Source organism: Salarias fasciatus, chromosome 9, assembly GCF_902148845.1.
Source record: "Salarias fasciatus chromosome 9, fSalaFa1.1, whole genome shotgun sequence".
Lineage (NCBI taxonomy): Eukaryota > Metazoa > Chordata > Actinopteri > Blenniiformes > Blenniidae > Salarias > Salarias fasciatus.
In genome coordinates, this window is record NC_043753.1 from 10084322 (window position 1) to 10193228 (window position 108907).

The 108907-nt window shown below is 44.9% G+C and overlaps 8 protein-coding genes across 9 annotated transcripts; 4 read left to right on the forward strand and 4 right to left on the reverse strand.

The window, feature by feature from the left end:
- Window positions 1-36936: 36936 nt before the first annotated feature.
- Window positions 36937-40359, reverse strand: buc (bucky ball). The gene is made up of 7 exons (XM_030100059.1): window positions 40353-40359; window positions 40128-40283; window positions 38052-39527; window positions 37866-37964; window positions 37629-37697; window positions 37283-37346; window positions 36937-37200 (listed from the first exon to the last, which is right to left on the reverse strand). The coding sequence occupies exons 1-6, from the start codon at window positions 40357-40359 to the stop codon at window positions 37324-37326; spliced, it is 1830 nt and encodes a 609-aa protein (XP_029955919.1). The 3' UTR covers window positions 36937-37200; window positions 37283-37323.
- Window positions 40360-41065: 706 nt separating this feature from the next.
- On the forward strand, window positions 41066-50357 carry kbtbd2 (kelch repeat and BTB (POZ) domain containing 2). Its single transcript, XM_030099796.1, has 4 exons — window positions 41066-41218; window positions 43592-44163; window positions 48417-48582; window positions 48704-50357. Exons 2-4 carry the CDS (start codon window positions 43991-43993, stop codon window positions 50264-50266), a joined length of 1902 nt encoding a protein of 633 aa, XP_029955656.1. The 5' UTR covers window positions 41066-41218; window positions 43592-43990; the 3' UTR covers window positions 50267-50357.
- A 4517-nt stretch (window positions 50358-54874) lies between these two features.
- Window positions 54875-67738, reverse strand: avl9 (AVL9 homolog (S. cerevisiase)). The gene is made up of 16 exons (XM_030099889.1): window positions 67436-67738; window positions 64487-64607; window positions 62786-62871; window positions 61094-61165; window positions 60817-60906; window positions 60671-60737; window positions 60476-60516; window positions 60359-60397; window positions 60198-60267; window positions 59638-60098; window positions 59378-59512; window positions 59083-59302; window positions 57897-58014; window positions 57659-57712; window positions 55243-55331; window positions 54875-55168 (listed from the first exon to the last, which is right to left on the reverse strand). Exons 1-16 carry the CDS (start codon window positions 67517-67519, stop codon window positions 55041-55043), a joined length of 1875 nt encoding a protein of 624 aa, XP_029955749.1. The 5' UTR covers window positions 67520-67738; the 3' UTR covers window positions 54875-55040.
- A 726-nt stretch (window positions 67739-68464) lies between these two features.
- Window positions 68465-69905, forward strand: lsm5 (LSM5 homolog, U6 small nuclear RNA and mRNA degradation associated). Its single transcript, XM_030099627.1, has 5 exons — window positions 68465-68542; window positions 69281-69376; window positions 69449-69476; window positions 69549-69621; window positions 69700-69905. Exons 1-5 carry the CDS (start codon window positions 68497-68499, stop codon window positions 69730-69732), a joined length of 276 nt encoding a protein of 91 aa, XP_029955487.1. The 5' UTR covers window positions 68465-68496; the 3' UTR covers window positions 69733-69905.
- On the reverse strand, window positions 69900-72803 carry psme2 (proteasome activator subunit 2). Its single transcript, XM_030099626.1, has 11 exons — window positions 72617-72803; window positions 72341-72373; window positions 71903-71965; window positions 71718-71804; window positions 71573-71624; window positions 71396-71493; window positions 71182-71250; window positions 70980-71047; window positions 70774-70828; window positions 70254-70340; window positions 69900-70152 (listed from the first exon to the last, which is right to left on the reverse strand). The coding sequence occupies exons 1-11, from the start codon at window positions 72662-72664 to the stop codon at window positions 70072-70074; spliced, it is 741 nt and encodes a 246-aa protein (XP_029955486.1). The 5' UTR covers window positions 72665-72803; the 3' UTR covers window positions 69900-70071.
- Window positions 72804-73316: 513 nt separating this feature from the next.
- rnf31 (ring finger protein 31) lies at window positions 73317-87169 on the forward strand. Its single transcript, XM_030099591.1, has 24 exons — window positions 73317-73499; window positions 74685-74900; window positions 74990-75136; window positions 75248-75403; window positions 75495-75551; window positions 75727-75841; window positions 76460-76636; window positions 76720-76870; window positions 76960-77111; window positions 78026-78168; window positions 78249-78476; window positions 78697-79035; window positions 80248-80433; window positions 80536-80742; window positions 80822-80995; window positions 81106-81204; window positions 83041-83130; window positions 83208-83322; window positions 83552-83664; window positions 83783-83896; window positions 85272-85320; window positions 85581-85677; window positions 85767-85932; window positions 86370-87169. The coding sequence occupies exons 2-24, from the start codon at window positions 74697-74699 to the stop codon at window positions 86415-86417; spliced, it is 3327 nt and encodes a 1108-aa protein (XP_029955451.1). The 5' UTR covers window positions 73317-73499; window positions 74685-74696; the 3' UTR covers window positions 86418-87169.
- Window positions 87170-87727: 558 nt separating this feature from the next.
- On the forward strand, window positions 87728-96661 carry irf9 (interferon regulatory factor 9). Of its 2 annotated transcripts, XM_030099592.1 has the most exons (10): window positions 87728-87772; window positions 88169-88259; window positions 91021-91143; window positions 92141-92321; window positions 93292-93431; window positions 93591-93666; window positions 93767-93817; window positions 93907-94296; window positions 94389-94504; window positions 94793-96661. In XM_030099592.1, the coding sequence occupies exons 2-10, from the start codon at window positions 88203-88205 to the stop codon at window positions 94949-94951; spliced, it is 1293 nt and encodes a 430-aa protein (XP_029955452.1). In that variant the 5' UTR covers window positions 87728-87772; window positions 88169-88202; the 3' UTR covers window positions 94952-96661. The 2 variants fall into 2 exon arrangements, with proteins under 2 accessions (XP_029955452.1, XP_029955453.1); XM_030099593.1 differs by lacking the exon at window positions 87728-87772 and having other exon boundaries at window positions 88087-88259.
- Window positions 96662-96677: 16 nt separating this feature from the next.
- Window positions 96678-99216, reverse strand: emc9 (ER membrane protein complex subunit 9). Its single transcript, XM_030099594.1, has 6 exons — window positions 99092-99216; window positions 98715-98917; window positions 98314-98390; window positions 97853-97922; window positions 97676-97770; window positions 96678-96905 (listed from the first exon to the last, which is right to left on the reverse strand). Exons 2-6 carry the CDS (start codon window positions 98907-98909, stop codon window positions 96725-96727), a joined length of 618 nt encoding a protein of 205 aa, XP_029955454.1. The 5' UTR covers window positions 98910-98917; window positions 99092-99216; the 3' UTR covers window positions 96678-96724.
- Between the last annotated feature and the right edge of the window lie 9691 nt (window positions 99217-108907).

Here is a 108907-nt window from a genome sequence, read left to right on the forward strand (position 1 = left end):
CGTCCGTGATATAATAGCAGGTTTTTTCTCATTTTGAATAAGGATTGCTTTGCAATAGAAAGGCACAAAGCATTTCTGTAGTGAATTTAAAAGACACTATTTGATAAATTTGAGCAGAACCAACAAGAAGATTTAAGATTTTCCTTTAAAGGAAAATATGAAGATATATGAAAAAATTGACTTTATGGAACAAAATATGAGGCTGTAACCACAGTTGGATCAAATCTGAGCTTGAAAACAGTTTTTCCCCCATGTGTTGATATTTAGTGGGTTATCGAGATATCTTCTACGATATGAATGAAATGTGTCGGCACACTTTTTAGATCCGCTAAAGAACATGTGGCCTCTGGCTGCTCTGATGAGCTCCTCTGCTCCAATCCAACACCAGTCCAGCCCGTCTTTCCATATCCATACAGCATACAGCCATTTCTTGCTGTTCGGCAGATTGTTGACACATCTTCAGCAGGATTTTGTGACGTGTGGCTGTAACGGACATTGTTTTCACCATGATTCGTCCTGTGGGACTCCCTCAGCGTAACTCCAGTTGATCATATCTGTCAATCAGTGTAAACATCTGGAAGGCTCCATTCAGGCCAGACACTTTCAAGCTAGTTTACAATGTATGCTGACACTGCTGTCTTCTGGCACGTGGTTCACAGACACGTCCTTTACTGTTGGTTTGCTCATATGCGCAGTATTGACAGTTCCCTTTTCCTTCAAGAAATTGTTTTATTTTTTTGTTTGTTTTTTTTTTTTTAAGTAATTCTGGCAAATTCTTTAGTCCCCTTTAGCAGCACAGTATTTGGAGGCTTCCTCGAAAATCTTGAATTGTCAGGAGTCGCCTTCACAGACCGGTATAGCTGACTTGACGCAGTTCAGATATTTTTGATTTTATTTCTGTACAATCTGAAATATGTTGTTACCCGCTGTAGGAACGTTACACCCTCTTTTTCATCCGTCTTTCCACAGACACATGAAATGCTTTATTTTCTGTTATCTCCTTGAACCTTGCATGAGGATCAATATTTGTTTGTGCTTCTCAGCGTCGGAGTCCGTTCCATCCCTGTTCCGCTGAAAATGCTTCCAACACAGACACTTGGGCTTCTGCAGCTTCAGTCTCAGTGTCCAAGATTTGCTCCAATTGCTCCATTTTTTTTTTCTTGTTTTTGTTTTTGGCGCAGTGATTCCACTTGTGTCTCCAAATTCATGCCTCTTTTTTTTGTGAACGTGCACGCCCGAGCAGCCCAGCCCAGCAGTGGACCTCCTGTATGCACCACACCTGTCTCAATTAGCGTGGCCTTTAAATAACCAGGTATGTAGGTCACAGCACCACGCAGTGGAAGACTGATTGAAATGGCTCCAGAAAAAAATGAATGAATGAAGCACGGAGATGTAGAAACCGCTGCAAACGAACAAAAAGGCTCCCTGGCAAGTGAAAGAAGAGACCGACTTTGGGTAAAATAAACCTGGAGCAAGTAAATGCACGAGTAATTTCTCTTAAAGGAGGTTGAGAAATCTGAAGAGGATGATTTTGTGAGGAAAAAATGAGGCAATAACCACAGTCTAACTAACTTTAACCTTTGAAAAGGATATTTCTGCCTTCTGTCTGTTGCCATCTCGCTAGTTCTTTTAAAAAGGCAGAAGTATCTGCGATAATAACGACTACGCAGATCAACCTGTTTTTGAATAAAAATGATATTTCAAGAAAATACACCAGAAATCTGGCTATGTTTTTTTAAATGAGGCTAGAAAATCCTTTAAAACTCTGGTTCCGAAGGACGAAATGTGCGGCAGGAGCCGTAATTTGGTCACACTTAAGCTTTAAAAACTGAAATAGGGAAAAAAGTGTCTTCTGTGATATGAACAGACGGTTTTATGCTTTTATGAATGAAAAAAAAAAATACTCAACTGTAGGCCACAACTACAAAAAACAGCTTTAAGAATGTTAAACTTTAATAACACAAACCACTCCGGCAGTCGAATAAAAAGGACAGAAAAGTGGGGTGAGATTTGTTTTCCCCAAAGAAGGTTAGAAAATATAAGAAATGATAATGAGGATTTTGTTCTGGAAGTATTCACGCTGTCTTCTGCCAAAAATTAAAAAAAAGAAAAAAAAAAGCAGCTTGAGAAGCTCTGAAAAACCATCCGATTGAACACTTAAATGTGGGATTAAAAGCAGAGGCGATTAAATCTCGTGAGATATGTTCAGAGGAAGCTCACAGTTCGGGGTTAAATTATTAACAAGGAACCGTGGGGATGCATCTGACACCGAGCTATGTTTACAGTGTGTGTGTGTGCATGTGTGTGTGTGTGTGTGTGTGTGTGTGTGTGTGTGTTTTAGATTAGAAAGCACCTGAGTCGGGGGCCTGAGCCGCGGCCCCTCCGGAGTTTGCTGACAGTATCACTGCAGCGTAAGCAGGCTTTAATATATTTGCTTTAATTATGGAGGATAATGACGGTGGATGTGATGCATCAAGACACTGAAATGGCAACCCGACCCCCCACAGACCCCAGACCCCCCCCCCCCCCCCCCCCCCCCCCCCCCCCCCCCCAGGGCGCATAAATGTCTGACACTGCTCGGGGGCTCCGGGGGGACTTTGGGAAATCTTATACACGACTGAGTTAATGAAAATAGATACAGCTCTGAAATGCTAATGTTGGCTTTTGGTGCCTGAATCAGACTGCAGCTCGTCAGACTTTGGTTCACACACACACACACACACACACACACACACACACACACACACACACACACACACACACACACACATATACGCACCAAGCTAACCTTTCGCTGGCTTCTCGTGACGTTCGTTCATGATTTCATCCACACACTGCCAAAACCTGCCCATTAAATGAATGCTAAAGCCTGAATAAAGCTGAACCATCACACCTTAAGGCCCCGTTTAGACAAACACGTTTTAAACCGAAAACTCAAAACTCTCGTTGTGGCGTTTTGGGTGTCGGTTTTTTTATGACAACGGTGCAAACGCAACGCTTTGAAAACGGCATTTTGCCCCAAATTTAGAGGAAATACAACTTTTTTAAAATACTGCTGCTGCACATGGGCACTACGGCTGTGGTTAATAGTTTTCAGGCTAAACTGTAAAAGTTTGAGCATTTTTTGACGCTCTTCATGAAGCAAGGAAAAATTTGAATTTGTTTTTTTTTTACTATACAGTTCACATCTCAGTTATTTAGCTTTTGATTTCTTTTTAGTTTTCATTTTCGAGGTGTGGCTCTGCAGCTCTGAGCTTTGCTCTCTGCTGAATGCATCAATCAATGTGATCTATATCATGTAATCTGTAGTTGTGTGAAAGTTAGAATTAAAATTCAAGGATTTTGAGTTCATGATGTCTTTAGTTTGTTTATAAGGCTTTTCTCTTTCCTTCTCTTCAGGTTAATAGGCTTTTTCAAAGGACCGCTGACATGTTTCAACTCGATTTTCCCATCTTCGTCACAAATAGGAGGATCCTGGTGTAAGAGTGTCACCATCGGGTGATATCTCAGAATCCAGTCGAAACATGTAAAACGCATGTGTAAAACCCTACTTGTCTGAAGAAGAAGAAAAGAGAACATGCTACAAGCATAAAGAATTCAACTGAACTCCATCTGAATGACGTGTTGCGGTCTCACATTATATTTTCTGCACTAATTTTTGTGTTTTAATGAATCTTTCTACGTCTCCTTTGACATGCTGCTCATATTTACACAGCCCGTCGTCCTCCCACCCTCAGTCCGTCCGTTAAAAACATCCTGTCCTCAGTCGAATCACAAATTGCTCTCCGGAAACCAACAGATTGCGCTCGCGAGATCAATTGTGCAGAGTGGGGGGAAAAAAAAAAAAAAAAAAAGGAAGGACTCTGTCAGAAAGTGCTCGCTCTGCCCCAATCTCTCCTCCCTTTTGTTTTCTCAAGAATAATATACAAATTGCAGCGAGCGCGCACGGAGAGAAGCACTCGCCTCGCCCGCCCACGTGCCGCCCGGCCGCCGGCAATTAATTAAAGGAGCCGCACGCGCCGGCCGGCCGGCCGGCCTGTCAGGCCTGCCAGTCATCGGCGCGGCCGACAATGATCTGAACATCACACGGTAAATTGGCATTCGCGGGACGTGCTCTTCTCCTCACTGTAGGCTAAATAAACACGCAGCCTCGCCTCGCCCCGATCGATCCGCGGCTCGGCAGCAGCTCGCCGGACACGTCCGGGCCTCCGCAGGTTTGAGATTCCCGCGACCGGAACGCGGACATTAGAAATTCAAATCAGGGAAAGTGTCCAGAAGAATTGAAAACTTGCTCGGAGGGAAGCGTTTGTTAATTAAGCAAATGACCTCGCCGGCAATTTTTGGTTTTGTCAAGCAATTTTCATGCATCGAAGAATAAAGGGCAAACAGGGTAAAATTGACTGTTTCTATGCTGATTTGTTGGGTTTAATTGGTGTAACAGTGGATGCGCGCTGTTTTCCACAGCAAAAATAGATTTTTACTATCAGTGACTCAAGACAATCCAAATATTTTCAACCTTCTACACTGCTTTTTCCAAATCAGGACAGCAGATGACAATGAGTGAATTTGGGTTGCACCCCTGGGAGTGTATTCATGTCCCTAGGAGTATTTCAATTTAATTTGAGGCTCCTGATGGAAAGAAACAGCAAACTCATCCCATCATTTTTCCCGATATGCAGCTGTTGGCTCTACATTTTCGTTGGAGGGTCTCGTCGCACTCAAGCATTGCGAAGTCGTTCACAAGTCATACCACTAGGGGGCGCTGAGCTTCCGAAGGATCGGTCATCACATCGCATCAAACTCATTTAACCGTTTTTACTGAGGGTTGTACTCTCTGACCTCACCTTGACTCGTCAAAACGTGCGTGCTGGGGCGACGCAGAGGTCATCTAACCACTTGAGCTGAATATTTGGACTCAAATGAGGAACAAATCAGATCACATCAAATTATGATCCTTTTTTTTTTTGTTTTTCTTGAAACCGTGTCAATGACAGAAACCGGCGTGCTGGCACGCATCCTGCGACTCGACAGCTGCCTTTCACGGAGACGCAGGAGCGCCCGCATTCCTGGAAAATTAGGTCAGCCGCTGAAGGCTCCGAATGGGACGGCGGCCGGGATGAAAGCCGGCACGCCTTGTGCGGAAATTTTCACCGCTGCTGTCGACTTCTATATCACAAAGCATCCACCACCTGGTACCACTCCAGGCTGAAAAGAGAGTAAATGAGGGAGGATTGAGGGAAGAGGGGGCGGAGAGGGGGGGAGCCTTTTCTTACCTCACACAATCTGAGTGATCGGAGGAGGACGTGTGACTGTTGTGTAATTTGGTTCATAAGCAGCAGCGACACAAACACAAGGCCCCTCCGGCTCTCGGCGAGTAAATAAAGGTGATTCGACTCCTCCTGCTGGGATCAGACTCTTCAAAGAAGGCAACATCCAACAGCAACCCTCCTCCCCGCCCCCTCTCCCCGTATATATAGACCCAGGCTTCACTGCTGCCATGGGAGCTTCTAATTGCCTGTTGTGCTTGCAGCTCGGCAGTCCGGGTGATGCGCAATGACAAGGCGCATCCTGCAGAAGCAAAATAAATAAATAAATAAATCAGAAAGAAAGCAAGAAAGCCACTCTTGAGCTTTACATCTCACACATGATTTCCCTCCCACACATATCTCCCGCCCTCTTGTAAAGTACGTGTCAAGTGGAAAGGCGATGCGTGTCGAGTGGAAAGCGGGCGTTTGTTCACCGCTACGACTGCAAAGAGAGAGCAGAGACTCCGGCAATTTGTCAGGAGCGAGTTCAGAGTTTCTCCCCTCCGTGAGATTGAACGTCTTGGAAATGAAAGACAAAACGGCTGGAGAGAAGCCTTTCATTCGGCGCGCGCAATAATTTCAGCCCGGATGTAATAAAGGCTGGGAAGTGCACATCACGGCTCGCACGTCGCAGCCCGGGAATGAAAAAGAAGACTGATATAGTTTGGGAAATGTGCTTTTGTAGCAGAGAATAAAAGCTGAGGATTTTTTTTTTTTTTTTTTTTTGTTCAGTCAGATGGTCGGAGAGCAGCAGAAATCTCCTCCGCCCCCACACTGTTCACACACTGTTCTGTGTGTGTGTGTGTGTGTGTGTGTGCGTGCATTGGCCATTATCTGCAAGTCTCCTGAAACTTTCTCATCTTGAAGTCTGTTAGAAGAACGGGAAGTTTCTGCCGTTACGGTCCTGCTTTGTGATGGAGGCTGATCTCACAGGACGGCTCGTCGTCGCTCTCGGCTCCGCCAGCTGTTTGAGCTGCTGAGGCTCTCAGCTGCTCCTCAGGCCCGTTTACAAATAATCAATACCTCTGAGTCTGTTTATGGATCGACTCGCATGTTAAAATCTCAAAATTTACATTACTATTTTTAGATGAATGTGTTTTTCTTCCAATTTAGAAGTGATTACACTGCTTGGGTCATTTTTGTCAATATCTCTCTTGAAGATTTTCATATTCATTTCCCATCAGTGCTGTGTTTGGCATTATACTGGTATTGCATTGGTATTCAGCCAAGCTGTGAAGCAAAGCTCTCTGTTTGCCAGTCCGCCTGCATCCCCACCCTCACCAACGGTCATGAACTTTGGGTCGTGACCGAAAGAATGAGATACCGGCGGCTGAAATGAGTTTTCTCCGCAGGGCGGCAGGCCTTTTTGTGATAGAACGAGGAGTTCTGCCTTCTGGGAGAGACTCCAACTCAAACCACGACTCCTCCACGTCGAGAGGAGCCAGCTGAGATGGTTCATTTGATTAGGGTGCCCCCCGGTCGCCTCCCATTAGACGTCTACCAGACGTGTCTGACTGGGAGGAGACCCGAGGTCGGCTCAGATTCTACCTCTGGTTTGGTCTGGATGCGACTTGGGGTCCAGGGTTCCCCCCCCCCAGAAGAGCTGGAAGTTCTGTCGGATTCTGTCAAATGCATAAAGTGACTCTACTTGTTTTTATAAAACACAATAAAATTCAGTCTCTGATATGACAATCCCACATTTCAATGACTAAAATGCAACAGAAGTTGACCATTTTCACCTAAAAACGTTGCCTTGCAGACAGCCTTCGTCGACTCTTTTAAAATTCCGCCTGCTGTCAGCCCGCTGGTATCCGCGCGGTAAATGCATCAGCTGAAATAGCAGACAGCAAACAAGACACTGTTTATTTACCGGGTCGAGCTTTTCAAAGTCGCAGGTGAGGAGCGTGTAATTTCCCGGGCCACTGGCTTCACATTAAAGGGGTCATGACGACCTTTTTTTGTCCGGCGCGCTCGTTATGTTTATTCTCCTGCAAATGATGCAGCGAGGGAATAATCACGGCTGTGGTTGGCAAGAAAACAGTCCAAGTCGATTTGGAAACGTCATTATCTGGGCATACATTGAGAAGTGTGAGTTTTTTTAATAATTGATTGGAGTTTTCAGTTGGCTTCATGGCATTTTTAACCTTTTTACTTTTTCTTTCCTGGTTGGTAATCTTGGTAATTTTGCCCGAGAAGAGGGTGTCAAAATTGGATTTGCAAATGTAAATCAAGACACTTTTTAAAATTGAGTGCAGATCTGGCAAACTGCCGATTGCTGTTATTCTGAAAGCAATCAGTAATATATTTGTGAGCGGCTGTGTCTCCCACCGTCTGGCTTCACTGCAGCTTTCTTGGTCGATCAGTAATCAGATGCAGCCTGAGCGGAGGTGATTTGAGGAGACCCTTAAAAAAAAAAACACAGAACATCAGGGATTGTTGCTCTTCTTGGTTCCAAAAACAGTTTTTCAAGTTATTGCTTGTTTGCTGTTGTTGGCGGCATGAGTCGGACCGAAGCTAAAATCCTGTTTCTGGCCCTGATGTTTTGCTGCCGATAACATGCAACACAATGAGTCCAGCTGAGGCCGACAGCGCGCGGAGAAGGACGGAACGGCCGACTGTAGCCGACTGAACTGAAGCTCATCTGCTGAATTAGTGTAGCTGCTGGAGCTCTTCGCAGTGCCCCCCCCCCCCCCCCCCCCCCCCCCCCCCCCTCCACCTCCACCTCCTGCTCCACTCGGCCCGCAGACTGATGACCCCCTGCAGGCCTGGCGCTGGGTGTTCCGCCACCATGATGAGGGAATTTACATTTTAGCCATTTGGCAGGTGAAAAGAGTGATTTACAGTCCGCGGGACCCGGGGGCAGAGGCCGACCTTGACCGAATCACCGGTTCTCATTATTTTATGACGCGCTCTCGTGTTGTGCTCACCGTTACCGGGGATCGGGACACGACAGGGCCACGGGTTTTTTCCCGTAACATCCGCCACACTTTTTATCTCCGCCATGAGCTAATCAGCCTTGAAGCCGAGCTCACAATGAAAGGAGGCGCCGAGGCCTGACTAATGAACATGCATGTTCGGCTGCGTTGATGTTACTCCCAGGCTCGCGATGGGCTGAGGATAAAGGGCCGAACGAACCACGCTCACCGTTTGTATTCTCTCATTTCACAGTTGGCAAGTGTTTGTGATCGTGAGAAGAGGAAATCTCGCTCATGAAGCGTCCAATCATCCACCCAGAGCAGAACGATATCAACAGAGAAAGACCGCACAAGCAAAGTGTAACAGTTTATCGGGAAAACACAGACTTAGTCATCAAGTTTAAGTTTAGAAGAGATGAGATGTTTCCATTGGGGTCCAAGTGGTGGAACATCCGGTACCTGTTCTCCCATAAACCCATCCTTCGCTGCGGTCAAAGGTAACTAAACTTGACCTCAGCCACAGATTTGCCCCCTGGGGCAGGTGCACCTCAGGAGCAGCAGTTTAAAGTGATTGTTGTTCCAGGGGTGCGAGGGGAGGCGGCGGCGGCGGCGGCAGCCTCAGTAAAGTGATTACTCCCATTCACAAATATCCATCTCGGAGCAGGGACTCTGGGAGAGGAGCGTCACTCAGAGCCTTTTCTACCTGGGAGAAACTCAATCTCACGTCAGAGTGTATCCAATTATACAGCCTCGCCAGCCTCATTCAGACCGGGGTCACCTTAACTCCTATCTCCTCCTCATCGAGCGGAGATTGAAAGGGGGATTTGATTGGATGATAGCAGCTGAGGCGGAAGGTGGCGGCGGGGGGAAATCTGCTACGTTTCCATCAGCGGCAGCTTCTGCCTCTTTCTTTTCTTTTCTTTTCTTTTTTTTTGGGGTGAGGGGGAGAAGAAACGCTTGAGGGGGTGGAGGACAGGAGCAGTGAAGTGATGCCAGCTGGAGTGTGAGAAAAACAAGGGTGGTCAGGTGGTCAGTCGAGAGACGAGTCAGCAGATGTCTTATCTTTCTCTGCTTGTTTGTGAGCAAGACTGGATGAAAGACCAGAAAGGAAAGCAAAGAACTGGAAGGAATTTTTTGCACCTTTATTTGCAATTTGCATCAGAATATCTGTACATCCATCATCTTTCAATCTTCGGCATGCTAAGGTACCCAGAACAGCATGAGGTGTGTGGCTCTCTGACGACAGAAAGCAGTATTTATGGATGGTGGGAAAAGCACAAAGTGCACTATTCCATATGCATTTTAATTAGCCTCATTTTAAAATTCTTAACTATTCATTCTCCTGTTTTAATGGCCTTTTTTCTTTTAAAAGCTCTTTTGTTTCTTGATGTCTTGCTTTGTTTCTATGATTTCAATGTAATGTCATGTGTTTCTTTGTCTTTGTGAAGCACTTTGGATTACCTCGTATATGAATTGCGCTATACAAATAAACTCGCTTTGCCTTGCGGCTCGTTTACGCTCCACATACACAGACGTGTGCTTCAAACAATCCACACATCACTGCCTGTATATGTAAATGTTTTCTGAGCCAAGATCAAAACTAAAACTGCACCAAAGCTGTGTGTTTTCCACCTGATTGCATGGATGCAAATTAAACAAGTGTCCCACCTGTCACACAAAATAGCCTCAGAGGGATCCTGAGCATAACAGTATTCTCACCGATGTAACCAAGAGAGCATGAAGACCATCAAGCAGCAACGAAAAACAAAAAAAACACCTGGCGTTGGACTGTGGAAGGGAAAGTCGAAACCCTCAGACACACCCGGAGAAGCATTCAGAAGCCGGCCCGGTGTATTTCATCGCATTGCAACGAGCATTTTCACCTTCAGTCTACCAGGTGGTGCTGTTCTGCATCAAAATGGTGGAAAAACACAAAAGAACAGAGAAGAAGGTCAAGAATAACGACACTGCAGCTGCCTCCATTTGTGTGGGATGTGTGTTATGTTGTAAAGCGCTTCTGGGGGCTGTTAAACCAGTAGAAAGAAGTGCTACATGAGTGAAACCCATTTCCCATGGATACGACGTACACACAAAGGCTTTCTTCTGTACTGTATATTGATTTTGAACTTCTTTCATTCTCCTGGGAGCTCATGGATGCAGACCAGCGGATCACTACCACCTCTAACTCACAGACCTGAAGCGATGACTGAGACGCTGCCTCTGTCTCAAGATCAGCATCAACACTACCTCCAGCCGACGCCGTCACAGTCATGGTTGACTTCCTTCTTCTTCTCTGAAGAAAACAATTCTATTTCTTCATACGTTTTAATATATGATGTTTAGCCAAATTCTCAAAAGTTTCAATGAAATCATCCACATAGAATTTACTCTATTAATTAGTTGAAAAGCAGGCTATTTATTCAAAAGGTAAGTTTGGAAGAGAAATCCACTTGCTATCCAAATCACCTGGTTTAGAGGGAATTACAGATAACACAAACCTTCCCTGTTTGACCACTTCACTCCAGCTGATTCTCTAATTTTGCCTCCAAGTTGAAGTTGGTGCTGAGGAATATTTTCTCTGATGTGCTTTAAATCCGCAGCCCGGACGGCTCCTTCTTTGTCTTTGAAGCCCGAGTTGAGATGAATTCGGGAGTGTGTTGCGGCGGAGGTCAGATCAAACACACCTCGGCCGTCCCGCGGAGGTGCAAATTAGTTCCGAGTCTGTGAATATGCGGCTTCTCCGCGCATTAAAATAACAGATGAATAAAAGATAGTGCATGAATTATCAATCCGCACGTGTGTGTGCGCGCGCCAGGTTTTCTCAAAGTTTGACGGTTTGGAGGGTGAAAATGAGCCGTCGTGCAAGAACTTAGAGTCATCGAACAAAAAAAACCCTCAAAATATTCCGCGGACACTTGATTAAAGCAAGCAAATACGGGAAACCCAGGTGAGTTCTCCTGCGTGAATTATGCACAAAAAGTTACAAAATGTGTGTTTGGTCAATTATTTCATATCATGCTGACTCGTTCGTTGTTGTTAGAACATGTAAGAGGACTGCGGTCAAACTGAGTGTGTTACACACTCTCCTGAATTACAAGTGATCTTTTACTCACCGATTCAAAGTGAGTAGATGCTAAAACAGCAACATACTTTAATTGTTATCTGACACCAATTGAGAATGTTTCCTCCTCTAATTCAGATCTGGGTGTTGTTTCCTCTCTCTGGGATAAATAAAGCATTCTATTCTATTGTATTTACAGCTGGTTTGGCAAAATCCAAAGGTCATGGATGTACATGTACAAGTAAAGAAATTATGAAGGGAAAAAAATTGCTTAAAGTATAAGAAAATATGATGATAAAACTTACATAAACAGGTTGAATAAACTTGTTACTTTAGGTGAGGATGGCTTTTGGATTCACATTCTGAAGGCAGAAGATCTTCCAGGAAGCCTGATCAGGATCCAACCAGCACAGCGTTGGACTCCAAAAGGGGCCTCGATCGGCGTTGGCGTCTATCAGACTGGCGAGAACACTTATTGGACTCTCTGTATTTTCACAGAGAACCCAGACTTCACGCTGAGCTGTGAAACAACGTGAGAAGGAGAGGAGAATCTGCCTGCAGAGATTCGTGGATGGGTTTAATCTAAAGGGACCGTCTCGTGGTTAGCAAGGATCCACCTCCAGCATCTACCTGGAGATGAATCCTCATGATAGAGACGTGCAAAATCTTCTTTCCAAACTAAAATGAAGGCGTAGATGTGTGAGGGTGACACACTAAGCTTATGTGTTAAACGAAAGCAGGTAAAGATATTATCTTTGAAATTGTAGCAAGATTATTTCTAGAAGCGACCAACCACTATACCTTTATGTGGTGCGACTGTCTAAATTGAAAATACCATGCATGCCTTTTTTATTTATTTCTCCAGGTTTGTCTACATTTATGCAGTCAGAGTAGCCCAGACGAAAACATGAAAGCACTATAAATCACCTTATCTCCAGCAGATGCATCAGCAGTGAAAATAACCAGCCTGACAGCCCCGACAACAAGCTGCCCTCCGCGTCTCAGCCGGGAGGGAAAACTTACCGCCTCAGGCTACATCGGCAGAGCAGAAAGGATCATCCTGGACCCTCTTTAACCCTCTCAGCTGGGTCACAGTCTCTACGAACTGCTGAAATCTGGGAGGCACAACAGAGCTACTCTCCCAAACTCAAACTTCACAGGTTCTTTCCGGCGAACTGATATTAAATTACCAAATAAAAAGGTTAAAAGCTGCAGGAGTGAGCGCAGCAGAGAGTCCCACCCGCTGCCATCAGGCTGCATAACTCTGATATTTAATTAACGTCTTTGGCAAGTTGTTGCACTGAATTAACCCTGAAGATTTTGGGTATTTTAGAAATGCTGACGTTTTAGCCTTTCTGAGGAGTTGTCCATGTTTTAGACAGATAACTTGTACTTGATTGTTTTTGTGATTCGCTGCAGTAACCACAAACTTTTAATGTACTTGCATGTTGCTCCCTGCATGTATGCACGAGCGGTTTCATCATAAAAAACAATCAACATCGCCAACTGGTGGTCCAGCATTCTGAATACATAGTTTCCGGACACTGTTTTTAACATGTTAAACGCAAAATTTTTCTGAAACAATAATGCAAAAACAACAACTTTTCACTTGAAACGTCATGTAAACGGGGTTACATTCCTATTTCTAAGCTTAATTGATGAACCATTATAAGTTTTGTCACCATTAAGAGGAGTTACTTTCTCATAATTAAGGTAATCTTGTGCTAAAGTGCCAAATATGACATGCTGGCTCATAAATATAAGATAATGGGTAATATTCGATGGGGTTCCACGCTGCAGAACCAAAGCAGGACTTTCATCTCACGTAGTAATTATCAGCAGCACAGGCAGCAGTGCTGATTATACCTGTTTCCAGACATGACATGAATATTCAGCAGCGGCAAATCGTCAGTAAATTATCAGCCCACGGATAAAGAGCCACGTTCGGCGGCCTGGCTTTGCTGTAGGAATAATCATCGCCGCCATTAACGTCACAATATTTACTTGTGGGGCACGTCGTCGAGCTGGGCGCCGCGCTCTGAATAGCTGAGCGATGACTCCATTTCCTGGGCCGAGTTCTTGGCGACGCCGCAAGCCTCCTTACCCGGAGGTAATCAGCGTGGCAATTGGCGGGGGCGGTGGGGGAGGGGGGAGGGGGGAGGGGGGGGGGGGGGGGGGGGGGGGCTTTCCAGACCTGTTTTACCCAAACAAACCCAGCGGAGGGTGGTTGGGGGGTGCTGGTGACGAGGTGGATTTCGGGAAGCAGGAGATTGTGGAGCGGGAGCCCCTCGGAGGGCCGCCATGCTCCTCTGCCGGGCCCGAACGGCAGATGTGGCCGTCGGGGGTCGAGGCGGACGGGGATTACTCGAACGGGTTCGCAAACAAAAACAGGCCGCGTGGAGGAATGAGCTAATCCGCGTTATGTAACGGCGGAGGGGAAATAAGGTGGGGCACTGCGGAGGAGAAACACACACAGATCTGTCTACCTGTTAAGCTGCTTCTTTCACAGCCTCCTCTGCAGGATTACTGCATGATTTCAATGTGACACACCAAGATTGGAGCTTGCAGCTTTCCCTGTCCTCGCTCTTTGATCTTGGAACTCTTGTGCTGCACTTTATGAAGTCAAACGGGGGAAAAAAAAAGGTAAAAAATGTTGGAGAAAACACTGCTGTTAACTGATTACATCATGAAAAAATAAGTCACGCAGGTATAGTACAAACACAAGTTTCAATGGGATCTTTGCTTTTCTTATATCTGAAAATCGTTGAAGAGCAGCAGAGCTGCTGTCTCTTCCTGTCCCGTGTTAATTTTTGCAGAAGCAGGTTGCTATTTCACTAAACTCCTGTTTACCAAAGGAAAAATGCCCCAAAGGAACTCAGGTCTCGTTTACGCAACATTTCAAGTGAAAATGCATCAATTTTGCATTTTCATTTCAGAAAGTTTCCTTGTTTGCACGACAACATTTTGAAAATGATCTGAGTTTACACAGACATGGTAGAAACGCTGAAAACGACTGCAGTCGCAGCGTTTCTGTAGAGTTATGTTTTCCACAGAAACAGAGTCGGAGCGTTTTGAAAAATTCCACCAACGGAGCCATTTTTTTGCTTGAGATGAGTTCTTTGAAAACACAGGCTGGTTACTCGAACTTCGGTGAACAGGAGTTTAGTGGAATAGCGACGGTTAAGACGACAGCCTTGGCTAAAGCTGAAGCTAACAGCTCTAGAATGAAAGTTCACTAAATGTCAGTATGTTACTAAACGCTTTCAAACAGCAATGATCATGTAATGAAGTGCTTCTATCAGTAATATGAAAGAGGAAGAACAAAAGGTAAGGTAAAGTCTTTCTCTCTCACACACACACACACACACACAGAAGCATGCAGTTTTCATCCTCTTTGAAGCGAGCTGTCTTTGTGTTTGCACGTCTCCTGCGATAAGCCCCGTTACATCTCCACTACAGATGATGATGAAACCGAAGCGCAGATGGCTCGAGAGCCTCCGCCATGTGGTCTGCTAAAGACAACCCAACAGGAACTCCTCCCTCCCTCCCTCCCTCCCTCCCCGCTCCTGAAAGGCGAACAATGCCTCGGCACTTCCGCATCGGCACACCCGCTCACTCTTCAGCAGCCTAATTAAATGTGCGAAACCCCCGAACCCGTCCAGTGAGTCATCTCACAGATGCCTCTCTCAGCCGATGGTCCTGATGTGAAGCTAAGCTAACCTCGCCGGACTTAATGCTTCTCCTTTTTAAATTAGCTCATCCCTTCAACTGCGATGAATAAAACTCAAAATCCAGGAGAAAAACTTGATCTCCTGCCGGCGTTTCAGGGCCTGCTAACACAAGATATGGAGTTTTCTTCCTCCCCGAGGTGGGCTGGAATAATCCCTCGTGGACGGGAAATATGTGACCCGGCCGCTGATTTCCGGAGACCCCCTGCCGAGCCGCTATCACGGATTAGGCGAGGAGGAGATGGAGCCGATGGGCGGCGGGCGCCGTCCAGGTGTGAAAGTGCACACATTTGCTGTCATGGTTTGCTTCATCTCAAAAATGCATGAAATTTCCCCCTCGGAGACCACGCGGTAACGAGGTCATTAGACCGGTGGACGCGGCGGGAGGCCGTGCACACATTCCCCCGCGGGATGAGATGTGGTTTGAGCCGCTTCTGCACCCAGAGCATCATATATATATATATATATTCATCCTTCCTCACTGGGCGTGAGAATTTGAAGGTCAGCTGTCTGAAACGGGAAGCGGTCAGCCTCAGAATTCAATCTCTGCCCGAGTCCCTCAACGGAGATGTTAACACACACACGGCGCCATACATCGAGCCCGCTGACCGACTCCTCGCCGGAGAGTCGTCCGACTTGTGCCGCCAAGTAAATTAGCGAGAGATCATCGATCCCCCACGGGCTGAGACATCTGAGAGCATTAATTAGACGGAAAAGTGCGAGGAAAAGGCAGGAGGAAGAGGGCGAGACAGCTGGAGAGACAAAAGTGAGTGAAAAATAGCTTCTGCGGAGTGAGATACAGCCGGATGCTGAGAGCCACACACACACACACACACACACACACACACACACACGCGCGCGCGCGCGCACACACAACTGAGGGGATTTACAGCTTCTTAAAAGACGCCCACGGTCAGACTCGGTAAAAGCTCCTGTTGTTGTCCGTCAAGCTGAGCCAGACGGCCTCCGAGCAACAAACATGTCATCGCGGCCCAGAATTACCTCCTCCGTCCAGGTTTCCACCAATCCGACATGCAAAAGGCGGCGCGATGTGGAGATTTAATCATTCGCAGGGTGCCGCTGCTGCGTCTATCCAGCCCAGAACATCAGATTTATGGCGCTTCCTCTTCATGTTTTAGTCAGCGATTCTTCTCGCTGAAGACATAAATGTCAGAATCATAATGCCTTCATTGTTAGTGCATGAAAGAGACATTTTTTACATAGAGACAAAAGAATACCCAAAATATATCTGAAAATACAAGAGCATGAAGATGAATTCTAACTACACTTAATATTCTTAACATGAATAGAAGAAATAAAGAAATTAATAAATGGCACATCCACTAAAGGAAAAAAATTATATATATAATATTTTTGATTGATAAAAGAAAACTTTTATCTAAAAAATGCTATTTTTACATTGGCTCGACAAGATTTCATGTCATGTCTGATCAATGAAAGGAAAATTAATTCAGTTCATAAAAAGTTTGAAATATTCAACTATCTCAAAGGGACACAATGCGGGACAAGTTACCGAGGGAGAACAATGGAGTTCTGTATCTCGTCCTGAAGGACGACAGGCGAAGTGGCAAAAGGAATTCACTGACTGTGGATAAGCTGCATGTTAAACATCCTGCCTGGCAGTCCGATCACATTAAACTCATCCAAATTTTAACCACATCAGTCTCCACATCTCTTCATTTTAAAAACTATCAGTGTATAGTTTAATAAACGTATAGTTTCTAACTTCAAACACAAGTTGAGCAAAGTTCTAGCAAATAAACTCAGCAAGCACACATAAGAGCACATGAAAATAATGAGATATTCTACAACTTTTACTATTCAACAACAGAAACTTTCAGGGAAATGGATTCTTAAGTTAATGACTTAGATCAAAACCATCAGACATATAAGCCCACACACATATATTACTGCGATCAAGTGGCTGTTGAAAGCAGACAAGGATCCATCATGTCCGTCCAGCTCCCGCCTCATGCCACTAATAAACACTGACCCCAAAAATCATCTCCAAGGCGCTCGTGTCCAGACTGGGGACAATAAAGCCATCTATAATTCATAATGATCAGACAGGATCCATCAAAAGCAGGCGCTCCGTCAATAAAGTCCTGACGCTTCTGAAGCTGATCAGCATGTCACTGCGCTGCAAATCAAAAGCAATTGTTGTGTCACTTGATGCAGAAAAGCTATTCAATACAGTTAATTGGGCTTTTCTTTTTGCTGTCCTTCAAAAGTTTGGGCTTGGAGACTCGTTTATCCCGTGGATAGCGGTGCTGTATCATTCTCCCAGGGCTTCAGTTACTACCAACAGGATCACGCCGTAAAGTTTCACCTTACAGAGGAGAAGGATGAACAAACTCACCAGTATTATTTGCAATACTCACTGAACCATTGGCTGCAAATTATGTTTAAATACCAAAATGAAGGGATTCTGCTTCTCAATATCTGAACAAAAAATGAATGCATTTGCTGATAATTTTTTACTCTTTCAACAATAAGTGACTACATTTACACAGAAAGTATTCAACCTTATCATGTGCGTAATATTTATGTTTACTCCATGAACTGGTGATAGATAGATAGATAGATAGATAGATAGATAGATAGATAGATAGATAGACAGACAGACAGACAGACAGACAGACAGACAGACAGACAGACAGACAGATAGATAGATAGATAGATAGATAGATAGATAGATAGATAGATAGATCCAACAATCTTCCCATCACAGCTGAAGGGCTGATGCCATGTGGCGTTATGATGCAGAAAAAATAAAAGATTTTGATATTGCTGAAGATTCAACGTTCCATTTTTGCGGCAGGGTGATCGCAAAGTCAGGAATTAAAAGGAAATGTAGTCAGATGCACTAAAAATGAAGAGTAAAAGTAAATACAAATTCATCGTTTCTCCATGCAAATGTGCCTCCACTCCCATTGTTAATGGTTATTGTTTCCCGATGCATGTGCGTTTGATTTTATCACAAAAACAAACAACTCACTCATCTAGCATGCAAACTATATATTCAGCATTCCTGCCATTTAAACACACAATTTTCAAATTGTTGCCATGAAGACGCGAAACTTTTCAGAAAGAAAAATGCAAAAATGATGTAAATTCCCTTGAAACGTCATGTAAACGGACCCTGGAATGTTTCTACTCAAATGATTAATTAAAATGATCACATCAAAGTGAAAGCTCCAGAGGCTGATCTTTATATAAAACCCCCTGTCTTAGCACTTATAGTCCATCACTGATGTCCAGCTGACCTTCCAAAGTGTGAAAACCTTCAGTAAAAACGTGTTACCTGGTAACTACTGATTCTGCTCTATTGACGTTGGACCGCAGTGTTTTCACAATGGCAGTAGATACAAAGACGAGCGCCCTCAAGGCTCAGAAATGAAGCCAGCTTTTTACACGCAACAGTACTGTAAAGGAAATATACTCTGCGCCACCTTGGGAGCCATTTTGAAAAAGTTGCATTTTAAGCTGTGATTTTACTGGTGAGGCTCCCTCCAAAGGAAACTGAACGAGGGAAGGAAAATAAAAAGAATGGTGGTACCGAGACCTGAAAATCCACGACAGTACAGTGTCTTTGCTCCATTAAACTCTCCCCTCACTCCCTGTGAAAACCTGGCTCCTTCTCGGGGGGCTTCACTCTCGGCTGGTCATTGTGTGAGCCCAGCGAGGCGCCGCTTCCTAAGCACAGGTCCTCCGTCGATCGGAGGACGTTAGAGCATTAAGACGCAGGCTGATCTATGTGGGGTGCAGAAACGCTGAGCTTGCAGGGCGGGCGCCGCCGCCGCCGCCGCCGCCGCCGCCGCCGCCGCCGCCGCCGCCGCCGCCGCCGCCGCCGCCGCCGCCGCTGCCCGGGCCCCGTCACGGGCCTCTTTCCTTCAGCGGCAAACATGTGGCCATGCTGAACTCGGCAGCTTCTGCTTCTCCCCGTGGGCTCGGCCATTACCGAGCACGGCGCCCAGAGGGCCCGCGGCACATTCCTTTTTTCACAGCACACTGACTCCATATCCTCGAGACCCGGCGAGGCCGTTAGCCCCCTCAGAGCTGCCCCCGCCGTCTCTGGCTCCTCGTGTCTGGCCGAGGCTGCTAAGTCGCCGCCGCGTGCATCGTGATGACGCGAATCATCCCAAAAGGGGGAAAAAAAAAACAAATCGCATGAACCCTTGACATTTACATGAGCAGCCGAGCGTCGCCGGGTTTCAATCGTGACCTTCTCAATAAACACTTACTGCGAAAGCCGTCGTCGGATTCTTCATTTCGCTCGGATATCAAACTGTGAAAGACGGTGAGCTCATCCGGAAAATCTCCGCGCTGAAAGAGAGCCGCTTCAAAACGGAATACATCACAACAACACTGGGAAAACCTGGGCACTGAAATAAGAAAAATACCAAGAATACAAAGAGCGTTTAGCTTTTAATCAGCCAAATTATTAGCAACTTCACAACTTCTCAACCTTTTCCCTCACACATTCGAAATGTAATTATCCTGTGACAATAATGACGTGTGATTAATATGTTTGTAGCACAACGGTAGCACATCGTGTGTTATAGAAGAGTCACACATTTTCAATTTGCATGTTAAAATTTGTAGCATTAAAATAAGAATTCATCACTAAATCTAATGATAATGAAAATTAAGAATTTGAGTAAATTAAATGAGTATTTCACGCTCGGCAAGGTGGAGCAGTGGAGCAGTGGTTGGTGCTTTTTGCCTCACAGTGGGACGTGCCAACTTTTGTTAAGAGAGATTGTGGCATAGTGATTATTCTCAAAGAATAACACAAATTTACAATAAATGAAGTCCTAGTCAAATATTAATACTTTTTTGGCAGCAGCGATAACATTCTCTTTGAGTTCTCATTTTATTAAACTTTAAGATTCACACATTAAATTTTTCCAATGTTGATTTTCAATGATTTTCAGTAATACTAAAGAAAATGTGTGTCATTTACAATAGTTAATAGATTTTCAGAGGTTTATTTTTCTAATGCTACTTAAATAGTATTGTAACTTAGAAAATTAATTACAAGATGTTCTGATATTGTCCCAAATATTTTACATTATTGACTGTCTGCACTCACACTCACCACGGTAAAAGGCTACAATGTATGACTAACTGATTTCACTCTTGGTTTATGTTCACTAGCTAATCACATTTCGTCAAAGTTTTCATTTTTCGTACGTGAGCCTGCACACACAACAAGACACAACAGACCAACAGTCACAGCGCAAATCAAGCTGCTTGAAGAACAAATAGAAAAGCTCAAGTCTGGCACAAAAATGAAACTAATGACGTTTGACTGCAGGATTGAAGATTTCGGTACAAACACCTGAGAAAAAGGAAAAAACCGAGCCCTTTTGGTCGAAACGACTTCCGTGTTCCTTTGGCATAACTTTCGCGAGAAGCATAGTTCTTCTGCGTTTAGGAAAACATTGAGGAACTGACTGTTGTGTTACTGGCACCAAGTGGCTGAAAGCTGTAATGTAATGAGAGTCTAAATGGCTGTAATGGAGAGTCTAGTGTTCACATTCAGACCAGGCCTTCCCACGAGCAAGAAGGGTTGATGCTTGAACGTAACAGGTGGAACATGGACGGAGTGTGGCGATACCTGCCACTGGAAAACGAAAAAATTGAGTGACCACACCTGAGCTGAGCCGTCTGAGGCAGCGAAGAGAGGTGGAGGATTAGAGTAGAGTGCGAGAGGACTGGGGAGTGTCGGGAGCGATCTGCTATAGAAGGATCCCGGCTCAGTTAAAGTGACACGGTTTGATGCCAGTGTGGTCTGGTTTGGAGACACTGACAGGAGGCTGTTCTGGAGGTGTCAGAGCTGAGAGCGGGGAGGTTTTCCCTGAGAGCGAGCAGAAAGGACGGGATGAAATATCATGCTGGAGTACTGTAACATGGATGGAAGAGAAAAGTTTAAGAAATCAGCAGAGGAGTTTGGTTGAAAACAATCCACCTAACAGGGAGCTGCTTCAACATAAAGAAGAACAAAGCTTTTCCAAGATTTTGACCTTCAGGTTTGGCAATAGATCATATTTATTTTCTTAAATCATCCTAAGTCAGTGTGATCCGTCTTTAATCATGAGCATTAAACCGTGTGACATTTCAGAAGAATTCAATTCATCTGAGACATGACTCGGAAAGAAGAGACAAGAGTCTAAAAGCAAGTCCTGGAATGTCACCGACTGACAAGATGAAAGAGGTACCAAAGGTCTACCGGAGAAAGTGACAAGATGTTGATTTTCTTGCAAATAAACTGAGGTTTTCAGAAGGGTTTCAGTCTACCTGGAAGACGAGGCCATCGTTCATCGAGGGGATGAGGCTTCTGCTCAGTCTCAATGCCCTGTTGGGTTTTTGTTTGACCTTAGCAAAACAAATCGTATTCTATCAAGGATAAGTCATTTAACTTGCTTCTCAATATAAGTTAGTGTCTGAACAATAAGATCTGTCACTCTATAGGTGCAACCTGCAGAAAAAGGACACAGACTTAAAGAGAAAGTTCTCTCTGTCCGCTCTGCATCAGCAGCAGCTCGTTGAGGATGTGCCAGTCGAGCCGATCGCTCTGAAGTGTCCCTGCGTTTGGTGTCGCAGCTGGATAAACGCCGGTATTCAGCAGCTGAGTCTTGCCATCCGCCGTTTGGATCGGATGCTTGTGTTCTGCTAACGCCGGGCGCCAAATTGCCGTCATTTAAAGCAAATTTGGATGGAGAAACTGGAGATATGACAAATCAAACGAACAGAAAAGCTCCTGGAAACATCGGTAAGTAAACAGAAATTGCTTTGATTGCCTGCTAATTCACACGATTTGCCGGGTGCAGCTGCAGAACATTGAAAAACAAACTGCAGATGGCTGGAAGACGCCTAAAGGAAACCACTCCAAGGATGCTTGTCGACTGACCCAATCACTCGTGCAAGGTGGACGATCTGAAGGCTGAGTTACTAAATCCAAGCATGGACAACTCAGTGGACCATCAGAGGACTGCTCAGTTTGATACCGATTGTTCTGACAAAAAATAAAATGAAAAAAAAAAAAAACTAATTTCACTGACACTGAAAATGCAACTTTTTTAAAACGCTCAAACTTTGTCTCCGTGTAAATGGGGGAAAACACAACTTTTCTGAAACATTGCGACTCTGCAGCATGACAATAGTTTGTCCGCACATACGCGACAGATAGAAAAAAAAACTATTTGAAGTATTTTGTTTTTCCATTTCAAATAGTTTTTGTCATTTTATTTTCCCTTTATTGTCACTTTTTAGACAGAAGACCAGAGACACTCTGTTGAGGTAAAAAGTATTACAAAAACTGTTTTCTCAAACATCATTTTCTGGCTAAAAATCTTCTGAAAAACCCGCATGTGGCCTCGAGTCACAGGTTAATAAAATCTCCCGCTGGTTTTATTAGAATCTGCTGAAGCGACTTCTCGGCACCGACTGCTGCGAGTCCGTTTGGAGTGTGTGCGCGTGCGAGTGTGTGAGAGCAGTAACGCTGAAGGTCGTGATTCTTTTTGCGCGCTCTGGTCTCCATTTCCTCCAGCTGCTGCCAGGAAGCGACGCCGCGCTGCAGCTCGACCTTCACCGTGTCATTGCCTAATAGAGTCTACACACCTGCGTGCAGGAGGCCCCGCTGGAAATATGAATGAAACCCCACACACACACACACACACACACACACACACACACACACACACATCAAGCAACACAGGAGCCACTTGGAAAAAAAAAACTTCACTTTGAGAATAAAGAGTTTTCAGTGAGAAATATTGCAGAAAACTCTCATGGTGAGTGTGTGTGTGTGTGTGTGTGTGTGTGTGTGTGTGTGTGTTCTGACACAAAAACACTAATTTCACGGCTCATTCTCAACATTTTGTGTCAAATTGTACATATTTCAGACTTTTTCTGTCCATTATTTGTGAAGTATTTTGTCTCTTTTGGGTGAAATTTCAAACATTTAACATTTTAAAGTTGTTTTGTGAGATTTTTACACTACTTCCTGCAACATTAGGGGATTTTTTTTTTGTCCTTTTAGTCATTTTCGGTCTTCAAAAGACTTCGATTTCAGACCGTCTCTTTTTGTCTCATTAAAGATATTCATGTAAAAATTAGAGTATTTTCTTCTTTTTACGATGCAATGTGAATAATTTTAGACATGTCATTTTTTTTAATGATTTCATGCCAAATTCTAAGTTGACAAGCGTTTTTGTCACATTTTGCATTGTTTAAAATCAAATAGAGGCAGAAATCTGCAACATGTTAGTCCCATTCTAGCTCGCTGTAGTACTTTTATCTTGTTTCTCAGCTTATTTGAGTCTCTTTGACGTCATGTTTTGTGAAATGTGCCAAATTTTCAAGATTTTACATCACTTTGGAGATTTCGTGTTATGTAGTCGCACTATTTCTTCTACCTCGTTGGCTAATTCATGCAGACTTTAGGCTATTTTCTCTCAATAATTGCGTTAATTTACTGCCGGTGTCATTTCCTGCTGTTGTGTCTTGTTCGGGGTATTCTGTGTCACGGTGACATTTTCTTGCAGCTCTCAGCGTGTGCAGCAGAGGATCTCTGTTGTTGCAGCGTCAGGTGAGCGATGGACTGGGGTGTCAGGAAGTCGGTGTGGTCCGCTGAGTGACTGATGCCGCCCTCCTCCCTCTCGGTCCGGCCCGGCCAGCCGTAGCCGGAGCCCTAATTGGGCGTCTGGATGACAGAAGGGATCCTTCAAAGAAGCATCCATCATGTCCCTCAGGAGCCGCGCGGACCAGACGGCCGCGTCAGGACGCCGGAAAAGCGTCGGCGTTCGGCCGGGGGAGGGAGGACGGGGCCGAGCGGCATGCAAAGACGCCAAACACAACAAACCACAGATGAATGCAATCACACACGATTTAAAGTCAGTCGTGTCTCTCTGTGGTCATTTTTCTTGTGATTTCAGGAATTTTCTGACACTTTGATTTAATTTTGGGTCATTTTGTTTGACAGCTACATTCGATTTATGTCCTCTCTTAAATCTTTCTGGACATTTTCATTACTGTTCGAACACAGGATGTCATTTACCCTCTTAGTTATTTTGTATATTTAAAGGTACATTAGGGACAACTCTAGAATATTTTCATTTTGTCTTAACAATTACACATCATACAAGCAGCCCATTAATTGTCTTTGTGGTCATTTCAGATATTTTGTGAGAATTTAGGTTGTTCTTCTCCCATCTCTGGAACTATTTGAGACATTTATGCGTGTTTGCGTCCATATTGGATCGTATTTTAAAGTCTTTGTGGTCATTTTAAATCAAATTAGAGAGACTTTAAGCTCTTTTTGACGAGAAACAAGTAAACACAGTCATCTGTAGGCATAAAAGGTTTAAACACACACACACAACCTGTCGACACATCCTCAGGATTGAGTGGAGCCTCTGTTTACTCTGGTAATCGTCCGGGTCTTTTTCTTACTTCTCGTTGAAAGGAGCGGAGAGCACTCAAGGAAATTCTCTTCAAAGTAATCTGGAGTCCCGATGCCACTTAGTCATCTCCGAGACGTCGCCTGATGATGAGCGTTCCAAAACACTTGAACCGTGTGACATGCGCCGCTCTGTTCTGCAGAAAAGAAGAGAAAGAGAGAGAGAGGGAGAGAGAGAAACCGCAACTTGACGGCTTGACAGAATCGCTCCCAACAGCTAAGGAGGCAGGATGGATGATCTCAACCTCCCACAGCTTTCACAGGCATCTCCAGCAGCTGCGCGCACACACACACACACACACACACACACACACACACACACACACACACACACACACACACACACACACACACACACACTCTGCTGATATCAACTGAAATACAAAAGAACACTAAAGCAATAATGTGTGCACTTTGAGTACCAGTGCATTAGAAACACTTTCACATAAACTCCGATTCCTCTCTCTGACTGTAATTTGATGCTTTTTGTTCGATTTGAACTCCGACTGCAGGTTTGGTCACTCTTCATTCGTCACTGTGTGATTTTCTGCGCTGCTCCTGTCACACCGACTACAGCCACTAGAGGGCAGCAAGAACAAAGACGTAGATATAAATGAATGAATTTACCCTTCTCCTGGAGGTATTGATCATTTTTCAAGTTTCTGTGATATTGTATTTACAGGAAACAGTTGATGAAGACATCATGTCAGACAAGTTAAAGGTATCAAGACAATGGCGTATTAAAATTCCAGATTTCTTGTCCTGTTAGGTTTCTCACTAAACAAGACATTTCACCCCTGTAGTATAACTTACTTAGTTACTTAGTTCCTCCAACTCCATTCGGAGTATTGGGCAGCTAATCTCCTCCAGCCATCTCTGTCCAAGGCTTTGGTCTTGACTTCCGTCCACTCGATCTGCAGATTGTTCATGTCGCTCTTGAATGTGCTGCGCCAGGTGATGCCTGGTCGTCCCCCTCTTTCACTTGCCGTTGGTTGGGGTCCACGATAAGGCGGTATTGGCGTGTGGAGAGTCGGGCAAACGCAGCATATGCCCAGCCAAACGCAGTCTTCTTTCGGCAACGATCCCACTTAAAGTTCTTAGATCGCCACGTCCAAGTACCGTCTCATTCGTGATGCGATCTCTCCAAGATGTTCTCATTATTTTTCGTAGGCAACGCTGATGGAATACATTTAGTTGGTGTATGATTCTCGCCGTGCTTTTCCATGTTTCACAAGCATAAATGGCCGTTGGCACTACTAGTCACATGTAGAGTTTGATCCTAGTCTGAATGATGTTGCGGTTCCATACTGAGTTTAAGCGTCTGAATACTCCTGCTGCTTTGCCGATCCACACATTGACATCGAAGGATGCGTCACCGTCTTTGTCGATCAGGCTTCCGAGGTACGTAAACTGAGAGACGTCTTCTACCTGCTCACCATTGAGAGTTATGTCCGCATGTGTCTGAGTTGATAAGCTCATTGATTTCGTTTTGCTGTTATTTATGCATAGCCCCACTTTTTGTGCATTTTCGTCCAGAGCGTTAGTCATTTCTTTGAGTGTTGCTGTATTTTCTGCTAGCAAGGCGATGTCGTCAGCAAAAATCAAGGTCACATAGCCGTCGATTTCTCCATTGTAACCCGAAAGTTTCATCTCCCATACTTCTTCTTCCTGCTGTATAAAGATCCAACTATTTACATTTGTCCCGAAGGTTCTAGCAGCTTTTCAAGTCTCCACTTCTGGATTTCCCAGGAAAGTTCGCACCTCGATATGAATTAAGCAAACATAAGAAGTCACTGCTTCTTAAACTGATCTGAAAATCTTTTCTTTCTGACTTTATCTTTGAAAACGAAGTCTATTAACGCAGAAATGCAGAAAACAGTGAAATCGATCCACTTTCCACTCGATCGTCATGTAAACAGGGCTTTCATTTTCTCTGGATGAACTCGAACTGCGGTCGTCCACACTGCCAACAGGAACGACCGCATTAGCATTAGCATACTAAATAAATGTTTATCCCGTTTCCTGTGGTGCATGGATCTATATTTAGTTGCGTGCTCCTCCCTCGGAACTCATCGGGGAACGTTCCTCTTCCAGATCAGAAAGTGTGAAGCGGAGAAACGCCCTCGCTTGAGAGCCTTGCTCTTGTCTTTCTGCCATTTTAAGTGGATGGGTTTTTTTTTTTTTTTTTTTGAAAACATCCACTCGTACCGGCCCCGTAAAGGGAAATCATCACTGCTCCGTGTTTGTATCTGCAGGGACCTCCAAATGTTTTCACTATTGGAAAAAAAAAAAAAAGAGAGAGAGAGAGAAAAGTGCGGCTCTCCTCCGGCTTCATATCTGACATCCTGCCACCGCCGCTTCACGTTGCGCGAAGCCCCGCGGGAGCCAATCACGCCGCAGCCCTTCAACGTCGGCCCGTAGCGCGGGCGTCACGAGGTCTGCCAGATATGAGCTCTGAGACCGTCCGGGCCGCCCCAAACCCGGGAATCTGGGGGGAAATCATGTGTTGCGCTCGGCTGCCGCAACTTTTCGCTCATCCCGTCACCACACGCTGTTAGCTTCAAAGGGCCGCCGCTCCCCCGCCAAACCCCAAATCGCTCACAAAGAGGAGTGCGAGGAATTTCAGAAGCTTCCGCATGTCTCAAACCATTTTTTTTTCTTCTCCTCTCTCTGCTTTGATGATGCCGCGTTGTGTGGGCTCTCCCCGCAGATCCCAGCCACAAAAAGAGATGAAAAGGCAGAGAATGGCGCCGTTTTTCACCTGTTATGAGACCCTGAAATCAACACATGAATGCCTCTTACATAAATTACATTACTCACATTACATGTTTCATTTGGAACAATGATGGGGGAAAAAAAGCCTCTTTTCCACATACCTGTTCCTCCCCGACGTCATTTTCTTTACCATTATGGGTCATTTTACATCATTTTGGGTTTTGTCGCATCTTAAATCAGTCTGTTTGTTCATGTAAAGATGTTGTTGAGAATTCATTGATAGATTTTTGTCACAGTTGAGACTTTTTGCAGCCTTTTGACGTCATCCTGCATCTTCTTGATGTGTTTTTGTGCAATTTTGTTGATAATTTTCCAGTTTCTTGTGGTTGTTTTGATGCCAATTTCTTCACATTGTGACGCCGTGTGCTCATTTTATATGACTTTTTGATTTTTGTAGGATTTATTGATCATTTTTGCCACTGTTTTAATACACTCTAGTTATTTGGTGCATCGTTGGCTGGTATGCGTTTCATTTCACAGCAGCTTTCCCACATAAAAGTCTTCAGGGAAAAAAAAAAAACCAAACAGCGAATTTGTACAGTTCATCCTGATTTTACACCCAGAGAATCACCCACAGTTCCTTAACCGTCTCCATTTTCTCCATTACGGGTCATTTTTCATCATTTGGCATAAATTTCTATGTTCATTTTAATCACAGTTGAAACTTTTTACATCATTTTGTCGAAATTTTGAGTCATCTTACATTGTCTTCTTGGTATTTTATTTGTCACTTGTATTTATTTCTTGTAGTTATATCACTGGACACTGTTCTTTATTTGCTCATCTTATATCTTTTTGTGTTGTTGTATTAAGCAGCACATTTAGGGACTTTTTGTGGAGCTATTTTTTTTAATGAAGGTCTTGCCAATATCAATGGAGTTTGAGCCACTCAACATCTTTGTAATTTGTCATTAATTTCTCTTTGGTTTAATCTTTGTTTTGTTAATTTTGAGCTTGAGTTTGATTTGAACATATCTATGATTTTTCATGTTATTATAGTTGCATGTAATTAAATTTTGTCTGTTCAAATCTCTTTTGTGCTAGTTTGATTGTCCACTTTTCCTTTATTTGCTGTGCTGGTCTTTACAATTCTCTCTATGATCAGTTTGAACAACATAATTACCACTTCTTGCATGTTTTAGTCGTCATTTCTCTTTACGCCAATATCTGTCAAAGTTAGTAATTCTGTTTTGTTTGTTTTTTTAATGACTCCTTTTCTATCATTTTAGGTCTCTCTGTAGTCATTTTGACTGTCATGTTTAATTTTATGCATTTTTTTCAGCTTTTTGTCGTCAGATCTGCTAATTTTCTCTCATAAATTACTCACTTCACATCTCTCTCTGCTTGTTTTGTGACCCGGCTCTCATTGTTGTGTCACTGTGGCGGCTTTGAGTGTCACAGCAGCCATTTATTTACTGACGTTTCCATGTATTTTCAGAGACGTACAGGCAGACGCGCACTCCCCGGTCTGCTGTGAAAGCCTGAACCCACACGGAGACCGTACGCCCCACATCCGAGCGTTCGGTCTCCCCTGCAGCTATGAAAGCCATTACAGCCTCGCATTACATGTTTCATTTAGAACAATGTCACTAAAACTGGCTTCATTACCTGGTTTCACCGGCTGAGTGAACACTGCAGCAGCTCTAACGGTCTGCAACATGCCTCCTTATTTATTCACCACACATGGAGTGTTTTTTTTTTTTTTTTACTCCTTTAGGAGCCAAGTTGTACATTAACAGCTAATAACAGCTTGATAAGAAACACACGCTCTGGCGACGCCCGTTTTTATCTGCTACTTCAGCACAGCCGACACTTATTTGTTCCTCACACACACTTCAGGATTTTTGCTGACACAGTCAGAAGCTGGCATATGTTCATAACAACCTTTAACAAGCTGGCTGCTGTTGCTTCAGCCTCATTTTCCACATTTTTAGTGACTGTCTTTTTCATTTTGTACGATTATTTGTACGAACATTCATTGTTTTATTCGTTTTCACAATTAGACTGACTTTATACATATATATTTCTTTATTTCATCAGACGTTTGTTATAATTCTTGCATTTTTAACAGAAGTTCTGCTCTTTAGTAAGTCAAAAACATCACTATCCATGTTTCTTGTGCTCATATTTTGACTGTTTTGCCCTTATTTTATGTCACGTATTTAAACTCATTTTGATATTTGTTTTATATTTGGAAGGTCTGCCTTTTCATTGTCATTTTGTCACACACATTTGGTTGTTTTATGACTTAATGTTACCTTTTTGTCAATTTATAGTCTTTTTATGTAATTTTCATTTTACATTACTTCATGGTTGTTTTGTGCCCAATTGGTCATTTTTACTTTGTAGTCCATCTGAATTTATTCAATTTTGTTTATTAGTTTAGTTTTTTTGCAACTAATAATACAAATTCAGCTGCTCTGATGATTTGTTTGTCTCCTGGCAGTTACCTCCGAACCTGAAATGTGCTGGGTTTGCCAAACACTTCATTTCTATGCATATTGTGGTTATTTCTACATTTTTAAATGCAGTTCATGTTTTTGCAAGTCCCTTTGGTAACCCTCTGTCTCTTTATGCTAATATTTTGACAATTTAGCCTCTCATCTTTTATAAGTCACATATTTAATCTTAGTTTGGTCATCTCATGCTTGTTCTTTGCTTCACAATAGAAATTTTTACACTGTGTGTAGAGATTCTGTGCATAAGTTTGGTTCATTTCTAACACCAATTTTGTTTCTCCCTTTAGACATTTTATGCAAGTCTGCTTCATTTTTCTCTTTCTGTATTGGAGCTGTAGATCGTTCAGTTGATTTATCTCATAGAGGCCTGTTTTTCAGTTGTCTAAATGTATTTCTTTGATTTTTTTTTTCCAGGGGAAATAATTCAGTGCATCAGTCACATTGAAAAACTGACATGATTAAAATCTTTCTCGAAAAAGAACGGGCAGCGTGGCAATTGGAGAAACAAAGTCAATTATTGTCACATTGAGGATTTCTCTTGTGGCCCACTCTTCATTTCATGGTGATCCTGCTCATTTTGTGCCACATGAGTGTCAGTCATCTCTACAGTGGTTTAGGCCTCGTTTATAGTCACTTTCTTTTACGTCCTGCAACTGCTAAAGCCAAAAGACTGCATCTGTCAGTAAAAATTGTATTTTCCCCATTTTGTTCCTTGTTGGAAACTGGGCGAACACAAGTAACTCAACTTAACTTGATAATAAAACACCAAAATTCACCAAAATTCACTCCAGATCTAAGGCAATGAGACTTCATACCCATCTCAGTTCGTATGCAAGAAAAATTCTCAAAAGAAAACTGTTTAATTGATTTTTTTTTTTTTATTATCTGTAATCACTGATTAGACCTTAAACCAGAGAGACTGTATTCAGAGCAAGTAAACAGTTCCACCTAGTGGAAAGATTTAGGAACTACACCACAAATTCAAGAACTCCAGAATGGACTGAAAAAGTTTGATAAATCTGTGTTTATTCGATTAAAACATCGTGAACAAAGTGATTGCAGCAAATGCAGCCAAATCAAGTGGAATATTTTAAGTGAACATTGTTGTTTTAAGAAAAAAAGTGCTTCCGTTCACTTCTTTGAACTGTGCTCTTGTGTCAATCAGCATCGTGTGTCTTTTGTACGACTTCCTGCAGAGACAAAGACACAAGATTTCAGCTATTTAGAAAACTGTGCACAAGATAATCTTTTAACTCATACTTGAAAAAGCTAAACTCTGATATTTCGGAACTGAAGTGTCAGAAATTGGCTTTTTACAAGTGAAACTGGCTGTGAAAGCAGCTGGAAAAAACTCACACCACAGTATTGTCTCCAATGACATTGTTACATTTATTTTCCATCATTCTGGAGGGTTGTTTTTAGGCTTATAAATGGTTGTTCTTTAGTAGGTCTTTTGTAAATGCTTGCATTTAATTCTGATGGATTTTTGTCACAGTTGCATCCCTCTGAAGCCATTCTGCATCTGATTGTTAGGTTTTCAGTTCAGAAACCGAAAAACAATCCAGATATTGCAGAGATTTGTCACACTGACATAAAATGTCTGATCACAGTCTTCTATAAAAGAATCACATCAAAGTATTTCAGCCATCTGCATTATTTTATGAGAGATTTAAATTACTTTAAGTTGAACTAGTGCAACATCTGAATCAAACCTTGTGATGGTGGTTGTGAACTCCTGTGGATTAAAAGTTGTGATCTTGCGTCGTTCTTCAAGCCGCTAACATCCTCGCTCGACATCACCGCCTTCCACGACCGCTCTGTGTGCAAAGAAAGACAAGTGGAGAAATGACCACAATGACTCCAAAACAATCCATAGTGAATGACTAGAAAAGAACAAACTAAAAAAAAAAAATCAGGCGAGTGGAGTAAGAAGCCACTAAATCATAAAAGAGCATGGAAACCAAACGACCACCATGTCCACAGAGCCCAAAACAGGAAAAATAACGATGAAAAAGTGCCTGAAAAGCAGCAAAACCTTAAAAATGACTCACAAAAGTCACCCTGTGTCTGTGTATTTATATTTAAATGTATATTTTGTCACCCGTTTGCCACCGCTGTTTCACATAAACTTGGTTCCGTCGCTGGTTCTGAAGGGGAGCGGGCACAGTGCAGTTCTCGTCCATCTCTGGGACGGCGGCGCCGTGCGGACAGTGGCACAGTCTCTCCCAGGCAGCGGGCTGATGCGGCGCTTCGCCGTGCAGGCAGTTCTTCTCCCTCAGCTTCTGGCTGACGGGCGCCGGGTGTCCCTCCACGTTCTGTCTGGACAGAAGCGGCCTCTTGAGCTCCGCCGGTCTGCGGGATTCGTTGGCGTCCAGAAACTTCGGACCCGCGCGACGCCTGCTGTTCTCAGAAGACTCTCCCTCGGTGTCGAGGGCGGAGCCTCTCCTCGTCGGCTGCTGCTGCTTGTTGGGGTGAGGCTTACACGTCTGGGAGACTCCGTCGTTCCTCTGCTGGAAGGGAACGGCTTTTCTTTTCAAGCTCTGGCCATCGAGTCCTGCTCCAGCTGAGGCACAGACGCCGTGTTTTTCCACGCACCTGGAACAAAGCTGATCTCTTCTTGAGATATAAGTGTTGCGGATGTTCTCGTTGAAGCTCCTGTTGAGGCAGTACTCTTGGTCAGAGAGGCTCCAGTGGTCTGCTTTACCTTTGGGTTTGTACCGGTCCTTCAGCTTTCGAACGCCGGGCGGGTCTTTGTGCTCCATGTCCAGTTTCCTCCTCCTGGTTGGCACGTCTAAACCCGAGCTGCTCTCGGCTCTGTGCCTCTTCTCGGGAGCCTGAGGCACCCTGCTGAGGAGGTACACGTTATCGAAGTCGGAGAACCAGCTGGTGGAGGGGAGATAGGCGGGGAGCGATTCGAAGGAGGTGTCCTGATGGTCTGATCGGATGCTGGAGTCTCGTCTGTGTTGGTTCCTTTCCACCTTTAAAGGCGAATCGGGTCCAACAGTCTCTGCTGTGCGTCTCTCTTCAGCCACATCTTCAGAAAGACCCATCGAAGGGTACACATCTGTCATCGCCTCATCGCCGACAGTCTCCACGGAGGAGATCTGGTCCTCCTCTTCATCCTCTTCCACAGGAGGGGTGTCCGTAACCTCTTCCGTAACAACATCCTCTCTGAACATCAGCGTCTCAGCTTCAGCTGAGGGAACCAGCGTTTCGTCATGAGAGCCACCGGAAACGTTTTGGATCTGGGATTCAGGAGACTGGATCAAAGTCTCCTCAGTGGACCAAACACTGGACTCCATCTTTCTCAGCTCATCCAGATACTTCGCATCGAATGGCAGGTGGACAACTTTGAGGTTGAAATCATTGGAGGTTAAACCCTGCTCTTTATCACTTGTCGGTGAGACTACCTTATTACTAGTACCTTCTTGAGACTCGTGCCCAAACGACTCCGTCCGGTTCCTCAAATCCTCCAGGGCAGCAGGGATCTTCTCCCCCAGCGTCCCGCCCATCAGGATGTCAGGGCAGACCTGCAGTGCCTGCGTGGCCTGGTCCACGGGGACGCTCGAGACGTCCTCCTGCAGGTCACGCCTCCGGAGGACGGAGCTGCACTCGATCACGCCTTCAGAAAAGCCAGGGGACACTTCCGCAGCCTCTCGAGCGTGCAGCAGATGCAGCCCCACTGGCGTGGCGCAGCACTCGATCCGCACCTCCTCCGTTTGAATCGTGAAGCTGCCGTTTGACGGAGTCGGACTGGTGGAGGGGGCCATCGAGCCCCGGACCTCAGGGGAAGGATCCACCTTCTGCGGGGTAGAAACGGCAGACGGCAGCTCACTGGAGGGAGCGGCACCAGCATGGACTTCAGAGCTACTCGGGCCGCTGGTCCTCTGGGGGACGAGGGGCTCGGTTTGAACCTGTGAGGTGGTCATTTCTCTGGGCTGGGAGTTGTGTTGGTAGCGGAACCTGCGGGAGTGGTAGGCCATGGTCTGGTAATACTGGGGGTTGAGCAAGCGTCGGTAGTCCACCAGGTGCAGGTGGGTATGGGGGACAACGAAGCTGGGCGGCTCCACGTAAGGGTTTGGTTGGTAGTGAGGCATCATTGGCACGCCATAACCTGCAACACAAGATGTTATTAAAAACTGTCAGTTTCTACATCAAACAATGTCAAACTACACTCGTGCGATCAACTGACTTCAGGTAGGGAACTCAAGCAGCGGTGGCTGTGCAGTCACATGATCACCATCAATCAGGACACGTTAGGTCAGATATCTTTATGCTGTTTTTTTTTTTTTTTTTTTTATTACATTTATGTCCAAGAAAGTGACAGTATAGAACAAGGCTGTTAAGAATGACTGATGTTTCAAATTTCAAAAGAATAATTAGTTCAGAAAATAATTTTATCAGTTTTTTTTTTCTTTAATCAATTGCTAAATATTTCAAGCGATGCTATCTGAATTTCAGGTGACCCCACCTGAGCTTGTGACCCCAAGGTTAAAAAACACTGGTGTGGTGTCTTTAGACTTCAGAGCATTGCAAGAGCGTATGGTTCATTTAGGTTCATCAAGGCTTTAGTTTATATATGTCTTCTCTTCAGAGAAGTAGGCTTTTGCAATTAAAAAAAAAAAAAACGTGACCTACCACCACAATCGGATGACATCCCTGATGAAGATGGGATAATTCAATCAAAACATGTCAAAAACCTCTTTGCTCAAAGAGAAGAAACAGAAGAGTTGGGCAGGGTTTTTTTTTTTTTTTTTGGGTCCATTTGTGGCTCGATTACAAACCAAACCATTATAAAATTGATAGTCAATTAAAATTAGTTAAACAACTTACTTTAGTTCTCCTGGCAGAAATCTTCCTGGTTGAAGTGAAGTCAGAGGGACTTTCAGTGTGAAAATTTCTTAAATAGCTATAGGTTGTTTTAGTGGATATTTCAGGGTAGTTTGCACTAGAAGGTATAATTAAAATGTGTTCTTGTTGAGACCGTTCTCATTTTCTCCATTCATTTTTTGGCTTTTCTAAAAGGCTTTTTCAAAACTTTGCACCACAACAGAAATACACGTAGAATTAAAAAAAGTTATTTAGACACTAAGTGAAAAATAAGATTAAAACATGAATTAAATAAAAACAAAAAGATAAAAACTTTTGCGCAACCAAACATAAGCGGAAGTTTCAACAAGAGTGCTGGCAGCAGGAACACACACACACACACACACACACACACACACACACACACACACACACACACACACACACACACACACACACACACACACACACACACTTCAAATAGTGCTTCCTAGATTTGCGTTAATTAATCCAGAGATTTTAATAAACAGAGAAAAAATGAAATAGTATTTAATTAAAATAATTTCCGCATTAACAATATGGAGTTAAAATAAAAGGAGCCTGATTAAAAACGGGAAATTATGCATTTAAATCCAAAACTTACACAATGCGAGCTGCAAGAAAAAAAAATAGGAATCGTGTACCTAACCCGGGGTATCCGAAGTAGGGGTTGAAGGTCATCGGCATGTGCATGTGGAGCGGCCACTGCAGACCCTGCACGGGCACGTAGGCCTGCTGCGGCTGCACGTAGAAGAACGGCTTGCTGTGCTGCTGCGGCTGCTGGGAACCCGACGCTCCCGAAGGCCCCGGGCCCGGCTGCTGGGGCCCCGGAGCCGCATGAGTTCCGGCCTGCAGGTCCGGACCTCGTGGGCCCAGACCGCGAGTTTGCTGTGAAGTACAGGTGGCTGCCTCCATAAATCTGCACACAGAGAGGAAAGTTACTGTTTTCTTTGCGTTTTCTCGACGATAGAAGGGAAAGACGCGCACCTGCACGCCAACAAGAAGCACTCGGAAACCTCGACAGGTTTTTCCGAAGGCTTTAAATTACAGAGGATTGAAACGATGCGCTGATTGGCTGACTCCGTTGTCCAGTCAGATTTCAAAGCCAAACAGGTGTCTGTTTTCAATTAGGACCCGCCCCCCATCAACTCACCTGTTAACCAACGCGTCAATGGTAATACGCCATAACTAGCAATGTTTGTTAAAAAAACAAAAAACAAAAAACAAGTAATATTCCTATCTGTACATGACTTTGCTAAACTAGAATTACCTTTATATTATTTATAGTAATATATTTGATGTTTATTTAGAATGTTTTATGGACCACTTTTTGTGTTGCTTTCTCTTTTGAGTTTTTTTTCCTTCTTGTGTTTAATTTCCAAATATGAGCTAGGAATTAAGAAAGTCAACTTTTTCACTGGGTGAAATTCATCCGACCAATAAACCGGGAACTTGCAGGACATTCATAAGTCACCGAGCAACTTCAAACAAGGTGAAATGCACCCAATTTTAGCGCATTCACATATACCTGGGAAGTACATATACAAGAGAACAAACGTGCCTGCTTTCCAAACTGCCATTGTGACCCCAAGTAAATTTTGGGAAAAATCAATGGACTGGACAAAGTTCAAAAATTAACTTATCAAAACTCAGAAGTGCTTAATTGGACTGATTGAGCAGAATATAATGCAGTCATTCTTGCAAAGCCGCACTGTGGGTCCTGCATGCCCTTGACCTTCAGTCACTTCCCACTGCCCGTGAGAGATGGGTTGAATTTAGAGAACAAATTTCACTGTATGCAACAAAAAGTTTTATTCCCTTAAGAAAACCAATTTTCCCACATCAAATCTAGTGTCTTGTTCAAAAGTTTTTCCCACATAGGCCTATGTGATGAACATCACTTTCCATTTTTAATTTTGCAGAAATCTATCAGAAAGTTTAGAGCTCACTAAAGTCACTGGGACCATTTCCAAGTGAGAAACTTGCTTACAGACGTGTTGGGAACATGTTTAAAAACAATCATGCACACAATGCAAGAAATGCAACATGGCCATATATTAATTTGCCCAAGTGAGGAATAAAGTATATTTCAATTAGTGACTTCAACTGATGAAGCAGCAATTTTGCAGATTCAGTTCCAGAAATGTGAGATTACCGTGTGTGGGGGGGGAATAAACATGTTTGAGTCCAGAGGTGTTTCTGTCAAAATCACAAAAAAAAAACATGAAATCAGGCTGTAAACTATGAGCAAGAACTTACTTCAAATCGTTCAGAATGGAGAGATATACAAGTTATGCCAGAGGAAAACATTTTGGATGCACTTTACTCAAATCAAATAGAAGAAAAGACAGCACAAGCTTAAATAATGACAACATTTTATTGGACTGGCCCCAAGCAGTGGTTCACCATCAGTTGCACAACTTTTCAGCCCATTTTGTTAATTTGTGAAATCCATCAATCCTGATTAGTGCAAAGCTGTGAAACTGCAGAAACCCTTTACCAATAGCTTTTTTTTTTTTTTTTTTTAAATTTTCACCATGAAGAGGCCACGTGCAGTGCTTTTCACCAAGTGCTCCAAATCTCTTCTTCATCTCTGAACATTTACACCATCGTGTGGGGACCTGCAGGAAGAAAATGCATATTCTTTTTAAAAAAAATACAATGTGGGGGTGGGACCAACAAGTGAAAGTAATTTTGACATACAGTTCAACCTGAATTCTTCAAAAATCAGACATGGGAAGCCATTATCTTGGTTCTCTCAAAGAGACTAACAGGAGAAGAAAAAAAAAGATGTTAAATATGTAAGGGGAGCACAGTTGAAACCTCAAAACAAGTGTACTGGCTAATTTCTGTGAGAACTCAAATATCAGTTCTGTAATGAACAAAAAAAATCATGAGCTTGTTATACACAGCTTAAGGTTTAATATGACTCCAGAGATTTTGTTTGATGGAAAACTGCTTCTTTTGTCTTTAATGTTGCAAAAAAAAAAAAAAAAAACACCCAAGTGGAAGTGCAGTGTTTAGTTGAACAAGTGACTGAATCTCAAACCTCTTTCCCAGCGCTCGTCATCGTCTTCATCTCTTGGCCTGTACATCACTTTCCACCGACTGCTCACATCTGCCCACAAGCAAAATCAGTCTAAAAATCACCATTTTTGTGCATGAATTCAGACTACACATAAATATGGCTAAATATGATGAATAACTTTATTTTGGAAGTTAAACCCCTGATCAATCACTGGAAACTGAAAACCAGGAACATTAAACGTTCTAACTTTTCTATCACCTTGTCTCTGCAGAGCGCCGGCTTGTCTCCTGTGAAGGGAGTCGCAGTCGGCCCACCTGCTCTGGTCCGATGTGGTCAGATCCTCTGTGCAGTGTCGGTCTGCAAACGAGTTCACAAATTTGTCTGCATGTTCCTATGAAGCCACCCCACGGACATGAAAATGGCGTGCATCCTCCTGAGACTTACCCTGACACGTCCTGCACTGCAGCTCGGCGCTCTCCTGCTCTGCAGGATCTCCCTCCACCGCCTCCTGCTGCTGCTGCTTGCGGACATCATGCATTCGCTCCTGGCTGGAAGGATCCGGCAGCAGCTCTTTGTACTGCGCTCTTTTATACCAAGGTTTGGTGACATGTCTCGCAGGGACGCTGTGAGGCTTCCTTGTGGCAGTGTGCTTCCTCATGACCGTTCTGGCCGGCTGCTCGCATCCTGTTCCATACCGGCTCTCATCCTCCGAGTCTCCGGGATCATCCCGGTACATCTTGGAGCTGTGGGATTTGACCCGACTCGTCCCTTTCAACAGACGCTTCCCACAGCAGGCACACATGGACCTCTTTGACGCCGGCACCCAGCCTTGTCGTGTCTCTTCCCCTTTCGTGGCCTGGCGAGAGGGTCCATCAGTGGCTTCTGGCTGCCTGCGGCCTGTGTAGACATGCTTGGGGAAGATATCCATATCATCCAGGTCTGTGGAAAACATCTCATCTCTGGAGGACAGCTCGTCGAGAGATGGGCTGAGCACGCTCATCCGCTCGTGGGTGGTCTGCATGGAGAGGTAGTTGTAGTAGTAAGGGCCAGCATTGGGGGGGATGCAGGCAGCTCCGGCAGATCCAGGGGTTAAAATGCTGTCAAGTGGAAGCTTGAGGATCTGGTATCCACAATCTGATTTGACTTCATCGAACGATGCTGCCATAAACTCTGCATTGGAGACTTTGTCATGGCTTTTTGTTTCAGTGGGCGCCGGCTGACTGGAGGTAAGGGAAAGCGACTGCGCCGACCTTCCAGCATCGCATTTGGGAATACTTGGTTTGGTCACAGCAATGTCTGATTGGACATCTGCGACCACTTCCGTGTCCAACTGGATGATGTCTTCTTCAATCGAGCGCTCCAGCTCGGGAATGTCCTCATGGACGGAGGAGCTGTCGAGCGGCGGCTCCTCTTCCAGTCCCGCAGTCCAGCATCTCTCCGGGTTTAAGACCAATGGACTGGATTCGAACGCCGCTGCACTGGCATCTCTGTAGGTCACCACCGGGGTCTCCAAATGGCTTTCGTGAGGCGTTTGAGGCAGGACCCCACTCTGAGCTTCATTCTTCTTCTCTTCTGGAGAAAACATCCCAGAGGACTGGGACGCAACGCCAGAGTCCAGCTCCCGGTCCCGGGCGGCACTCTGCTGTCGCTCTGTGGCTCGGATCTTATCCAGGCACTCGATGAGTTTGGTTATGGCGTCGCTGGGGTCAGTTTGTGCCTCTGAACAGGCCGTTTCTCGACGCCCATGAGGTTGAGGCTGCTGCTGATGATGAGTGCGAGGCGGGTCGCCACACGGAGGGTGGAAGCGAGGCTCGAATATGCGCCTGTAATCCAGGGGGTATAGTGAAGTTTGTGGGAACACGAAGCCGGGATATTGCATGTACTGATAAGGAAACATGCAGGGACGAGCAAGGTTGTAACCTGAAGACAAAAAGAAAATTTTAATGTCAGGTTGTGATTCACATTTTCAGATTCAGACACTGATCCTGGTTTTATGTAGCGTACATTCAAACTGCATGTCACATTCTCACAGATAGAATTCATAAACTGAAATCTAATCTTTTTTTAAACCTCTCCAAGATATCCTGCTCTAAAGCTGACAGGTGGAGGTGAACCAGCTTTTAAACAAATCCTGGTTCAATGTAGTCAACAGGTGGAGAACAAAACTGTCCCACTTCTGCACATTAATTCACTAGTTCCAAAAGAGTTATGGATATTCAACTTTCAGATGAAATTTCAGGATGAGCCTGAACTGAATTTTAACTTTCACAGGTGAACTTCACGTCAACGCTAAAATTTTGAATGCATGTCAAACTGTTCAGTGTTTGGTTTCAGTACTTTGCAAAACTGGAACAATCCAATAAAGACCAAATAGGCGATTGTCTGAGTCATCTGTACTGAAGTGAGTCTGATCAAATTGATTTCTACAAAGTGTACTATAAGAGGGCTCATGGCTCCCTCACATTACTGGGTTGCACGGTTCCAGCGTTGTTTGTGTTAAAACAGGTGGCAAAAGCTCACCTCCGTGTACTCCATAGTGACTGTAGGGGTTGTTGAGCCCCCAGTGCTGGTACAGGTAATATGGCTGAGACGGAGGCTGGACGTAGAAAAACGGTCTGGAGTGAGGATTTCTCTGCGCCCCATTTCCCAACGACTGTGGCGGTTTGTTTCCAGCTTCTACAAACAAAAGTGGTCAATCTCTGCCACATCATGACATCAAACTGAAAACACATTTCCAATATTTACCGTCCATTGTCCCCTGTGTTTCCGCTGAGTCTATTAGAAATGAAATGAAACAAAAGATGAAAAACAACTAAATAAACTCCCCCGAGCTCATGCTCGTTAAAGATGAGCTTCTCATGCCTTTGAAACTTCTGCTGAAAAAAGTAAAGCGTGGACGCCACTCCGCTCATCAGTGAAATGGGAAACAGGTGTGGGCGCTCAAATAATCGGCAGTGCATAAAGACGCACAGGTGGAGAGGTTCACCCTCACTACGCTGACACCGAGAATAAGGTTTGAACTAAAAATTAAGCAATAAAAAGAATATTATATTATTATTAGTGTTCAAAGTCTTTAATATTTGCTTTAAGATAAATGCGATTATAAGAGGAATCTAGTATACTTTCTTTCTAGTAGTTTCAGTTGTAGTAAAAGTAAAAGTTATCGACAGCATTTTGAGAAATGTAATGTCCAGCTTCGAGGGCGGCAAAGGATTTCTTACAGAACTGAAATCATGTCAGCTTCGATATTTTATATACGCGAAAAGCAGAAACAAGTAATGTTGAAAGATTTAGAAAATGCGGAAGACGTAATGAAACGATGGAAACATAAATGATCGTTGAACTATAGTTTCTCCATTTGTCCTGCAGGTATCGCTGTCTCTTCGCTTTGTTGCGCAGGCCGCCCTTGTAGACGCGCATGCGCAGTCCCCTGCCTCGGCCTCTGGTCTTTCGGGCGCTTGTGATGCGCCGAGAGGTTGTTCGATGCTCGGCGTTTCGACTCTTGTCTTCGCCGTCTCTCCTCCGTTACGGGAGTTTACCTCACGCCTTCTGCCGAGGGAAAAACAACAACACTTTGATGGTCCTTCTTGTGGAACTTGTCTGCGGTTACTGTAAGCACTTTGGATTTTTGGCTGTTGAAGTGGTTTACGTGATAAGTGGGGGGTTTAGCTTAGCTTACGTTTATTTAGCTGTGTTAGCGGTTAGCCTAGCTACTAGCAGCATGACCGCATTCCTGTTTAATTGTTCCATTTGCGTCCTCTGTAGTAACCCTATGTCTCAGAAAAAGACAATTCCGTACTATTTGCTTTTTTAAAGATACTGTAGGAAAGTCGCCGCCTTGGTGGCCGACTGCTAACACCCCCGAAGCTGGAGCAAAGCACAGCTAAACTTGCTACTTTACCGCGGGGTAGCAATCAAACACTACGTGCGCTAATGATCGAAGCTAACTGTAATCTAATCAAAGAGGAGCTTAAGCATGGTTGAATCTGTGTTTTAGTCAGGATTCTATGGAGGCCGGTAGAGGGTTAGGCAGTGTGTTGCACAAGGCCGTGAATTACAGAGCACTCAGGGTTTGTTTTGGACGTGCTGGGTAACGGTATAGCGCTAACGGAGGCTAGCCAGCATCAAGCTGGGCTTACCACGATGGTCATGATCTAAACATCAACCTTTACGCATGGTTGACCCACCAGTTACCAGAATGTAAGGATGAGTACGATGTCAGACGCTAACTAGAGATTGTGTTGTTTAGTAACTTTCGTTATCTAATGAACAATGACACGCAAACATCCATCTACTATCATGGGCGGATTATGAGACAGCGGCCCCCTGTGCACAGACATGTGGAAGGGCCCCTAACCTTTCATCAGAATCATTTCATCTTTCATTGTGGTCACTTAGTATGTATCATGCATTTTAAAGCTGTCAAACATTTCAAAACTGCCACACATTCTAACACTCACACATTCTAAAAGCGCCTTCCGAAGGTGTCAGATATTTTCAGCCTTTTCAAACTTTCTAAAATCCTCACACATCCAAACTGTCCACTAAGACTGGGCGATGTGAGGAAAACAAACATATCACAATTATTTTTTTGCATATTAGACCATATGTCAGGATATAAATCAAATCACTGTTTTTGTCCATTTTAGATGTTCCCTGTTACTCTTTAGTGAGATCTTGTAGATATGTGGCCGAGCTTTGGGCTATTCATTTGTGCTTGGGCATCGCAGGGCGGGGTGCAGTCTTGGCTCTCGGGATCATGGAGAGGAGATTGGGGGGCTCGGTTTACTTCTTTCTTTTGATAGCTGTACATTTCTGTATTCCATTCAGTCTGATAGTTTTGTCTAGTGGTGGTTAAACTTTTCAGGCAGTTTTGTCTCTTTGCTGTCCTCCCCCCTGTTCTTTGACTTGTCATTTCACTGTCTATTGCACCATTTGACAGAGGGATGTAATCTTTAGTGGCAGTCTCCTTTTCTAAGATGTCCTGAATCCGAGGTTCACAGCTGTCTCGTTGCATGTTAACAACAGAAGTGTTAAAGTAAACAAAATGACACCAGATCTGAGGTCATGTCGGGTGGTCGTCCCTATCAATATCCAACAGATCTGATCTTGTGTGGCATGGAAGTCCTGGCTAAATGCAGCATTACACAATGTTGAATTTGTTTGATTTTTAACTGATTGTATCACATGACATGATGAGGACATTATTTTATTCAGCTTTTGTAGATTATTTTGAATTGCGTCTTGTACTTTGTTGAAAGAGATTCTTGTATTTCATGGAAATAGTCATGAAGTGATTCTTGGCCGTGTTTTATCTTCAGGAACTGTAACCTTGTCCTTCGTTGATTAAGATGCCTGTAGCAGCAATTTTGAGGAAAGTTGAAAATATCCAGACTTTATGAACCTAGCCTGCAAATGTAAATACAAAACCAAAAGTATATCCTTTTTTACAGTGGAGATGTTTATTGGTAATATTAATTTTATATTCTATGTATTGACTTACATGGAGCCATGAGTTAGTCTTAATACATTTTCCCAGTTGAAACATTGGAAGAACTGGTAACTACTGAGTTCCCGGTTTCAGCGACCATCTCAGTGTTGTAATGTGACTTGATAGCCACTTCCTTTCAGATTCCCATTGCCGACTTTCTATTAAGCAGCCACATATTACATGCCTAACCCAGACTGTTAGCTACAAGAACAGCCCTGTGTTCATCTGTGGGGAAGAAAAGACTTGTTACCATTCACCTGAAAACCAGCGGTTCATCTCTGTGGAGGAACAATCAGTCCTGCTTCTGTTTTCGATAGATGGAACCCCTTTTCCTCTTGGAACTGTTGTGAAGTCCTGTTAAAACTTTCAGCTTTGACAGCTTAAATCATACTGAAGTAAAACAGAATGAACAGATAGCTGGTGTCTGTAATTCCTCCTCTCACTGCTGCTCTTTTTTCGTTTTTTTTTTTTTCTGTTCTCTTGTGTTTTTCAGACAAGCACTGATGTAGCAGTTTTGCGGCAGCTCGTCGCGCCCTCTCTCTCTCGCTCTCTCTCTCTACCTCCGGTCCCTGGTGCCTCACTGCATGACCTCAGACAACAGATAAGAAAGGACTCACCAGAGGGAACCAGCACTGTACCTCACCTCACCCCAGGACTCCTCTACTTTTCAGCAGAAGGAGCGGCAAACATCTGTCCCCGCATCGTCGAGCACCTCCACGCAGGCCGGTGGAGGTGTTGCACACGCCTTCCCGTTCCCAACCCCCCCCCCCCTTCACCCTCCAGTCTTCAGGAGTGCTCCTGTTTTTGTTTTTATTTCTCCTGGTTGGCTTGAGTCCGGTTCTGCCGGCCGTGTGACTTTTCAAAACTGGGGCGCGATTCATGGGATGCAACCATGTCGGATCTCAGTGAGCGCAGGCCGGTCAACACGGACTACGCTGTCTCCCTGCTGGAGCAGCTCAAGTTTTTCTACGAGCAGAAGTTACTGACGGACGTGGTGCTGCTGGTGGAGGACACCGAGTTCCCCTGTCACAAGATGGTCCTGGCTACTTGTAGCTCCTATTTCAGGTGAGTGCACGGAACGGGACGACCCCGGGCCCATTGTGAATCATGTTTTGTGTCTGTGTATTGAGCGAGGAGGTGTAGGGACGCTGTCATTATGCGGGCCGTTTACGGCTGGAAGTGCTTCTCTTCTACGGTTACAATGAATAATACAGCACGTTGTAGAGCAAGTGTTACCTGCTCTTCATGTGGAGGATGACGTGTCCCGCAGGAATCGTCCCTTCCGTCTGATAAAGATGAAGTGTCTCTAACGTGCAGTCCCACAGACCTCTCCCTCCAGGCCCCCGGGGAGGCCACATTTGCGTGCACAACATTGCATAATGAAGTGCGTGCACTGCAGTGGATATGACACCAGCAGCAGCAGCAGCCTCCTCCAGTCTGGGAAGAGTCCATCTGTACATGACAGGAGCTCATGCTGCATCTGAACGCGCCAGCTACCCCCCCGCCCCCCCTTCCCCTCTTCCCCGTCCTCCAGTTACACACACTGATGCATACCAAGAAAGCGTCCCAACAACTCGAAGCCTCCCCCCGTTTCCCACACGCTCGTTATCTGGTGTGAACATGCAAAGCATTTCCCCTTCAGGGTTTAGAGGTGTCGCAGCGCTTCCTCTGAACTGCTCCTCCTTTCCCTGCCGCCTCTCCGTCCACCTCGTGTCTGCGAGGAGGGAGGAAGGGAGAGGGGGTATTGCAGGGGAAAGTCTGGTCACGTAGGTCTTGGTGAGAGATGAAGAGGAAGAAAGAGGGGGAGAGGAGGAGGAGGACAGGGGTGAAGGGGGTTTGCCTGCAGGGTTACATAACACAGGCTGGCAGGTTTCGCCCCTGCTGTGATCAACACACACACCCCAAAATCCCCCCATTCAGGGGGCAGAGCCATTCTGCAGACAAATTACCGTTAAATATTTGTTTGTTGGGGCAAATCAGTTAATTTAGCGACAGAATTGTGAAGAGCAGAAAGACTTCCTTTCAAGATTGAAGATTCTCAGTAATGTAGCCAAAAATGGTTGCAAAAGAAGACCTAAATATTTACATTTTTTTCAGTTTTTTTTTTTTTTTTGTCCAGTGAGGTGCATTTTACCCGCGTTTCCCATCCTATAGTGTAGGGCACCAGAGGTCACAGGGAGCCCGAGGCTTTGCTCTGAGCTTGGGAACAGTACAGTTTGCAGGGAAGAAGTTGACGTTGTAGAAGTTGGACGTCTGTGAAAAGCCGATCCATAAGTTATACTCAATTCACAAAAGTTTAAATCGGATCACACTAAGTCAGATGTCGACAACCTTCATAACAGAAAAAATGTTGGGTTTTTTTTTTTTCACCAAATGAAATGTACTCAGTCATAAAAATAGTTTAACCTTTAAAATGAGGTCAAAACAGCTTCTAAAGTTTCATATGTACAGTAGTTTTGATGTATTTATGTTGTATTTATGAATTTTCAATTACAATTGAGGATGGTAAGCATTTCATTACATTCTCAGCAGTTTTTGTACCTAGTTTTAGCAATTTCATGCTTCACTTTCTTCATTTTTCAGACACTTTGACATTTTAGAATTGAAATACTTTATTAATCCCAGAGGGAAATTTCTTTAAATAATGCACCACACAGAATAAAGTTATTAATTCTAAACTTTAATTTGTACAAGCTTAATGTAACTAATAAGTACAGAAAGGATTAACTGAACCAAAACACAGCAAGGCATTAGTTAACGGCTGGTGTTTTAGTCTTATAACCGCAGGAATGAAGGACAATGTAATCACCCCCCAGAAATTTATTATTTTTAGACATCGCAGTCATTTCAGTATGTTTTAAAGCCTTTTTTATCAAAGAGATAAAAAGATCATTTTGGAAATGACTCTGAAAAATGTTTCTGTAGGTATGATTTGGTGAAAGCTCTGTGAAAACAGACACATGCTACAGACCCCTGGTTTAAATGGTCAAACCTTAGCTCTCTTCTTGGTGGTATATTTATGCTGTGTAAACCTTCTATTAGCTAACTGACTTTACAATTTCCTCACAAACTCTTTGTGGTCTCAGAAGTGAAATAAGATTTAATCTCTGTGTCTCCACCAGCTGAGCACAGGATGTGACAGATGTGTGAATCATAATTCTGTGTATACAATGGCAGGATTCCTGCTGCGGTTTGGACTCTTTCATACATTTTAAAAGCTCCTGGTTGGCAGAAATGCTCTCTGAGGCCTTTACCCCAGGACACAGCATTTATTGTGGATGTTCTGCCTCATTATGCAACTCCTGCTCAAATTGTAAAAATGCCAGTCTTAAAATGAGACCTTCATTTATTCAGTTGTTGCTTTGGTCTGGACTAGAAAAACAACAAGCCACAAGTGTAAACGCACTCGTAACTGTCTTGTTTTACCAGCATAAAGCGTTCAGTTTGCACTCAATTAGGAGTGATTGTTACCCAAGAAAACTTGTTGGGATGGAGACCAGCTGTACTTGTTGCTTTGGGTGAGGCTCAGGTAACGGGTGCGGGAAACTGATGGAATGAGAAATGTCTGCAAAAAAACCTATCCGCTGTTTGGTGGATTTATTAAAGAAGATCCATTTAAATGATGATAAAATTATATAGCATATATCATTGACTTGTTTTGCAAATTATTCAGCAGAAATTACATCTATTAAAGCAATCCTAAAAGTATAGGCAATTAAAAAAAACAAACCTCCACATACTTAAGTTTCTGTAAAACCATCAAAAATTCATTTAAAAGTTTGGGAGTAAAATGAAATAAAACGTGTGGAAAGACTGTCAATCAGGTGAGAAAATACAAGCTTTGCATAAAGTTTTAATTTGTCCTGCAATATTTTGTAAGCTTTTTCCCTCATAATGAAAAATACCACCTATAGAGGCAATATGGTCATAAAGCAGTGGGTTAACTTTAAATTTCTGCCAACTTATGAAGCAAAAATGTTTTCAAATTCACCTTTCAAGCGTGACAGTTGTCTAAAACAAGAACCCTCTCCTCCCATCAACTTACAAAAACATTGTTTTCAACTTCTTTATAATTTGTTCATTTTCCACAAAAACTACTTTTCATTTATTAGCTCCTAAACCTAAAAATACCTCCAAGTGTGAGATTTAACAGTTTTCTTCACTGATGTATATAAATAGCCTAACAGAGGCTATTCACTCACAGATATTTAAAAAATGATATCATGGAAAGCAGTATTTTATTTTTTACTTCAATAAATTATCCAGAAGGTAGTTATTCATGCAGTAATATCAATGGCATTCATAGAAACTTTTCCCTTTATAATCTATAAAACCTATAAAGTTATTTTTCTCAGTACCAATTATAGAACTGTAAAAGCAGTGCCCATATTCAAAATGATGCAGAAAGCTGTAGATTTAAATGATTTCAGTGCTTTCCTGAATCACAAATGCATAAAAAAAAAAAATGAGCACATGTATGGTACGCCTTGAAATGCATTAAGTTATACAATGATTATAATTCGTATGAGGCAGAACTCCCTCCTCTAATCACCTGAGAATTTAATGATATGAGGAAGTTTGGAAATCAACCGGCTGATGTTTGAGCAGTTAAATTGAAGAGTTACCTCGGAAACCATCAGAAAAATCTGTGGCTGCACAGCTTGTGTTAGAAGTTGAGAAATGACTGCATTAAATATCCCATTGAATTCCACATAAGACGCGGTGTCGTATCGCCACACTGAAGTTTGAGAGCTCCCAGTGTGGCCGTAAAATAGCAGGAGCGTGATGGGAAATGGACTCCGGCAGCAGCCAATTACAGGTACCCGGCCTCCGTTTGGTAACGTTGTCTGTTTTTGCGGCCTGTCTGGCTGCTGGCCAGCTGTCATTAGGAGGCTCTGTTTATTTGAAAGAAAAACTTTGGACGGTAAAAACAAAGAACAAGATGGGAGTCAGAACTCGCTGACACTGCTGCAGAGATTTGTACCATCGTGTTGATTTATTTTAGGGAGAAGTGATCAGAGGAGCGGGATGATTTCTATCAAAGGCCGACGAAGAAGCTGTTGGACCTATTGGTATACATTAACTGAGAGGAAAGCTTTTCTTTTTAAAAGAACATTTTAAATGTTAGATTTTAGGGGTCAGTGATGAGACGTTATCGCTTCAAGTCAAGCTAGAACTTACTGTTGGATCTATGAGGGATTTTCCAGTGTGTCCGGACCCTGCTGTTGCCTTTTTAATTGGACCTGAAAACCGAGCAGACGCTCCAGTGAATCACAGCACCGTCTCTGAGAATCGCTCTTTTCCTCCCTGTCCTGCAGAGCGATGTTCATGAGCGGCCTGAGCGAGAGCAAGCAGACCCACGTCCACCTGAGGAACGTGGACCCGGCCACGCTACAGATCATCATCACCTACGCCTACACAGGCAACCTGGCCATCAGCGACAGCACGGTGGAGCCGCTCTACGAGACGGCTTGTTTCCTGCAGGTCAGTCCTGACAGTTCGCGATGTCCTCCTGCTGGAGGAGAATGTTGCAGCCGATCAGGCGCCGTCCCGATGGTGTTTCTCGCTCCGAGTCTGTCTGACGGCGGTCTTCTGTCTCACTCAGGTGGAAGACGTGTTGCTGCAGTGCAGGGACTACCTGGTGAAGAAGATCAATGCGGAGAACTGCGTCCGCATGCTGAGCATCGGCGACCTGTTCAGCTGCAGCGAGCTCAAGCAGAGCGCCAAGCGCATGGTGGAGCACAAGTTCCCCGTGGTGTACCGACAGGAGGCCTTCCTGCAGCTCTCCCACGAGCTGCTCATAGACATCCTGAGCAGCGACAACCTCAACGTGGAGAAGGAGGAGACCGTGCGCGAGGCGGCCATGCTGTGGCTGGAGTACAACATGGAGGCGCGCTCGCAGCACCTGTCCTCCGTGCTCAGCCAGATCCGCATCGACGCGCTGTCCGAGGTGACGCAGCGCGCCTGGTTCCAGGGTCTGCCGCCCAATGACAAGTCTGTGGTGGTGCAGGGCCTCTACAAGTCCATGCCCAAGTTCTTCAAGCCGCGCTTGGGCATGACGAAGGAGGAGATGCTAATCTTCATGGAGGCCTTGTCGGAAACGAACGGCGAATGCTACGTCATGGCCACGTCTGTGCCCACGACGGTGGTATGCTACAGCCCGCAGGCCGAGAAAGTGTACAAGCTCTGCAACCCGCCGGGTGACCTGCAGAAGGTGGGGACTCTGGTTACCCCAGACAACGACGTGTTCATCGCCGGCGGGCAGATCCCGCTCAAAAACTCGATCGCCAACCACAGCAAAAGCAGCAAGTTGCAGGCGGTCTTCCGCTCGGTGGACAGCTTCTTCTGGTTCGACGCTCAGCAGAACGCCTGGGTGCCCAAGACGCCCATGCTGTGCGCCCGAATCAAGCCCTCGCTGGTCTACTGCGAGGGCTACATCTATGCAATCGGAGGAGACAACGTTGGCGGCGAGCTGAACAAGCGCACGGTGGAACGCTACGACTGCGAGAAAGACGAGTGGAGCATGATGAGCCCGCTGCCCTTCGCCTGGAACTGGAGCACCTCGGTGGTGGCGCACGACTGCATCTACGTGATGACGCACGACCTGATGTACTGTTACTTCCCCCGAGCCGACACCTGGGTGGAGATGGCCATGCGCAAGACGAGCCGCTGCTTCGCCTCCGCCGCCGCCTTCGGGGACCTCATCTTCTACATCGGCGGCCTCCACGTGGTCAGCAACTCGGGCATCCGCCTGCCGACCAGCACCATCGACGGCTCCTCCGTCACGGTGGAGATCTACGACGTCAACAAGAACGAGTGGCGCCTGGCCGCCAACATCCCCGCCAAGCGCTACTCGGACCCGTGCGTGCGGGCGGTGGTGCTGCTCAACTCGCTGTGCATCTTCATGCGCGAGACCCACATGAATGAGCGCGCCAAGTACGCCATCTACCAGTACGACGTGGAGCTGGACCGCTGGTACCTGCGGCAGCCCGTGTCGGAGCGCGTGCTCTGGGACCTGGGCAAGGACTTCCGCTGCACGGTGGGCAAGCTGTACCCCTCCTGCCTGGAGGAGTCCCCCTGGAAGCCCCCCACCTACCTCTTCTCCCCCGACGGGGCGGAGGAGTTCGACATGGACGGGGAGCTGGTGATGACGCTCCCCATAGCGTAGCTCCGACGCTCCCCTCCCCCCGCCTCGCCGAGCGAGTCCGAGACCGAGGGATGGACACGAAGGGGGAGTGGGGTGCCTCAGCTTGGGGGCCGGGGGTGGGGGGGTCCTCCAGACTGGTGAACAGATACAAAAACAAGCCCCTCAAATAATATTAGTAATCTGAAGTTCTTCAGTTCTTGGTTCCTTCTGTTTGTTCTTCTGTTAGATATCATTGCGTCTGTCATACTGTTTCTTACAATGTGATAATCTGAACATCAGCTGATTTTGAGATGATGATGATGATGATGCACTCTCGTTAAATGACAATGGCAACTGTACCAAAATCCCCTAGCCCTCCTCTCTTTTTCCCTTCAGGTTGTGGCTTCTCTCTCTCTCTCTTCCCCTCCTCTCCTCCTCCACTTCTTGTCGTTTCTCATTCAAGGAATACTCCACAAAAAAACCTGGGTTGTGTGTAATCCTCATAAATCTGTGGGTTTGAGTCGCCACAGCTCCATTTTTACACTTCTACTCACTTTATCTCCTGAAAGGTAAAAGGTCAAATAAAACTGTAAAGTATATCAGGCGTTCAGGTGAGGTCGTTTGAACACGTTTGGTTAAATAGCTGAAGTTTGCATTTAGGAAGCTGACACCAGAGATTTATTATAAGAGTGGCTTAAAATCTCTGAGGTTCTTACAATTTTCACCTTTTTTTTTTTCTTCACTGTTTTTTGTTTTTTTCCCAGAACATTTCGGTGTTGTTCACAGTTTACATTTGATCCACAAAGGTGTAGTTCTTTATTTCTGATGTTACAATTGTCTGAGGTTTCAATTTTTTGTAATTTTGTTTACTAGTGTTCACAATGAGGAACGATGGCAAGACTCACTACACCATCTAGTGGAGCAAAGTGGTTTTGCCGTTATGCTAAGACGGAGTTTCACAATCAATTTTCAATATCCTGGAATGTTTTCAAATAAAAGTTTTAAGTTAGAAGATTGTGGCTTTTAAAAAGACGATGTTGTTTCAGACTGTTGATCAACAAAATGTCAACTTGAGAGCTTGAAAACTTGTATTATCAGTGCGATGAAGTGGTTTCATATTGTTGGTCAGTAAATTGAAGTCACCCGAGATTGTGCAAATAAAGGGAATCATTTTGCGTTTGAGTCGGCAATAAACGGAGAGCTGAAATCAAAATTTCTCACTTTTGCAATCAAGCTCTGTGTTGGTGACAAATATTGTGAACCTTATTTAGAGATATTTTCAAGATGAGATCGCAATCAAGATCCATAATTTACTCAGCAGCCTGAGTTAATGAGTGACCTATCAGATGTAGGTCGTCTCAGTTGTTGGTTCGATTCCCCATCTGATCCGGTCCATTTGTTTAAGTGTCCTTGGAAGAACAATGAACCTCAGTTACACAAAATTTAATGAAATATTCCAGAAATTATGAGTGTGATGCAAAAATCCATTTAAAGAAATCTGATTTGACTTTGTTGAGAATTTTAGAGTAACTAAGACGTGAAACGAGAACGGTACTGGTGGTGCAGTGGGTTCAATCCCATCTTTCCCTGTTCATTCAGTGTCCCTTGGTGAGACACATGGCTACGTAAACGCTAACTTTTAGGAGTTTATACAATATAAAAACCAGATGATTGATCAGTATTGGAGTGTTGGGAAGCTGAGGTGTTTTTGTGGAGTATTCCTTTCCGGTCGGGATCGTTGGTTTCCTCCAAAGGACCCTGCGGACGCTCTGCGGACCGGGGGAGGGGGGGTCGGAGGAGGTGCTGCGGGTGTGGGAAAGGGGGCAGACTGCAGGTCCGGTCGCCCCCTGCCCCCCCCCCTCCACCCCTCCACCCCGTCGTCCTCCCCTCCCAGTCTGTGAGCACGCAGATCTTCCACACAGCCGTCAGTCTACGCCTCTCTCACACACACACACACACACACACACACCTCGCAGTACACAACTTTCAGGCTCATGTAATTTTTTTTGTTTTGTTTTCATTTCCAAGCTGCTGAAATATATATATGAATATAATAAGATATCTATTTTTCATATGTTAAAAAGACGAGTGTTTTAGTGTGGGGGAGAATAACCAGGTCTATTTTGTATTAGTGTCTTTTTTTTTTTTTTTATTTAATATCAGACATTACTGTAGTGTGATTGTGGCTAGATCTCCATTTTTCCTATCTCACCTTTTCTTTTTCTTTCCGATTGAATATTGAGGATTCTTGCTGCTGATTGGTTGTGAGAGGAGAGGGCGGGCCCGGGGAGGCGGGGGCAGGCGGGGCTGGGGAGGGACAGGGTCTTCCTCCTACCTTTTAAACAAGAAAAAAAAAAAAAAAGAAAACATGAGCACAGGTGCTTCATGACAAACCTTACTAGCATGTTTGGCTGCATCATACTCCTTTGGCACTGTATTTTGAATGAACGTTAATTTATTAAAAAACATACCAAAAACGTTCCTGAAACCGACTCCCTGCTTGGTTTGTTCAGTCTGCCTCTTCATGCTGTTGTCTGGTTAACGAAAAAAATGTAATCTTGACATTGTGAAAAATTGAGGTTTTTATATCAGACATGATTTCTATTTCAAGATCAGTCCATCCGTCTGCCGTTGCTGTCAGGATTACTAGGTGTCTTTCTGTTTGCCTCAGGTTTCCACACACACACACACACACACACACACACTCACGACCCAGAGGTCGCTGGGTTCACAAGTTCAAAAAAGGAAAACACACTTTTTTTAATACAGCAATTTATTTGATATCACTTTTATCTCCAATACATTAAAAGCATTTGTCAGGAAAATAGTCTGTGACTCTGCGTTCACAATACATTCGTATACTTTAAATAGAAAAGGAAAATATCTCGTCAGAGGATTTAAAAAAAAAAGAAGAAACTAACATTTTACTCAATCAGAAACTGGAGGGAGTTTATTAAAACCATGAGAATCAGAAGGAGACGAACAGCTGTAAAAGCTGACTGAGCATGCTCACTGGATTGCGTTATGACGAGTAATCCTCCAAGTTACAGTTACACAAAGCACACACACACACACACACACACACACACACACACACACACACACACACAGTGGTCGTTTCCAGTGTGACAGGTCCTCAGGAGACAACACGACAAATAAATCACCTGCTTTTAAACACCTCTCCAAATATATCAATATATACCTGTATATATGAAGTAGAAAAAGGCCTGGGGAGGCTGCGTGCAGGTTCTCCATTTATTACTGGACACGAAGGTTGAAGGAGGGTTTCTGTAATAACTCTGTGGTTGTTGATATAGTGTTTGAAGCAACTGTAACAGGAGTAAATATCTTTGAAATCAAGTCATAAGTAAAAAAAAAAAAAAAAAAAAACTGCAGATAAATCAATTGATATTTGATATTATCAGGAAATAGCAAAATATTCAGAAGATTTCTTCAAGGTATCGACACTATAAACAATCTTTAAAAGCTAGAAATTAGCATTAGCAAGTCATAGGTATCAAATTTTCTAGTTAGCTACATGTTCTAAAATAGTGCATTTGGATCTTTAAGTCAGCAAACCAAACTAACTTGGCTTTAATTCAAATAGAAAATTCAGAATACAGAAAATGAAAGCCGAATATACATGTACGATGGATTTAGCAGCGGTGAGTAAAGTCTTTATTATGCTTGGGATTAAATTTTGTTGAGCAAACTGTCTCAATTTAAACACAACTTCAGAAAAAAAAAGGATTAATGCAATTTTGACACATTTTGTCCATAGGCCAACCACGCAGTGTAGTAAAACTGTCAGTTCTTTTTAACGAGTTAAGCAGCCGAGGCTAACTTTTGTTTAAAACTAAAGTTAGTCATGTCAGTGTAGCGCTTGCTAACAAAGTTAGCATGCTAATTGTTTCTCCATCTTTAGTGTAATGCCAATAGCAGATTATTACAGTAGTAAAGACATTCATTAATCATTTAATTATGAATAAGCATACCAAAATTAGCATTTGGATGATAATCTTTTATTGTTCATGAGCTCATTAAAAAAAATATTTGCAGTATTTGTGGTAATGCCAGAGTCACTGAAACTTTCATGTGGGATGTTTTCAACAAAAAGTAACTGTACAATTCATTTTATGTCATGTTAACCATTTTTAATCCTGATGTGATTTTTTTTCTAATTTCCCTATTATTTTGTTTAAGATTTATTTGCCAATTTTGACTGGGAGCCTAATAAAGTTACGATTTAAGCTTTTATTGTGAAAACATTCATCAGGCTACAAAACGGAATCATCTGGAAACATTGTACTGCCCTTTAAACAAGGGGAAAATGAGCTTTTAGCATGTTTTGACTTTGATTGGCTGAACTTTTATAGCAACTTTTTAATGGAAATAACAAAAAGTGAAAAATCAACCAATTTGTTCAACTGAATTGTGGGAAATAAATTCAGACTGTTCACATATCAACAACCACAGTGTTACCACAGACGCACTGAACAACTGGAGTCACAGTGACCTTTAAATAGTAACCGTAAAATGTTCATGCTGTTTCTGCCCGACCCTGGGATCCACATAACGCTCACACACTCACACACACACACACACACACACACGCGCGCTCGCTCACACAGCATCTTCATTGTCACAGTGTATTTGGACCGCACAGGGAAAGTACCAGAGGTGCAGAATATCCCATCAGGAGATCAGTTTCATTTTTTTTTTTTCTTTCCCCCTCCTGGCTGGGATTTCCCGTGTGACGCCTGCGGACGCCGCCGCCACCGCCGCCACACCGTCACTGGACGGCCTGCGGACGGAGTCACGGTTTGACCTCGGAGGGCGGCTCCTGGGCCTCGGGCGAGGTGATGGGGGCGGGCTGCGCCAGCGTGGAGAACCAGGAAGACATGGCCGACTTGGCGCTGGTCAAAGCTCCGCCCACTGACTGACCTGAGCGGATAGACACAGACAAGATGAACTCTGTGTGAGTGTGTGTGTGCGTGTGTGTGTGTGTGTGTGCTTACCCACGGCCTTCCCGGTCTGCACCATGCTCCTGCTGGTGGTCATCATGGCGTTCCCGATCTTCTTCCCCCTCTCGCTGTTCTGCACTGAGCTGCAGAAGAAACACAGTGTCAGCATGGGCAGCGGGTCCCCGGTTCGAGTCCCACAAGCTTCGCTCTGAGCACAGCCCAACGCAGGGGGGACAAACTTCCGATCAATCAGAGAGGGTCAATCAGGACTTTCACTATTTCTGCACATCTGATGTTTCATCATCAGCAGTGAGGAACAGTGTGAACGTCACTCACACACACACTCAGAGGGAGTGAAGTACAGAGGGAGTCCTCCGCCTTTTTTTCTTTTATTTATCCTCCCGAGCAGCTCGCTGACAAGCGGGATTCACCGTCTGGCCCAATAACCCCACGGACTCCCTTCAGACCCCCCCCCCCGGACCCCCCACCCCCCTCCTGTCTGTCTCAGGTTGCAGGAAAACATGTTGGTGTTTACTGCTGCAGGAGGGGAGGACGTTTCTGAGGAAAGTCCCGGACGCACAAACAGCAAGTCTAATCACACCAGAGGTTCGATCACAAAGGAAAGACGCGAGGCCGAATTAAGATCATGGTTCTGTGTGTTTTTCCCACCGTTTCTTATCTCATAACTAAAATTAAAGCAGAAATGAGAAATATTTTCTGTGTTTAAAAAGTGAATATTGAAATCAAAGCTGTAAAGCATAGAGGGTTTTCCTTAAACATGCCCTTTTCCCTGAATCCAGAAAATTCTAATGAAGTTATTGGGACATTTTTCAAAAAGAATTTTCTTATTCCCCCCCTGAAAAACTGAATTCAATGCTGAAAAACTCCAGTTTTAAATGACCTGCATCAATCGTATATACATGCATAAAAATATCTATTTATGACAGAAATATCAAAGTTTTTGTTTTTTTCACTTCAGGGTTTGTTTGATTATTTTAAGAGTTATTTCAGTTTATTAAAGAGTTTGATCAGTTCAGCTCAAGTTTTCAAACACAAACTTTAAAAAAAAAAAGGAATGTGTCCGGTCATGTGATTGGACGTCGTGCTGTCACACTAATCTGTGTGTGTGTGTGTGTGTGTGTGTGTGTGTGTGTGTGTGTGTGTGTGTGTTCTTGTATTTCTATCCTTGTTGGGGCCAAACGTCCCCACAAGGATAGCAAAACGTGGAACGACGTGCCTTGTGGGGACCTTTTTCCGGTCCTAAGTAGGAGAAACAGTGTTTTCTTGACCATGTTGTTGTTACTGAAAAAAGTAAAAGTGCAAAAACATTTCTTTAGGGTTAGGCTTTGTTGTGGTGTGGGTTAGGGTTAGGGTAAGGGTCAGGGTTAGGGGCTAGACATGAATGGGAGTCAATGGACGGTCCCCACAAGGATAGAAATACAAGACTGTGTGTGTGTGTGTGTGTGTGTGTGTGTTTGGGGTCCATTGATCTGAGGTGAAACCGTACACTCCAGCTGTGGACGGAGTCGCCTTTCGTCCTCGCTTCCTGGAATGAAACCGGAGCGGCGGCCCGCCGGAGTCTGCGGCTCAGTTTTTCAGAATGAACGGCCGACACGAGACCCACCGCGAACAAGCCCCGGGAACAACCCCCGGCCCACCCGGCGGCCTAAATCTGTCCGCAAACACAACGTGAAGGAGGAACACGCTGCAGCAGGACGGCGATGGAACCGCTGGAGGCTGAGGAGGAGGAAACGCCTGCAGCACTGCCATCCACACACTGAGCCAACCCTCCAACCTCCACCGCTTTACAGCAATCAGGAGGACCACATACTCTTTTTTCAATTAATAATTGACCAACTAGTTCAGATTGTAACATGTCTGAGTAAAAAAAAAACTGAATAAACAGAAATATTGTCATGAAAGTGAAGATATTTTTCTTTAAGAAACTTTGTTTTGCTTTACTCTGTTGTTTGAGAGAGAAAGAAAAACAAATGAGAGAATCAAACAAATAAAAAGGTAAAAGAAAGAAAAAAGGAAAAGAAAAAAACAAATTAACAAAACAGAAAGAGAGGAATAAAAAGAAAATTTAAATGTAAAATGAGAGAAAGAATAAAATGAGAAAGAAACAAAAATGTTTTCAAATCCATTCGAAAGAATGTTTTTTCTCAATTATTTCACGTCATCATTTTGAACTATTAAACACTGTTAGCAGTAGTAGTGATAATAATTTAATCCCTCAACCCTTTCTTTCTTTCTTTTTTTTAAAATAAAAGCTCATGAAGAACTGTTCATCCTTCCTGTTGAAGTGCAGCTGCTGTTCCTCTTTACATCCACCAGGGGGCAGCAGCAGGCTGAGTTTGTAGGGACAAAAACTGTTTTTACTTGATTAAGCCTGTCTGTCTGGAAGTTTCTCAGCAGGAGGAGTCCCGAATGAATGAATGAATGAATGAATGAATGAATGAAGACTCACTGTGAGAGCCGTAGCTTGACGTCAGCGACGCTGTACTGTCCCTGGAACGGATGACTGCAACAGAAAAAAGACGAGCACCGAGTCACATTTCGGTTTATAAACATCCACCCATCCATCTATCTCCTGTGAAGCTGAGAGCTTCAGTGTGTGTGTGTGTGTGTGTGTGTGTGTGTGTGTGTGTGTGTGTGTGTGTGTGTGTGTGTGTGTGTGTGTGTGTGTGTGTGTGTGCAACCCTCACCCTGGGGTGATGGCGGTCATGCCGGGGTGCTTGTTGCTGCACCACACCCGGTAGTTGTGGGTGATCTTCCACGCCGTGATGAAAGGAGCTCCGTAATCTGCCAGCAGCCTCTCGTTGTCTGGAACAGTCAGCGCAGATCGATCAGCTGTTTCAAGCCACATTAATGTGGAAATGATCATGTTCTCTCCTCTCTCTACCATTAAAACCATCCAGCTGGCTTCTGTAATGAACTTTAAATGTGCTGTAGGCAGGATTCCGCATCTCCGCCATCTTGCTTAGGGTTACCTAAGCAAGATGGCGATTTGACCCATCTAAGATGGTGATTTGAAACCCAGCACAGCCAATCCTGTCCTGTTTTCTCTGACATCACGCCCTTACGCAAGTTAAGCCCCTCCCACAAGAACTGACGTACCCCCCTCGACCAATCATGGTTAAAGTCTCATGGGCTCTTCTGATTGGTCAAAGATACCTGGAGCTGTCGAGATTCCTTTTCAGCTCAGAACAGAGACAGATGGAAACGCTGTGCCCTCGCGGTAGTGCAGTTATGCTACACTCCTAAAGGATTATCAATGGATACTCTAACATTTAATCCAAAGAAAATGCAGAAAAATTAGCATTGTCTAGCAAAATCCTGCCTACAGCACCTTTAACTATAAAACACAGGAGTTTTTAAAACGCTGCAGAATAAAAGAATTCTGGAAAGTTGCAGGATGTCTTCAAAAGTTAAAAGAAAAGTTTAGGTACACGGTGATGGGAGGAGATAAACTCAACTCGTCTAGAATAACAAAAGAGGAACTGGGTTCCACTAAAATAATCTAGAACAACAAGGGTGGAACTATGCCAAAATACGATAATGTAACATAAATTAATGTAGCAAAACTGAGGTAAACAGAGAGTGAACCAGGCTCAACTGAGCCGATCTACATTATCATGCTGAACAGTCACAGTTTTGTTGTTGAAACTGAATTTTTTTAATAAAATCAACTTAAGTTTTAATTTTTTTTTTTTGCTGTTTGTCCAGTAGAAGTGAAAAAAGGAGCTGTTATTTGGTTCTGATTATCTATAGAAGCTGTGGCGGTCTGTGGGGGTCTGTGGGGGTCTGTGGCGGTCTGTGGCGGTCTGTGGGGGTCTGTGGCGGTCTGTGGCGGTCTGTGGCGGTCTGTGGCGGTCTGTGGCGGTCTCTCACCCTGCTGCAGTGTGGAGGACAGTAAGGAGTGGAGGTAGAGGGTGAACTGCGCCCGGATCCACTCGTCGCCGCCCTCCCAGCCCGTGCCGTCCAGGAAGACGTCGTCCCGGTTCTCCGTCACGTGTTTGACCAGGTAGTCGGCGAAGCGAAGGTCGGCCGTAGTCAGGGCGAGGGTCTTCCTCAGCTCGGGGTCCTGGATCTGGATGCGGGCCTCCTCCACCTGCGGCGGCGAGAAGCGCTCAGCGCTGGGGCCCAGAGAACGGTTGGGGGGGGGGTGTAACGGTTCTGGACTCACCTCCACGATGGCGTCGCTGAGGTGCCGCTGCTGCCTGAACAGGATGTTGGTCGCCCCGGCAACGAAGCCTCGCACCGTCACGTCCGACAGGAGGTGATGCTGCTGCAGAGCCATGTAGGGCAGGCACAGGTAACCCTGGCAACGAGGGCAAACACAACGGCACGGTGAACTCCACCCTACTTGATTCATATTACCAAGCTGGTTCAAAAGACACCTTTCTCTTCAGAGTTGGATGGGAGCTGTTGCATTGTGGGAGATACCTTGGTGAAGATGGCGAGCGGCAGGCCGTGCTGGTCCTCCTCCAGACCCGACACCAGCCCCTGGGTGACGTTCTGCTCGCCGGCCGCCTGCGGCTGCACGGTGATGGGCGTCCCGGACTCGGAGTCAAAGGCGTCCGGCTGGAGGTCCGCCGCCGCCGCCGCCGCTGCCGCCTCCTCTTTGGGGCCGCCCTCCTCCAGCACGCTGGGGTCCAGGGTCTCCCAGTCGCTCTCGGACGAGTCCGGAGAGCTGCGGGACGGCGGCTTGAGGTGGTTGTTGTCTGCGGAGGCGGGCCGGGCCGGCTCCGCCCCCTCCAGCTCCAGGGAGGCGCCGGCGAGGTCGGTGACGGACACGGAGACGAACTCCTCGGCTCCCGAGACGCTCTCCACCAGACCCGGGTCCTCCGACAGGCTGCCCCTCGGCCGGTAGTGGGACGAGTCCACCAGACCGTGTTCGATCATACCTGCACAGAACAGAAACTCCTGTCATTCGAAACACATTTTTTTTCTGCCTGATGTCTAAAAAAAAACAAGAGCGAGTAGTTATTTTTTGAGTTGCTGACCTGGAAACAGCGATAAAACCGTCATCAGGGCTCCCACGAGTCTGTTGACTGGAGACACATAGAACAGGACCTGCAGACATTAAAACCAGAATATTCAGAACTCCTGTTCTCAAAGCAGCAAACTGCGGCTGTGAAGGAGAAAAGAATGAGTCTTTCTTCACCTTCTTCTCCAGCAGAATGAGTTTGAAGAGGATGAGAACCTGCAGACATTAAAGTATATATTAATATGCTGACTTTGGCGGAACTTTAGTGTTTAACAGTGTTGTAAAGTTCCCCACCTTGTGTCTGAAATGCAGTATTAGATCTCTTGGAGACAACCCTGAGGAGAGGAGATAAACCCAGCGTCAACAAGCAGGCAAGAATTTACCCCCAGAGGAGAAAGCTTCAGCATTTTTCTTCATGAAATTAGCGACAGAGCAACACAGAGCTCCAGCGGTCTGATTTTAGAGATCCAAAAAGACGATGAGACGAACCTAAATAAACCTGCGACCCCTCCAGAGACGAGCCCCTCAGGGAACCGTTCATGTGTTCATACAACTCCTGCGAAGACAAGCAGAGGTCAGCGGGGTCGATGACGGCAGGAGGCAAAAGCAGCGTCCAGGCCGGAGCGTTTCCTCACCTTCAGGATGGAGATCTGAGAAAAGTCTTTCTCCTCGAAGTAGGCGTGCGTGATGAGCTGCAGCTTGGCTTGGAGCAGACCGTACAGAGGCTGCGCAGAAAACACAACAACAAAAACAGCGAATCAAAAAAACGCCGGCAGGATCCAACCTTCGGTTCGTTCTTCTCCGTCTGGAAATCCAAACAGCTCCTGTCATCTGCCCCCGTGTGGCTGCAGAGGTCACGGCGACTTCCTGGTTTGATTGGATCAGTCTTAGCCGGAGACGAGACAGACTCACCACCCGGCTGAGGACGCACACGCTCTTCTGCACCGTCTCCCGGGTGACGTCGGCCTGCCGGACCTTCAGGGCCTGATGACAGACGCAGCAAATGCAGTTAATACGGAGCGGGAGGGAAGTCGGCGCCGAATCCTTCCTGCAGCATCGCTCATCGTGGGAACCCCCCCGTTCCCCTCCCCCCCCTAGATGGAACTGCCGCCGTTAATCTGGTTTCCTGGAGATTTACAATCATTTCTGCACAGATTTGATTTCTTTCGAACAGCAGATGCATCTTGTTTTTTGTTAACTGTTATTGAAGTGATTCTTGTGTTCTGCGGTTTTACGACTTCTGCATTTGTGTTGCTGTTTTTCTATTTGATTTATTTAAGTTTTGTTTTTAAACTAATAAGGTTTCTAACTTAGCAGTGATTTTTGTTTCTTGCAAGTCTTTCAGCAGTTTTTGAATTATTATTGCAAAATTTGTGTTGTGACTTTTATATCTTTGTTGATTTGGCATTTATGTTGCAGCATTTACGTTTGTGGTGCAGCTGTTGTTGTAATGTTTTGTCATTGATGGTGCCGTTGCTTATTTTGCTCTCATGCTGGACTCATTTGCTTTATGGTATTTTTTTTTATTTATCAATTAAAGTTTTGGAATCATGTGGAAAATTTAGCTTTCATTTTGCATTCTTGTTGTTTTTCATTGATGTTGCAGATTTGTTGGTTTTGGTGTTGAGGTTGTGGCTTCTACATCAGTGTCACATCTTTTGCCATCAATGTTGTGATCTGTGTTGCAACTTCAGTTCCAATATTGCTTTATGTGATTGTGTTGAGAGTTAATTTGATGCTGTGGTCTTTGCATTTGGATTTTTTTCTCTCACATTTTGCTTTCATACTAGTTTTTTGGGATCAGTGTTGCAGCTTTAACATCTGTACTGTGGCTGTTGCATTGATTTCAGTTTCTCCTTTGCTTTCATGTTGTCCTTTTGCAGTGGTTTGACTTCTACCTATCCGTTGCAACTTTTACTCTCATGTCATAGCTTTTGCTTCTCAGCTGCAACTTTCATTTGTATTAAATGCACAAGTACAGCATAGATATTTAGGAACTATGCATTGTGATTTTTCTTCTTTAATTTGCTGTTCAACTTTCAGATTGGGGTTTTTTTTCTTCTGTTTTTTTGTTGTGGATTTTGCATCCCTGTGTATCTCTTTTGCTTCCATATTGAGCTCTTGTACATGTAACTTTTGCATTTGTTTTGCAACTTTTGTTCTAAAAGAGTTTTGGCATTATCGTTGCTGCTTCGCTTAATGTGGATTTTGTGTCGCAAATTTTGCTTTCATGTTGTTGTTTTTTTTAATCTGTACTACATTACTATGACTGAAGAATTGGTGCTAAAGTTTGTCTTTTCCATTTTGTGGTTTGACTCCTACCAATGCAACTTCTACTTCTGTGTTGCAGCTTTTGCATTGATTTAGATTTCTCCACTGTTTTTTGTTGTGTATTGTTTTTTGGTGTGGCTTTTGATTTCATGTTGAATTTCTGTATCAGTGCAGCTGTTTTTCTTTCTTGATTTGCAACTTTTGCTTCCGTGTTGCAGCTTTTGCATTGCAGTGGCACTTCTGTTCCACCAAAGGAGTTTCACTTTCAGTTATTAATGAAATAAAACTGAAATTTCCCAAATTCTAAATTAAAATTGTGCATTCTGGACTGACCTTAGCCTCTATTTGTCGATAGCAGGACACGCCGTAGACGCACTTCATGTCCCCGCTGAGCGGCGGCAGGTGGAAAAACACCGTGTCTGCAGGAGGAGAACATCAGTGGAGTCAAAACGCAGTGGTCCACACACACTTTCTAATCCTGCAGCAGAATTAATGAGGAGTTTTGCAGTGCGGTGGAGAAACAGATTAATGGGTTTGGGGGGGGGGGGGGGGTTTCAGCCAGCGCTGCAGAAGCTGCACTGCTTTGATCCGTGCGTGCACCTGACAGAAAGACACGCCAAGTTGGAACAGTGTGATTATGTAAGCGGGAGAACGGAGCTCAAACACAGAGACGCCGCTGAGGAGAAGCAGAGCCATCCGAGTGAGGGGGGGGGGATTCAAAGCAGGCGCTTCCCTCGGCTGCCAAACTGGAAACAAACCAGTGAGACGAAGCCAACATTTACAAGCTGCTCTCCGGAGGCCGGCGGTCCGTTTCCAGCTCTCCACAGCAGCCGATTATAGCCAGCTCCCTCCAGTGTCACAACATCAGCCAGTGGAGGAGGAAACACGACTGAGCAACAACATCAGCACCTACATCTGTGTTTTAGTCACACTAAAACTGGCTTCCAGTTCAATCGGTCAACTTTCACAACAAAATAACGGCTGCAAGGTTTGAACGAAAGCTTCAAAACCACCAGAACAAGAGATTATTCTCAACTGTAACGATATATTCATGGGAAACTACAACCATAGTTTTATAAGTCACTTTACTAAATAAAGAGGGCCACTCCAGGTCAAATGGGATTTGGTTGTTTTCTGTTTCTTTAGCATAATTCAGATTAAACTGTGCTTAAAAAACAAGCAAATACGTCGCTCTTCCTGAAACCTCACTGTTGTTTCTGTTCTAATCAGCTTTCATCCAGAAGATGAAGAAACACACAGCAGCTACGTCTGACCCTTTACAGACTGCTTATTGAAATAAATCACCCCAGACTGGAATCAGTGTTAAACATCCATTCTGTTTTCACTAAATCAAACCTAAATCTCACACATTTCACCACATGTAGCTCAAAAAGTCTCTAAACTGAGCAGATTTCTCTCAGAAATGTTTGAACAGCAGAAATGGTCCATATGCATGAACACTGAAGCAGTTTTATGTCTGTGATATGTCCTGTTTTTTTAACAGAAGGGTGTTTTCCAGACTATTCTTCCCACTTTCTTTGCTTGTTTGGCCGGTCATGTGACTGGCACATCAAAAAAAAAAAAAAAAAAACTCTTGATAAAGGAGTTCTATTACTCTCCATTTCTAAACACAAGAACTGGTTTCACTGGACAGGTGGGAGCAGGAAGTGAGGATCTGCGCCTTCCCGCCTGCTCTGTGAACTTTGGCTCAGCTGCCGCTGTTTGTCTTCACGGGATGGCAGCGTCACATGACCGCAGCGCCGCACTCTCCCTTCACAGCCGGGACTTCAAACACAGACGTCCCAAAAGAACAAAAAAACCCACAGTGGAGCTGACTAACGTGTTCAAAAACCATCTCGGATGGGCGTTTCCAGAAATCTCAGATTACAGCTTTTATTGAGAAAATCTTTAAATGTTTTTGTATTTTACGAATAAACATCGTTGCTCCAACATAATAATGAAGAATGAAAACAACATAAGTGGGAAAAGACAAGAAGCCACCTGTGACCCCTGCTGTGACCCCAGGTGACCTACCCTCCTGGTAGTTGTGCGCTCCGTCGGGCAGAGCCACGAACGGCAGGTACTTCCACTCCTCGGGCAGCAGGTTGCTGTCGTGACCCTCGTCCGGCATCAGCGGCGGGTACGAGAACTCCACCTGGGGACGGAACAGAGGGAGCGTCGCTCCGTGAACTTTAAATGTCAGGCCGAGACCACAAGCAGCCATGACAGCACTTCCCCTTTAAACGGTCTCATCACTGTACCATCGTGTGTATTCACACCACACACACACACATGATGTTCTCACTAACGCGTTTCAAACCACAGACCGTCCCGTGACACATTCATCGCCTTTACTCAGCTGTTTTTTCAGTCCTCCTTTTCATTGGGCCAGAGTCGGTTTAGAGACACTGGCGAGATGAACCCGAAAACCTGCTGTTCCTGAACGCCTCGCACGCCCTGCAGGAATTCTAATGAAACATGTCATTCGCCCTTTAATGCAAGCTGAGAGGCGACCAGCAACAATCCTTCACTTTCACTACAGAGAAGACAAAAGGAGTTCAGACAAACATTATTTCATGTATTTTATTAATAATAGCAATTTCACAGTAGAAAATTGATCTTCTACACCTTTATGTGCCTATTTGAATATATATAGCTGTTTTAAAGAATTTTTGTTTTATATCTATTTATTGTGTGTTCATTACGCTTTTTGCTTCATATACTAATTCTTATTTAGCAGTTTTTTTTTTATTTTAACCAAATTATCAAAGAAAAACGTTTGTGTAAATACTTTTTTACAGTATTTAATTAAGCTTTTACTGTTTTTATGTGTTTCTATGTGACATTATGGGACATTTTACTGCCTCTAAATTCAGATTTTTACTTTTTTTCACTAAACTTTGAGAGGAAGTGACCATATTTACTGCTTGTAACCCCTAATTTGTTTCATTAGAAATACAAATGTTTTCAGAGCGTTCAGCTCTCAGCGCAGCAGCTGGACAGCAAGTGAATAAAGAGGAGGAGGAGAGTTGGATTAAAGAGCCGGGAACCCAATCTACTGATGCCCAGCGGGAGATCACTGACCCCTATCAGATAACCAGCACCGTCTCTCACATACACACACACACACACACACACACACACATACACACACTGTGTGCTCTCTGTGGGGGGCTCCAGTCGGAGACCCCGCTCTCTCTGACAGATGGAGAGCAGCAACTCGAGGCAGTCGTTGCTTTTAAAAGAGGCGACAACAGAGACCAGACATCTTAACACTCTCACTAATTAGCAGGTGTTTTTGTGTGTGCGTGCGCGTGTGTGTGTGCGTGTGTGTGTTTTGGCATGTCGACCAGCAGGTTCGATGACACAATAACACAGAAACAGGACGCAAGCAGCAAAGAATCTAAAATCCTGCAAAGCCAAATAGGACAAAACACCTTTTCTCCAAACTTTTCATAAGTCTGCATTTATTTATGATTTGATTTATGCCTCAAATTTTCACTTCTGATTGCCATTAATGAGTAAATTCCTCACTCAGAGACACAACAATCCTCCTGAGAAGAAAAATAAAACCTTATAATGAGAAATTTTATACAGAGATCTAAGGCCAGTCTAAATTCTGACTGATGTGCATGTAACAGAACTCAGTCAGAGGCGGAGTACGAAGTTACAAAGTGTGTGAAAATACTAACATCATCTGCATAAGTGTTGATAAAAATCACACACATGCAGCACAATCATGTGCCAGAAAACTGGCTGCTCCATATTTACATTACATGCAAGGGGAAAAGATATTCACACTAATGTGCACATATAAACAGAGGAAGTACAACAAGGAGCAAAATATCTTGTCATGAATTATTTACTATCTTTAACATCTGCTTGAGGGAAAACAGGATCAAACCATTTCCCCACTGATCTCACAGTTAAAGTTGTTATTTTATCCGAACAATAAAACCTAATCGCAATAAAACTGCATGAGAAAACCTATAAAACGCACATATTAGTAGCAAAAAACAACCCTGTGTTCTATAACTTTGCTTTAAACGGGATTAAATCTAATATGCTGTAGATAAATTGATGTGTTGGAGAACTGTTACTACTTACTGTTACGCAGACTAATGGATATCTAGCAACTTCTGACTTCAAGCTTCTGAATTCATTCAAAATCTTCTAAATGTTATGCATGTGTGCCAACATTTACAGAAATCAAATACTCAAATATTCAATATATATAATGAGACTGGATAAGAAAAACATGCAAAACGCATGCATGAAACCCTTACATAACAAATTACTTTGAGCTTTGTTTTTTGCTTGAAACTGAAGTGATTATTTGCTTGCTAAATTATTGCAGCTACAAATCTGCACATGCAAAAGGCTTGAATTTACTCTATTTGTCATTGTTAAATCTTTTGTTATCAACTACCAAAAAAAAAACAACAAAACAAAACAAAACTGGATTCAAGGGTTGCTTCCAAACCATGTGAATATTCAACTCCCATATTTTATGAAGTCAGAATCATGAAATAATGGCTTCAATAGATGAGACATATTTGCATGGTTCTTATCATTTCTGACAAGATAAACGTTCTGCCTCCTGTTTGAGGTGTTTGAATGAATGGGGCTCCATCATGTATTACAGAGGCAGGATGTTTTCCTCGTGGATCTGGGGATATTTGGAGTTTGGGGTTGATGCTGCAGACTGTGAACTGGAACAAAAGAGTTGCAGGCTGCAGCCTGAAAGGAGCTGCTGTTGAATACAGTGAACTGGAAAGATGTCCAAGATGTTACATAACCCGGAGAGCCCGCAGGACAGCTGATGGTGCCCTCTCCGTGCATCTCACTGCAGTTTATTAGGATTTAAAAGGTGAAATCCCTGCTGGATCACACTGTCCCCGCACTGAGAGTTGCAGCCAGCTGATCACATGGATCAAACATGAATCGATGCTCTAGATGAGCCTAATTAGGAGGTTTACCCACCTGACAGCCCTTCTTGTGGTGAAATCCGACCACCACGATGTGCAGCACCGGCCCCTTCGCCTCCTCTCTGTCCGGAGACTCCATTCCTGCTCCGGCGAGGATCCCAGCCAGCAGCCCGCAGAGTGTGAGTGGCCCTCCGGGGAGCGACGTCCACAAAACCAATACTCCAAAACTCCTTTCAGCCCCGAGACGCCGTGACAGCCGGGAAACGGAGAGAAATAACACAAACAAAACAATAACAAAAGCACAACAGCTGCAGCAGCCTCGCGCAGATCAGAGATGATTCTCTCTTCCGCTTCGTCCCAATGAGCACAGAACCGGAAGTACGCCAAGAAAGACACCTGAGATACACTTCCGCTTTCGTTTAATCAACCGCTTGGACTGCCTGTAAAATAAATAATTAGATAAATAAATTCGACCAATTTCCCTCTGGATTTCTTTAAAATTTTACAAAATTTTGTCACGACATCACATATATTACTATGAACATATTTGCAAAGAAAACAAATTTTAATGCGGTTCAATAAAAGCATTAGGTGTATGAAAAAGTGACTGTATCAGTTCTTTTCAGTTTTTTTTTCAAATTCCTAAAGGTTTACTGAGTGTGAGAAAGAAATCACAGTCAAATGTTTTAGTTTTCATGATTGAAACATCGATATTTAATAAGAGTGATATCAAATTAACAAAGTCAGTCTTCGTGCTTGGTGAGTCCAAGTTTATGTCTGAGATTTTGAGACTTGTTCAATTTTAAGTACAAAGTGACTTGAATAAATATTGGTAGTGAAACATCTGTATTGCATTTGTTACTCTTTGTCACTGACGGCATTACGTCACTATTTACTAAGACAAAAAACGCGCCACCCCGTGGAGAAGAACTGTAACTTGTTCATTCAAAAACGATTTCGGCAAATGTTTCAACGTGTTTGGAGTTCAGACACATGTCTATAAAATATTGCATTTAATGTTACAACTTATTCTGTGAGGTTTTATCCAGGTTCGACTGGTTTAGTCTGTTTGTGAATTTCTTGACTCGATTGGTTGAGCCTGATAATAGAGCGAACATGGCGGCCGCACAAACGACGAACCCTTCACAGTTGCTCCCTCTCGGTCTGTAAATCCTTTAATTTATTATGAATTTAACCTCATTACGCACAAAATTTGTCGCTATCAGCAACGGCACCCGAGTTCTGGGGTCAATGTAGGGACAGCAGCCGACTGAAGTACAGCTACTTTAGATAGTTAGCGTTAGCATTACGCTGCGTGCCGCTAACGAGGAGCGCTTCGATTCAAACTGGATAGTTTTACAATGTGACAGCTTATGAATGCGTGAAAGTTTAGGATGTGGGATAATTATTGACAACGTTTCAAAATGTTTGACAGTTTTAAATGTGTGAGTTCTAGAACGTTAAATGTTGGTTTAAAAGTGGTTTGAAAAGAGACGTAAGACTCTATTTCCTAGCTTTGTAATTGGTTGACAGTGTTAGAATGTTTAATATTAGCAGCTATAATACATCCGATTTTCACCGCATAATTAAATAACTTATTTGATTTAAAGCTTGTATTTTTCCCACTTATATTTCACAAGTAACTGCATGTCCAAAATGTAATCTCGTCCTTTTAACGAATTACGGTCTTACCATTTATTTCAGGTCACCTGTATGTACCTCTGCAAATAAAGTTTTGTTCACATTTTGATGTCCAAAGATTTTCTTTATGTTTTCACATCCATAGTCTAGAGTGAGAAAATAAACACAAATATACAACATGTGGTCATTTACAAGCTGTAGACATTTAAGGTTGATCAATACATAAAATTGATTTGATTCATGTGTAATCGTTTTCCAGAGCTGGTGGACAAATGTATCGGCTCTCGAATTCACATCGTGATGAAAACCGATAAGGAGATCGTGGGCACCCTGCTGGGTTTCGACGACTTCGTCAGTATCCTTTCTTCAAAAGCCCTGTCTCATTTCTCCCAGCATCCTTTGTGTTTTCTCTAACTCAGACTTTCAGACATGGTCCTGGAGGACGTAACAGAATTGTAAGTACGCACTCTTGCTTTTCTTCAGATTTGCTACAGCATTTGGTGTTTTAAATAGTATTTCTGCTGCAGTGAACTCACACCAGAGGGACGGAGGATTACCAAACTGGACCAGATCCTCCTCAACGGAAACAACATCACCATGGTAACACCATCAGGACGCTGGTTCCACCTCTCATTCTGCTGCTGTTTACTTCACTGTGTGACTGTTGTGTTTCTGCAGCTCATCCCAGGAGGAGAAGGACCGGACGTGTAAGATGGCAGGATGCTGGGAGGATATTTGTGTTTATTGATTCAATGATGTGATTTTTGTTGTGTTTGTTTCCCCTTGTGGACTTTTGAGTAAGGAAAATATTTTTGTAGTATTTCTCACGAGACTGTGTCTCACACATGCCTTTTTTTAGTTACAAATAAACCAGAGAATCCCACAAATGAATGTTCCTTTATTTAATCACACAGCAATCCACACGTGGAGTTACACAAAGCTGAGATGAAAGCTGCTGCTAACTGGACTGAAGAAGGTCGAACTGAGTTAAGTGTGAGTGAGAGTTGATTGAGGATTGTAGAATCTGTCCCCCTGGTTCCTCCAACCGGTTCAGTACATAGGCGACTTCTCCTCGCCCTTCGGGTTGGTCACCTTCTCCAGATTTTTGCAGATGATGTCGTACAGCTCGGCCTGAAGGAGAAGAGCGTGAACGTTCAGGGTTCCATTTTTCCTCGCGTGAGAAAAATCCCACCTCGTGATGAAGTGAAGAGTCTGCTCTGACTGATACTCACGTAGAAGCCGCGGATGTCGAGCACGATCACCCTGATCTCACAGTAGATGCTCTCGTCCTTCTCGTGGACCAGCAAGCGGTAATCCATCTGCGGGGTGAAGAGGAGCATTCAAACGTGATCAGACCGACGGTTTCTATTGTTTCGGGGAGTCGTTCAAACTGAGATACTGTTAATACGTTTGATTTGTAGGGGAATTTCCATTAAAATGCAAATGACATGGTAATCTTAAAGTAGTGTCAATATATACCAGTTAAAATATGAATATAAAAAAATAATATATTTACATCTATTATTATCGCCTCATTGTGAAAATCTTAGAGTGGTAGTTTGTAATAAATAAAATATAGAAGTGTGTCAAAATGGTGAAAATCCCAGTAGATATTCCTCAGTATTTCTCAGTTTGTGGACATTATCCTTCATTTATTGGCCTTTTTAATTTTTCGTGACGTTTTTTTATTGCTGAAAAATGTTAAAAGTCCCGATTTTCACAGGAAAACACGAGTCTCCAGAGAAAACTCACCACGTGGGTTTCTTTGGACGCTTTGCCGATGGTGTCGCCCCGATCCAAAAAGTACCTGAAGAGGGAGGTGTTTTGTTATTTCACACGCTGGAAACAGTTAAGGCTTTATTGTTTTAATGACTGAATAACTGACACACAAAGATTTGATGTGACTGAAAGAAGGTAATTTGACCTCTGGCCTATAAGATTGCTTTTGTTTGACCTACTTGTTGATGCAGCCCTGAAAACCATCAACTTTGGTTTTTATTGCAGCGATTCTCTCCAAGATTTTCTCCTGGAAGTTAAAAAGAGGGACCGGGAAATCAGAAAATAGCATTTTGCATGACGCGTTCACATTTACAATTACACATTTTTGTTTTAAACATGAAATTGGAGAGTGAGATTTATGAGAAAAGCAGAAAACATTACCTGGATGGCGACCCCAAAGTCATTTCCGTCTTCTATTTTTGGAATGAGATACTGAATCCAGCAGGAAACCTTCAGAAAGAGAGGAGCATAAACTGAAATAAACTGAATTTACGGATAAATACTGCAGAAAATGTGATCGGATTTACAGGTAATGACCGAGCTGCTTGAACACAAGCATTCACAAGAATCAGAGCGAGGCGGAGTTTCCTCTTACAGCGATGATGGTCTCTCTGAGGGCCACGATCTCCGGCTTCACCCGGTCCAGGATCATCATGATCTTCTCGTTCCCCTTGATGAAGCCGCACTTCGGCGCTGCGGAGCGTCAGAGTCGAGCTGAAGCTTCCAGGTGCGACGCAAAATATGAAAAACACTGAATAAACAACACGCCTACCTTTCTTCTTCTTCTTCTTCTCCTCTTCTTCATTCTTGTCGGTCTCCATTTCCTGGAAGAGAAAAGAAAAGATTTGTAGTTTTCCTGGGCAGTTTTGTCACTATTAAACCCTCTCTCAGAAGCACCACGTGTGTCGGGGGCTCACCTCGTCTTCGGGGGCCGGAGGGTCTGGGATGGGGATGTCTAGTGGAGCATGCAGCGAGGACATGTCTGTGATGCTGAGGGCCTCATCCTGGCAAACAATGGATAAAACCATGAGCTGGATTACAAAGACGAGCACTCCAAATGACAGGTCAGAGGTCACTGATCTGAAGGGCTGAGATGCTGAACCTTGAGCAGAGCGTCCAGCTGGATGATCTTCAGCGGGATGGAGTTGCAGAACAGATCCTCTGCCTGGAAATATCAAAACAGGAAAACGGGATGATTTAGAGTCAATAGTGATCAGTGGTGATCATTTAAACGGAATTCTGGGATTCAGTTTGTGGGATGTGAATTCCTGATGGTTGCATTTATATGTGTTACTAAGGTAGATTAAAATGAGTTAAGTGCATTTAAGGTCCCCTCACTTTAAAAATGTTTTTAAGAGAAAACTAAGAAACCACACAGCTCATAAAGTAAGTTACTGGTTATGAATGGGTGCATTATATCTCTGCGTAAAACCATTGCGTAAAGCGATCCTCACCCCACAACTTATATTCAAAAGTTTGCAAAATTAAAAAAAAAAAAAAAAAATACAAAGGAAATAAGGAAATAAAATCCTCCACAAACCTGACGGAACAGAGACTGTCTGAAGTTTTCCACCTGAGGACACAAAACAGAGCAGGTCAAACTGCTGATTCACGTTTCCAAAAACCTGCTGGATTTACTTTCGATTTCCTCCCGCAGATCGGGACTTTCCATCGACCGTTCGGACACAAGCAAACTCCAACTTTTCAGTTTTTTAACCCAGCACCACGTTTTCAGACATTTCACCAGAACGCAAAATCACTTTCTCCACGTCTCGTCTTTCTTCGTGGTCGGTCGCAGTGATGAAGACAGACTCACCTTCCCCGCATTCTCCCTGCTTAATCTCAGAGTCGACGCCTTTGACATGACGAAGCAAAAGATAGAAACTACGAGATAAATATGATAAGTTTTCTTAGCCGGAGTTTCTACCGAATCCGCTCGGAGCCACACGTCCGCCTGGTGAGATTTTTTTATTTCCTCATTTGACTTTACTTTCGGTTTAATGTTGAATGATGCAGTTCGCGCCTCCCACTGCAGAAAAACGGTCTCCTCATAGGTTTGATCTGATCTGAAGTTCACGAATATCAAAAGTAATATTAATACATGCAGTGAAGATAAGATTTAAACATCTGAAAAAGCGTCTGAAATATTAATTTACTGCTTTAAGTCCCACTGATCCGCTGACCTCAGTCAGGTCTAATGCACATATATCCGATCCCATGTGCAAATTTATAAGTTCGGGAGGGTTAAACTCAAATAGTAGATTATTCTAAGTTTACATTATTATAGTCCACTGTATTTTATGTAGCACATTTCATCATTTGAGAGAGCGAATATACAGTTACGGTTTATTTCTGTTTTCACCTAATAGAAAATAAATAAAGATAACATTTTCATACGTCTGCATGTCTTTTTTTTATTCTACAGCAAAAACCCTGGCTTTTATTTTGAAAGTAAAAACCGCGGATGTTTAGACTTTTATTTTGAAAAAAGAAGGCGGGGTCAGAGGCGGAAGTGAGGGAGACGTCAGTGGAGTTCCGCGTCTTTAAAGCTACAAAGCTAATCGCGTTGTAATGCCACTTTAATTGCACTTCTCCATTAAAAGCGGCTGTTTTTATCCATGACAGCGTAGAGGTTAACCTCCGGCATGCTGGCGGATTATTTTAGTACAAGGGAAGCTTTTAAAACTTAATTCGAGCAGGTACGTAGCTGGTTATTGAACATTTTAAAGTTTCGGTTTCGACTGAAGGGAAATAAAAAGTTTTTAGCTCAGCATTCCCAACATGAACATGCAAAAAGACGTCCCATTGCATTAGTTAACTGCGTTTCAACAGTGGTTTGCGGTAATGAAACCCGCGTCTCTGTGATTTGAACCTCTGTTTTTACACAGACTCTAAGATTAGCCCGGAGTTTCCCTCTTTCAGCATTTGACACCGTGTCGTCATGAGATCAATCAAAAGTGACATTGAACAAATATCTGCGTTTCTATGAAGCATGTTTACATCTTATATCATTTATCTATCTTATTCCCACTGATATTTACAGTAGTTTTGAATATTACTTATTTCCTTCAATGGATTTTTTTTATATACTCGTCACACCTAACATTTTATATGTAAGCGTTTTATATGCATGCAGTGGTCGCAATAGAACCATTTACACCTGTTCTCCTGCTTATAATATCAGTAATACATCAAAGATTATTTGTACATTTATGAAACTATTTATCACAATGATAATATCAAATTCTAGATGGTCAATTGAGTGTGGCTCTCATGTTTATGTAGTTAAAATGTTATGGCGCAAATATTATCTCACTCACTCTGTGCATGAATTCATGAAGAAATGATGAATGTCACACTGTTACAGTGATTTAATACATTTCATTATATTCAATATGCCTTTCATTTCCTACTCTAAACTCAACATTCCTCTTATCATCATCTCAGTTTGTCTCATGCAGTTTTTTAAATTATTGTTAATATTATTTTACCATTACAGATGCATCTGAAAAGCAAGAAAACACATTAGAAAAGTGAATTTCTCTTATAATTTAATTAAAGCAGAAAAACATTCATATTCATTACTTATAAATTGAAATAATTCAGACCATTATTGTTTTTTCTATATGTAATTTTTTACAAAATATTTCATTCTAGCTGAAAATCTGACATATTAAATATTTTCTTCAATTTATGTCTGTATATTGCCTCTTAAGTCACTTAAATCACTGTTAAATCACTTTGTGAGCCCTGCATCTTTATTTGTTGTAGGAATGAATATATTGTTGTCATGTGAATGTCACCTCGCAGTAACGAGCCGCCGTCAGCCCTCAGTTTGAGACACTCTCCTCTCGGTGAATGACTGCTGCGTTTCACTCCTTCAGCTGTGAACCGCCATGAGCGCCAGCGCGGCGTCCGCGCAGATGGACGAAGTCCGGCTTAGAGCCCGGTCGCTGCTCTCCTCCTCGGGCTTGGCTCAGGACGTGAAGGCCGAGGTCCAGACGATGGCCGCCTTCCCGCTGCCCCCGTCAGAGAAGTACCGTCACCTGGCAGCGGAGGCCATGCTGAAGGAGAACACGGCGGGCGACAGCGAACAGGAGGTAACACTGACATTCTCATCACTGTTTCGTCATTCTTTTGAAGGCGGTGGTTTGGATCGTGTCGGTTCTCGCTCCGCCTCTTGCTTCAGGTGCTGGAGTCGTTGAGCAGACTGATTAAGGCCTTGAGCATCCTGGAGAAGTACGGCTGTAACCTGACCAGTCCCACCAGGCCCAGGTACTGGAGGAGCGTCAAGCACAACAACCCGGTCTTCAGGACCACCGTGGACGCAGTCAAGGTGAGAAAACAACGTCTTTTCAACATCCAGCCGAAAATAAGGACTGATGTGTTTATTCTGTGAGTTTTTTTTCCCCAGTCGAGGCTTAAAGTTGAGCTTTTTGTCTGACAGGGAGGCCGCAGAGTCCTGTATTTGTACGGTTACATCAACCAGCAGATCGATGGTCTCAGCTTTCCCGACGAAGTCATCGAACCGAACGCGGAAAAGGTTGCCGAGGTGACCCTGGAGGTCATGACCTTACGCACCGAGGTGGACATGCTCATAAAGGTTTGTTTTCACCCCCAAGCCAGCCTCGCGACGCCTGCGTGCAGCCATGAAGACTTCATTGTTCTGTTCCACCTCCTGTTTCTGTCTTCAGGAAACTCATCCTCATAAAGAATACTTCAGAGACATCATCCCATCCCTCATCCAGCAGGTGTGTGTGTGTGTGCATGTTTTCACTGTACCGACACACAAATATGTTACAAAAACAACTATTTGCTTCATTTTTTTCCCATCAAAATAAGTAGAATCAGTACGATTGAGAGCCAATCTGTCACATATGTGTCGATGTAAAGATGATCGATCGGCTGTGCTGCTGGTTTTTCCAGACGGAGCTGGCGAGCGACGCCGTGGTCATCCCGCCGGCCGAGGAGCAGCGGGAGGACGAACCGCAGGCCTCGCCTCCTTCGACTAAACCTCCTGTGCTCCCCAAGCCGTCCCCAGGTAAGAGAGCTTGTGAAAACTAGACTGGAAAATTCACTCCTTTTACTGAAGAGACAGAAAATACAATCATTGCTTTCATATCGAGAGCCTGAGGGGCTTCATGTCACATGACGAGAGAGAGACTCCTGAAATCACAAGCTGTTCTTGGCCTCCAAAGTGGTCAAGAGGAAGAAAAAATGAAATGAGAAAATAGGAAGGAAGCAAAATAATCAGAATCGCAGAATGAAAAACCAAAGAGAAATTTCAGAATAGGACATAGATGTAAGAAGAAGTCGTTCTGTTACACTTACACACAAGTAGCAGTTTAGATTTGTTTTATTTTGTAGTTAAATCACTTTTATCACCGCCCCCCCCCCCCCCCCCCCCCCCCCCATCATGCTTCAGCTGTTGCTGATTTCTACACTCACTTCACTTCTGCACTCTATGTTTGGGACGATTATGGCCATTAGTTGGAAAAATAATTCACACAAACTTCTTTTCTTATAGAATAATTCCATGTTTCTTTTCATATGTTGTGTAATAAGTTTGAATTGTGTGAAAGTTCTGCGAATCAGAGCACTGCCTGTCGACATGTTGAAGTTGAAGTGTGAGATTATTGCGGAGTTTCGTGTCTTGTAGCGTGTGCAGACCGTCCTGCCGCCGCCGCCGCCGCCTGCAGTCTCTGCGGCGGCGCCCCGTCTCTGCTCTGCCCCTCATGCAACAGGCAGCAGTTCTGCGACGCGTGCGACGACCTCTTCCACCGCCACCCGACCAGAGCCAATCACAAGAGGGACAAGCTGCAGAGAAGCAAACAGGGTACGACTGGAAGTCTTTTATTTTTTTTTTGTTGGAGCTGCTTTGCGGCCTCATTTAATGGAGCGTCTGGGTCATTTTTTCAGAAACGTGCAGCATCTGCGGCGTGGCTGCCGTCCACGCTCAGTGCTCCACCTGCGTCCAGAGGCTGTGTGTGAACTGCGACATGCTGTTCCACTCTCACCCCGACCGCAAAGGACACAACAGGACGCACGTCACGCCCGCCAAAACCTCCAGGTGAGGAGAGAGGAGTCTGCTTCAGCTGAACAGAGGACAGAATAGACATTTGGAAAAGGTGTGAACTCTTGGTCTCGTCTCGGCTCCAGTCCGTCCCTCTCTCCGTGGTCGTGCGCCCACTGCACCACCGTGAACGAGATGCGCGCCGTGCTCTGCATCACCTGCGAGCGCCCCCGGCTGGCCACGGCCGCCTCGCCCGCCCTGGAAGCCTCGGCTTCGCTTCCCACGTCTCCAAACTCAGGTGAGCCAGAACATTATGACCGCTGGCAGGTGAAGGGGGTCTCACTGAGTCTCTCTCTGTCATGGAGGTTTTACAGCTCTATAGCCCCGACTAGTGGTGGATGGCTGCATGACAGTTCGATTAAAAGAATAAAACACGGACAGACTAACATTTCGATTGCTTATAAAACAAGAAGGTTGGTGTTTAACTGTCTTAATTCAGGGTCAGAGAACCAAACCGAGCCCACAAGAAGCTCCAATCTGCCCCAGTAAACAGTCAGCATTTCAAGGAAAACTTTGTTTTTGTTTTTTCAACGAATTTCTCAAGAGTAGTGAACAAAACACAACACTGAGACACGCGCTGAGATCTCTGTGACGCTGCTGTGAAAGCTCGCTACCTCGTTTCTAACAAACTTTACTCAAAGCCCCTGAAATGAAATGTGTTTGACACCCCTGCTGTAACTACATAATCTCAAAAACTCCATCAAACTTCGTCTCTTTGAAATATTAAATTCTTAAAAGTTAAGAATTAAAAATTTGTCCTTAACATAGATTACCGTATTTTTAGACTTGGTGTTTGCCTGGTCAGTGACTTTTATTCGGAAGTGACTTAATTCATCAAAATGTTTACATCTGAACATGGAAAATAAACTCTTCCTGTACTCCAGCGTGAATTATACATGTATTTTTTGGTTTTCATGATGCTTTTTTCCGTCTTTTTTTAAAGATACAAATTACATTTCACATAATTTCATTTTTGTTTTCTGTTTTGTGATTGCATGATTGTACTATACGAGTCCAGGGGCTTGTATAATGACTAGTATATAAACGTGAAGCTCTGTTTCTCTACTGTCTGGTAGTTAGAGGGAGAGGAATGCTACTTTCTTAAATCTGAGGAAGTTGTGTGGATTGAGCTCTCTGTGTTCGATCCCTCAGAGTGGCAGTGTAAAAGCTGCACGGTGGTGAATCAGGGCAGCAGCATCCTCTGTGAGGTGTGTGAGCGCCCCCGTCTGGCCACCCGCCCGCCCGTCACCCCGGCAGCGTCCGGCCCCGGGTCCCCGCCGGCCTCTGGAGGAAAGGTCCGGATCACAAAGACCGTAGACGCCCGGCACGCAGCACCTCCCCTCTGACCGTGACTCCTCCTGTCTCTCCTCCTCAGTGGACGTGTCACTTCTGCACGTACCTGAACACCAAGCCCTCGGCGGCGTGCGAGATGTGTAACCTGTCCTGTAAAGAGTCCGCCGGGGGTTCAGCGCCTCGCTCTCTGCAGCAGACGCCGGCCAGCGCCAAGGCCCCCAGGCCGCAGCCGAAGCCCCGGGTCAACCTGGACCTGAAGAGGCAGAACGCGATGAAGGAGGACGGCCTCAACCTCATCCATCAAATACGAGTACGGCACGAAGGAAATCTGCCTTTTAGAAGTTATTTTAAGTGTTAATATTGGTTCAGATAGTTAAAACAGCCCTCAGGATGTGATGCTGAAAATAAGATTCATGATTTAAGCAACAGAAATTATTAATCTGCCTCTGACTTCAAAGAGACACAAATATTAGGTTTAACGTTCATTAGAGGGCAATGAAATCCAGTTAAACCCTGAGTTTTGTCCGCAGGAAGCAGAGAAGCGAGGCGTCAGCCCGGAGGAAGTGTACGCCGCCCTGGGCATGTGCGGCGGCAGCAACGTGAACCCCTGCGACTGGCTGACGTCGGAGCTGCCGCACCTGCTGGACGAGATCTGCGCCATGGCCGCCTCCGTCCAGCTCAGCTACACGCGGGGGAACGCCGGCACGAACCCCCAGGCGGAGCGGGACGAGGAGGAAGAGGAGAGGCGGGCCGGCCTGAACGGCGAAGGCGTGAAGCTCTCCAGAGCCGAGGCCAAGCTGGCCTGGCTGGCGGCCGGAGGAGACACGGACAGAGCCGTGAGGCAGCTGCTGAGGGACCGACAGACCAAGGTGGGAAACAGAGATCTCCACTCTGAATAGATATAAACCATAAAAACAAGGAGAACAGCACAACAGCAAACACATCAAATGAAATGATTTTTTCATGCTTGAAGTGCTCATGTGGTCCAGCAGGAGGCGCCGAGTCTCTCCGAGCAGAAACAAACCAGGGCACAGTGACCTGGTGTGTGTGTGTGTGTGGCGATGGCGGCAGGATGCTGTGGGAGTGTGTGAAACCTCTGGACTCTGGTTAATGAGTAGAAACTCCATCCTGATAGAAAGAAGTCAGAGCAGCTTTGAAGCTGAGGCCAGGAGAAACAAAACCTCCGAGAAATGTGTCTGAAGTGTCAAACTCAGAGATTTATGTGTTCAGTCTACTAAATATACTCAACAGTAAAAAAGAAAATGCAAAAGAGAGATGTATCATCAGCTTCAGCACTCAGCCACTCTTGAGACTGATAAAGAGCTTTAGTTGCATAGATGTACAGTATAAGAATGAACCATTTAAAATAATCCTGCAGTCGACTGGACTGTGTAAAGCAGGTTTTTTCTTTTACTGCATATCACAACCGTTATCTGCTTCCTCCCAGTTGTTGGACTGTTCCACTTCGCTTATCTTCAGCTCACTTCATAAAGAATCCTAACAGCTTGTAATGACAGAGAAGGTTTTTCTTATTGATAAATTCCTCCAGTATCCAGTTACTGTGTCGTGATAATGTTGTAAGTTGTATCCAGATGGAATGATGATGAAAAGGTTTAAAAATTCAGTTTTTTCACTGTCAAGAACAGAAGAATCCACTTTTTTTTTTCCACTTCTGTTCAAAAACCAGTTTGACTGGTGTAAAAATGTTCATATATGCTGTTCTGCAAAGCATCTGTCCGACACGTCATGTGTCTACGTAACAGCCGTTTTACAACCTCTTAACATCTAATCTGAGTTATGACTGTTCCAGCTGCAGTCTGTTGTACAGTTAAAAGTCTGAAAGGGCAGCGAGTTTCTTCTTCACTGTGTGCAAGGACATTTGCTATTTCTAATCCTTTTTCGAATTAAAATGTATTCTCCTGGTTATTTAGAATGTATTCTAAGAGACAATATTTAAATTGATTGGAAAATATCAGGATAAATTTAGTGAAACATGATTTCATTCAGTTAAAGTAGCTGTTTCTTCTGTAAAGGTTTTTATGAACATCTCCTGAAACAAGTGTGGGTTTTGTGCCGTTCAGATGCGGGAGCTTCACTCTCTGGGTTTCCGGGACGTGGCGCGGTGCGAGGAGGCCCTGCGGCAGAGCGGCGGGGAGGTGAAGGGGGCTCTGTCTCTGCTCCAGCGCCCCCTCCTGGAGTCCTTCCACCAGCGCATCTGGACCGACCAGCCGGAGCCGCCCATCGACCCCAAGCACCCGGACAAACAGGTCAGACCGGCGCAGAGACAATACGGAGAGTTTATTTTCAGCCCGTCTGTTTTCCTTTCCGTGTCCTCACCCGACCTCTCCCCCCTCCCGCCCCCCCCACAGAGGATGTGCCGCCGCCTGCTGGCGCTGTACGACCTGCCCAGCTGGGGGCGCTGCGAGCTGGTGCTGTCGCTGCTGCAGGAGCAGGACGTGTCCTGCTCCCTGGAGGACGTGGTCCAGGCCGTCAAGGAGTCCAACGACAAAGACTTCATCCGCCGCCTCCTCATCAACGAGTGTCCCTGCTGCCTGAGCGTCTTCCCCCGCAGCAAGGCGAGCGCCAGCGCTCCGTCTCAAACCGCCCTCGTCTCCGCCGAGCGGGTGAAACTGTAACTTCCTGTCGCCGCTGCAGATGCAGTCCCTGACCTCCTGCCAGTGCTCCATCTGCCACGACTGCTTCAGGCAGCACTTCACCATCGCCGTGAGGGACAAGCACATCCGGGACATGGTGTGTCCGTCCTGCAGCGAGCCGGACATCAACGACCCCGAGCAGCTGGACAGCTACTTCTCCACGCTGGACATACAGGTCGGCACGTTGAGCTGCGGCGACCTGCGTTCATGAAGCGTGGGAGAATGAAATGAAGCTGAGGGGTTGTTGGTTTTTTTTGTTTTTTTTTTTGTTTTTCCACGTTGCAGTTGCGGGACTGTTTGGAGCACGACGTGTTCGAGCTGTTTCACAAGAAGCTGACCGAGCACACGCTCAAGAAAGATCCAAAGTTCCTGTGGTGCTATAATGTGAGTTCCTCCCACATCCTTTTGAGGACTGGGGTCCAGGTTTGGCTTTTCAGTGCATTTATTCCACAGTCCAGTTCGCATCCTTTTTTAAGAGGCAATCTGTGGGGCTCAAGTCAAAAAGATCACCCGGTTCACGCAGCTGAAACGTCCTGACTGTAATGAAGTGGACTACAGGAAGTGAACTTTGCTCTTCTTCCTGTTGGACTATGAATAGACCTTCAGTCTTCCTTTTTTTGATTCACATGACTTCTTTTTTTTATGATGTTATGAGTTCCTTGGTTTTTAAGCTCATGATGACCCTGGAAGAGAGATAGATAATCTCTATGAAAAATTTCAATCTGGTTTTCGCCCCTCCCACAGTACAGAAACTGCACTCATCAGAGTTACAAATGACCTGATGATGGCCTCTGATTCTGGTTCCACTTCTCTCCTCATCCTCCTCGACCTCTCTGCTGCGTTTGATACAGTTGACCACAACATCCTCCTTCACCGTCTCCAGCATTACATCGGTCTCACTGGTCCTGCCCTTCACTGGTTTCACTCCTACCTCACTGATAGGACGGAGTACGTGGCTCTGGGGGAGGCAAAATCCAGACCACACACCGTCACTTGTGGGGTCCCCCAGGGCTCCGTACTCGGTCCTTCCCTCTTTACCATATACATGCTTCCCCTTGGTTGTATCGTCAACAAGCATGCAATAAACTTCCATTGCTATGCTGACGACACACAACTCTACATTAAAATTTCATCCAACAGCTCTCCTACCCCCTCTGTCTCCACCCTCAGCTCCTGCCTGGAGGATATAGGGGCGTGGATGAGTCAAAACTTCCTGCAGCTTAACGGCTCAAAAACAGAAGCCATTCAAACTGGTACTCCTCATCAACTCCGCTCCTCTCCTCTTACCTCTGTTTCATTCCTTGGTCACACCATTCCCCTCTCTCCCTCTGTTACAAACCTTGGGGTCAAGTTTGACTCCCACCTCTCTTTTGACAATCATGTCACCTCCATTTGCAAAACATCCTTCTTCCACCTTCGTAACATTTCCAGACTACGTTCCTCCCTCTCCCTCCCTGCTGCAGAGAAGCTTGTCCACGCCTTTGTTTCCTCCAGGCTGGACTACTGTAATGCACTCCTCATTGGGATCTCTGGCAAGAGCCTCCAAAAGCTCCAGTATGTACAGAACAGCGCTGCCAGAGTCCTGATGAGGGTGCGGAAATATGAGCACATCACTCCCATCCTTCACACTCTCCACTGGCTTCCCATTCAGGCCCGTATAGAGTATAAGATCCTCCTACACACCCATCACTGTCTACACGGTGCGGCCCCCACCTACCTCACTGAACTGCTCACACCACACACCTCTGCCCGGACCCGGTCAGGCCAACTGCATCGTCTGGTTCAGCCCAGGACACGGCTCAAAACCATGGGGGACCGGGCCTTTGAAGCCGCAGCTCCCCGTCTGTGGAACGCGCTCCCAGACCACCTTAGGGCCCCACAGACGGTGGGCACTTTCAAAAAAGGACTGAAGACCTTCCTTTTCAGAAAGGCATACCAGCAATAATGTTGCTTAAAGTGTGCTGTATTGTAATGTTTTTACCCTGCGCTTGTTTTTAAACCCTGTGTCTCATGTAGCACTTTGAGATTTGATTTTAAATGTAAAGTGCATTACAAATAAAATCTATTATTATTATTATAAATCTATTATTACAGCAACAAAGGCATCGCTGTGTGAGAGTCAAACTCTGTGAGCAACAGAAGCAGATAAAGAAAGTGAATCCTCCTCCTCTTCCTCCTCCTCCTCTTCCTCCTCCTCCTCCTCCTCCTCCTCCTCCTCAGTGCACCTGTGGGTTTATCAACGATGGAGACCAGCTGAAGGTCACCTGCCCGTCCTGCCGCAAGAGTTTCTGTGCTCAGTGCAAGAAGTCGGTGAGTATCGCTCCCCTCCGCCGTCCGAGGCATCATGGCCGCCGGGCGGGGCTCACGGCGGGTGTCGCTGTCCGCAGTGGGAGCCCCAGCACCAGGACGTGACCTGCGAGCAGTTCCAGCAGTGGAAGCGGGACAACGACCCGGAGTACCAGAAGCAGGGCCTGGCCGGCTACCTGCGGGACAACGGCATCAGTGAGGCGTCGCCGCCGCTCCTTTCACTTCAGCTTTCTGCTCCGCTCAGCCGCAGACGCCACACGGTTCAGACAGTGGCGAGCGGGAGGAGCCAAACTCTGAACTTTCACACATTTTGTCACATTAGTTTCCTCCTGGAGGGGCACAGACGGATTTACAGAGGGGTTCTTCAGATAGTAGAAACGTTTGACCTTGAGCCTCTCGGGTGAAGCTGTCTGTCCTCCTGCAGCCTGTCCTCAGTGCCGCTTCCAGTACGCCCTGACCAAAGGCGGCTGCATGCACTTCACCTGCTTCCAGTGCAGGTACCAGTTCTGCAGCGGCTGCAACAACCCCTACCAAACGGTGAGCCCCGACCACAGCCACCGCTCCAGCAACACACAGAATACTCAGTCAGGAGCAGCAGAGTGGCCGATGAAGCTGCACAGGCGTGACAGCGACATGCTGCTGTGTGTGTTCGCAGACCGGCTGTAAGACGGCTCAGTGTAACTACAACGGGCTCCACGCCCACCACCCCAGAGACTGCCTCTTCTATCTGCGGGACTGGGACCCGGCGCAGCTGCAGGAGCTGCTGCAGGTACACACACTCATGAAGACACTTATATCCATGTCTCAACGAATCATTTCACATCGTCTCATCTATCTTTTTTTTTGTTGAACTTATTCTTTATTCAAAATCTGCAAAACAAATTCCACCATACAGCTGTAAAATACTAAATTTAACAGATACAATGTGGTACAATAGTACTCCTTGTTGCCATCAAACACTTTTTTCCCATATTACAATGAAACATTAACAATTTTTTTCTCAATAAACAAGAAGTCAAGTACAGATATAATTGTGAATTGGAGACCATTTATCTTTAAATATGTCAATTTTCATTTGCAGTCTTGCAGTTATCTGCTCCATGTGATATACTTCCTTCAGTTTGTTCTTCCATTGTGTAATGTTGGGGGGTTGAGGTTTAAGCCAGGAGGTAGTAATCATTTTTTTTGCAATCAAAAGTAATATTTTTAATGGAATTCTGTTACAGTGTGGTATAAAATTAATTGGGAAAATTCCCAGAATTATGAAATTTGGTTCCAATGGAATTTTAATACCCAAGCAGTTCATAATTTCACTCTGAATGTCTTTCCAATAGTAAGTTAATCTGGGACAATCCCAAAATATATGAGTATGGTCCCCCACACCACCACAACCCCTCCAACATCGATCTGAAGTTTTACCAAATTTGGATGTGACAAAAGGAGTTCTAAAGAATCTAATTTTGGTTTTCCATTCAAACTCTCTTAGTGTTGGGCTGTTTGTTATTTTATATCCCTCCTGCATTGTTTGCTCCCAATCCTCATCCTTGATTATTATGTTCATTTCCAGTTCCCATTTTCCTTTAATGTCTTTTGTATCCTCTGTTCTGTCACCTTGCAATATTTTGTAGACATATGAGACATATCTGCTATTAATTGTCCTTTTGATTACAGAAATAAAAAATTGTTCTATGCTAGTGGGTGGGGCTTGTAGAGACGTCAAATAATCATGTTTATGTAGATAGTGTCTTAATTGTAAATATTTATAGAAATCATTGGCTGTAAGATTGTATTTTTGTTGGAGTTGCTGGAAGGTCATTAAATTCCCACTATCTACCAATTGACCCAACATCGTAAGGCCCTTTTCAGCCCAAGTTTTTAATCCAAATGAAGGAAGAAATTCAGGATTGTGATGAATTTGAATTAATCTGCAAATCGAGTTAGGGAGATTTAGTATCTTTTTGATATTTGACCATGTTGACAAAGTAATTTTGATCCTCATCTATCTTTTATAATAATCATGACAATCATCGACCAGCTGTGATAAATATTCTATATAAGAAAGATATAATTGCTAAAATAATTGTTTATGATTAGAAAAATCCTGAATTCGCATCGTATTTTCTGGTTCCTGTTTGTTTCAACAGAGGAGCAGCGTGGAATTTAACACCGAGCCTTCCGACGACGCTTCCATCGGTGAACATGAAACCGCCACACGTCTCCGAATATCCATCCAAAAAGTTTTATTATACGATGGTGATCTGAGACTCTGTGTGTGTGTGTGTGTGTGTGTGTGTGTGTGTGTGTGTGTGTGTGTGTGTGTGTGTGTGTGTGTGTGTGTGTGTGTGTGTGTGTGTGTGTGTGTGTGTGTGTGTGTGTGTGTGTGTGTGTGTGTGTGTGTGTGTGTGTGTGTGTGTGTGTGTGTGTGTGTGTGTGTGTGTGTGTCCTCACTGCAGACGCCTGTGGTGTGATGGAGCAGAAAGACGAGGGCAACCAGCAGTTGGACTCGCCGTGCGGCATCCAGACTCACCCTGGTCAGGCCGGACTCTGCGAGTGAGTTCCCATCAGAACATTAAAAAAAAAAATGAAAAAAGCTTGCATCCATCACACGCTGCTGGTTTATAATATGTGTGTGTGTGTAGGAAGCACTACAAGGAGTACCTGGTGAGCCTGATCAACATTCACTCTCTGGACCCCGCTCTGCTCTACGACGCCAAAGACCTGGAGATCGCCTGCAAGAGGTACCTGGTGGAGGTGCCGAGGGGAGAGGCCGAGGACGACCAGACGCACCAGGCGCGAATGCTCAAGGTGGGACACTGAGTCGGGTTCACAACACACACACTCACACACCACACATGGATCAGGGGATCAGGGGTGTCAAACATGTATTAGATTTTCACAAAACCCAATAATTACTGTTCAAAAAATACTGTAATTTCAACATTAAACTGATTTTCATGTTACCTTCATGTGCAAAATACTACAAAATGTTCAAAAAAACTCCTACAGCTGTGACATTATCCGTGTTTTTACAAACTCACCCTACAGCATGGCTTTGAGGCGAGTTTGTTGGCGATGATGTGGATTCTTTTTTGAGATTAGTTTTAATATGAATTCCATATTTTGTGGTTGATTATCGGCACATGTGAGTCTCTTCAGCAGTTATTCTGCCTCCTGGACTGAGATCGCATCTGTCTCATTAAAAAAGTAGCTGATGTCTGTAATCGATGTCTTTCTTCTCACAGAAACTGATGGAGGTCCCACTCGGAGAAAAAGTTCCCAGAAACAAATGAAGACAATCGAGCCTGGAGTTAATGTCGGTTGTGTTTGGGGGAGAAAAAAAAACTGTTTTATTTGAGTTTAAAATCATATAATAGCTGTTTGATTTCTTTCCTGTTTTTATCCATATTTTAATGTCTTTAAAACTGGAAAAAGAATCTATTTTGGGAAAGAGAGTTTTTATAGAGTTTAATAAGCTCTTCAACAGTTTGAAAGTGAAAATTTTAAACGAGAGAATCAAGAGAACAAGGCTTTTCAAAGTCATAACACTTTAAAAAAAAAAATAAAGCTTTTTGTTTAAAAATGTGTATAAATAGATCAATGTTTCACTGTGCTGCTTTAAAAAGTCTTGTTCAGCCTTATTCTGCACAATACGTTTTATCCGTGTCAAGGGTACCGTGATTAGATATTGTTCTTCATATTTGATCATATTCTCAAATGAAAAGTGTCATTCAGGAGAACTAACTCGGTGTCAGAGGTTGTTTTCCAACATGAAGGAGCAATATTGTTCATATTTTTCATCATTTACACTCTTAGTACTTCGCTATTCACCACTGTTTTTACATGTTTTCATTTCTGTTTTTATTAATTCATTGGAGACGAAGTAAATGAAGTTGCTGAATGTGGTCGGATTAAACAGTGCCACTTTCAAAGGAATCAGTTTGCAGCATGGCGGATCATTTGTTCCTTCAGATATCAAATCATACCAGTCAGTTTTCTGTTTGAGCGGTCGAAATGAGCTCAATAAAGGATTATTTTACAAACAAGTCTATTTATGTGTCTTTGTATAATTTACCTTGGTTAAATGCTGGGATTGACTAAAAAGATGTATTTTCTGGAATAGTCTGAAAGGTTTGGATGCAAAACATGAATGCATTTTTTTTGGAATTTTTTCATTCCTGAAAGAACACGAATATGAAGAGACATTTCAAAAACGTTATTTGTCCTTTTATTTCAAAGAAGTTTTATTACATTTATCAGATTTAAATATCGTCGTTTTTGTTTGACAGTGTTTTGTTTTTTGCATTTTTTTAATTTTTTGGATTATTATTGAACATTTATATATCTGGTGTGTTTTTTTTATAGCGGTCTTCACCTTTTAGTGCGATTAAAAAGTCAGTTATTGATTGTATAATCGATATTATTATTAATGCATTTCCAGTACTTTGAGTGACGCTGAAGTGGTCGGGGTTTTGTCGCCCCCTGGCGGTGGTGATCGGGCGCTGGTTTCTGTGAAATCACGTGACTTCTGGGAAGAGGAGCGCCAGCCTGAAGAGCGTCCGCGGCGGAGGGGCGCGCGCCGCGCAGAGCAGAGCAGCGGAGAGCGTCAGTACGTCGAGCCGAGGATAGACGGAGCGACAGCCGCGAGGTAAACGAAACTTAAAGGCACTTCCTCTTAAACGGCACCTTTCCTTCTAAATTTAATTTGTTTCGCGAAAATCACCGCGCAGGCAGCCAGGTCGTTTTGTTCCTCACGTTTATGTCGCTGCTGAATCTGAGCGTGTTTGTGAAAGCGCACTTTGTAGACATTTTTTGTTGTTTCACTCTCTGCGTGTGTGTGCGTGCGTGTGTGCGTGTGTCTGAAAGCCGCAAACATGATGCTTCGCAAGGATTATTTCAGACTATTAATATGATTTTAACACTCATTCATTGTGTATTACAGTCGTTTTTTGACATTTATTACAGGAAAGAATGTTAATTATTCTAAAATGTGCCTTGTGTTTACTACTTCTTGTTCGTGTGTTTGTTTGTGTGTGTGTTCTAGTTTGTGTTGTTGACAGCGTACTGTTAACGGAATCATGGCAGGAGTGAAAATGCGCTCCACTCGCAGGCTGCGCTCCTGGATAGTGGAACAGGTAAGTGTGTGTGTGTGTGTGTGTGTGTGGGAGAGAGAGGGGGCGAGAGAGAAGGAAAGGGAAACAATGATGAAAGCGGGTTATATAATATTGTGGGATCACGGCCTTGTGGTCCCCAACTTTGTGTTGTTACCTGTTTTTATATCTTCTTTAATAATCACCCACTCCCACTAAATCCTCAAAGTCCGACTTGTTTTTCAATGAAATGCCAAATCCATTCATTGTGAATTAATTCACTGTCACCAAGATTCAGCGTAGAGATGTTTTAATCATCCATGGATACTGACTAGTTTTACTGCCAAGCTGTAAGCCTTTATGTCTAAATGTAGAGGGATGTTTTTATTGTATATTATCACACTTTAAAAAACTGCAACAAGATCTGTCCTCATTTGTTTTGTATAGCTGAAACATGAATATAAAGTAAAATAAAAGATGGTTCTCTGATGTTGTGTAAATATGTTGAACTCGATGTGGCTTCAAATTCAGCCATTTCTATTTATTGTTTCCGTCTCCTCCAAGCCAACGGATGGATTTACATAAACTCTTAAAGTCCAGTTTTAATTGATTAATGCGATATTATATGACAGTTTGACATTATAGCTTTCAGTATTGGTCTGCCAAATGGTCAACATCTACCTGTCGCTGGTTGTTCTTTGCCCCCTTTATCCTCCTTAATGCAGCTTCTATTACAACTGAGCTTTGAGGAAATTGTTCTTTTAGGCGATTTTAACTGAGGCTGGCTCTTACCAATCTTATCCATCTTAAGCATTTTGTCGATCATGAGCTTTTCTTTTTAATTTGGAGCATTTTTTAATCATTCGACCATGTGAATCTTGCTTGGAAATATTTTAATGACAGTTTTAGTCTTTTTTTAAACAAACATGCTCCTATCAGCTGGATCAGGGTTGAGGAAAGGGAGAGCCTAATTGGCTAATCTTTCAGCAAGCAGTTTTATCTTGCTCAAGCCACTGCCAACTAAAATGACCGCAAGACAGTCTGGCATACTGTAAAATGTCTATCAGCCCATAGCTGCCCCTCGGAGTTTCCTCCTAACCTACTGACATTACTGAATAACGACAGACCCATGTGTAAGCTCTGCATCTTAGCTGTGGACGCCAAAAAGTACTGCGCTGCACTTTTTATTGACCTTTCAAAGGTATTTGACACAGTCGACCACAGTATTTCATGTCAGCGGCTGTCTAACATCGGTATGTTTGCAAAACAACCGTAATCAATGTGTATGGTCACTTCGCTTTTATTCCAAGTTCTTAAACCCTGTAAGTGGTGTGCCTCAAGGTTCTGTTTTAGGACCCTCTGTTTTTACTGTTTATATGAACAAGCTGGGCCAAAAAGTTAATGCTCCGGTGCATCTTTACGCCGATGATACCGTCATCTACTGTCACACATCGTCTGTCGCTCAGGTGTTCACAGACCTGCAGTCTGCTTTGAGCACCTTTCAGGCGGCCTCAGGGTAGTTTTAAATGCGGTGCCTTTTTAAATGAAAATACCTTAGGCAAGTTTTAATTGCAAGCAAAACTAAATGTAGGTTCTTTTAGAACAAAAAGAAGGTACCTGTCATTATAGATATTTAGACATTACAGTTGATGATGGCCTTTCTTTCAAAAGTCCTTCAGAGGAAGCTGAAGGTGAGGCTGGGGTTTTTCTTCAGAAATAAAGCGTGTTTTTCTTTCACCGCCAGGAAACGCATTGTTGCGACCACTTTCTTGCCACTGCTGGATTTCAGTGATATGAATGTGTCTGCTCTCTCCCTACATTGCTTGGATGCTGCATATCATAGTAGCTTGAGATTCATAACCAGTTGTAAACCCCTCACACACCACAGTCCTACTTAGTAAACTGGGCTTCACTATTAAGGTGTGAAACCACCCACTGGTACATTTTTATCTGTAAATCTGGACACCCCTCCCCCCCAAATTCCTTTTTCTTGATGACTCAGATGCAGTGTGCTGTCACATTAAGGCATATTTAGTGTGTGTTTGTGGTGTGAGCCTCAGCGTTCCCTCCCAACTCTACATGTCAACTTAAGGTTGCTTGTGTTGCTACTTCCACATCTGCTTTGCATCTCATTTAGTTTGTTTCTTGTGGTTTGTGTTGCAACAACATCACAAATTCCAAAGACTCACTGTAACTTAACTTCTTCCAGATTTTGCTTAATTTTTCCCACAGCAAGATGTCACCATCAGAAAAAGATGAAAAAAAAAAACAAAAACAAAAACCTGTGGAGAATATTTACAATCACAAGAATTCAGGTAGAAGTTATTTCAGAAATGATTATAACTGGAAATACTTGGAGAATGACAGGTACACGACTTACCATCTGTAGTTTAGGATTTTTTTAAATGTTGAACTGAAATGTGCAACTGATCGTATGATTATTGTGGGAAAACGCCCTTTCAGTTTCAAGTGGAGACGTGTTGGTATTTGCGTTTTCATTGCAGAAAAGATTTGCATGGTCCAGCTACTCTTGCGTGAGCAAAGGGGCTATTTACTACAAAATGGTGCACATGAGCCGTGGCGGCGTTTCAGAAAAGTTGCGTTTTCCACCATCTACATGAAGATGAAGTTGCAACGTTTTCAAAAAATTCCATTTTCACTTGAAAACATTACTGTGTCACCAGGACCTTAGTCTGAGAACAGAGGAATAATAACTCACTGCTGCCACCCAGTTTCAAGAAGAGGCATTACCTAAATCTGACCCTCCTGTGAAGAAGAAATGAACCTTGTGATTGTCCTCTTCCAGGTCAGCAGTGGTAAATACCCGGGGCTGATGTGGGACGACGATTCCAAAACAAGGTTTCGTATCCCGTGGAAGCACGCCGGGAAACAAGACTTCCGCAAGGACGAGGACGCCGCCATCTTTAAAGTAAAAACACGCCCCCACAGCCAGTACTTGTACCTGTATCTCACATAATCAGCCTGCATGGTAATGACTGTCTTTGCCCAAGTCTTACTCAGATGGTTTGACCAAGCTGAAACCCATGTAGTCTCATATTCAGCCTATTTAGTCCACCAGTATGGACCTAACAAGGACCCAAGAAGAAAGCCCACATTAATGAACCTATATGGTCCATTTCTTCATGTATGCAAGATTAAGCTGCACTAAGACATGCAAATTGTCGGTAGATGTTCAGTTTCACCTGGAAATACTTGGAAATTAATGGTTCAGATCATCAAATCATAAGCTGAGTTCTGTGTTTGGCCTCCTGGCTGCTGAGTGAAGTAACCGGACTCTTTATTGAAGCTAGCTCCGGCTTTAAACAACACAAGGAGATAAAAGTCTCCCCCATGTCTGTATCTACTTCTTTAAACATGCATCATATATGATCAATGCAGAATGAAGAAGTGCTGGGAGAGGTGTGAATTCTCAGGGAAATGAATCCTCGAGTCACCAAGTCCAGTGTTTTGCCTCCAAACTGCTGAGTCAGAGCTGAAGGATGTTAGTGTTGGCTTCAGACCCGAAGAGGAAAATAAAGCGTCCTCTCCATGAGTCTGGTGCTTCGGGGTGAGGGGAGGACACCACAGTCGGTCGTATTTATCCACCGGCATTGTTCAAATTGTGTTTCCTGCTTCCAGCACTTTGGTCAGACAACACCAGCGAGAGCTTTAAAGCGGACACTACCCTCCTGAGTTAGGTCACCAGGTGGCAGGAAGCCAAACAGCGGCTTCAGTTTATGACTTGAGGCGCTGCCAACGTTAACTTAAACGCATCTGCGGCTGCAACTGTGCAGTCACTTATCACATTTTGATAAACTGTGCAGTCAGGCTCTAGAAGATCAATTTTATTTATTTACTACCTGCATAGAAACCTCAACGATGTCCGCAGGTTTCCGTCTCTTCAGCAGTGTGCCTCTCTCCTGCAGGCCTGGGCCGAGTTCAAGGGGAAGCTGACGGACGGCACGCAGGACAACCCGGCCAACTGGAAGACCCGTCTGCGCTGCGCCCTCAACAAGAGCCCCGAGTTCGAGGAGGTGACGGAGCGGGCGCAGCTCGACATCTCCGAGCCGTACAAAGTCTACCGCCTGGTCCCGATCGGCGAGCAGGGTGAGGACACCCGACCACGGCGGAGAACATGCCTCCAGTTTAAAGCAGTGTGAGCAGAAAAATCAAGAAAAAAAAAAACAAACGACCAAAAACACTAATTTCCTGTTTTCTGAGACATTAAGAACAAATCCCAAAGTCCAAGCGAGTGTCAGTCTTATTCCTCAACATCATCGCTTCAGAGACTCAAACATTCGGTGTTTGCATAGTTTTCTTTAAAGAAGCAGTCACAGATCGTAAAAGTAGTTGAAACTGTCACTAAACACTGAAAAAAATCTTACAATTACAGTCTCCTCTGGGAGTTAAAACTGGATGCATCATGTTTTTAAAGAAAACTGTCAAATCTACCCTGCAGGAGTTACTTTTCTGAATCTTTGCTATATTTAGATTAAACCGCTGCGTCTTTGCAAAGCTCAAATCATCAAGCGTCTGACCAAAGTCCAGTTTGCATAGCGCCAACGCATTTAACAAATGGATAAAATGACAGTCAAAACTGTTTCCTTCTGCTTTTTGTTTTCTTTTTGCACTCTTTGAGAGAAAAACTTGATAAGGTAGATAAAAGCTTTCAGATTTAACCTTCAGAAGTCCTGCATGACAAAATTTGATGCATCTTCACTACTTTTACATGTATAAACAACAATTTTTCATCATTTGAGCTCAAATCATCAAACATTTGACAGGAGTTCTTAAACAAACAGTGAGACTTTATAAAAGAAATTTAAAAAAAAATTGCTTTAAACAAATGATAATTGACAATAAGTGTCAATTCTTGAAGAGTCATTGTTGAAGGTTGTCAGCTGTAGCCTGCAGAAGCTCATGCATGAGTCACGTCGCTCTGTTTTCCAGCTGCTGCACAAATAAAGTGAGTCATGAGCCGCGAGCAGAGGTCAGAGTGTGGATCAGGGTCGCCGTCGTCGTGTCTTCACACCATGGAGACAGACAGATGTTTTCAGCCCTCTGGTGTGTGTTTCAGGTTTGTTGCCGCCTGAGAAGAAGAAGAGAGAAAAAGTCAGCAGGAGGTCGAAGAGACGGCGGAGCAGCAGCAGCGACTCGGAGAGCGAAGACGTCAGCCCGGCGCAGCAGATCAAAACCGAGGAGGCGACGCCACAGCCGGTGAGTCCACCGGGTCTCTACCATTGCATTGTAAGAGGTTTTCCTCCAGCAGCACAATCAAAAACCAATAATATTTAGTGATTGAAACTGTGTTGGACATGAAGCAGCTGGTGACTCTCCTCACAGTGTTTTTTCCTCTTCCTCGCTGTCTGTGTTCAGGACTGTGTGCAGCAGAGCGACAGCCCCGTTCAGACCCAGCAGTGTGTTCAGAACATCAACGTAATACGGAGCGACGGTGAGTTCAAGGCCCTTCGATCATCTGTACAGTTTCATCATCTTTTGATGCTTTTAGCTATTTTAACAATACCTGTGATTTGATTTTTTTGCTCTTGTAGTGGCAGTGTTGGACTTGCGGATCGAGGAGAACGTCCCCGCCCCTGCAGCAGGTAATCAAGAGGAAGACATGTTGAAGAAATTGGTTGTTTTCACTCCTGTGCCGATCACTCATCGGCCCGTATCGTCTCCACCTCTTCAGTCCAGGACTCCTTCGACATCTCCGTCCACTACTTAGGCCACGAGGTTCTCAAGTGCTTCATCCAGGGCGCCAACGTGCGGATAACGTACCTGCCGTCCTCGGTCATCCCGTCCACGCCGGCGGCCCTGAGCAGCCGCTTCCCCCGCATCCCGCTGCCTGAGCCGCCCTCCTCGCTGCCGCCAGGCCCCGAGCTGCAGGCGCTTTACACGCTGCTGCCCTTCATGGAGCGCGGCGTGGCGCTCACCTATGAAGAGAAGGGCGTGTACGGCAAGAGGTTCTGCCAGGGGCGGGTCTTCTGGACGGGGCCGCACACCACCAGCCCGGCGCTCCTGAAGATGGAGAGGAACACGGAGCCGGTCTTGCTCTTCAGCAAAGAAATCTTCAAGCAGGGTGAGTCAGGACAGAGTGCCAAAACTGGAACTTTAAAACCCAAATCTTTGGCCTTTCTAACCACCTCCCCCTCTCCTTCCTGTCCTCGTCAGATCTGGACGCCTTCCGGTCGAACGGCGGCGAGCCTCCGAAGTGCACCATCACACTTTGTTTTGGAGAAGAGCTGAAAAACCAGGAGGACCCGTCCAGCAAGCTCATCATCGTGCAGGTGAACACTTTATTCAATCAACATCATCCCCGGATCAACAGAAGAGAAGCGCCGCTGAGGTCCAATGCCTTTGTAAAACACTGTCTAAATTTAGCAGCACAAAAGAGAACCATGCAGGCCTCTCTGTGTGGAGTTTGCATATTTTTCAATACTGTAAACATTTCAGTTTATATATAGTATCAATCTAAATTATGGAAAAGTGGCAGTTTTAAAATGTGTGATAGTTTTAGAATTTTTCGATAAAATATCAACATTTAGAATGTATGGACATTTTTCTGTCGTGTGCAGATCAACCTCCCCTGGGCGGAGAAGCAGGTTCAGAAGGCGAGCTCCATCCGCAACTCCATATCCCTCCTGCACTCTCTGGCCAGCCAGTCTCCTCTGGGGGAAATCACCCTCAACCTGGTGGAGGTGCTGCCGGACGCCGTCGTCTGCGATGCGGTGTGAACCCAGCCAACCGTCTGTCACTCGTCACTGAGTTTTGTTTTTGTTTTTATTTTTTTTTTAAGTTTAAAGAGCCCCGTTTTCAAAATGACAACTTTTATATAATGAAGAAGCTCTTATTCATTCCAGAGCTACAGCAGATTAAAAAATATCTCACTTTATAATTGGACTTGTTGCACACTGATAATGGATGTAGTTTTTTTTCGAGGGTGAGTGAAATCACCTTAAAAGAGTAGTTTAATTGTCTGTAAACACTAAAAGTGCTTGATGTTAGTGATGTTCAACCTGTGGATAGTTTAAAATCATATTTTTGTTAAAAGATCTGTTTTGTTTTTTTTGTCTTTTGTTTTAAAAGGTCACAAGTCTGAAAAGCTAAAAAAAAAAAAATGTTGTTTTTATACTATAAATACAAACTTAACCATCCAATAAAGGAAGACGCACCATGACAAGTAGAAGTAGCTCAGTATAACAGTAGCAGCGGTGACAGATAATCCTCAAAGGATCTATCATCTTTATGCAAACAAAGCTTGTATACTCATGTGGGTTATTAGTCTTTTAATACATTAAAAAGTGTCACACAGAGGCAAAATGCAGCAGGAAGGAAGAGTTGAGTGCTGCCGATCAGGAATCATGTCTTTTACGTTCAGTGCATTTTCATTATTTTAGATCATTAATATCAGGAACTACTTGACACACAGTGGGCTCTAGGTTAGTGTAACATGTCCCGTTTACATGACGGCGCCTCCAAGTGAAAAGTTGCACAATCTCTACCTGAAGTGTTGTTTTAGCACGGCTGTCGAGTAAACAGACGCCCAACACGCAACAAAGTGTTGCGTTTTCACTTGAAAATGTCACATAAACAGGGCCTTGAAGCCGTTAAAATCTTTTACAGTAGCAAAGAAAAGTACCAAGCAGACTTTAGTGGTAGAAATATCATGAATATTACGAAGCTGAAGCTCTGAATGTTTGTTTTTCCAGATCATCTCTCCTGGCTCATGCTAATTGCTGTCATATTCAACAGTTACTCAGGCAGGTTGATGATTTGACTCACTGCACCATCTGGTGGTGCAAACCTGCATTACAAGGCTGATGGAGTTGGTTGACTTGAAAACCTCTTGAGATTTCACTATGACATGATGATTATTCCCTTGTTTGGACCAAAATAAATGCCAACTGCCCCTTAGAAGGCATCATCATGCAGCAGGAACAGGCATTAAACAGAGAAAAGAGAGGAGCTCATGGTGCTGGTTAAAAGAAGATGTTACCGTCTTGGTTTTTAGCCACCTCAAAACAACACTCTGACTTAGTTTTGTGCAAGAATTTATATCAAAACTGTGTTTTAACCATGTCCTGACAGTACGCGGCCACATGCGAGTTTTCCTTTTCAATATCCTGACCAGAAACCAAACGTTTTGAGCTTCAGCACACCGACGCTTCCCGCCGGGTGTCTTCGTACCGTGCTGCCTCAGTTACTCTGTAAAGCACAAACTATGAAAATACACAAAACTGGAGCGCAACTGAACAGTAACAATGCCAGTGGATGATCTGTCCTTGAAATGAGCAGGGTGGTGTTGGGCTGGACCACAAGGCACACGCTGCATTTGTGGGAACGGAAACGTTAGATGGAAGACCGGAGATACTAAGATGTAAATATTGTGTTATTTATGTGTGTGAGTCCTTGTTCAGCGGAGAACAATAAACATCTTCCTGGAGTCTGTGCAGCAGGTGTGGTTGTGTTTGAGCAGGGCGGTTAAACTCGGGCGCCGCCTCTCAGTCTTAGATGTTCCCGTTGGCCGGCGAGGCGAGCTCCGAGATCTTGGTGTTGAGTTTCTGATTGGTCCAGTCCTGTGTGATGTCGTCCAAGTGGCTGTCGAAGTCCACCAGCAGCGAGTGATCACCCGACTCCAGCATCTGGGAGGCGATGGCCCGGGTCTCCTCCCACTGCCGCAGCATGATCCTGAGGAGCCACAACACAGAGCCTCACTCACCACAGGAAAAACAGAGGTCAGGGTCTGATGCTTCTAGAATCCCATCACATTTAGACGCAGAGAGCCAGGCTCGCTGCAGGACTGCACACGAAGAAGAAAAAACATGTTTTTGTTCTTCCAAAGACTTTAAACTGTAAAGGGGGGGGCTACACTGGAATGCAGTTTATCGAAGCGAAACCTTGAGAAGCACAGTCAGGAGACGGCCATCAGACATGACCTTCACCAGGGCAGTCTCACTCCTGAATCTCAAAACAGGCTGAGCCTCGTGGTTAAATCAAAACACATCATGAAAGTAGCTGTTAATGCAAAAGAACGTTTTGCCATTTCATTTTACTGCAAGAGTTGAGAGTCACCTCTAATAGTAATCCAGCTCGGCCATCTGTCCATTAGAATGTGTGTGTACTTGCCATTATTAATGTTTATGGTGTGTTACGTGTGTAGTTTCCATGTAAACAGAGGTCGATTTCAAAATGTGTCAACGTTTCTGACATGAAAACCTAATATGTTACATAAATGGTTTTAGACACCAGATCCTCTCTAAAGGATTTTTTTTTTTGTGTGTGATTGTGGTGGAAAACAAGTGATAGTGCTAAAGACACTACTTCAGTTATGAAGAGGAGGCTGAAATCTACACACTGCTTATTGGTGATTGGTTATGTCATTGGCGTACTGATCTACCATTGGTGTGACTGATCAGACCATCCGGCGTCCTCTCAACCATCAACGACTCGACTCTTACGTGTGTTTGTCTTTGAGGATCCACCTGGAGTCTTTGCGCTCGTACATGACGATGGGAGGAACCCGATAGTCCGGAGACATCTTACTGCCGTCCAGCTGCCGAGCACAACAGGAAGACACGGGGCCATCAGTGAACCGATTGTTTCAGCAGCTTCGGTTTTATGTCTGTTTTTCTTACCATCAACAAAACGGCGTTGTCAAACTGCTCGGCGATCTTATCGGCGATCTTCAGCGCACACGGGGTCGGGCTGTGGGAGAAACAAAGAGAGTGGTGGTGGTATTCTACCGGTCTCAAAGTGTTTTACGCTGACAAGTCAGACCACAATCTCTTAAAAGGCCCATTAAAGTGAGTTTGACGGTGAGGTGAGGTGGTTTACAAGACATTTAGGAGGTCGACACACAGTTTGAAGGGAGGTTTTCAAAGTTTCTTGGACTGCTGCTGCTTGTCAGAGTCCATTAGAACTGCACGATATCAAGTAAACATAAGTGATCTGATGTCTGCAGGTTTGATGAGCTGCATGTTACAAAGTCGACAAACAGACTCATCATCTCTGGTGGCACGAGAGAAAATGTTAGGGACCCCCATTTGAAGCCACTCAGAAATATACAGAGAGAATCTTCAAGGTCCCAAGATCTCACCTGTTATCTGACGCACAAGAGTTGGCTTGGTAGTATCCCACAATCCTCTGCTGAGTCTGTGAGCACCACACATCCACCTGCAGGGAGAGGAAAGGCAGCTGTCAAACATCAGAGGCGCCATATTGGACGAGCATGAGAGAATATCATGAAGAGTATGAAATTACACTGCGGCAATGAAGCAAAACACTATTCAACTTGTGCCTTTTTAAGTTGCAACTTCCTGTCTGGTCGATGTTGTCCGCACAACTCGACATACTCAAGAATGATAGGCAGATCGTACCCGAGATGATCTGTCTATTACCTGAACTTGAATATGCGCTTCATCGGTGACCCTAAATTACCCTGTGATGGACTGGCGATCTGTCATGTTTATCTTGTCTCCTCTCAGCCAAAGGTCCTACCTGTGTGAGGGCCAGCTGGGTGATGGGAGCCAGTGGCAGGTGAGAGTGCAGCAGCGGAACGCAGTCCGTCACGCAGACAGCGCCCCCTGCCGGGCTCGACGACAGCAGCAGGCCGTTGATGCTGCACCGGGGGAACAGACAGGCGTGCAGGTACATCTTCACGTAAGCCCGACAGGAGAGCTCCACCTCGCCCATGACGACTCCTGCAACAGGCACGGACACGGATGGGTTATGAGGCACGCCAACATCTCGCGCAACAATGTCTATAAGGACATCAAGGCACAATCTCCACGTTCGGTAGCTAACTGTGGCTCACTGAGCTACCAGCCGCATTAGCAGGGGAGCTAACAACCAGCGGCTAAAATACATCTTCTTACCTGGGAAATAAAACTTTAAATCAAAAGTTGGAGCTTGGAGAAGCAGATATTCATTCAAAGATGCTTCAATCTAACGTGGAAGGTCCTGTTTACAGATCTGTGTCGGTTCTCTGCTTCACTGACGGTCACACAAGGCTTCCTGTCAGCTGCTTGTAGTCCCGCCCCTTGAATTCAAACCAACATCTGATTGGCTGATATATTGAGTTGTTGTATTATGATTGGAGTGACGTAACTGTCAATCATTTCACACGCTGTCATATATTTTTTTTTCCAGTAGTGCGACCTCTACAGGACAGGATGAATTATGCAATAAAATGTAAAAGGTCAGAAATCTATGAAACAAGTCAGGATTCCCCCAGGAGATGCACAGGATGTGAGAGAACAGCGGATGAGCACAGAATTTCACAAACAGATAAGAAATATTGAGAAGCTATTTCAGTTTGTTTATTTTAATAGTACAACTTTTCTTCCTCTCAACCTTAGTGTTCACCACCTGTATCTCCACCTTTGTCAACTTGGACAAAGTATCCAGGTTCTTCTCCATGAGTGCTGTTTTCTCAAACAGGAAGTTGGTGGCTTCATCCTCTTTCTCCTTTATGAGTAGCCTCATCTTGTCCTGCTGCTCCTGATAGAGAGCTGAGATTTTTGCAGCCACCTCCTCCCTCGTGGCTCAGCACTCCTCCCACTCTTTCTTGGAGTCTTTCAGAAGGTTATTTCCAGCATGAGACACTCCACTCTACTCTCCTGTCATGCTTTTTGTGGAGAGCAGTCTGTTTTCTCCTCCTGTCAGCTTGTAAAATGATGGTAGAGATCACTGTACTCTGCAGCCTGCTGGATGCTGAAGATCAAGACATTCAAAGCTCAAGGAAAAATTGTATAATTAGTTTTTTTTTAAATGATTTCTTAATTAAGAAATTCACTACAAAAGTATTTAAAACATACCAATTGCATTGCCTCCAAGCTGTCTAAAGTCTCCTAAACTGGGAACCTGTGTGACACTCTCCAAAGTGCCGAAAGGGGCTGATGGGAAGAATGCTATGTTACACAATGTTACTCATTACGTATTTAATCTGAATCAATATCCTAGATTACAAATTCGGGAAATCTTTCAAGAAATAAATATTTTCTTTTTAGAATTTTTCAGAATTTTCAACTCGGTTAGGGTTTTTCTGAAATTTTCTGGACTAGGTTTTCATGATTCAAAGAGAATTCTATGGAAAAACAATGTGTTCATTGTGTTTTAAAGCAACACTAAGGAACTTTCAGTTTTCGTTGATTTTGGCAGCGCCAATGGACAAAAGCGGTAGTGTTTTGCCTGAACGAATACTACAGTTCCTATGAGGACTAGCGCGTGGTGTTGTAAAATGCTGCTCCCGGTGGCATGCTGTCGGACTGAACTTGCCTACATTTGTTTCCAGTGGCTGTGTGAAGGACGGATAGCGACGAGGTAATGAATCTAATGGTGGCTAAACAATGTTATATCATGATGTGACGCATGCCATAAAGCAGTCCGCACATTTGGAGTTTTTTAGTGTGCAGGGTTCCTACCACCCTCCTCACAGTTTCTTTGTCCAAGTGAAAGCAATACTGACGTCCTCAGCCCGTGACAGAGGGGTCATTCAACTAGTTGTAAGTCGATGTATCATCACAAAAGATATTAAAATGTTTTAAGGTTGAAAAGTTCCTTAGTGTCACTTTAACTGAACCACAGGCAAATTTCTAGAAATGAATCTATGCAATTATTACTTTTAGAGATTTAATTCCCCAATATCAGGGTGTCTGAAGTCTAATTCAAAATATTGGAGCAAGACCAGAAATACCACTCCAATATTGACATCTGTTAAATCTAGAATTTAAACTCATTTTGATTTTTAAAGCCCTTATCCAGTCTGCAAAATATCTTAAATGCTGTTTTACCTCATCAGTGCAGAACACTGGCCTACTTTAGGGTTTCGGTTTTTAAGAAAGGCAGACCTTTATCAGACTCATTTTGAACCAGCTCCCAGTGTCATTCCATTTGGCAGGCGGTCTCTTGTAAGGTTTGTTTAAAAAGGATTTATTCAGACCACCTCAGACCATTTAGTTAGGCTGCTGGTAGATTTTTTTTTTCTGGGGTTCTTCCCTACTCTACACAGCAGTTCCACCATCCTGCAGGATCCAACAGTGGACTTTAGGTTTGTGGTCCTGAGACCGAGACAAATCTACAGATAGCGGATTAGTGACAGTTTGTTGCTTGCTTGTTTTTTCCCCCTCATAATTTATAGCCCCAAACCAAACAATAGAAAGCTACCACCTCCAAGCCTTTTCTGCAAAGTTTCTTCCTGAGGCTCGTTAGTCAACTCCAGAGGGTTATTTGAAAAATTAAGGACGTTTTCCCATCACCTAAACACACTTGTGGAATTGTTAATCTCTGCACAATTACTTTGTGATAACTTCAATTTGGTGCTGCATAAATTAAACTGAAGACAGTGGTCAGTGCAATGCTGGCACCAAAATGCCTTTGAGGTTTTAGATTGCGTCCAACACTGGTGGCATTTAATTGTCATGGAAAAGTCATAGGAGGCCCTGTCAGAACTCCGAGCAGGTGTTCTTTGTTCGAAAATTGTCAGAGGGAATCCAACTCAACAAATATCACTACCAAGCTCAGTGAAAACACCCTCAATGGTCTATAATTCAAGGAAATGCAGTGAAATTATATGCTCACAATCTTATTCTTAGTATGAAAATGGGCAATACGTTCTACAGCATCTGCTCAACTTGAAACTATGCACCAATGGGCTCGAGTTACAAGATGTGCCGACTCATTCAAATGAGTGTGATCTGTGACCATATGAAATTTGAAAGACAAAGAAATGATGATACAGTACATTTATTATGATTAAGTTCAGAGCATTACTTGAACATGAATCAGCCAGGTATCTTCAGTATCAGTACCTAGAACAAACAGAGGATTAATGTCACACCAGGGTGGAGGCATTATCATATAAGTTTCAGTGCCTTACCTCAGAAGGTTTAAAAACCTGGAGAATCATGGTGAACCCAATGACGGAGCAGAAGCTGCTGGGGTTATTGCCACTTTAGGTGGGAGCAACTGTGGCTTTTGCAGTTGCTTGGGCTGGTGGCGCTTCTCATATACAGGTACTGGCTTTTCGACCCCTTTGCCGGACACCAGGGGACGCTGCCTCGGGAAGCCGGACACCAGGGGACGCTGCCTCGGGAAGCCGGACACCAGGGGACGCTGCCTCGGGAAGCCGGACACCCACACGAGTGGACGTTGGGTGAGCGGACGTTTGCTCATCTTGTAACGAAGTTTCTGTGGTAGTCTAGGTGGATAGTTCAACACCCTGTGCCTCTGAATTGGGTAGCTTGGTCTACGACGATACTGTGGCCACTGGGGTCTCTTAACATGTTTCAGCCGGTAAATGTTAAACCTGGGTTTTTGGGAGCGGTTGGGCATCATAATGGGAACCTGGGAATCCTGAGGCGGTCGTGCAGGTGCTTGAGGCCGTGTAGGGAAGCGTGGAGGCTGGGGACCCTGGGCAGGAGCCGGCTGCGGAGGCTGGGGACCCTGGGGCCGGGCACCCTGGGCAGGAGCCGGCTGCGGAGGCTGGGGACCCTGGGGCCGGGCACCCTGGGCAGGAGCCGGCTGCGGAGGCTGGGGACCCTGGGGCCGGGCACCCTGGGCAGGAGCCGGCTGCGGAGGCTGGGGACCCTGGGGCCGGGCACCCTGGGCAGGAGCCTGATGCCATGGAGGGAACTGAGGGGGCTGGGGACCCCGGTCAGGACTGGGCTGCAGAGGCTGGGGACCCTGGGGCCGGGCACCCTGGGCAGGAGCCTGATGCCATGGAGGGAACTGAGGGGGCTGGGGACCCCGGGCAGGAGTGGGCTGCAGAGGCTGGTGACCCTGAGGCCATGATGGTGGTAATGTGGGTGCCTGAGGCCATGGGGGAGACTGGGGACCCTGCGGCCGGGGAGCCTGGGTCTGTGAAGGTGGTATTGTGGGTGCCTGAGGCCATGGAAGATACTGGGGAGGCTGCGGCGGACGGTTCGCCTGACCGGGGACAAACTGCGGGGGAGACTGGGGCGGACGGTTCGCCTGACCGGGGACAAACTGCGGGGGAGACTGGGGGCCCTGCGGCGGACGGTTCGCCTGACCGGGGACAAACTGCGGGGGAGACTGGGGGCCCTGCGGCGGACGGTTCGCCTGACCGGGGACAAACTGCGGGGGAGACTGGGGGCCCTGCGGCGGACGGTTCGCCTGACCGGGGACAAACTGCGGGGGAGACTGGGGGCCCTGCGGCGGACGGTTCGCCTGACCGGGGACAAACTGCGGGGGAGACTGGGGGCCCTGCGGCGGACGGTTCGCCTGACCGGGGACAAACTGCGGGGGAGACTGGGGGCCCTGCGGCGGACGGTTCGCCTGACCGGGGACAAACTGCGGGGGAGACTGGGGGCCCTGCGGCGGACGGTTCGCCTGACCGGGGACAAACTGCGGGGGAGACTGGGGGCCCTGCGGCGGACGGTTCGCCTGACCGGGGGCAAACTGCGGGGGAGACTGGGGGCTCTGCGGCGGGCGGTTCGCCTGACCGGGGGCAAACTGCGGGGGAGACTGGGGGCCCTGCGGCGGGCGGTTCGCCTGCTCGGGGGCAAACTGCGGGGGAGACTGGGGAGGCTGTGGCGGACGGTTCGCCTGACCAGGGACAAACTGCGGGGGAGACTGGGGACCCTGCGGCGAGCGGTTCGCCTGACCGGGGACAAACTGCGGGGGAGACTGGGGGCCCTGCGGCGGACGGTTCGCCTGACCGGGGACAAACTGCGGGGGAGACTGGGGGCCCTGCGGCGGACGGTTCGCCTGACCGGGGACAAACTGCGGGGGAGACTGGGGGCCCTGCGGCGGACGGTTCGCCTGACCGGGGACAAACTGCGGGGGAGACTGGGGGCTCTGCGGCGGACGGTTCGCCTGACCGGGGACAAACTGCGGGGGAGACTGGGGGCTCTGCGGCGGACGGTTCGCCTGACCGGGGGCAAACTGCGGGGGAGACTGGGGACCCTGCGGCGGGCGGTTCGCCTGACCGGGGGCAAACTGCGGGGGAGACTGGGGACCCTGCGGCGAGCGGTTCGCCTGACCAGGGACAAACTGCGGGGGAGACTGGGGACCCTGCGGCGAGCGGTTCGCCTGACCAGGGACAAACTGCGGGGGAGACTGGGGACCCTGCGGCGGACGGTTCGCCTGACCAGGGACAAACTGCGGGGGAGACTGGGGACCCTGCGGCGGACGGTTCGCCTGACCAGGGACAAACTGCGGGGGAGACTGGGGACCCTGCGGCGGACGGTTCGCCTGACCAGGGACAAACTGCGGGGGAGACTGGGGACCCTGCGGCGGACGGTTCGCCTGACCAGGGACAAACTGCGGGGGAGACTGGGGACCCTGCGGCGGACGGTTCGCCTGACCAGGGACAAACTGCGGGGGAGACTGGGGACCCTGCGGCGGACGGTTCGCCTGACCAGGGACAAACTGCGGGGGAGACTGGGGACCCTGCGGCGGACGGTTCGCCTGACCAGGGACAAACTGCGGGGGAGACTGGGGACCCTGCGGCGGACGGTTCGCCTGACCAGGGACAAACTGCGGGGGAGACTGGGGACCCTGCGGCGGACGGTTCGCCTGACCAGGGACAAACTGCGGGGGAGACTGGGGACCCTGCGGCGGACGGTTCGCCTGCTCGGGGACAAACTGCGGGGGAGACTGGGGAGGCTGCTGTGGACCGTTAGCCTGACCGGGGACAAACTGCGGGGGAGACTGGGGAGGCTGCAGCGGACGGTTAGCCTGACCAGGGACAAACTGCGGGGGAGACTGGGGACCCTGCGGCCGGGGAGCTTGACCAGGAGAAATTGGAAGAGACCGGGGATTCTGAGGCAGACTAAGACTATACAGTTGAGACTGGGGATCCTCAGGCAATCCAAACGGAAATGGGAGAGACGGGGGACCCTGAGGTGGCTGGGCTGGAACTTGGCTCGCCTCTACTGTGTTGTCGAAGACCCTGGACACCTGTTGTGGCTGTGACAGGAAGCCCTCTTTTTGGGATGTGTGAGGCCACTGAAGTGAAGAACCAAGTGTCTGGGGCTTTTGTGGCCATTTGAGCCAATAAGCAGGCTGTTGTGGCATCTGTGCTTGGGGTATGACCCACGGCAGCTGGTTTGCTACCTGTGAAAAATCATAGGAATAAGATTCATTTCCACAGCAATGCCATACATCATGTTTTTGGCTTGCACTTGGACAGTTAATTACCTCATCTGCATTGAAGTTTGAATCATCACTTCCAAGTGGTCCCATATTCCATGAAGATTTATTTCCAGTGTGAAACCTACGCAGCTGTGACTGATAGCCCACACCAGGCACCCCCTCATCTTCATGCTTCTCAGCGGATCCAATTCTGAAGGCTATCGTTCACACATTTTAGTTTAAGCAGACAATGAATTCTTTAATTTTCTCAAACTTACCATTTGCATGATGTCTTCCAACTGCTAGTAAGGATAGCAGCAGCCACCTAGGACACAGACACCTGGGTTAATGCATGCTTATTCAGTTTCAAATCAAAAGCCAACTTCAAGGAAATGTTTGGAGACTTACGATAAGGGAAAGCCCATGGCTTCAGCCTCAGTCAGCTGAAGACTCCGTCAACCAGTAATCTCTGCAGCCTTGCAGATTCTTTATATACCTTTCTCTGTTAAGTAATGAGATTCAGGTGTGAGTAGTTACAGGTAGGTGTGGCCAATTGTTGGGTTTGCAGGGAAAGCTCACTGCATTGAAGGAAACTGAAAATGGAGTTGAAATATAGACAGATTGTGACAAAACATTGTGACAAACATTTCCTGCACTTTATTTTCAACAATCAGCAGACCAGACCTTTGTCATTGCTGACTGCAGACCCTGTTGATTTTAACTCAAGTCTTCAAATTGATCATTGTAAATCAATGTACTCTTTGAAGGCAGAATAATCTAAGCCAATGAGGGATACTGAAAGTATTTTTTAAATACATTGCATAAGGTATATTAAAAAAAAGGTAGGATATTTTAATATATTTCCCATTTTGTGATTAGACAAAACTGCCTCACATGGAATCTGCACTGCCATTTTTTTCAGCCTCCAATTAGCAAAAGTGCCATTTGGAGACTGATTGCACTATTAAAAATAAAGCACATTGAAGTGAGTCAATGTGGAGAATTGCAGATTTAGATAGATAGATAGATAGACAGACAGATAGATAGATAGATAGATAGATACTTTATTAATCCCGAAGGAAATTATGCAATAGTAGTCTGTTGCCCACATTCATAAACCCAGAAATAGAAATAAAGTTAAAAAGTACAATTAAAAGGACAACTAGCAACAACCATAATAAATAAATCCAACATTAAAAAGTCAAGTGCTACTCCATAAGGTGCTATGAAGTAAAAGTTTAAGTTAAGCACTAAAAAGCAAAGTTCAGGACCAGCATCAGACTCTCCTGCTCCTTCCTGAAGTGGCTGCGTTATACAGCCTGATGGCACGAGGGACAAAAAAGTTTTTAAGTCTTTCGGTGGAGCAGCACAATGAAAGGTACCTGGAGCTAACAGAGCCCCTTTGCCCAGAGACCACAGGATTTAGGGGGTGGCTCTGATTGGACAGGATCGCCCTGATAGAGCGTCCTCTGCTCCACCACCTTTTCCACAGAGTCCAGGCCGAGTCCAACCACAGAGCCAGCTTTTCTTTTAGCCTGTTCAGCCTTAGAGTGTCCCTTTTCTTGGCGTTGCCCCCCCAGCACACAACAGCATAAAAAAGAACACTAGATAAAATAGACTGGTAGAACATGTACAGTAGCTTAGAACAGACTCTAAAGGACGCCAGCCTTCTTAAGAAATACATCCTGCTCTGCGCCTTCTTGTACACAGCATCCATGTTTGCTGCCCAGCTCAGACTGTTGTCCATCTGCAGCCCCAGATACTTGTAGGTGGAGACCACCTCCACCTCAGATCCACTGATGTTAATGGGCTGTAGAGCAGGGGGTGCCCAGTGGAAATCCAGCACCAGCTCCTTTGTTTTAGAGGTGTGCAACTGGAGCTTGTTGCGCTGGGACCACTCCACAAAGTCCCAGGCCCCTGTACTCCCCCTCCTCACCCTCCCTAATACACGCCACAATAGCAGTGTTATCAGAGAACTTCTGCATGTGGCATGTATCTGAGTTATACTGGAAGTCAGAGGTGTAAAGAGTGAAGAGGAGGGGCGAGAACACTGTGCCTTGAGGTGCTCCAATGCTGCAGGTCAGTGTTGAGGACCTACAGCCCCCCCATTCGGACAAACTGTGGTCTGTTAGTCAGAAAATCCGAAATCCAGGTCACGAGGTGGGGGTCCACAGCCATGATGTTCAGTTTTTCCTGGAGAAGGCTGGGATGGATGGTATTAAAAGCACTAGAGAAGTCGAAGAATAGCATCCCCACCACGCAACCCCCAACATCCAGGTATGTGAGGGCACGGTGTAGGAGGTTGAGGACGGCATCCTCCACTCCCACCTTCTCCTGATAAGCAAACTGGAGGGGGTCCAGTCCTCCCAGCACTTGAGAGTGTACAATCCACAGGACCAGTCGCTCCAGTGTCTTCATAACGTGCGACGTGACTGCGACTGGCCTGTAGTTTATTTGTAATTTTTTTTATTTTATAGGCAGATTCATGTGGGATTTCATATTAAGGCAAAGAACCAGGACTTCTCATGGCTTTTTTTTTCTTGCCACTGTCCCAGAAAGGCCACCTTTCTGTCCACAGATGACTAATTGTCATCCTGTGGACAGAATCTCCCACCCAAGCTGTGGATGTCCGCGCCGCCAGCAAGACTGAGTCACTTTGCTGCTCTCTCTGAGTGACCCATTGTCCCGAGCTCTGAGGTCGGGTGGACACCTGTCTTGGTAGGTTTGCCGTTTTACTATAATACATTTTTGAATGATAGATTGAGCAGCGGTCTGACAGATGTTGACAGGTGGAGATACTTTATATTCCAACCCAATAACTATTGCCGATCTATTCATTAAGTTTCATTTTGGTGTTTGTTCAGCATTCTCTAACAAACCTTTGAGTATACATTACACACAAGTAGACTTCACAATTTATGTAACTTGTGAAGGCAATAAGCTACACTGAATTTTATTTGAGTATCAGTACAGTTTTTAGTTGGATAAATTTAAAGTAGCACTTTCTTTCCAGCCTTAATTGTACTCTATTGTGTTGACCTAGCACATGAAAATAAAACTAGTTCAGTTTGTGGTGTAGCAAAAAAAGTTCACGGCCTATGAAGGCCCTGTATATGGATTATGTCCCAGCGGCTAATGTATCAAGACATTAAACAGCCTCTAAATATCAATTCAAATACGTATATAAGATCCACATGGATACCCAGTGGCCATAAAAATGAGAACATGCCAAATAAAACGATAAGACCCTTTTAAGAAACTAAAGTAGACCTCTGAAACTTCCCAGCTTGAGCCGTCTCAATGAGGGAATGCCTGCTGAACCAAAATATGAAAATGCAGACTGCCCAATTTTCCATGTTGTCATGTGGAGACCCCAGTCCTGCATGCAGCTGGGCTGTCCACCCCCCCCCCCCCCCCCCCGCGCCCCCCCCAAAGAGTTTCATATCTTCACAATACAAGTGATACTCATGTGACTGGTTGTCACAATGCAGAGTTACCCTCTTGCACCACTGGCTCTGGGAAAAATAAGGACTCATTTGTGTGCATTCAAAAAAAACTAAACAGGCAATTTAATGACTGGGTATTCTTGAAAAACA

What these genes read in the sequence shown, in the direction of transcription:
- rnf31 (XM_030099591.1), top strand. Translation starts at nt 74,697, where the DNA reads ATGAGCGCCAGCGCGGCGTCCGCGCAGATGGACGAAGTCCGGCTTAGA. An exon ending in TCCCACGTCTCCAAACTCAG is followed by an intron (nt 77,112 to 78,025) that starts GTGAGCCAGAAC and finishes TCGATCCCTCAG; the next exon opens with AGTGGCAGTGTAAAAGCTGC. An exon ending in AGCTGCAGGAGCTGCTGCAG is followed by an intron (nt 83,897 to 85,271) that starts GTACACACACTC and finishes TTGTTTCAACAG; the next exon opens with AGGAGCAGCGTGGAATTTAA.
- emc9 (XM_030099594.1), bottom strand. Translation starts at nt 98,909, where the DNA reads ATGGGCGAGGTGGAGCTCTCCTGTCGGGCTTACGTGAAGATGTACCTG. An exon ending in CCCAGCTGGCCCTCACACAG is followed by an intron (nt 98,391 to 98,714) that starts GTAGGACCTTTG and finishes CTCTCCCTGCAG; the next exon opens with GTGGATGTGTGGTGCTCACA. An exon ending in ACAACGCCGTTTTGTTGATG is followed by an intron (nt 97,771 to 97,852) that starts GTAAGAAAAACA and finishes TGTGCTCGGCAG; the next exon opens with CTGGACGGCAGTAAGATGTC.
- irf9 (XM_030099592.1), top strand. Translation starts at nt 88,203, where the DNA reads ATGGCAGGAGTGAAAATGCGCTCCACTCGCAGGCTGCGCTCCTGGATA. An exon ending in GGTCCCGATCGGCGAGCAGG is followed by an intron (nt 92,322 to 93,291) that starts GTGAGGACACCC and finishes TGTGTGTTTCAG; the next exon opens with GTTTGTTGCCGCCTGAGAAG. An exon ending in GCAAGCTCATCATCGTGCAG is followed by an intron (nt 94,505 to 94,792) that starts GTGAACACTTTA and finishes TGTCGTGTGCAG; the next exon opens with ATCAACCTCCCCTGGGCGGA.
- avl9 (XM_030099889.1), bottom strand. Translation starts at nt 67,519, where the DNA reads ATGGAGTCTCCGGACAGAGAGGAGGCGAAGGGGCCGGTGCTGCACATC. An exon ending in ATCGACAAATAGAGGCTAAG is followed by an intron (nt 61,166 to 62,785) that starts GTCAGTCCAGAA and finishes GTCTGTCATCAG; the next exon opens with GCCCTGAAGGTCCGGCAGGC. An exon ending in GGTTTTATCGCTGTTTCCAG is followed by an intron (nt 60,099 to 60,197) that starts GTCAGCAACTCA and finishes TGTTCTGTGCAG; the next exon opens with GTATGATCGAACACGGTCTG.
- kbtbd2 (XM_030099796.1), top strand. Translation starts at nt 43,991, where the DNA reads ATGTCGGATCTCAGTGAGCGCAGGCCGGTCAACACGGACTACGCTGTC. An exon ending in ACTTGTAGCTCCTATTTCAG is followed by an intron (nt 44,164 to 48,416) that starts GTGAGTGCACGG and finishes CCTGTCCTGCAG; the next exon opens with AGCGATGTTCATGAGCGGCC. An exon ending in AGACGGCTTGTTTCCTGCAG is followed by an intron (nt 48,583 to 48,703) that starts GTCAGTCCTGAC and finishes TGTCTCACTCAG; the next exon opens with GTGGAAGACGTGTTGCTGCA.
- lsm5 (XM_030099627.1), top strand. Translation starts at nt 68,497, where the DNA reads ATGGCGGCCGCACAAACGACGAACCCTTCACAGTTGCTCCCTCTCG. An exon ending in TTCACAGTTGCTCCCTCTCG is followed by an intron (nt 68,543 to 69,280) that starts GTCTGTAAATCC and finishes ATCGTTTTCCAG; the next exon opens with AGCTGGTGGACAAATGTATC. An exon ending in GGGTTTCGACGACTTCGTCA is followed by an intron (nt 69,377 to 69,448) that starts GTATCCTTTCTT and finishes TCAGACTTTCAG; the next exon opens with ACATGGTCCTGGAGGACGTA.
- psme2 (XM_030099626.1), bottom strand. Translation starts at nt 72,664, where the DNA reads ATGTCAAAGGCGTCGACTCTGAGATTAAGCAGGGAGAATGCGGGGAAG. An exon ending in CTCCGGCCCCCGAAGACGAG is followed by an intron (nt 71,625 to 71,717) that starts GTGAGCCCCCGA and finishes TTTCTCTTCCAG; the next exon opens with GAAATGGAGACCGACAAGAA. An exon ending in TCGACATCCGCGGCTTCTAC is followed by an intron (nt 70,153 to 70,253) that starts GTGAGTATCAGT and finishes CTTCTCCTTCAG; the next exon opens with GCCGAGCTGTACGACATCAT.
- buc (XM_030100059.1), bottom strand. An exon ending in TCACTATGGAGTACACGGAG is followed by an intron (nt 39,528 to 40,127) that starts GTGAGCTTTTGC and finishes TTTTGTCTTCAG; the next exon opens with GTTACAACCTTGCTCGTCCC. An exon ending in GCAGTGCAGGACGTGTCAGG is followed by an intron (nt 37,965 to 38,051) that starts GTAAGTCTCAGG and finishes ACTCGTTTGCAG; the next exon opens with ACCGACACTGCACAGAGGAT.